The sequence below is a fragment of the Quercus lobata genome, chromosome 10 (genome assembly GCF_001633185.2).
Source record: "Quercus lobata isolate SW786 chromosome 10, ValleyOak3.0 Primary Assembly, whole genome shotgun sequence".
Classification (NCBI taxonomy): domain Eukaryota; kingdom Viridiplantae; phylum Streptophyta; class Magnoliopsida; order Fagales; family Fagaceae; genus Quercus; species Quercus lobata.
The window spans coordinates 50698886-50843064 of record NC_044913.1 but is presented as its reverse complement, the minus strand read 5'-3'; the positions used below and the strand labels follow the sequence as shown (position 1 = coordinate 50843064).

At 34.8% G+C, this 144179-nt stretch overlaps 11 protein-coding genes across 23 annotated transcripts; 5 read left to right on the top strand and 6 right to left on the bottom strand.

The window, feature by feature from the left end:
- Window positions 1-12491: 12491 nt before the first annotated feature.
- On the bottom strand, window positions 12492-13187 carry LOC115964916 (agamous-like MADS-box protein AGL75). Its single transcript, XM_031084143.1, has 2 exons — window positions 12917-13187; window positions 12492-12730 (listed from the first exon to the last, which is right to left on the bottom strand). Exons 1-2 carry the CDS (start codon window positions 13185-13187, stop codon window positions 12492-12494), a joined length of 510 nt encoding a protein of 169 aa, XP_030940003.1.
- A 9567-nt stretch (window positions 13188-22754) lies between these two features.
- LOC115963116 (thaumatin-like protein 1) lies at window positions 22755-23786 on the top strand. Its single transcript, XM_031082010.1, has 2 exons — window positions 22755-22840; window positions 23046-23786. The coding sequence occupies exons 1-2, from the start codon at window positions 22789-22791 to the stop codon at window positions 23720-23722; spliced, it is 729 nt and encodes a 242-aa protein (XP_030937870.1). The 5' UTR covers window positions 22755-22788; the 3' UTR covers window positions 23723-23786.
- Window positions 23787-48544: 24758 nt separating this feature from the next.
- Window positions 48545-60422, top strand: LOC115965705 (flowering time control protein FPA). The gene is made up of 6 exons (XM_031085004.1): window positions 48545-49012; window positions 51935-52180; window positions 52300-52386; window positions 52658-53643; window positions 54404-55743; window positions 60355-60422. The coding sequence occupies exons 1-5, from the start codon at window positions 48707-48709 to the stop codon at window positions 55740-55742; spliced, it is 2964 nt and encodes a 987-aa protein (XP_030940864.1). The 5' UTR covers window positions 48545-48706; the 3' UTR covers window position 55743; window positions 60355-60422.
- A 1831-nt stretch (window positions 60423-62253) lies between these two features.
- On the bottom strand, window positions 62254-62739 carry LOC115964915 (probable CCR4-associated factor 1 homolog 11). The gene has a single exon (XM_031084141.1). It carries the CDS (start codon window positions 62737-62739, stop codon window positions 62254-62256), a length of 486 nt encoding a protein of 161 aa, XP_030940001.1.
- A 1857-nt stretch (window positions 62740-64596) lies between these two features.
- Window positions 64597-91342, top strand: LOC115965703 (F-box protein SKIP16). 6 transcript variants are annotated; one of them, XM_031085001.1, is made up of 9 exons: window positions 77647-77859; window positions 81176-81276; window positions 81378-81473; window positions 85068-85192; window positions 85315-85412; window positions 85546-85838; window positions 86888-87106; window positions 88491-88597; window positions 90972-91342. In XM_031085001.1, exons 3-9 carry the CDS (start codon window positions 81402-81404, stop codon window positions 91048-91050), a joined length of 993 nt encoding a protein of 330 aa, XP_030940861.1. In that variant the 5' UTR covers window positions 77647-77859; window positions 81176-81276; window positions 81378-81401; the 3' UTR covers window positions 91051-91342. The 6 variants fall into 6 exon arrangements, with proteins under 6 accessions (XP_030940858.1, XP_030940857.1, XP_030940859.1 ...); XM_031085002.1 differs by lacking the exons at window positions 77647-77859; window positions 81176-81276 and having other exon boundaries at window positions 81398-81473; window positions 85030-85192; XM_031084998.1 differs by lacking the exons at window positions 77647-77859; window positions 81176-81276; window positions 81378-81473; ... (3 more) ...; window positions 86888-87106; window positions 88491-88597 and adding exons at window positions 64597-64977; window positions 66043-66765; window positions 67812-68030; window positions 69426-69532 and having other exon boundaries at window positions 90972-91148.
- LOC115965704 lies at window positions 75232-77531 on the bottom strand. Its single transcript, XM_031085003.1, has 2 exons — window positions 77287-77531; window positions 75232-75583 (listed from the first exon to the last, which is right to left on the bottom strand). Exons 1-2 carry the CDS (start codon window positions 77436-77438, stop codon window positions 75505-75507), a joined length of 231 nt encoding a protein of 76 aa, XP_030940863.1. The 5' UTR covers window positions 77439-77531; the 3' UTR covers window positions 75232-75504.
- Window positions 81386-84170, top strand: LOC115965702 (pentatricopeptide repeat-containing protein At1g25360). 2 transcript variants are annotated; one of them, XM_031084995.1, is made up of 2 exons: window positions 81386-81473; window positions 81559-84170. In XM_031084995.1, exon 2 carries the CDS (start codon window positions 81657-81659, stop codon window positions 84048-84050), a length of 2394 nt encoding a protein of 797 aa, XP_030940855.1. In that variant the 5' UTR covers window positions 81386-81473; window positions 81559-81656; the 3' UTR covers window positions 84051-84170. The 2 variants fall into 2 exon arrangements, with proteins under 2 accessions (XP_030940855.1, XP_030940856.1); XM_031084996.1 differs by having other exon boundaries at window positions 81387-81473; window positions 81594-84170.
- Window positions 91343-104628: 13286 nt separating the features above from the next.
- Window positions 104629-109922, top strand: LOC115963970 (probable transcription factor PosF21). 4 transcript variants are annotated; one of them, XM_031083242.1, is made up of 6 exons: window positions 104633-104857; window positions 105263-106218; window positions 107048-107180; window positions 107358-107442; window positions 109116-109320; window positions 109366-109922. In XM_031083242.1, the coding sequence occupies exons 2-6, from the start codon at window positions 105500-105502 to the stop codon at window positions 109502-109504; spliced, it is 1281 nt and encodes a 426-aa protein (XP_030939102.1). In that variant the 5' UTR covers window positions 104633-104857; window positions 105263-105499; the 3' UTR covers window positions 109505-109922. The 4 variants fall into 4 exon arrangements, with proteins under 4 accessions (XP_030939101.1, XP_030939099.1, XP_030939102.1 ...); XM_031083241.1 differs by having other exon boundaries at window positions 104629-104857; window positions 105409-106218; window positions 109116-109504; XM_031083239.1 differs by having other exon boundaries at window positions 104629-104922; window positions 109116-109504.
- Window positions 109923-113757: 3835 nt separating this feature from the next.
- LOC115963558 (electron transfer flavoprotein-ubiquinone oxidoreductase, mitochondrial) lies at window positions 113758-127578 on the bottom strand. The gene is made up of 18 exons (XM_031082597.1): window positions 126873-127578; window positions 125800-125876; window positions 124686-124792; window positions 123956-124037; window positions 123767-123875; window positions 123141-123187; window positions 122954-123028; window positions 122296-122412; window positions 121983-122051; window positions 120427-120519; window positions 119909-120011; window positions 118613-118737; window positions 118166-118215; window positions 117927-117993; window positions 116471-116550; window positions 115234-115362; window positions 115077-115143; window positions 113758-114487 (listed from the first exon to the last, which is right to left on the bottom strand). The coding sequence occupies exons 1-18, from the start codon at window positions 127393-127395 to the stop codon at window positions 114404-114406; spliced, it is 2004 nt and encodes a 667-aa protein (XP_030938457.1). The 5' UTR covers window positions 127396-127578; the 3' UTR covers window positions 113758-114403.
- A 2049-nt stretch (window positions 127579-129627) lies between these two features.
- On the bottom strand, window positions 129628-136791 carry LOC115962902 (probable disease resistance RPP8-like protein 2). 2 transcript variants are annotated; one of them, XM_031081783.1, is made up of 2 exons: window positions 132116-136791; window positions 129628-129938 (listed from the first exon to the last, which is right to left on the bottom strand). In XM_031081783.1, the coding sequence occupies exon 1, from the start codon at window positions 136677-136679 to the stop codon at window positions 132117-132119; it is 4563 nt and encodes a 1520-aa protein (XP_030937643.1). In that variant the 5' UTR covers window positions 136680-136791; the 3' UTR covers window positions 129628-129938; window position 132116. The 2 variants fall into 2 exon arrangements, with proteins under 2 accessions (XP_030937643.1, XP_030937644.1); XM_031081784.1 differs by lacking the exon at window positions 129628-129938 and having other exon boundaries at window positions 132423-132473; window positions 132565-136791.
- A 1009-nt stretch (window positions 136792-137800) lies between these two features.
- On the bottom strand, window positions 137801-143649 carry LOC115962537. Of its 3 annotated transcripts, none has more exons than XM_031081387.1 (3): window positions 143485-143649; window positions 140237-140392; window positions 137801-140150 (listed from the first exon to the last, which is right to left on the bottom strand). In XM_031081387.1, the coding sequence occupies exons 2-3, from the start codon at window positions 140247-140249 to the stop codon at window positions 138070-138072; spliced, it is 2094 nt and encodes a 697-aa protein (XP_030937247.1). In that variant the 5' UTR covers window positions 140250-140392; window positions 143485-143649; the 3' UTR covers window positions 137801-138069. The 3 variants fall into 3 exon arrangements, with proteins under 3 accessions (XP_030937247.1, XP_030937248.1, XP_030937249.1); XM_031081388.1 differs by having other exon boundaries at window positions 140237-140326; XM_031081389.1 differs by lacking the exon at window positions 140237-140392.
- Window positions 143650-144179: the final 530 nt, after the last annotated feature.

The window sequence follows — 144179 nt, the reverse complement described above, 5'->3', positions numbered from 1 at the left end:
GCAAAATTTAAGACAAAAATGAAAACAATGTTTAGGAAAACATACCTTGAAGTGATTTTGTAGAGATTTTTGCATGAAAATGATAGGGTTAGAAAGAAAAATTATTTTGGGTTGAAAGGGGTTCGAGAGAGGCAGTACGAGGGAAATGAAATGATTTTGAAAAAATGTCACATCTACTACATAAAAATTGAAAACACGCGTTTTTTGCAGGTTAGGCAATTGCAAGATTAGTCGCGAGACACACTGACGCTTTCGCAAGAAGCTTTTAGTCGCGAAACAGTCGCGAGACAGTCGTAATAGCCTTTGTATGAAATTAAAAATTTTCTAGTTTTTTCCTAAAACCATTTGGCCAAAAGGGTTTAGTCGCGAAATACTCACAAGACAGTAGTGAGACTTTCTGTGTGAAGTTGAAATAATTTTATTTCCCTTAAGCACTTTTCGTGGGAAGCTCTAAGTCACGAGCTTCTCGCGAAACTACCTCTGAACCAGTCTTTTGAAGAAAAACACAAAAATGCATTTTGAACAAAAACTAAAAACATGAAAGTATAAAATCACTTTCAAAAACATATAAAACACTCAAAAATCTTTTTGGGTTTGATCAACAAGTAATTGAGCATACACATCACATTTAAACATGTACAATCACACAAATGAGATAAGCATTAATTGAATCAAAGTCTTGTGTGTTGTGGGTGAGTATCAAATGTGGAAAAGTCCTTAGACCAGAGTGAAGCTTCAATGATCAATTCAATCAAGTCATACACAACTGGTACTCAGTCCAGTGGATTATCTCAATTATAGAAATAAGCATATATGACCTCCCACAAGAGAATGATTACAAAACTTAGAAGCTTTTCATTTGGCTTCTGCATAAATATAACATTTAATTCTTTTTTGATAATACATCTCCTTTTTGAGATAAGTGCTTGAAATTTTTGATATTTCAACATTAAGAGTTAGCCTTTGGCTTTTTGAACACCATACATTTCAATACAAGAGTCACTTTCCCTTTTTCCTAATCAAATACTAATATGTGCAACAGGCTTTTGCAGCTCATAATCTCTTTTTCATTTTGAGATTTACATTTGGTGAGCTCTATTGCAAAAACATAAAAAATAAAGGTGAGAAGATATATAGGTACAAGTCTATGCAAGTATCAAGACCATCAAGACTATTGACCAATCATTCATGACAAGCTTGAAGATCTATATACAACAGTCACACATAGTTTTCAAGATTTCTCCCACAAAGATATATGTGCATACATAACAAGCTAATCTTATAAATGCACTATGCAATTAGTACAAAGGTACTAGGCCAAACTCACATGTGATATACACAACACAAGCGATCAAACTTTTTGAAGATTTTTCAATTTTTATGAGTTTTTGAATTTTTGAACACACTAAAAAACAGAACAAGTAAAGTAAGATCAACACATACAAGAACAAAAAAAAAAAAAAAAAAACTTGTAAAAGAAACATGACATCATCCAAGTAAATATGCAACAATGAATACACTAAGATCACATGGGAGATAGAGTTCAAGGAATGATACCGACACCAATTGTCTTACGCAAAGATTCAAACCTTGGCCCATCAAGAGATTTAGTGAATATGTCTGCCTTTTGGTTGTCAGTGTTGATAAACTCTAGACACACAATCTTTTCTTCCACTAAGTCTCGAATAAAGTGATACCGGATCTCAATATGCTTTGATTTCAAGTGTTGAACTGAATTTTTTGACAAATTTATGGCACTCGTGTTATCACAGAACACACGCATAGTGTCTTGAGTAATTCCATAGTCATGTAAGAGCTTCCTCATTCATAATAGTTGTTCACAACAACTCCTTGCTGCAATACATTTAGCTTTGGCCGTTGAAAGGGAGACTAAATTTTGCTTTTTGCTCATCCATGAGACCAGGTTATTTCCAAGATAGAAGCAACCACCTAAAGTGTTTTTCATATCATCAATGCACCCAGCCCAGTCAGCATCTGAATATCCAGCCAAGCACTCATTTGAGTCCCTTGAATACCAAATTCCATAATCAGATATGCCATTGATGTAGCAAATGATTCACTTGACTACCGTCAAGTGGGACTCTTTTGGAGCTGCTTGAAATTGTGCACATACCCTTACACTAAAACCAATGTCCAGTCTACTTGTAGTGAGATAGAGAAGACTGTCAATCATGCTTTGATAGAGTGTTGGGTCTACGTCCATACCGGCTGCATCAAGACTCAATTTTGCCAAGGAACTCATGGAAGTGGAAGTATGTTTTTTAGAATCTAGATAAAATCTTTTGACAAGATTTTTGGCATATTTCTCTTGAGAAATGAATATCCCATCTTTCCGTTGTTTCACTTGCAGCCTTAAGAAATAATTTAACTCTCCTACCATACTTATCTCAAATTCCCTTTTCATTTCGTCCAAAAATTCATGAGCTAGGTGATCGATTGTGGATCCAAAAACAATATCATCCACATATACTTGAGCAACAAGGAGAGATTCCTAATCTCTTTTAACAAACAATGTTCAGTCGGCTTGTCCTTTCTTGAAACCATAATCCAATAGGTATGTGGTGAGGCGATCATACCAAGCTTTTGGTGCTTGCTTCTGCCCATATAATGCTTTCTTCAACCTTAGCACATGATACTTCTTCAAATCCCTTTGGTTGCTCAACAAATACTTCTTCATTTAGAAAACCGTTCAAGAAGGCACTTTTCACATCCATTTGGTATAGCTTGAAGTTCATAATACACGCTATGGAGAGAAGAATTCGGATTGACTCTAGTCTAGCTACCGGGGCAAAGGACTCATCAAAATTTATGCCTTCAACTTTAGTATATCTTTGAGCCACCAATCTAGACTTGTTTCGGACAACTTCACCATCTTCGTCGGTCTTGTTCTTGAAGATCCACTTGGTACCTATTACATGTGTATCCTTGGGCCTTGGGACCAACTCCCATACATCATTTCTAACGAATTGATGTAACTCTTGGTGCATGGACTCTATCCAATTCTCATCTTTTAAGGCTTCCTCTACTTTCTTGGGTTCAAATTGGGCAAGATAGCAGTTGTACGTCACATGATTCACACTATAGCTTAGTCCTTTTCTTAAATGAAGTCCCTCATTTACATCACCAATGATATTGCTTGGGGGATGATTGAGAATTACTCTTGACGATGGTCTCTTGGAAGTGAAAGGTTCCTCATCACGAGAGATTGGAGGTTGGACTTCCGGAGGTGTGAGTGGGCTTGAAGATCCTTGTGTTGATCTAGTCTCCCTTTTTGATATAGGAGGTGTAGACTCCTTTTCCGGTGATTCTTTCTCAGCATCATCACCTTGAGACATATCATCTTCACCCTCATTCTTCTTAGGACTTAATCCCTCACCATCATCATCAATGTCCTTTTCTGAGATGGTGTCATCTATGACCACATTTATTGATTCCATCACCGTCTTAGTGCGCTTATTGTACACTCTATATGCTTGGCTGTTTATGTAGTATCCTAGGAATATCCCTTCATCACTCTTAGCATCAAATTTTCCAAGATTCTCCCTATCATTGAGAATATAACACTTACTTCCAAATATTCTAAAGTATTTCACCTTTGGCTTCTTTTCTCTCCAAATTTCATATGATGTCTTCTTTCTTCCTGCTCGGAAGTAAATTATATTCACAATGTGATAAGTCGTATTCACTGCTTCAGCCCAAAACTTTTGTGGAATGTTTTTGTTGAGTAACATGACTCTCACCATCTCTTGAATCACCTAGTTCTTCCTTTCAACCATCCCATTATGTTGTGGAGTCTTTGGAGCTGAAAATTCCTTCTTGATGCCGTGCTCATTGCAAAAAGTTTCAAATTTTGCATTTTCAAATTCCTTCCCATGATCATTTCTGATTTTGACTATGGGAACTCCCTTTTCATTTTGTAGCTTCTTGCATAACCTTTCCGTCTTGTCACATGCTTCTGACTTTTCTCTAAGGAATTCTACCCAAGAGTACCTTGAGAAATCATCAACTACCACCATAATGTATTGCTTTCCGCCCATGCTTTTAGTTTTGGTTGGACCCATTAGATCCACATGAAGTAACTCTAAAGGACGTGAAGTAGCAACTACATTTACTTTGGGAAGGGCTGACTTTGTTTGTTTTCCCATTTGACATGGACCACAAACATTCTTCTCAACTTTTCCAAACTTTGGTGAACCAACCACTGCTTCAAGCTTTGAGACTTTTGCCACTTGCTTGTAATTTGCATGCCCAAGTCGTTGATGCCATAGCTCCAAAAGGTTCACTCGAGCACTTCGACATGCTATGCTTGGTTTGGGAATAACCCTATAACAATTGTCGATGGTCCTAAGTCCCTTCAAAACTTGAACACCTTCTTCATTTAGGATTAGACATCCTTTCTTTAAGAATTGGACTAAAAAGTCTTCATCACATATTTGAGTGATGCTTAGCAAGTTCACTTTCAGTCCTTTAATGTACAACACATCAGTCAATAAGGGCAGTCCCGGAATATCAACAGTTCCCTTTCCAAGAACTTGTGAGTGGCTACCATCTCCAAATGTTACAAAGCCATCTTCCTTCTCTTTAGGGGTTTTGAACAAAGATTTATCTCCTGTCATATACCTTGAACAACCACTGTCAAGATACCAAAAACATGAATTAAACACTTTCAATGCAGTATGAACAAAAAGACAAGTATGAGATAGGCATTCTTGACCATCAAAGCAAGACTCATCTTTCTTTACTTCTTTCATTGATGAGTGAAGCTTTCTTTTTAAACCATCAAGTTTATCGCACAAATGTTTATTCCTTCTCTTATATTTATCAATCAAGGAATTCAACTCACACAAGCTACTATGAATATCATGATTTCTATGAACTAATGATTTCAACATGTGTATAAAAATTCTAGCATGTTTCTTTAATTTGAATAACTCTAAAAACTCATTACTAGGACAATCTCCAAATATGCTCATAGAGTCATTCTCACAAACACCTTTACTACACTTCATATTGGCCTTTGCCATAGCACTATCCATAGTAAGCCAAGGGGTCTAAGATCACACTCAGGTAATAAAACCATAGCAAGTGTACCTACTTTGATACCAATTGAATGCTCGAAAATGTGTGAAAACACAAGAGCTATTTAGACCCCCAAATTAAAGTTATGGCTCGATTGATTTTACTCTAACTTAATACTAAGTGCGAAATAGAGTAAATGTAAGCGAATAAACAAACAAGCTACTCTAACCCATAATCATTATAACATAGTAGTAAAATGAAAAGTAAAAGAGTAGGGAAAAAGAATGCAAATACAAGATAACATGCCGATGTATTATCGAAGAGGAAATCAAAGAACTCGGCGAAAAACCTCTCCGCTGCCCTCCAAGCGATAATCTATCCATTAGACAATCAGTTGGGATACATGGGTTAGCAAGAGACCCTCCAAGCCTAATCTACCCGATGTACCTAAGCCCTCCAAGCTCCTACTCCAACAAGGCTTCTCGTAACCATGTCTTGTTTACCTCTTCGGATCCCGCAATACGTCCGATTTTATCCGCCAAAGCCTGGCTTCTTCCAATACTTCCCAGCAGCACCAAAACCTCACTTGACACTCTGAAAGGGTGTGGTAAGTGTTTGGGCTATCAACCTCTCAATGGTATGGAAGTGAAGAGGTAGGGGTTAAGGAAAATCCACAAGCAATTTTGTAAAGAAATGTCGGTATAACAATTTCTAACTCTCAAGGTTTGTGGCTAGAGTTTTCTCTCTAAAGCACTCCTTAACATCTGTGGGTAATGTGAATATATATAGTGTAGGTACAGAAAGTGTGTATCAAATAGGACAATTTGGCAAAACAGAATTTTTCGCAAGTGTCTCGCAGGAAAGCGTTACCCATAAGCTAGTTGCAAAACACAGCTGTCTCCATCTGTCCTGACTCTTCGCATTCCAATCATGTGCAAGGCACATGCATCATTTCGCAGGATGCTTAGCCATGAGCTACCCGCGAAAACTCTTTTGTCTTTAATTGCTTGAATCTTCACACACTCTCTCTCTATCACACAACCCTTACAATTAAATCCCACAATAAATACATGGTACAAAAGATTGAACATAATTACAATCAAATTTGGTATGGAATTAGAGCCAACAAAACAAATAGTTGTAAATTACAACTTTACAATAATAATGTTAAGTTGTTTAGTGAGAGTGGCTACAACTAAGTTTGTAGCCAAATTTTGTGTTTTAAACTTTGGTCTCCTTGACAATATATTAGGTCCTTACAAATAAAAAGAAAAAAGTCTAAGAAAAATTTTATTTAACTAAACTTTTGAAGAAATGTAACTTGCAACATTGATAATGAGACTATCATGTAACAATTTCAAAATAAAAAATTTTATAGAAGGAGATTGTAAGATTTTATGTGTTTGCATGTGTGTGTGTGTGTTTGTCAATGTATAAAATTCTCTTTTTATTAGATTTTGTATAACTTAAGTTTCTTAATTGCTTTCAAAAAAATTCCTAAAGCTGCCACTGACTCCGACCACCTACCCAAGGAATATCACATTTACTATTTTTTTTTTCAAATCTCATAAGATATCTTAATTTCAATTTCCAATTTCCCCTCTCAAAGTTTCAGGTGTAGACGTTGAAGAAGAAAATTTCAGACTTGAGTTTCCTCTACAACACCTATGAATTTATGTTCTCTTCTTCTTTTGTTACAAATCTTCATCTTTTTTTTTTCTTCCTCCCTTTACTGTGTAGCTATGCATCTTTTAATTTCTTGTTGGATCCTCCTATCATTTTTCATCAAATTTTAGGGTTAGTGTGTTCAAATTTTTATTTTAGGGGTTCAAAACAAAAAATTTAAAAAAATATTATATTAATTTTTTTTTTCTTTTTCTTCATGCCAGAGAGTTCATTTGAACTCTTTACCTTCAACATGGCGCCGCCACTGCTCATTCATGTGTTATAATGAACTATTAAGAACCAGGGGCGGCTTGAAGCATTCGAGGGCCTTAGGCGAAAATTGACTTGAAACTTTTCATATATTTAGATATGATTTTTTTTTAATAAAAAATTTAATATTACTTAAATTCTATAATCTTGTTTTTGATGCAAAATTATTAATTAACCATGTAAAATCTTTTTTTTATAGAAAATATATAGACAAAAAAAAATTGACAAAACTTTGCACAGTTGTTGATGTGACAGATTGGTAATGGTAAGTAAAAATGTGATGTTAGTGGTAGACTTAGATGAAAATTAGTAAAAGTTTGCTAGCTCAACTATTGTGAAATTCTTTGTATATTGCTTTTTTTTTTTTTTTTTGTGAAAAGTGTTATATTCACAATATTTTCACAAAAAATCCTAAATATTAAGTTGTTACTGGTTCTAATTTAAACCCACCACTAAAATTACTTTTTTCCCCACCAATAACAGTCAGTAACAACCTTCTACTTAGAATTGGTTGTGAAAAATATTGTGGACGTAGCATTTTTCTCTCTTTTTTCTTATTTTTTATTTGATAAAAAATGTTATTTTATTTATTGACTAATATTTTTGGGCTAAATAAATAAGTTTATAATATAAAAAATTATTGTATTGGCCAAAATTTGGGGGCCTTTTTTCTACTTGGGGCCTTAGGCGACCGCCTCACTTGCTTTCATACTAGAGCCGGCCCTGTTAAGAACATAGGATTATGTGCTAATTTTTACACATTAGTGGCACCCCATATAGTCAACTGATTTTTACCACTATACATGACTCTAGAATTCAAGAAACAGTTACGAACTTATTACAAAGTTTATGTCAAAGAGAAAATCAGGTTGAGCTTGATGATCTCAGTAAATCATTTTCGATGAACTCAACAACATGACTTTTATAGTGTTCTTCTCAAAAAAAAAAAAAGGACATTTATAGTGCCTTGTCTACTTTATATGAATCTTTAATTGGTCGAAATTTTGGCTCAATCGATCGAAATGGTAAGAAAATAATCCTAGAGTCTCTGGATGATTCGATCGCTATTCAATTCCTATTTGATCAATCAAAAAGAGCTCTCGATCGATCGAAACTCGAAAAAATTGAATTTTTTGCAAAATTTTCTAGTGACTATTCAGAGAGTTTGAGAAGGTTTCAAGCCTTGTGAATGGTTTTATGAAACATTTTAACTCTCCATACGTGCCTTTTAATGAAATATAGCCCTATGGGTATAAATAGAGTCTTATGTCCACAAAATAGTAAGTTTGTGAGAAACACAAAAAATTCTGTGGTCATTCTTCAGAATTGCAATCTGTAAAACTTAACATCTTGGTTGTATCCTGGGGAAAAATTTGCATAACCCTTTAGTAACAATAGTGTGGGGGCAAATATTGTCTAAGGAAAATAATATTGTGCCTCCAAGTTATCTATTTTTCTATTTGTCTTTTGTTATAATTTTGTTCTTCCATTATTATTTTGTGTAAGACTCCCAACACTTTATTCTTCATATTAATCGATGTGGGCTAGGTTCTTGGTGAGTTTAGTTTTTCTTTTTGGCCAAGGAGTGGTTTTAACCACAACAAACCGTGGGTAGACGGGTTGTTCAAGGATCTGTGCAATGGACTGGGGGGGTTATTTTGTGTGTGGCACCAATTGAAGAGTAAACCATCACCTTCTCATCTGTAAAACCTTTTGGAGTAAAAAATGACAGGCCAAATTTTGGCATTAATCACTCTTTATTTTTTACTAAAAGAATCAATCACTTAATACACGCTTAGCAACTACATGCTAAAATAAGGAGAAGCTCTTATCTTACTTCCATTGAAACAATACAAACTATGAGTTTTTATTTAATTTAATATCCGTTTTGATAATGGTTCTTGCTATTTACATGTGTCATTCATGGCTATCCACTGTTGCTATTTACATGACCAATAAGAGAGATGGGAATTTCTTAAATAGTTTGCCTTGTATAAAATGGCTTGTGTGTTGGAGGGGTCGTGATAATTACAAAAATGAGTGTCTAGCTGGGAGCTAAGCTGCCTATATATATCCATGTTAATTCCATTGCAGTTTCAAAAAGAGGCAAACAACCAGTGACTTTCACCTTTTCATTTACACTTGGAATTTTTTCCAAGAATGCATAATTTGGGTAGCAAAAATGGAACAACATTTGTTACCTTGTTTCCATTTCTTGTGTCTGCAATAATTAGTTACATAAATATCATGTTTGAGTACTCTCTTGTAGGTGAGAAGTGAGATTTTTTTTTTGAGAAGCGAGATTGCTTAATTAATAATACTTTTCTCAATAACGTATATATATAATAGAAAATTATTGTAAGGTAGCATCAAGAATTATAGCACAATCTCCAAGAAATAAATAAAAATCCATTCGTATATATTATAAAGGGTAATGCTAACGAGTGCTCTAAGAGCACTGGTTAAGAATCCATTTAGGAAAGTTTTGACATCACTTTTATGGGAAATGAAAAAAACTGTCAAAACATTTTTTTTTTCTTTTCCCATAAAAACTTTTTTTAACTGAATTCTTAACTAGTGCCCTAAGGACACTCGTTTTGCTCATCCAAAAAATAAAACCAAAGCGTTTAACACTTTTCTTTTTTTTTTGCTTTTTATAAAATCGAACCATTTAACCTTTTTTTTTTTTTTTAATCTTATGAGAGTTTTCCATATAAGCTCTGGACTCCTTACAAATTTCCACAATATAGTTAATTTATAGTAATTTCTTTTGAATTTAATTTATCTATTTAATGTTAACGGAACAATCCAACTATATGCGAACGATGGTCTTGGAACCCCTAAAATGAATACTCCAAACTCCCAACACCCATACGCAAATAAATCCTACTTGAATAATATTGTAGGGACACGATTTTCGTTAACCCGATCCTGGACGATCAGGCCCCGGCCCAAGAGGTCCCACACAATGAAGTTTGTAGAGTATGGGTTGAAAAACTCGGCTTCAGTTGGCTTAAACAGTGCGTCGCATATTCTAGATAGATATAGAAACGTAAATCAAGAAAACGTAACTGAAAGTCGAAATTCTATTCATGGATATGATCTCATACAATGACTTCTTCCTTTTTTTTTCTCTCCGCTCCCCCTTCTCTTTTTTTTCCTCTCCTTTTTCTGGGGGACTCTTACATATGATATAGGTCCTTTCTTATCATCTGGGCCTTACACTTGTTGATCATCCAAACCCCCACTTGAGCACCTGTCCCATCAGACGCCCATACCAGTTCTTTGTGAGTTACAGTGACCAAGGTAACACTATTCAGGGGTCTTCTCCTCATTAATGCGGCCAGGAGAGTAGTTGTGGTGCATTTAATGTGGTGGTGACAGCCTTTTTTGGTATATTTTGAGCCTTCTTTCTTTTTATGCGTTTGGAGTGAAGGCTACAGTAGCTGGGATGCATCATTGATCCTGGACTTCGGGATTTCTGAGGAGGAATTACTCCTCGGATGTGTTCTCTTTACCCAATTGGCTTGGGCAAGGATTACGGACTGCGACGTCTCCTCGGAAGGGATTGTCCTCGGACAGGCCCAAGGCCCAGCCAACTTGTTATTCTGGGCCGGTCCCCACAAATACAATAGAATTGATTCCCAGATTCAATTTAATTCAATTCATCTCTCTCTCTCACACAAATTCAATTCAATTCCTTCTTTTTCTTTTTTTTCTTTTTTTTTTCAATTCATGAAGTCTCTATTGAAAGCCAAAAACAGGAATCAAAATAAAATAAAATATTTAAAAAATTAACAGTTTAATTGAGTCTAAAATTTTGTTTGGTCTCCAAAAAAAGAAAGTTTTTAGTTGAGGTGTGACTTAACAACAATTTCGAGTAAGGGGGGCAAAATATTCTAAATAAGCATCTATTAAGTATTAGCAAATATGGACTGCTATGCGGTATTCGAATTTTTTATAAAAAAAAAAAAAATTCATTTATGAGTTAAAATATTGGATGAAATGTGGTGTTTTGGTTGATTTGTGATGTTTGCTTTGATCTAAAGGAGGGGACCAAGTTTTATTTTCCTTGGCCCGATACAAATTAAGCCCTTATATATCTATATATAAAAAATAAAAATTATGCAACTCAGGGCGCCAAAACCCCCGTGGGCCTTAATGTGGCTCCGTCCTTGTGGCCAGCTAGGACCTTTTTTTTAAAAAAAAGGGAGAGTACCAATCAAAACAAACCTCTAACTAATGGAAAAAATCAAAATGACTCAAAATTTTAGAGGTTTGATTTGCAATTTACTTCCTCAATCTGCCATGTGGGCTAGTTCGTCCAATTAAATCATGTAGTGTGGACCATGTAATTAAATAACCAACAAAATCACGAAAACAAATTAAATAAACCTCTAAAACAAAATAATTGAACTAACTTTTTCTTTTCTTCAATATTTCATTGTTCTTCTCCAAAGTTTCTGCTCAAGTTCAATAACATCTCTTTCTCTCTCTAAATCACATTACTTTTTGGTGATGAAGCTAATTTATTTGTGCTTTGTGAAACCAGTGACTTCCATTTGATATGACTTTAATGACTACACGAGTTCCCAATACTGACTATGATGAAAGCAAGAATTTCCAACATCGCCATAGTTTCAAATCAAAAGGCAAGAAAGTTGGGACTTAGACCAAATGCTCTCTCAAATCCTACTTTGACATAGTTACGGTAAGCGAGAGGACGATTATCGCAACGGTAGCACATGTATCATGAGGTTTTCGTGTCAGCCACGTACTCAGTCAATGGGTCACGGCAGTTCGAGGTAGCGATGGAAATCTGGGTTTTTATAATTTGATAGGTCAGGGAAATTGACGTTTCTAGACTAATTAAGGGTTAGAATCAAAATTACCCTAATTTTAGAAGTGTGATTTGCAATTTACTCTGAAATTTTTGAAACCTCGTATTCAAAATTACTTATATAAATATTAACAAAAATTATAACAAATTACCAAATTTAATTACTATCTCATTGAAATATCATTTTATTTTATCAATATTTTTAATACAAGTGGTGTGTATATACTGAGAAATAATTGGAGGGATATTTCCATAGTCTGGCCAAACACTATCACTACCACAAAAGACTATTATTGCTCACAAATTGGGGTTTCCCAATAGTAAAAGGAAATTAATACTAACAAGTAATTGACAAAGACAACTGCCCACAAAATCAGAAAAAATAAAAACATTGAAACAACATATTGCTTGAAATTAAATTCAATTTCTGAAACCAAATCTCTAGGCTTAACTTCTAGAGTTAAATTTGGATCCCCATCATAAAAGAAAATTAAAAATTATAAGCTAAAAATTAAAAGATATGTATCAAACTATCACAAAAGAAATAAAAACACTAAAAGTTAGAGATAAAATTACAATAAATTGCTTCATGAAAAATCAATCCATGGCCAAAACCTTCTAATTAGGTTGTGGTTGTCACTGGCTGCACCGAGATAGGCTCATCTTGGCCAAATTTCTAATAGTACTCATTATTCATTAATTTGTAAGCACGAGCAACCTTAGCTCTACTACTACCGCTACTACTTCCAACCTGATCATAATAATTGTTATTATTGGGTATGCCCGTAGTACTGTTGTTATTATTATTATTACACCACTTCCTTTTCTTATTCTCAAGTAATTGTATCCTATTTTTCATAACACAAAGCTTAGTCTTCAACGAATTCAACCTCATCTCAAACAACTTCTCATCATCTGTATCATAAAGCCAACCATACTCCCACGCTAACAAAACCCTCTCAAACTCTTCTACCTTGTTTCTTTCCTCATGTTCCTCTGATTCATCAACATCCTCCTCATCATCTTCTTCTTCTTCTTCTTCTTCTTCCTCGTTATTGTTCTTTTCTTTGTTCACAAAAGGATATTTCTTATGAATTCCACTGTGTTCTTTGTACTTGTTGAGTAATTCCACCACGTCATCTCGACTTTCAGGCCACGTGTCGACATTGCCATCAGGCCCATAGGAAATCACACAGACTGGGATATTGCACAATTGAGAAAGTTCATTGGCTTTCTTCATCACAGTCGGGTTTCTCTTCTTGTATGATGTTTCTCTGGCCCTTTGATCATCGTTTTGCAGTTCATGTTGTTCTTGTTCAGCCTCCATTGAATCACTGTTTTGCGGTTCGTGTTGTTCTTGTTCAGCCTCCATTGAATCAGCACTAACTAGAACTAGAAGAAAAACTAGAACTAGAATATTGAGAAGAAAAAACTAGAACTAGACGATTGACGTTGAATATTGAGAAGCTTTACTATTAAATACTTTGAGAATCAATAGTATTGTTGGTAAGTAATTTCTGGTTTTTCTTCTCTTAATATATACTATAATATATATATATATATATATATATATATATATATATATAGTAGCCAATGAGATTAATCCTAATCCCGCTTTAACTGTGTTCACCGACTCGCAATTGAAATAGAATCCCGACTCTGCATTTACGTTCTAACCGACTTACTCTTTTTTTATTTTTTTGATGAGAAGACACATCTGCTCTTATTAATCAGAATTTGAGACGTTTACATCCTGAGAACAAGCAGCCTCAATGAGACTGGGAGTTTCCTCCAACCAAACTTGAAAGTCACCAATCTGTTTCGCAAATTGCGCTAAAATATGGGCAGGCCTATTGCCTTGCCTTTTTACATGAGAGAAACTGAAAAAACTGAACTAAAGATAAAATACTAGAAATAATGGTTTCAATGGAAGATGGAGGTTCTGATGTGCCTAAGAGAGACCTGTAGAGAAGCAAAGAATCCGTCTCAAAAGTCACCTCTCTGAAACCCATTTCCCAAGCAAAAATAGCTGCTGCCTCCATAGTCTTTGCTTCGGCCTCCAATGCTGCCAAGGGCGCTGGGAATCTTCTGCTCATAGCTGCCATGACTCTGCCTTCTGAGTCCCTCACCAACATGCCCATACCTGATGCTTTCAGCCCTATGAACACGGCTCCATCTATATTCAACTTGTACTTATGACTTTCGGGTGGGTGCCATTCGATTGCTTCAGAGGGATTAATGGGGCTTACCACCTCATTTGCACATCGGTACTCCTCAACCAGCGCCTTAGCACTATGGACAATTGCTCTACCCGGTTTTCTTGTGCCACCATGCCTCAAGGCATTCCTGTTTTTTCCAGATTTCCCAACACACAGTCATGGTTTTCTCCAACAAAGTGGAGTTTGTGGGCTTTTGCCTAATAATCTGCCATATCGCATCAATGAAGTTCCACCTTTTCTCGATTTCGAAAGGAAAGACTAGTTTACAATTGCTCCATACCTTAGCAACCTTATCACAAAACCAGAATAAGTGGCTGTAGTTTTCTGGCTCCTTTACACAGGTCTCACAATGATCATCAACTATGACGTGTCTCCTTTTCAGATCTTCTTTGGTTGGTAGGATGCCTCGGCAGGCCTTCCAAGCAAAGCTTCTGATTTTGTTTGGAGTCTTCATACCCCATACGGACCTCCATATTTGTTTCATCACTGTTCCAGCAGAGCTCTCCCCTTCACTGCCGTTATCAAGTCCCTCCATCAGACTTTTATGAGCGCTTCTAACTGTAAATTTGCCCTTAGCATTGACATCCCATATGCATCGATCCGGAGGTAGATGAATGCTCAAAGGTATTCCAAGTACCAAATCTGCCTCCTCCGCTCCTAACACCTGTATGACCAGTTGCTCATTCCATTCTTTTTTCTCCAAATCAATGAGTGCACTGGCTTTAGCATCATTAGGCAGGATGTGGTTCGTGGGAGATGAGACTTTTTGAGAGGCTGGTGAAGGTAACCATTTGTCCGACCATAAGAGGATGCTTTCCCCATTCCCTACACGCCATTTCATACCCTTCTTCACAACTTCCTGGGCTGTCATGATACTCCTCCAAGCATAGGATGGGTTTTGGCCTAGTGAGGCTTGGACAAAATTGCATTCCGAAAAATACTTTGCCTTAAAAACCCTATAGAATAGAGAGTTGGGATGGGTTTGTAACCGCCAACCTTGTTAGGCTAGGAGGGCTTTATTAAAAATTTTGAGGTCGCGAAAACCCATCCCCCCTTTTTCCTTAGGAAGGCACATCTTGTCCCAACTCAACCAAACCATCTTTCTCTCCTCTTTTTTCTGCCCCCACCAGAATTGACTCACCATGCTTGTAAGCTCATCACATATGGAGTTGGGTATTTTAAAACAGCTTATTGTAAAGGTTGGCACTGCTTGAGCAACTGCTTTTATAAGAATCTCCTTTCCAGTGAGTGAGAGAAGCTTCTCCTTCCAACCGGCCAATTTTTTCGCCACCTTCTCCTTTAATTGGGCAAAGGAGTTGGTTTTTGATTTACCTATTAAGGAAGGAAGTCCAAGGTAAGTCTCATGCTGTTTGATCACCTGTGCCCCAAACAAAGTCTTGATAGCTTCCTACACCCCTTTGTCCGTGTTCCGGCTGAAGTACAAAGAGGTTTTTTGCTTATTTAGCTGCTACCCCGATGAATCCTCATATGCTTTTAGGATTCTCATAATTCTAGCACTTTCTTCATGGGTGGCTCAACCAAAGATAAGGCTATCATCGGCGAAAAATAAATGGGAGAGCTTTGGTCCACTTCTACTTGTCAAAATCCCTCTTAACCTTCGATTCTGGACAGCTTGGTGGAACATGGCAGAAAGTTCTTCTGCACAAAATAGGAAGAGATATGGCAATAGTGAGTCTCCTTGACGAAGACCTCCTCTTGAAGGGGTGATGTGACCTTATGGAATGCCATTGATGCAGACAAAATAAGTGACAGAACTAACACACTGCATGATGAGTGCTACCCACCTTTCTGAGAAGTCCAATTTAAGCATGTTTTGCTCATGTCTAACTTGAGTGCCATCTCCCCTATCTTCCCCTTCCTTTTCTAACTGATGTGGTGCATGGTTTTTGATGCAACTGGGACATTATCAGTGATTAGCCACTCTGCCACAAACGCACTCTGATTTTCACAAGCTAGTTTTGGCAAAAACTGCTTGAGTCTATTTGCAATGGTCTTAGATGCAGTCTTGTAGGCCACGTTACAAAGACTAATGGAGTGAAAATCTGTCACAAGTTTTGGATCTTTCACTTTTGGGATCAGCACTATATGTGTCCCATTGAAGTTTTGAGGAATTAAGCCACAATTTAAAAAATCCAATACAGATTTAGAGATAACAGGGCTTATCGTGGGCCAGTAGTGTTGGTAGAAAATTGCAAGCATTCCATCTAGGTCGGGTGCTATGGTTGGGAACATCTGCTTCAATGCTCTCTCTACCTCACTGACTTGGAATTCCCTCAGCAGTGAGCTATTCATTGGGCCCGTGACTTTGTAGTGGATAGCATTGAGAAGCTCCTCACTCACCACCGAGTTTGAGGTAGTGAAAAGAGAATCAAAGTACTCCACAAATATCTTATCTATTACTTCCCCATCCTCCTGCCATTCTCCATTTGAGTCCTGGATTCTATCAATAGTGTTTCGTTGAAACCTGCCGGATGCTTTAGTATGAAAAAAGGAGGTGTTTTTATCACCTGACTTTAGCCAATTAATCCGAGACCGTTGGTGCCACATGAGTTCCTCTGAGTCTAGCATTTTGTTTAGCTCTCTTCGAGTGCAATGGATTTCCTCCAATATTAATGGGCTACCCTTCTGACATTCTAACATCTCCAATTTTGTTTGCAATGAAGCTATTTTTTTCCCCACGTGGCCAAAGCAACTTTTGTTCCAAGAACTTAATGAGAGACGACATTCTTCAAGGCAATGATAAAGGGGTGAACCCAAATCTCTACACATACCTTTGAGCCAAGTAGAGGTTACAACATCAGCACATGACTCCTCTTTAAGCCACATCGTCTCGAAGCAGAAGGGCTTAGGACCACGTTTTCTCTGAGACGTTGATAGGCTGTCTTTTAGCAAGAGCATACAATGATCTAAAGTGGAGTTGGCTTTGTGATATAGACACCTCTTTGGGAATCTAGCTACCTAATCTAAGGAAACCAATGCTCTATCCAAGCGCTCCCTCACCCATCCTCTGTTTCCTAGGCGACTACTCCAAGTAAAATCCTGACCAATGTAGCCTAAATCACGCAGCTGACATGAATTTATCACCTCACAAAAGTTAGCCATTTGCCGCACTGGTCGCGTGCTTCCACCTTCTTTCTTACCACTGTGCATTAGTTCATTGAAATCTCTAGCACACACCCACGGCAAACTGTTGATACTAAATAAACTTTTAAGCAATACCCATGACTTTTCCCTTCTACTAGTGTCCGAGTTGTCATAGAAACTCGTGAATCTCCAATTCTGAGACCCATCATTTTGGTTGATGATCGCATCAATGTGGCTCTCCGAAAAAGATTGGACCGAAACAGACAATTCTTTCTTCCATAATAGCGCTAGACCCCCACTCCTCTGTATGTTAGACACCACCAAACCTTGGGATCTCTTCAAACCTTTCTTAATTGAATCAAACTCTGCAACAACAAGTTTAGTTTCCATTAAAAAAAATTAAAATGGGATCTTCAGAAGACACTACCTCCTCAAGGGCTTCAATTGTGTGGTGGTTCCCAAGCCCTCGATAGTTCCAGACTAATGCACTCATTGCTCCTGGCAGGGTTGCTTAGCAACCTCCGCCGCCCCTAAGTGTTTTGTCATCAACTGACCCATAGTCGACGTACTCTATCAATTCTATGCATGGCAGATTATGTACAAATAAGAAAATATTTGAATTTTCAAATTTTCATTGAACTATTCATTAAAATAGGGATTGAAATAATTTTTTTTTTTTAAATCAACAATTTAATTGAGTTTGAAACTTTGTTTGGTCTAAAAAAAAAGTTTTAGTTGATGTGTCACTTAACAACAATTTCATTCCCCCTCCAAAAGAAAAAAAAAATCGATTAGAAGGGCCAAAATATTAAATAAAATTCATAAAAATCCAAATAAGCATTTATTTTGTATTAGTAAATATGATTTGTTATGTGGTGTTTGGTTTGATTTTTTTTTTTTTTTTTTTGGGTCATCTTTGAGTTAAAATATGGGTTGATATGTGATGTTTGGTTTGATCTGAGGAGAGGGGCCAAGTTTTATTTTTCTTGAGTCCAATTTCAATTAGGCTCAAATCTACAAAAAAGAAAAAAAAAATTATGCAACTCAGGGGCCTAGGGCCCTAATATAGCTCCGTCTTTGCGGCTAGCTAGATTTTTTTTTTTTTTTTTTTTTTAATGGAGAGTACCAATCAAAACAAACCACTAAGTTCTAACTAATTGAGCAAATCAAAATTAAATTATGAAATGTTAAAGGGGCAAAATCAAAATGGCTCCAAACTTTAGAGTTGTGATTTACTATTTACTCCCTAAACCTGCCACATGGGCTAGTACATCCAATTAAATCATGTTGCATGAACCATGTGATTAAATAACCAATAAAATTTTAAAACAAACGAAATAAATTTCTAAAATAAAATAATTTAACTAACTTTTTCTTTTCTTAAATATTTCATTGTTCTTCTCCAAAGCTTCTAGTCAAGTTCAACAAAAATCTCTCTCTCTCTCTCTCTCTCTCTAAATCACTTTACTTGTTTGTGATGCAACTAATTATTGGTACTTTGTGAAATCAACGAGTTCCATTTGAGCTGACTTTAATGACCGCACAAGTTTCTAGCACTGATTATGATGAAAGCAAGAATTTCCAACACCAGCATGGTTTAAAACCAAATAATTTTTTTCCCTCTCTTATAACTAGTATAAATATATTTAGGCAAAAATTTAAAACTGACTCTCTAACTTTCAGTCTTTTTCATTTTAGTCCTTTAACTTTTAGTTTTGACATTTTAGTCCTCCAACTTTCAATTTCTATCAATTTGGTACTCTGTTAGACTTCAGTTATCTGCTGTCATTAATTTAACCAAAATGACATCGTTTTGGCTCTTTTATTATTATTTTTTTTTAATAAATTTCAGAATTAAAAGAAAATAAAAAACTGATTTTTTTAAAAAAAAAAAAAGGAAAAAGAAAAACATTTAGGGGTTTGAGACGTTTCGGTGTATGGTCACGTGACAAGCAAATAGTACTTCCACAAGGTCTTAAAGGCATACACCAAGCTCTAGAAGTACCAGCAGGATCACCGGTCAGAGCTCGTCGATTCTAGTTTCCATCGTTGGGAAATCGGCAAGATCACCAACTGTATCGGCTAGTTCTACTTCGGCTAATACATGCAGACCAGCAAGGCGGTATCATTGGGAACCCAAATTGCATAAACCTAGTCATCATTAAAGTCCAAGTAACCACATTCTTCTCAGGCATTTTCTCAAACACCTTGTAACGTTGAATTTAATCAACCATCTTGTTGGCTTTATTTCGTGCCAAATTTGCTTGTATTTCAGCAATTAGTAACCCTATATTTAGGTGGGATTCTTGAAATGGTAGTAAGTGAGATAGTGTGAAGAAATGCTCAAGAGTGTCAAGAAAAACAGGGACTCATGACTGGATCTCGCGGGTGACTCGTGGCTGCAACCTGTCAGAAGCTGCACACATGCCAGACATGCCAAAAGTTGAAGTGTCATGCTAGCTGGAGCACTACAAGACAAAATAGGACAACTGGCCGTTCAGTTACCTTACGGCTAGAACTCGCGACTCAGTCGAGCTGCGAACCAGCCCTATTTTGAAAAAACTTGACTTTTCACATTCCATTCTCACCCTGGTATAAATACCCCTTATACCCACGAAAGAAAGAGAGCTTCCAGAGAGAATTTTGAGAGAGAAACCCTAAAAAAAAACAAGATTGATTCATCCACAATCTTCACATAAGAGACTCTTCAAATTCCTCTACTTTCTTTCTCTCCATTGCTAAATCCTTGAGAGGCTTTTTACGAAAACCTTTTCTCACCATATCCATTATTATGAGAGGGTTGTTTGGTGCTTTGGGAAGCAGTTAGGAAGGAACCAATTTCACATTGGTTGATGCTATGGTCAAATAGTGGAATCCGGGAAGCTAGAAAAGAAATAGGTTCGGCGTAACCTCGTTAAAGCAAGAAGCTTGGAGGGCTTAGGTACACTGGGTAGATTAGGCTTAGAGGGTCTATTACTGTTCATGTATCCCAATTACATTTTCTAGTGGATTACTTACCGCTTGGAGTGCGGTGGAGAGGTTTTACGCCGAAGGCTTTAGTTTCCTCTTTGATAACACATCGTGTGTTGTCCTTGTGTTTGCATTTCTCTTCCCTTAATCTTTGCCTTTTATTTTCTGCTATGAATGTGATTTTAATTGGTTTAAATTGTCTACCAATTCTGTTTATAGCTTGTGTTCATTTTCCGCATACTTATTGTTTGTCATAAAGCTTGAATTGGTAATTTTGTTATTAGGGGTTTAAACGTTCATAGTGTTTTATACACTTTTTGAACTTTCACACCTTATTGCTAAATCCACATCACCACCACCCTTCACAAACATATCAATCAACGCACACCCAACACACACATCAGACTCAAAATATCCACTTTTTATAACAAACCCAAAAATCATTTTCCCAATGGGAACATTTTCCACATTCGAACACGCCTGAATCACTGCGGAAAAGCAATACTCATTTGGGCAAAGCCAATTATCAAGCATTTGAAGAAATGTGACAATGGATTCAGTTCCCATATCATTATTTGCAAAACAAGAAACCATAGCAGTCCATGAAACCAAGTCTCTCAAATCCCCCATATCATCAAAAATGGATTTTTTTTTAGCCTAATCCCCACTTTTTGAGTAAAAGCTGATGAGAGAATTGAGAACAAGAGAGTTGAGGTGGAGTTGGGAGTGAGTCAAGTAGTGGGTGTGAAGACGCCTCCCCTTAGTTCCCCTAAATGTTTTTTTTTTTTTTTAATAACAATTTTTTTATTTTCTTTTAATTCCAAAATTAATAAAAAAAAAATTGGTATTTCCTACCCAATAATTAAGTGACTCCTGTTTCAAAAAACCACATCAGACTACTCCAATAAATTAATCACAATCTTCTATTGGAGGAGTCTGATGTGGTTTTTTGAAACAAGTGTCACTCATTTATTAGATAGGAAATACAAAAACAGATACTGAGTTAGTATTACCGAAACATGGTATACTTTCTCGGCATGTGAAGTGTCTAAATTAAAGGCCCGTTTGGTTAGAGATTTCTAATAATATTGTTTAAGTGTTATGGAAATACATATGTGTGAAAAAGTATTGTAAAAATATGTGTAAGAGTATTTAAACACCCCTATCCAACTGCCCTAAGCCTCTTGAATTCAGCACCAATGCCCATCTACATTGGCAACAGAGTCTTAAGGCCCAAATTAAATAATTTGTCCAATCAAGGCCCACAAAAATTAGCAACAATCGGTGAAGATTTATACAGTTGGTTCATGACTGAAGATTTATAAGCTCGAAATGTGGATTATAAAAATAAATAATAATAAAAAAGAGTATAAAGAGAATGATATATTGAAATTGACCAAAATCAATAACAACTTGAACTTCACACCAACAGTTTGTTTTCTTTTTAGGATGGGACACAAAAACCAGCACTTCAATACCCAAATCATCCAATGTTTAAAGTCAAAATAACACTTCATTCCAAACATACAAGGTTATAAAAAGTGCAATATAAATTTATAAACAAGAGTAATTTAGTAAATTGAACTTAAATATAATTTCATTTAAAATTCTATTTATTATGTGTTGTCACCAAAAGATAAATAGTAATAATTATTCCATTATAATTTCTTGTATTTCTGCATGCAGTTTTGGTGTTGACGTGTGAGTGTATTCTCTTATCTCATCCCCCTTCCCCTATATGTGTGTGTGTGTGTGTATTTTCTTGTAACACCAATTTCTAATACACTATTTGTAAATATCATTACATTATACCAAATGAGTTATTGGTGTTTTTAATAAAAATATTTAAGATTCAAATCTCCCTCTCTCAACCAAGAGCCTTGTAGTTTAATTGACACATTTCAATATTCAAAGTGCTTTAGAGTCTAGGGAACTGAGAAGGAAATTCAAGTTGTGGAGTTAGCAAAATATTGTAACTATCAACAATAACTAAAAAAAAAAAAAAAAAAACTCTCTCTCATTGTAATTTGTTGAATTATATATATAAAAAGCTATTATTGACCATATCAAAGGAGACATTATATTTCTTATGGCCTTAGTGTAAGGGGGCAAATTGCCAAAATTGCCAAATTCTTGATTATTTAATGTACGATATATCTTGGCATGGGTCTTCTCAAAAAAAAATTCTTGGCATGGGAATTGCTACTCATACCCATATATGATTGGAAAATAGGCCAAGTAAATGCGTGTATGATTTATAGGATTGGATAAATTTAGTGTCTCCTCAAGATCCAAAAAAAGTACATTTATCTCTTCAAATCCCATCCCCGTGGCCAAGCTGTATTGGCATAAATTATGAATAGTAGATATAATAGTGGCGTGTCCTCATCATAATCATCCATTATGACTGGCTATTTAGAATATATATGGAGAGTAAGTATGAAAATGGTAAAATTGCAGAATTAATCTCATCCACTCCAGAATTTACCAGCTTGATTACCTAATCAGCCAAAATCAAATGAGAAGAAATCTTTTTTTTTTATAGAAAAAAATGAGTAGAAATCAAAACAAGATTTGCTACTATCTTTTTGTCATGCGATCAGGGCCTATATAATCTTAGTTCCCTCATTTTAAATCTTGCATTCACAAAACACAAAAATTATTATAAAATCAAATCAAATGGAAATCCAAGCACTTCTAGGCCTTAGCTTGGCATTCCTCTTCTTTTCTGGTCAAAATTCTCATTTCCTTTCTCTGTTTCTCTTTGAGTTTTCTTTTTTCTATTTATTTATGCTAATTCACTTTTTCTTCGTGAAATATTATTGTATTCCTTTTTGTACACCCTCTCCTTATAAACTAGTTTTCAAAAGTAAGTTCTACCAATGAGTTTGTAACAATAAAGAATTAAATTTAATACTCTTTACTTATATGTGTAGGGGCTCACTCAGTGACAATCACATTAACAAACAAGTGCTCCTACACAGTATGGCCAGGAACCCTAACTGGTGGTGGAGGGGCACAATTATCATCAACTGGTTTTGAGCTAGACACCGGAGCTTCAACAACCCTTGATGTTCCTGCTACATGGTCGGGCCGAATTTTTGGTCGAACTCAATGCTCCACTGATAGTACCGGCAAGTTCTCTTGTTTAACAGCCGACTGTGCCTCTGGCCAGGTTGCATGCAATGGCGCAGGTGCCATCCCACCAGCATCACTCGTAGAATTCACTTTATCCGGCTCTGGAGGAAATGATTTCTATGATGTTAGCCTCGTAGATGGGTTCAACTTGCCTTTATCAATAACCCCACAAGGCGCAGCCAGTTGCCAAAGTACGAGCTGCCCGGGGAATGTAAACAGTGTATGCCCGTCAGAGCTAGCCATGACAGGACCTGATGGCAGCGTGATTGCTTGCAAGAGTGCATGTTTGGCTTTGAATCAGCCACAATACTGTTGCACTGGCGCTTTTGGCACCCCGGCTACATGTCCACCTACCAACTATTCCATGATTTTCAAGAACCAGTGCCCTCAGGCTTATAGTTATGCCTATGATGATAAAACTAGCACATTTACGTGCCCTACTGGAGCTAATTATCTTATTACATTCTGTCCTTAAGCTGGAAGCTAAGGGATAATTCCTTGTACACTAATTGACAAGAAATAAAATCCTGATTTTTTTTTTTTTTTTTTTGGTAATAAAATGAGTAATACTACGGACACAACCTGAGATGATCACAGTATTGGCTAATAATGGATTGTTAAACGTATTGAAGTATTTCACTCATCTTTGAAAACAGGATATGGTTTAAATCCTGATATTAAAGGCTTTAACATTCTTCAAAATTTTGATTAGCTTCAACCGTACTGATTTGCAATGGAATGTTTCTACCTGATGAAAGAAGTTGGATGTGAATTGAACCAGACAAGTCATCCTTTTAAATAATAACTGGCTTAGAACCAAATGGAGAAACAAAATTTTCAGCTATGGTAAGGCAAGACGCTCAAATGTATTATGGTGAATATCTCAAGTTTGTTGAGGAGGAAGAGATTGTGGTGAGCAATAATTGACTTTGTAGGATAAAGTGTACGGTTATGTCCTGTAAAGAGGATGGGCTAAAATCACACTTTTTTACATGAAGGAAAAGTATTACCTACATCTATGGCAAAACCAACTTTTGCTAAATTACCAATTCTTCAAATGTTTAAATTATTAGAAAATTATGAATTATAGTCACTTAACCATAATTTTAACACTCTCCATGAGCTCAAACTCTTTTTTAATAGGTGGAGCCTAACACGTGCAATTTTTAACATTTTAAATGGGAGTTAGAGCACAGACAAGAATAAATTACCAATTCTTTCAAAAGTTTAAATTATTAGGAAATTGCGAGCTTAATCACTTAAACATAATTCTAACTGCTCTCATCTATAAAACCTTTTGGAGAGGCATTGAAGTTTCACAAAAAGGACGGGCCAGATTGGCATTAATCACTCTTTATTTTTTACTAAGAGAATCAATCACTTAATACATGCTTAACAACTATATGCTAGAATAAGGAGAAGCTGTTATCTTACTTCCATTGAAACAATACAAACTATGAGTTATTTATTTAATATCCATTTTGATAATGGTTCCTGCTATTTACATGTGCCATTTATGGCTATCCCCTATTGTCATGACCAATAAGAGAGATGGGAGTTTCTTAAATAGTTTGCCTTGTATGGAATGGGTTGTGTATTGGAGGTTGTGATAATTACAAAAATGAGCATTTAGCTGGGAGCTTATGTCACGCCCCAAACCCCAAACAGTCCAAAGCATGAGAAAGATGTCTCAAGCACCTGTAGATTTTTCTTTTTTGACAATCCAATCCACATAAATCATATCAAGTATCAATATTAAGGATTATCATAATAATTCCATTGAATATACTCTCAAAGTAAGTCAAAGCTCTAAGTAATAATTACAAAGACCTTTAGCCACAAAAAGAATAGAGGTCTAAATAAATAATTACATATCATCAGCCTGTCCTATCAATGGGAATAACGTCACAACCACTATAATATACAAAAGAATGAGTCAAGCCTATTCTAAGATGTACATCATCTAATATCTCCATCAACAGTTAGTCTAACTACTGCTAGCCACCAAAAAGTTGTCTCAAAATGATAGTTGTCTATTTTAAAAAAGTTTGTAAAATAATGGAATGAAACAGAACCCAGTAAGTAGCATATTTAATGGGGGTGGGGGAAATGTAAGTTTCATGATAATGAACATTTTACAGACATGCTAAAATTTGGGAATTTCATTTGAATTCTGCAAAATAAATTTCCTTAACATCATGACAAGAATGATAGACATATTGTAGCACCAAGCTTCTCAAAGTAACTATGAAACTATATATTATTCATTGTGAGCCATAAAATATCCAATACCATTTCAAATCCAAAAACCTCACCCAAGGCCACATGACAAGGTCATCACATAGACAAATCGTCACACAGACAGGGTAATCACCAATATCATGGCACAATGACAAAACTATGTCAAAAGCTCATAAGTTAATGTATTTGAAATACATAGTTCACTTCCAAGTAATTTCATAAAATATTTCAATAACCAAATAGCCACAATATTCTCAAAGTCCTCTAAACTATTTCTTGTCATAAATATTTTGCATAAATTTCCCAAATAATACAAGCTAAGATAAAGCATTTTTAGAATTTGCAAATAATGCAATAAATTCATAAAATCCATTCCCAAGAATTTTGTAAAAGATGCTTATCTTTTCCATGCTAACAAATCATGCATTTCCCCATATACATCACCAAATATGATGCCCTTTTCACAGATAATCACATGCATTAAAAATTACAACATAAAGCTTTCTAGGAAAATATAGTTTCCATAAACGATTTCCCAAAATGTGTTTAACCCAAAAACAATGCTTTATGCAACATGGTTATTTTCAAAAATATCCCATTAAAAAACTACTTACCTTGCAACCCTTAAAAAGCTTAACTCTCCAAGCTCCAAATGAGATTAGCTAGAACCTAAACAATATAAGGCAACCCCATCACAATAAGCATAAAACTTGAAATTGTATCTAGCTACCTATTAGAAATTGCTAACCAAGAAATTAATTAGGCAAGCCTAGCATTTAACCTCACAAATAATGTATTCCACTTCTAAAGTTTTTCAATAATTTCATTACAAGCATAGACTCCAACTTATCATCATGTCATTCCAAGCTTACCTTTACCATAAGAGATCCTAACACTTTATGAATTTCTTCTTCAATATACATGTCATTTTCAAGAGACCCACAAAACAACAACATATATAACAATATCCACCATTACAAACCCCAAATGTAAATCCTCCACTAGCTCCAAATACACAATAAAAATTAAATTCATCAACTATTTCACATTAGAAAGCCAAACTCCCAAATCTTCACCACTTAGCTAACCACTATTGCAAAAATCATAAACCCCCTCATCAAATACCAAAACCCATACATAAAACACATAAATATCACTTCTAATGCTCATAAATCACATGGGTATTATTATTAAAGCTTAGATGAATATAACCTCAAGCAAAAGCATATAAATCAATAAAAAGATTAGAAATTTTTACTTCAAATAGTAGAGGTGAGTGAGCCTTACCGTTTTCCTATGGAGTTTTCCGGCAATCTTGCAGGGAAAAGATGGTGAAGGTGATGAGAAGTGAAGGTGCTGGTGGGAGTGAGGGAGTGTGAGAGAGATGTGTTTGTATTGTGTGAAAAAAATAAATAAAAAATAAAAAATAAAGAAGAAGAAGAAGAAGAATATGGTGGAAAAGAGTGATAGCCGGTCAAAGAGGGAGGGAGATATTTGTGAATGTGTTGTGAGGAAATAAGGGGTAGGTGGGTCACACGTGTGGCTCCTTAAACAACATCTGACTTCCCTCAACCCCCCCCCCCCCCCTTTTTTTTCCGTCGTGATCTGGGCTGGGGCGTTACAGCTTAAGTTGCCTATATCCATGCATGTTAATTCCGTTACTGTTTCAATTAGGGGAAAACAGCCAGTGACTTTTACCTTTTCATTTATACTTGGAATTTCTTCCAAAGAATGCATAATTTGGAACAACATTTGTTACCTTATTTCCATTTCTTGTGTCTGCAATAATTAGTTACGTAAATACCATGTTTGAGCACTCTCTTGTAGGTGAGAAGTGAGATTGCTTACTTAATAATACCTTTCTCTATCGCGAATATATAATAGAAAATTATTGTAAGGTAGCATCAAGAATTATAGCACAACTTCCGAAAAATAAACATCCATCCATTGTTAGGATTAGTGCCCTAAAATCTTATTATATGATGCTGTGTATGATATTATGTATAACATTATGTTATAAATAATGAAGGTGTTTTACTATTTAAAATAATGGTAACATGAATATTTGGACATTATCATATAGTCTTCGAGATGCATAGTATGTGATTTATATCATTAGTCACAGAAAATATAAATCACAAGTTTTTGTAAACTCAAAACCTTAGTTCGTAGTTGGTTTGTCTTGATCATGGAAATGAAGACTTCTAGTTAATATGTTGATGTGTCTTGATTGTATAAGACATATTGAATTGGACAGCTGTGAGATTAATTATTTTATTAACAATTGTCAACTGAATAATAAATCTCACGACTTTAATTTACATAAATTCTCATTTCTAAGAGGATAGTTAACCCAATCGTGAAATGTAGGTTGTTTTGATATATCAGGAGTGAGATTTAATTCAACGGTCAAAATCTCAGTATGTTGAGTAACCACACGTAGTGCTAATGAAACACTTATCCTCAAGATGGAATTCGTAGTCTCTTTGTAGAGATATATAATATTCCCTTGAGATAAGTTTAGTGAGTTTGGTTATTCAAAGTGTTAATTATTTTATTAACGACTATCAACTGAATAATAAATCTCACAACTTTAATTTACATAAATTCTCATTCCTAAGAGGATAGTGAATCTGATCATGAAATGTAGGTTGCTTTGATATATTAAGAGTGAGATTTAATTCAACAGTCAAAATCTCAGTATGTTAAGCAGCCACACGTAGTACTAAAGGAACACTTCTCCTCAAGATAGAATTCGTAGTCTCTTTGTAGAGATATATAATATTCTCTTGAGATAAGTTTAGTAGATTTGGTTATTCAAAGTGTTAGGCCTAACCACTTTAGTAAAGAGTTACTAAAGTTTATATTTTATGAAATTTGATTTCATAAATATATATATGAATAACTTAAAGGATTAAGCCGGGTACTCAATGATCAAGAGGTAGTAATTTTCAAAGTGGTAGTTATATATTATGACTTTGTATTACTACAAATATTTTAATGGAGGGGTTAATTGTTTTGATAATAAAGTCTTGAGATTTAATTTTATTAATAAAGCCTAGAGTATAATTATATTTATATAGTGGTATTAAATATAATTAATTTTAACTTTGGGTTTATCAAGAGTTGATAGATAAGCCCGAAGTCTATTGGAGTTAGAATTTTATTTGTCCCTTTAGTCCCATCCCAAACCACACACTAAAACCCAATTGGACTGGCCAAAAGACTAGCCCAATTACATAATAAGTTGTTTATTTAATGAGTTATTAAATAAAATAACTGTCTTTTGACAGTTAAAAAAAAACGTATGTACGATTAAAAGAGAAATTTACAGTTTTCTCTAAACACATTCTCTCTTGAACAAGTGCGTACATAACTGATTGAGAGACCATACATCTTGGGGATATGTGGAATTGGGGTGAAGATTGAAGGTCTTCCCAAGTTTGAACTTTTTTTGTTTTGAATTTCACTGCATCAAGGCACGTCTTTTTATTCTTTGTTTCTAAAATTCTAGATATTCCATGTTATCTCCCATGAATGAAGTAAATACTTGTGTTGCTTCCGCTATACATTTTGTATTAGATGTAAAACCAATTTTTCCAACATCCATATAAATTCTAAAATAGCATTTGACCCTTTTTCTTTTCTTTTTTTACTTTTTATAAAATCAAAGCATTTAAATTTTTTTTTTAATCTCATGAGAGTTTTCTACATAAATTCTAGACTCCTCACAAATTTCTACATTATAATTTGTAAGGACTCAATTTATAACGACCCCAAAATGATGTTGGGTTCACACGTTAAGGGCCCAAACAATATAATTTGTAGAGCGTGGGCATGAAAGGTTAGGCCTTAGTCATCGGACGATGGTTAGTCATGGTGTTCATACAGAACTAAACCATGTTCGTTCGAGAAGTCTTTCTCCTTGATACGGCCTGGGAGGCTCTGATTCTTGGCCTTTTTTCCCAACCTCCTTCTCTGGATTGCTTACTTCTCCTTTTATATTAGCCTTTACCCCTCTTCCAACGTCCACGTGTAGGTTCAACTTTTCAGGGCTGATACTTGTTCCATCAGCCCATACCCAAAGTGGTTAGGGGTGGTTGTAAAAGCTAAAAAGCATTGCTCTGTCTGGCGCAGAGTATTTAATTGCAGTAATGACAGCCTTTCCTTTGTCCTTTGTCGCCATATTGTCCAAGGCTCCTTTATCTATCAACGCGGATGTGTTCAACTCTTCCCAAAACTGTTCTTATGCCGTTCTAGCCTTTTCTTTTAGGAGTGCCTTGGGGATGCCAAGGATAAAGTCATCCTCGGCCATGTCTCAAGGCTATTTAGACTTTCACTGTAGGTCCTCGGCTATATCCCTCCTCGGCTCGGGCCTTGGGCCCCAATGTAAAGTGGGTCAGGGTCACAAATTCTCTGGCCTCATAATAGCCCCTCAAAATCCTGCTGCCCGACCTCTTGGTCGGGGAGGAGGGTTTTGGTGATGTCGGGCCATTGTCATGGCTTGCTTAGCTTTGTCCTTCATTAATATCGATGTCTTTTAATTTGCTTGGGAAATGCTCCCGGTCATGAGACATTCCTTTAATTTTACTCACGTCGCGCCTCTGCCGTTTTAGTGTATGAGATGCGTTTTTAATAAGTTCCTTTTACTAGGCGACACCCATCCAACGGTTGTAGACGGCGTTAGGAGTTGAGTGGGAATTATCTCGATTGTAACTTTTCTTGAAAATCTGTACAGATTAAATGTCACTAGACTTGCCTTCCGTATAAGAAGCAAGGCAGGAGGTCACTTCCTTTACATACAGATCCTTCAATCTTTTCAAATTCCTAAACCTCCAGTTGCGTTCAAAGTTTTCATTACCAGTGCAATTCAAGCATTAGTGAGTGATATGTTTTAGGCAAAAGTGGGGGTGAAGGAACCACACCCTCTCCAGAAGCACTAGGTCTCTCCGAGACTCAAGATGGCGCGATCAGGGTAAGGGAGACGGAGATTCAAGACAGTTCTCCCCTTTTGCAAGGCGGGGGTGAAGCCTCCTCTTCCTTCAGCCAAAATCCGAAGCAGATACTGGTCGCACCAGATTTTCGGTGCGACGGCAATGGGGTTTCTCATCATCAGTACCATCTGCTCTCTCTCGAGCGTTGCTAATATAGCACCTGCGTGTTTGGAGTCAGAGCTGATGTGGGGATTGGGCATCCTCACTTCCTCCTCTCCTCCTTCTCTAGTGCCTTCTTTTGCCTCTGCTTCTTCTTCTCTTCCATCACTAAGGACATCCTGGTGTTTCTACTTCTTCTTCTTCTACCTCTTCCCCCCTTTCGTCAAAAAGGGTCATCCTAACACGCCTAGTCGCCATAAGAGCAAAATTTTGAAGGATTTATCGTTCCCTTGTATCTTTTTCATTTTTTGCTTTCTCTTTTTGCCTTTGTAATTAGCTTCTGGTATAGGCTTGCTTAAGCCCTTCATTGTATGCTGTACTATTTCTTGATATTAATAAAAGATGACTTTATCTTAGTCTAAGCATTCTTTCTTTTCTGCAATAGTTATATTGTGAATGGATGTGCTATATGTATTTTTTCTGAACGATACTTAGGGCTAAACCCCTTGTTAACAAAAAACTATTATTTTAAACTTACTGAGACTAACAGGCACAATAATGCCGACCTGAAAAAGGTTATACATATAAGATTAACCAAGATAACAGCTGAACATTCTGTATTGCGTATGAGGCGATCATCTGAGGATGGGTAACCTAAAATGAACTATCCGAGATGGTTGCTATGTACTAGGGTGCTTTACCACATTCCTAACAACATTCATGGCTTTGACCCTTTTTGGTATCCGGCCCGAGGATCGAGGTATGACTGTACCAAGCCTAAATACTCGTTTACATCAGTTCCCTTAGAGCTGGGGATCTGAGAACAGGACGGGATTTCCATTCCATCTAAGACTTAATCCATTTTCTAATGACTAATTTCCCCATAGGTTTGAGTCCGAGAACCATACAACATCTTGGTTCTATCCAAAACTTAGATATTTTCATTAAGTAGTTGGTTTCCCCATAGGTTTGAGTCCGAAGACCATACAATACCTTGGTTCTGTCCAAAGCTTAGATATTTTCATTAAGTAGTTGGTTTCCCCATCGGTTTGAGTCCAAGGATCATACAATACCTTGGTTCTGTCCAAAACTTAGATATTTTCATTAAGTAGTTGGTTTCCCCATAGGTTTGAGTCCAAGGACCATACAAGACCTTGGTTCTGTCCAAAACTTAGATATTTTTATTAAGTTTGGGGGGACCAGCCCCTCGGCCAAGGTGTGGGACGTTGACCTGACGTTGGAAGCCCCAAGAACTGCCCGTGCCACTGGTGCTTTGAAGCGCAGCCCCTAGTGGAACTTTATGTTAGGGCACAACAACGGGCCGTTGGAAGTGGTGGAGGGACTTTCTCGATCCACCGCCTGTGCCAACGCACAAGCCTTTCCCACAGACAACGCCAATTGTAAGGACTTAATTTGTAACAACCCCAAAATGATGTTGGGTTCGTACGTTAAGGGCCCAAACAATATAATTTGTAGAGCGTGAGCTTGAAAGTCTAGGCCTTGGTCATCGGACGATGGTTAGTCATGGTGTTCATATAGAACTAAACCATGTTCACTTGAGAAGTCTTTCTCCTCGATACGGCCTAGGAGGCTCTAGTTATTGGCCTTTTTTCCTAGCCTCCTTATCTGGATTGCTTACTTCTCCTTTTATATTAGCCTTTACCACTCTTCCAACGTCCACATATAGGTTCAACTTTTCAGGGCTGATACTTGTCCCATTAGCCCATACCCAAAGTGGTTGGGGGTGGTTGTAAAAACTGAAAAGTATTGCTCTGTCTGGCGCAGAGTATTTAATTGCAGTAATGGCAGTCTTTCCTTTATCCTTTGTCTCCATATTGTCCAGGGCTCCTTTATCTATCAACGCGGATGTGTTCGGCTCTTCCCAAAACTGTTCTTATGCCGTTCTAGCCCTTTCTTTTAGGAGTGCCTTGGGGATGCCGAGGATAGAGTCATCCTCGGCCATGTCTCAAGGCTATTTGGACTTTCACTGTAGGTCCTCGGCTATATCCCTTCTCGGCTCGGACCTTGGGCCCCAATGTAAAGTGGGTCAGGGTCACAAATCCTCTGGCCCCACATAATTAATTTATAATTTCTTTTGAATTTAATTTATCTAGTTAAAGTTAACGAAACAATTCAATTCAATTCCTCTCTCTCTCATGAAGTCTCTATTTGTGTTTTTTTTTTTTTTTCAATATGGTTTACGGTTATGGAAGAAAATGGATTTCTTTATTTTTCCAGATTTTGGGCAAGAAGGACTTTTTGGGTTTTACAAACTTATTGGTTTTGATTATGTTTGACAATTTTTTGAGTACTTGTTTGTTTTGAAAGAACATAATGATTTTCTTGGGAAATTTTTTAATGTCCAAAAATATTGTAAAGGGAAAAAATGTTTTTTTTTTCTTTTTGTGATTTGTAAATTTTAGAATATTTATTTTAAAATTTTTAAGTTATTTATTATATGTAATAGTTAAATTTATATGTTATAATATAATTGAACAAACTAATGTATGTGCTAGGTTCACTTCACAGCCAACAAGGATTTTTTATTAACAGATGAGATGCTAATCAAATTGAACTTCTAATGTTAGGAGAGCGAATCTAATTAAATTTTGAAACATTAAGGAGTAGAATCAAAATGACCCCAAATTCAAGGGTGTGATTTGTAATTTACTCCTTTGAAATATTTGAAACTTCATATTCAGAATTACTTATTTAAATATTAAAAAATTATAAAAAATTACCAAATTTACTATCACATTGAAATACTATTTTATTTTATCATTTTTTTTATGAATAATATTAGAAATACAAACTTTTTTACAAAAAAATTTATTTAGTTGAAAACCAATAAGAAGTTGTCAATATCAATGGTTTGTAAAAATGTTATAAAATAGTTTGTAGTTATAGCGTTACTTTTTTTTTCTTATTAGTTTTTTATACAAGAAAGTACTGTGTATATACTGAGAAATAGTAGGAGAGATATTTCCAGAGTCTAGCCAAATATCATCACTACTATAAAAACTATTATTGCTCACAAATCTTCCCAATTGTAAAAGAAAATTAATACTAACAAGTAAAAAAGATTAAAACAAAATTAGAAATCAAATTGACACGAAAGACAACTACCCACAAATCAGAAAAAAGAAAAACATTGAAATAACAAATTGCTTGAAATTAAATTCAATTTTTGAAACCAAATCTTCTTGGCTTAACTTCTAGAGTTAAATTTGGATCCCCACCATAAAATAAAATTAAAAACTAAAAAATATCAAACTATCACAAAATACTACTTGTGGTGGGCCAAAATTAGCCATATAGATTTCAACCTTGCACAATAATTTATAGAGATGGAATGCCAATCAACCTTATTTTCCATTTTTTTAACAAGTACATAAAGTGATGTTGGAATGGTTGCTTGATATATATAAGTCGAATAATGATAGGACCACAATTCCCCACAACTTTGTGCCACAACTCGCCACGTGGCAAGTTGTGATTGGAAAGGTGTGATGGTGGGCCATGTGGAGACACACCTTTGACAATCACAACTCGCCACGTGGCGAGGTGTGGCACAAAGTTGTGGAAAATTATGTCTCCCAAGCATTACTCATATAAGTCAAGTAAAGCGAAACAACATGTGTTTGGAATTAATACAACAATGCTCCTCAATTTTAGGCCAAGGTGAAGGTTAACACTTGTTCTTGCACTATAATATTCTCACTCTCTCTCTCTCTTTTCTTCTTTTTAATCCTTGATCCCCTTTCTTATAGAGGCCTCTTTCCTTTATGTAGTCATCCAGGTTGCATCTTGGCCTTCCACTTGGAGGGCCAAAGTTATTCATTCAGATACTTGTCCCATCAAGGCCTTATTAGAAAGTTTCTTTGTTAGGTTATGAGCTGTAATGACACTGTTCAGGGGTCATTCCACCATTAATGTGGCCAGCTAAGTGGGTGTAGAGTATTGAATGTGGAGGTGATGGATGTTTTATCTGTACTCTTCCTTCATCCATTTAATGACAAACCTTCCTTCCTTTCCTCAGTTACGTGTCTAGTGGTCTTCATGGCCAGACCTCAGCCCTTCCAAGAACGTATCAGTATCCTCGGGTTCCTTGGGCACGCCGATCTTCTCAAGTTTTGTGATTGCATTATCATGTTTGCTCTGAGAACTCCTTGACAAAACTTCCCAAGGTGTGCCCCTTTTGTCTCAACCTCTTCCTGCTTATTCTTGTCCTCAGTGTGCATGCTCTTGTCCTCGGTTTCCTGTCCTCCCACACTACTATTCACAAATTCTGTAAAGTAGAAAAACTAAAAGTTAGAGATAAATTTACAATAAATTGCTTCATGAAAATTCAGTCCATGGCCAAAACCTTCTAATTAGGTTGTCGTAGGCTGTTCCTCAAACAAAAAAAAAAAAAAAAAAAAAAAAAGAGGTTGTCATAGGCTTATCTTGGCCAAAACCTTCTAATCCTCATCAAATGGAAAGCACAAGCAATCTTAGCTCTACTACTCCCGCTACTACTTTCCATGTATGTTCATATTATTATTGCTCCACTTCCTTTTCCTATTCTCAAATAATTGGTCAAAATGGGCATTTGCCCCTTTCGCCCAAAAGATATAGCAAAATGCTCATGTTTTGAAATTATCTAGCAAAATGTCCCTGTTTTGAAACTATCTAGCAAAATGTCCCTGTTTTGAAACTCGATTTTTAGAAAATCGAGTTTAAAAAAAAACTCAATTTGATGAAAATCTAGAAATGTGAGAAATTTTACATGGAACTCGAGTTCCTTTTTTTTTTTTATTAAATTTGATTTCACATAACTTGATTTTCTAAAAATTGAGTTTTTCATTGAAACTCAATTTTTAAAATTCGAGTTTAAAATAGGAGCATTTTGCTAGATAATTTCAAAATATGGGCATTTTGCTGGAAAGTTTTAGCGAAAGGGGCAAATGTCCATTTTGGCCCAAATAATTCTATCTTGTTTTTCATAGCACAAAGCTTAGTCTTCAACAAATTCAACCTCATCTCAAACAACTTCTCTTCATCTTTCTCGTAAAGCCAACCCTTCTCCCACCCTACCAAAACCTTCTCAAACTCTTCTACCTTGTTTCTTTTCTCATATTCCTCGGATTTATCAACACCTTCATCTTCTTCTTCATATTCATATTCTTCTTCCTTATTATTATTCTTTTCCTCGTTCACAAAAAGTTTTTTTTTTTTTTTTTTTAATGTATTCCACTGTGGGTTTTGTAATTGTTAAGTATTTCTATTTTCTACCACATCTTCTTGACTTTCAGGCCATGTGTCGACGTTCCCATCAGGCCCATAAGATATTACACAAACTGGGATGTTGCACAATTGTGAGAGTTCATTGGCTTTTTTCATCACAGTAGGTTTCTCTTCTTGTATGATGTTTCTCCGGCTCTTTGACTGTTTTGCGGCTCATGTTGTTCTTGTTCAAACCCCATTGAATTAAGAGCACTAACTAGAAGTCACTACAACAAACATGAGCTTTTTCAACTGTTGAAAATTCACGTATGTATTTTCGAAGTTGGCATAACTGTTGAAATAAGTGGTGAGAAATTCACATATGTATTTCCACAATTGGCATATCTGTTGAAATAGGTGGAAAATAATTGAAGTAAATTTCACATGCCGACTGATTAAACAGGGATAATTTATATCAATAATTGGATGAATGTTGAAAAAAAGAAATTAAATATTTTAATCAACGGGTTATAAATGTTGAAAATAAAAACACAGAGCTTATATAGGTATTTTACTATTAAATATTTTTAATTTTTTATCCCACAATTGCTCTCTCTCTCTCTCTCTCTCTCTCTCTCTCTCTCCTGTTATTTTCTAGGCAACCAAACAAAATCCAATCACTCCTCTCTCTCACAATATATCTTGCTCTCACTCTCGCTCTCATTCTCTCATAGATCTTGGCGGTCAATTTTCCTGTTATTTTCTAGGCAACCAAACAAAATTCAATCACTCTCTCTCTCTTGCTCTCACTCTCTCATAGTTCTTGGTGGTCAATTTTCCTGTTATTTTATAGGCAACCAAACAAATTCTTGACTCAATTTTTCTATTCTCCCTCTAATTAGGTATTTTTTCTATTTCTCTCAATTTCGTTGTTTTAAAAAATTATTTATGATTAGTTTTTTTTTTTAGACTCGAATTTTGGCCATACTTTGTTATTCGCTTGGAAGATTTTGAACTGTTGCAGTTTTTGTTCTTGAATTTGAAATGCTTCGTCAAAATTGAATTTGTGGTTTTGTTTATTGCTTTCAATGTGATTGCAAGTGCATTGGGAGTTCAGCTCAATGAATGGTCAAGGAAGTTCAAATTTCATTATTTGTGGGATTGAAAGCTAGAACGTTTGTGAGTTCAAATTACAAGTGCTTGGTAAGTTCTTCAGCTGAGTGTGAGAAATGCTTCTTTGAGGGGTGCTCTCAAAAAGAGATTTGGGTGCTTAGGGCACCTCTCTTTTGGGTAATTGTGTGGAGTCGCCACTTACTTTTTATACAAAAAAAATAAGAAAAAATAAAATACAATTACATGTCCAAAAATACCTCACATGCATTAATTGATCATACAATTACATCCTGGTAGAATAACTTTACAAGGCTTTGGTCCTACTAAAATCTATGTAAAAATTACAAAGTTTTTATCCCAATTATAATCTACCAAAACAAAAGATAAAACACTAGTCTACTATCCAAAAACCTAAGTTTGGGGACTAGGTTACGGAATAAGAAGGTGTTAGGCACCCATTTCGTCCAGAGGAAGTCTAGTATTCTAGACTCTAAATGACTATTAAATACCCATATTCAAAGTATGAAATGTTATGAAATAGATGCTGTGTCAAATCCTAGATCTAGGGTTAAACTTTTATTCAAGAACCTTAGATTTGCTTTTATTTTGTGTGAAAAAATTTGATGAGAATAGTTAATGAAAAATTTAATTTTGAGTTTCCATAAAAGAAAAAAAAATGGATTTTAAATAAAAATTCAGATCTGATTGAGATTTTTTAATGTGGGAAAAAAACATATTTTTATTTTGAAAACACAAATTTTTTATTGAAAGATGCAGATTTGATTTTGATTAAAAAAAAACAGTCAGATTTTCATTTTTTTTTAAATGCAGATCAGATTTTTTTAAAAAATAGACCAGATTTTTATTTGAAAAAAATGCAGATCAGATTTTTTATTAAAAACAGACCAGATTTTTATTTGAGAAAATGCAGATCAGATTTTTTATTAAAAACAGACCAGATTTTTATGTGAAAAATGCAGATCAGATTTTTTATTAAAAACAGAGCAGATTTTTATTTGAAAAATGCAGATAAGATTTTATTAAAAATAGAGCAGATTTTTATTTGAAAAAATGCAGATCAGATTTTTTTTATTAAAAACAGACAAGATTTTTATTTGGAAAAATGCAGATCAGTTTTTTTATTTATTAAAAACAGAGCAGATTTTATTAAAAACAGAGCAGATTTTTATTTGAAAAAATGCAGATCAGATTTTATTAATAAAATTTAGATCAAACTTTACGAAATAAATTCAGATCTGGTTTTACTTTGAAAAAGAAACAAAGAGGAAAAAAAAAATACAGATCTGACTCTTAATAATAAAAAAAAAAAAAATGAAGAAAACTTGCAAATTTGATTCTAATTTTTTAAAAAATACACAAAGAAAAATTGCAAATCTAAAATTCTAAGCCAAGATTCAACCCTAGATCTAGACATGTGAAAACTTTTGAATGCAAAAGAGAACATGTGATGACATACGAGAAACATGATTATTTAAACACAAAAGAAAACATCATGTCCATGGAAACTAAAACATATATGAAAGCATGTTATGGAAACAAAGTTAGAGTTATATCTGGATGAACTTAATCCTCAAGGAAAGAGTTCCTCAAAGAGAAACAATTTCTTTTTAAGGATTTAAGTGAAGCCTCTTAACAAAAAAGAAGTTCCTAAAGCAGGGCTTCCAACGTAAGGAAAGAGAGAAGTCAAAAAAAAGAAGGGTAAAAAAAAAAAAAATCCTGAATGTTGGGAGGCACCCCCTATTTATAGAGGTATTAGTTGCTTAGAAAATAAGTTAGGTTTGCTTAAAAATTAAGTCCAATCAGCTTAAAAAATAAGCAAAAAACATATGGCAAAAATACTTTAAAAAAAAAAAAAAAAAAAAGAGATTTGGATAAGAGTAAGCTGATTTTTTAGATCAAAACAAGTTTCAGTATTTTGATCATAGTTTTTCACTCAAAATTCGGAGGATTAAGCTGAAATTTTGAGAGCTAAAGGGAAATTAAATTCTCTATATGTCAGAAATAGACTAGTCCTAATTTTGAGTTCTATTATGCCAAAAGTTCCTTGGAATGTGAATCTGAAATCTACTACTTGATTAGCACGTTTTTGAAGTGTTTTCCAACTCTAAAATTGTATTTGAACGAATTTAAAAATTATTTTCATGATAAACCTCATTCCAAAGTGATAATTAGGACTTTTAAAATAATTATTTTGAATATAATTATCCCAAAAGTCTAATTATTTACCGTCTTTAAATATTATTGGCTTATTTATTTTAATCCCATGCAGCAAATCTCACTTTAAGAAAAATACTTAACTAATCACAAAAATTCATTTAATTAATTTTAATCACTAACCAACCAAAATTAATTTCAATTAATCACACGTGATCAATTTCATCCCAATCAATGCATGCAGACCATGAAAACTTGATCTGGTGATATCTTTCAATCCGATTTGGGAATCAGGCATACCATCGCGACCGTTGTAATCTCAAGATCATTTTTATGATATGCAATGAATGAATTAATGCATGTAATGCAACTATGATTTTTTCGGGTATATGAATGGTCATTCTAGCCATCTTCCAAGATTAAATTATGGATGCAAAATTGAGTATCTACATTGAGCTTCATGCTTATTGTGATTCTAATTTTTAATTTGTCAGTTTTTTATTTTTGACCAAATTTGTGATGAATCTGGGTAGTTGTGACCTCACCACTATGAATTATTATTGTCTTGCATATGGTTTTAGAATAAATTCTTTTGCAGTGGACACTAAGCATGCCCTTTTTAATGTAATAGCATATTCAATCACCCATAATTTTAAGAGGGCTATTAGTGATAATAATACTAACCAATTAATTCACTCTGTCTGTATCAAGTGGATTTATGCATATGAGACACCACTTTATCGCATTGTCACTTTACACTCCATCTGAAGTAGATTTGCATATCACTAGACGTCATCAGATTTTCAACTCAGAAAGGCTTGTCAAAAAGGGTTATGATGTAGATATGCTATGTGTATTGCAGATATATGTTGGAGAGCCGTGACCATTTGTTTTTTGAATGTTCATTTGCATGTAAAATTTGGTCTTAGCTACTGCATTTATGTGGTGTGAACCAAGATATGTTTACCTCGGCTGAAGTTCTTAATAATTCCCCTTAACTAATCTGCAGAAAAGAGGGTTCAAATCCTCTCTTTATAAACTAGTTTAGGCTGCATCAATGTATCATGTTTGGATTCAGCGAAATGCTATAGTGGTTAATGGAAGAATCTTGTTAAAGGAGGCTTTAATGCAATAGATCAAAGATTATGTAAGGTTATGTGTAGGTAGTTACAAAGCAGTGACCAATTCACATTGTTATAGGGTTTTGTGTAGTAAGTGGAACATTTCTTTTTGTTATAGGGTTTTGTGTAGTAAGTGGAACATTCTTTCTCTGTTTTGAGTGCAAGAACATGTTAAGGATTGGTGTAAGACTTCTAACCTGTGCTGTTGGAGTCTCAGGTTTCCCCTACTAAGAATTGGTGTTTATATTTCTAGTTTGATTTGTTGATCAATAATATCACTTATTCATTATAAAAACTAAGGGTGGAAACATCATCAAGGTGAAAAATGAACTTATTAGTTTGTAGTGCACTTATTAGGGGTCATTAAGACCCCTAGTAAAAACCACTGAACTTTACTTAAAAATCTCAAATTTTTATATCGGGTTTTTGTTTTTGTTCTGAAAATGGTGTTTTAGTTTTTTTTTTTTTTTTTGATATAGGTTTGTGTTTGTTTATGGCTTTTTGAGGTTTGAGTTTTTATTTTTGATATTGGGTTGTGTTTTTGTGTGGATTTTTAAGGTGGGAAGTTGGTGTATCAGACCACTAAGAAGAGGGCAAGTAGTCCCAAGTGCCTTGTCACTGGCAAGAGAATCCAAGGGGTATGTAGTATCTACATATTTGTGTTTTGGCATATTGGGTCTTTTGCTAAATCTGAAAATGTTTTTTTGATTTGTAGTTATAATTTGTGATTGTAATTTTACTATTTGTGGATCTGTAACTTGTGTTGTGGTGGCTGTGATAATATATTAGTGCATTGTTGTTATTATGGTCTTGGTTTCTTGTTTGTATTGTCTGAGTATAGGAACCTAATATATTAGTGCATTGTTTGTATTGTCTGAGTATAGGAACCTAATTTGTTTATTAATGTAATTACTCTTACTTATCCCAAAAATGGCTGAATTGTTATTTACTGCAATTGAAGTTGACTTTATTGACCAATGGAAATGCTAGTTTAAACATGAAATTGAGTCTTGTTAATCGTGTTGAGAGCTTGCTAGCACAAGTACTCAAAAACCATGGCTCCTTTTGAGCTAGCTCAATCTGATAGTTCCTCCTAACTTTACTAATCAGGATAGAGTGTTAATCATTCAGCATTCATAAATTTATTCATTTGCTATTGAATTTGATGATGACATTTAGAATTGTAAATAGATTGGTCCAACTCAACTATGCAGTAGTGTAGCTTGTTGGTTAACTACATAAGGATGGGATTAATTTATGTGTAGTGGAAAAGTGCATGGAAAGAGTTTGGACACCATTATAAGAACCCAAACATATTTTGGATTCCAAAGGAGTTTCTTAAGTTGGCCTAGAACCACTTCTGTTCTACTAAGAATGCGTACTTGCAATTTTCAGCACTTTGAAATGTCTTGTCCACTAAGAGTGCATGCTAGATTTTACTTTGCTTTTTTAATTTTTTAGCCATTTAGTATTTTAGTTTTTGGGGTAAATTCAATGTTTACATGTGTCGTGTAAGGGAAGAGAAGTGTTGGGACTTGTTAATGGAAGTGAATAGAGGTAATCTAGTCCACATTGAGAAAAGGTGAATAAAGTCTGTACGTTTTTAGACCCCTTAAAACATAAATTGTTTAACCTAGTTATTTAGTCAAGTGATTACTTAGATAAATTATTCAAATTTAGATTAACACAAGTAAATCATATCATGTAAACAATGCAGAAAATAAAGAACACAACGATATGATAACCTAGGAAAATCAAACTGGTAAAAAACATGGGAATGATTTAACCTAGCTATCCTCAAGGTAAAACAGATCCACTATGAAAGAATTGAAGTTTTTACAATAGCGACTTAGACCACTAACATCTTATTGCTACATCGAGTAGAAAACTTACTACCATGACCATGTGACAACTCCGAGTCCACGGACTACTTCTTTCCTTTATCCACAGCAACCACAAGTACTTCCACTTGTGTTTTTCTTTAAACTCTTTAAACAGCAACTAAAGCGATCACCGAGCTCTCGACATCAATCTTGATCTTGATAACCCTAAGTGTGTATGAAAGCAAACACCTCTAGATCTCACAAGAGATTCACACACACAACATCTTAACAACATCTAAAACATAGCTAGAGTTTTTCTTTTTATACTTGAGGTAAAACATAAAACCCTATATATCATATGGGCTTGGGCTAAGTTGGAAAATTCTACAAAAGAACAATTTGTACGAGTTTCGATCGATCAAGCCTTGTAGAAATTGAATAGTAATTTCCTGCAATTACTAGATTTCAATTTTACACATAACCACACTTTGAGCAGCTTAAATCTGGACTAAATGTTTTGATCATGATTTACCAACATATACATACTAAAGGTCTAATACATTAGTTCCTAATTTCTTAGAACCTAACAAAGTTGTTATTTTATTGATATATGAAGGAATCACATTCATATATAAAACTCCATTTCTTTGGTAATACTTAATGTAGTTGTTATTGCTTTATTTACCTCATTTCTAACAAGGCAGACCTTAGTTCCTTCATCTTTTGTTGATTTGAATTTTGGTTAATTAATGTTTTAATGAAATATTTGTGTGCTTCTTGCCTGCAGAATCTTACAGATAAGATAGAGATCTACTGTGACGAGAAGCTCAAGGTCTTATTTGATATGTAAGAAACATAGACTCGCAGCGGAATATAAATAATTGGTTTTTCGACATACATCTCTCGGACTAAACCGACGATCACACAGGAGCCTTGAGATTGTTCTACGTTGTCTAGAGCCAGCCTCCACGTAGACTAGCTATTCAAACACGTTTTGAATTCTAGTTTGTGCAATCCACGAGACAAAAACGTTTCTTCGACGGTGTTGCACACTACTAGAGTGATGCAAACATAACCCACAACCTAAGAACCTCACAACACTCTAAAAACACTATGAGAAATGTGGAATTCGTTTTCTATATAATGGGTACCACTCTTGGTGTTTATATACACACCATTCCATTAATATTGAGTGAAATAGTGGACTTAGTGGGGTAGAGTAATAGTCTAAACCATTACTCCATAACTCTTAGATGTTACAATCTGAAGTATACAGAAGGACATGCCCACTTTGGGTGTCCATCTATATTCTCTTCAGTTTCTAACAGATGGTAAAAGGATAAAGTTGGATTCTTGAAAATTGGGAAACTGCAAACTTTGTTAAGACAAGAAATTGCAATCTCAAATGTTTGGCTTAGGATCAATGGGCCCACCCTTACACACATAAAATCTCTTTTGACATTTCTCCCTAGTCATTTTGGATGTTATTGTGTTACTTTAACTTTTGTTTGAGTGAACCCTCTGGGCTAGATTTGCAACTTAAAAAAGTTTTTAGTTGTACATGTTGTAAAAGCATTTAGAAAAATATATTAGAAAATGTTGTGAAAATCATTTGGGAAATTATATTGATGGTACTAATGCAATTGTGTATGTGTTTGTATTTTGCTTCAATTTATTAAATTTTAATCAATGTGAAAGAGTATATCCAAATTTATTTATTTTGTTTAAAAAAAAAAAAAAAACTTATTTCAACGTTTACAAACTGTTGAAACTAATCTCAAGATACCATTTATCAATGGCTAAATGCATGTGGATAAAAGTAATAAGCAATATTACTTCGATGTTTATTAACCGTCGATAAATGTAATATTTTTTTCAACGGATGCATAGGTTGTAGAAAAATATTCTTGACAAATCTCAACATTATTTTAACAGTCAAAAATACTTTTTTTGATGGTTGAAAATTACCAAATTTCTTGTAGTGAGTCTAGAACTAGAAGATAAGAAACTTGGTGTTGAATTGAAAGGCTATTCTTTCAAATATTTTGAGAATCAATGGTATGGGGCTTTATGATAGCTTTCCATTCTATATATATAGCCAGTGAGATAAATCCCAATCCCACTTGAATTGTATAATGAAAAAAAATCGATATATGACAAGTTGTGATGAGTAGAATATAGAGTAGTACACAAAAACTGGTATAGATGATTTGTATTTGTATAATTGTTTTGTTATTTTTCTTTTCCTAATTGAAATAGAAATAGAGCCCTCACCTGAAAGAAAATTAATTTTTATTATTCTAAAAATAGATATATGGTAAAGATTAATTTCTATTTAAAAATAAATAAATAAATAACAGAGAAAGACAGACGTTAGTTGAATCTAAAACTTTGGTTGGCCTCTCAAAAAAAATTTTGAATTGGGTTCCGAGTGGTTGAAGATTGGTGAGGACACTTTCGGTATAACAACAAAAGGCCCATAGTTTGTTTATGTGATCCATGAAATTCAGCCCAAGAAGCCAGTTATGCAGCTCACCCAAACCGCAAAGCTCACCATTCAAGTCAATAGCTCATACAAATAAATAAATAAGAAAAGAATGGTAGTAGAATCTCAAATGCCAAAATAAATGAAGTCGGCCAATCATGGCCCACAAAAATTAGCAACAATAATAAGTCAAGACTTAGTATGCATTTGGGACAAGCTGAAAATTTTAGCTCATTTGAATTTTTGCTACTATTTATAAATCTTATTGTACTTTTTAATATTATTCATGGGTCTCACTGTACTATTCAACTAACTTTTACATTTCTTTAAAATACTTTCAGTAAAAAAATTTTAATTTCAGCTAAATAAATTGTTCTCACTACGTGGACCAAACCCACACAAAGTAAATAAAGGAAGAATATAAGGAGTAGTAGGTTGGAGTTATAAGCTCAAAATATGGGAGTCAAATTTTATAAGCTTTAGACAAGAAACTACAACACACAAATACATTTTATGGTCTGTTTGGTTGAAGGGATGAAAAAGTGGAAAAATAGAGAATTTCTTCATGGTGTTTGGTTTGGGAGGTAGAAAATTAGAAGAATAGAAAACTATTTTATTTTGTTGAAAAGAAAAATAAAATGATGGAAAATGTAGTTTGTATAAATTTACTTTCATGCCCCTATTAGATTTTTTATTTTAAGTTACACATTATATATATATATATATTAATTGTGTATGGATAAATATTTCATTTTTTACAACCATCCAAAACATATGAAAAAATGCTTCCAAAAATAAAATTTGAAGAGGAAAAAAAAAAGGATAAGAGGTTTGGCAAAACCAAAAAGAAGAAAAGAACATTGGAAGGGGATTATTTTTGTCCACAACGCAACCCAAATTTTATTTCCAATTTTCTTTTGTATTTTCTCTCCAAATTGGAGAGATAGGTGTTTGGCAGGCCTTGTGAGAAAATACCTGAGCCCAAACAAAATCTCTCCAATTTTCTATCCTAACAAACAACTAAAAAACTCATTTTCTCTCCTCCATTTATTATCCTCGATGATTTCACTCCAACCAAATGGATCCTTAGACACTCATGCATCCTGAGACTCTAAGCTACATTCAATAGATATACAAAGCATGTTTATGAGTTCTTAACTATATAGTTATGGGAATGTCCATTTATCTTTCAACTCAATATAGATTAACCACATGGGGTTTCTCCAAAAAAAAAAAAAAAAAACCACATGGGGGTTTTGTGTACCTTTCTCGTAAATTTATGGTTTGATTCTTATGGAGTGCTCTCCAGAAGAGCATACCATTCTCATTATTGCATGTGTTCCCACTTTATAAAAATAAATTCTATTTATCTCATTTATTAGAATTATTTTAAATTTAAAAATAAATTATATTTATATTATCAATTATTTTTAAGATTAAAGTTATACTACCACTTAATTGAATTAAGCTTGCTTTGCTAAAAGCACAAAGTGTCTTAAATAAAAGACTAAGAGTAGATTACAAAGTAAATTATTAAAGTTTGTGGTAATTTTAATTTTTCTTCTTAAAATTTTTAAAATTTGAATCCACTCCCCTACTATTAGGTATTGTTTGGATTCGTTCTCTTTCGTTAGTACGTTGTGCCAAATTGTTTGTCACGTGTCAAATTAATCAAAATAAACGTATACATAAAGAGTGCAAAATCAAAGTAATCCTAAACATAAATGGTGTAAAACTATAACAAATAACAAACATAAAGGGCGTCATTGGGGTGCTTACTTTACAAACATCGTGACACAAAACATTGATAGAAGCAGCAAATCCAATCCAAATAATATATGATGAAGATATCCAAAACTTTAGAAGTGTGAATTATATTAAGACCACAACCAATTTTACACCTATTTTCACAACAATTTCATATGACATACTTTTGCCTCAAATGTCTTATGTGACTAATTATGAGCAGTAAAAAAAAGTGATAAGTCCATGTAAAAAAGATCAATAGTGTCCAATAAATAAATAAAAGGCAAAAATCACATTTTCGTCCCTAAATTTTCATGCAATTTCCACTTTGGTCGCTAATTTTTTTTTTCCATCACTTTTAGTCCCTATCTTGAAAAACGCGTCTTGCTTTTGTCCCTGTCGTTACATCAGATAAGGAAATTGCACAGGTGGCAAACAGCATTAGTTAAAAATATTAAAATAATGTCCACATAAACCACATGGCTTTCCATGTCAACATCTAAATTAAAAAAATTAAAAACATAAGTAAAAACAAAAAATTACATTAATTGAGATCTAAGTGTGTCTTGAACAAGAACAATAAGAACACAAACCCAGATCTATGAACACAAAATTAAAATCCAAAAGTCACAAACCCAGCAACAGATTTTTCTTGTCAACAAAACACAAAAGCAATAAACACAAACCCAGGAACTGATTTTTCTTGTCAACCAAACACAAAAGCAACAAGCACAAACCCAAACATCAGTTCTTCGTACCCAATATATGGATTTGAAGAAATCTATTATAGTCAGCTCTTCGTACCCATACAGGTTGTGTTGATGCTACACCTCCTAATTCGCTTCGGCTCGACCTCGTTCTAGTTAAACAATGTGAGTAGAGCATAGAACTCAAAGGTCTTGTTGTTGTTTAACACGCAAAGTTGCTCGATTGAGTGGTCGCAAAGGTCCTAGAGGTGGATGAAGTTGCTGGAGGAGGCAAGGAGGTTAGGGTTAGGGTTAGGGTTCGAGGGAGAAGACGACGATGACATGGTTAGGGTTAGGGTTCGTGGGAGAAGACGACGACGACGTGATGATCGGGTGGAACATGAGCTTCGTTGGCAGGTATGAGTGGTCAAAAGAGAGAGAAGGGTGGAGAGGCTTGAGAGAGAGAGAGTCTCCGGGTCGAAGTTGAGGATGTTGACTCGGTTGTTGTAGGTCTCGATGAAGCTGGCGACGATGATGCGGTAGTGGTGGGACCGAGTTAGGGATGGAGAGATTGCTAGGGAGTAGAGTAGGTATGGGGCCTTGTGGGTTTTTGAGTTTTGTTGGTGTTGGTGTTGGGATTTTTGAGTTGAATTCTCCATTACTAGTACTTCTACTGTTTTTTTGGGATTTTTTTTTTCTGGGGATTTTGTTTTCCATGTATGATAACACAATTCATGTTGGTGTTGGGTTTGTGCTTGTTGCTTTTGTGTTTGGTTGACAAGAAAAATCAGTTGCTGGGTTTGTGTTTGTTGCTTTTGTGTTTGGTTGACAAGGAAGTTCTATTGCTGGGTTTGTAACTTTTGGATTTTAATTTTGTGATCTTAGATCTGGATTTGTGTTCTTGTTCAAGACACACCTAGATCTCAATTAATGTAATTTTTTGTTTTTATTTTTGGTTTTAATTTTTTTTTTTAAAATTTAGATGCTGACGTGGAAAGCCACATGGTTTATGTGGAAATTATTTTAATATTTTTAACTTATGTTGTTTGTCACCTGTGCAATTTCCATCTTTGATATAACAGTAGGGACAAAAACGAGATGTGTTTTTCAAGATAGGAACTATAAGCGGTGGAAAAAAGTTAGGAACCAAAGTGAGAATCGCATGAAAATGTAGGGACGAAAATGTGGTTTTCGCCTAAAAAAAAGAAAAAAAGATCGATAGTGTCCAATAAAAAAGAAAAGAAAAAAAGATCGATAGCATGTCAAAATCTACCCATAGAATAATTATGAAAAATTACATGATAAAAGTTATGGTTTTAAAAGAAAAATGTTAGGATTACAAATTTTGTCACAAGTCATTTATGTGGAAAGTTGTGAATGATGAAATTATAAAGCGATATGGACCCAATACTTACAACTCATCACATGATTGAGCTGCAGCAAAAGTTGATTTTTTTTTTTTTTTGGGGTTAAAAAAAAAGCCCAAATAAAATGAAATTAAAAAACCAAATAAAATGAAAATTTTTGTTTGGTTAAAAAAAAAAAAAAAAAACAAATAAAAAACAAGAGCTTAACCGCATACAAGTACAACTCTTACAAAAACGGCAAACCACCAAACCCAATCAAATCTCATCCGTCCCTCTTTTCACTCTCATCCACTTCTCTTTTTTCATGCCCCAAAATCAAATCTCTCTCTCTCTCTCTCCAAGCCCAAACACACGCTCTCTCTCTCTCTCTCTGGTGAAACCCTAATTCCCAATTCGATCCGCAAATGCCGCCTCCGAACAACAAATCGATGATGATGAACACCAGGCCAGTAAGAATCGGCGGCGACTCCGACGAATCGGAGACGCCGTCGAACAATCTCTGGGTCGGTAATCTAGCCAGCGACGTCGCGGACTCAGATCTCATGGATCTCTTCGCCCAGTACGGTGCGCTCGATAGCGTTACCTCCTACTCTTCTCGCAGCTACGCTTTCGTCTTCTTCAAGCGAATCGAAGACGCTAAGGCCGCCAAGGATACCTTACAAGGCGCCGATCTCCATGGCCACCCTATCAAGATCGAGTTCGCTCGTCCGGTTTGTTCTCATCAATTTGTTCTTCTCCTGTGTGTATATAAATACGATTCGTTTCGTGACTTTGAAATTTTGTGCAGTTTTTTATGCGTTTCAACAACTCTTGAGTTTCAACCTTTTGATAATGATTCCTTATCAAATCAGAACCCTAGAAGAATGATTTTTTTTTTTTTTTTGATTCTCGAGATTAGGAATTAGGTTCAATTCGATTCTGCGTGCAATTGTCACTCAGATTTGGAGATCAATGTGATCTAGAATTTAATTTGGGTTTAGATAAAGGGATAATGAAGTAAAAGCAAACAAACCCTTGATAATGATTACTTATCGAATCAGATCATTAAAAGAATAATTTAAATTTAAATTTTTGGGATTAGGAAGTAGGTTAAATTTGGTTTTGTGTGCAATTGTCACTAAGATTAAAATTTAAAATTGGGTTCTAACAAAGGGATAATTTTTGGGATTAGGAAATAGGTTCAATTTGGTTTTGTGAGCAATTGTCAATAAGATTTAAAGATCAGTGGGATCAAAATTTAAAATTGGGTTTTAACAAAGGGATAATGAAGTAAAGGAAAGTTCATGCCATTTTGTAGTAAAAAAAAAAATCATAATTAGTTTACGGCTTCTACAAACTTCAGTATTACCGTCTCAACCCAATGTTGATTTCTAAGATCCAATGGGATCAGATTATGCAGTTAACCATGGTGAAGAATTTGTGTTTTTTTTTTTTGGGGGGGGGGGGGGGGTGTTCAATTATTGTGAATGGGGGTAATTAGGTTTAATTCTATTGTAGGCCGTGCGCAACATAACGTCAAGTGCAATGCGATTGGACAAGTAATAATGCTTTATAGAAACATAAAAGAAAACTTTCCCAAGGTACACAGGCAGTGTACTCAGTATACAACAAAACATCCACAAAGGTTACATAAATAAAAAAAATTCTTCTCTCAAATGTAGTTTTCATTGTAGGGTACTTGCCCATGAAGTTGATAGCAGTAGGTTTGGCAAACCCTACTAACAGCATACAAACCCTGTCAATGGGGATGCTAAAATTACATTTTTAATTTTACAAAAATTTTACCACTTCAAGGCACTCGATCGCAAAATGTGAATGCTTGTAGCAAAAGTACCTAATCACCTTCCAACACGTCAACATCAAACAGATTTTCACATGTAGTATCTCTCTACAAATTTGAATATAATGAGGTGGTTTCGTAGATATTTAAACAAATTTAATGAAAGCAATAGAACGACGCTTTGCTCTAATTATGCAAATTTGAGGACCAAGAGTTGGAGCAGCACCTTAAGTGAGGATGTGAGGATCAAATTGATGCAAAACATTCTCTTGATAAAAAGCACCAAATAGATGAACTCAAGTTGCATGTGTGTTCTACTGATCAATTTTACTAGGGATCAGAAATTGAGCTTGAGGTTTACTGTAAATTCATTTTCAATTTTCATTTCTCAGATGATGAAAAATGTTACATTGATTTCAAATTTCAAATAATTAAATGTGGATTATTATTGTGAATTCTGATTATGGTAACTCTGCTAGAACCTTGGGCTTCATATCAAGTTAGGAGCTGGTTAGTTTTCATATATAAGAGGCACCACACTGCAAAAATCAGCCTTAAAATTTTGCCAAACACTATAATATGTGCTATGCATATAAATTATTTTTCAATTCTGACAAAATGTGATCTCATTACACAAGCATTTTGATACCTAACAATGAGTTTGAGAAGAGCCAAGAATTTGAGAGAGATATCTGGATTTTAATTTTTAAAATTTCTGGCATTGAGTGTACTTGATTCTTGCTGTAAGGTGCTCATGGATAAAATATCCTTTCTACATAGGTTATCCTTCTAAATCTTATCAGCTTAAAAGAATGGCTGCAAGAGCTGTATGTGTGCAGTACTTCAATCTTGTTAGAGATTTTTAATGCCTATAAACAAGGCTGATAGGGAGTAGTTTTGACAAACCTTTTTCTTCAGAGAGTCTCCAGTAGAGCTGCATCCTTCCTACTCAGACCTGATAATGTTTACTTCAAATTTATATTTTATGGGTGATAACCAGCTTTGTTGGATGTAAGAATTCTTCAAATTAACATCAATGACATCATCAGCCTGTGCATTTTTTTTTTTAATACTTTTACAGTAGGAGCCACCAATTCTTTGCCAATCTCTAGCATTTCAACAAATGAAGTCACCAACACTAATCACTCACCTTCTGATTTGACCTTTCTTGAAAATACCATCTAAGGGCCTGATGTATTCATTTAAATTTTGGAGATAATATTAATAAAAATGAAAAATTATTTACAAAGTTTGCTTTATAAACTTTAGAGAATGAAGAGGGATTGTTGAAAAAGATATCCTTGATCCAAGATTCCTTTATGGCATGAAGGGATTTAAAATCTCTACATGCTTCTTGCACTTGATCATGTAATTAACAATACAAATATGATCATTTGATTGTGTTATGTAATGGGTTGGAAAAAATTCCTCCCAATTCTTATATAAAAATACTCTCATACCTATCAAAAAAAAAAAAAAAAATCCTCCCAATTTGTTTGGAGAAAAACTGTCCTTAACATATGTGTGAATGATATTTGACTGCTATATGCAGGCCTATATGCATGGCATTGATGTTTTATCTGATGACTAATGTTTTATTATAATTGTAAAGATAAATGCATCTGCTTCTACAGGCTAATAAAGAACTTCATTGGTTGTTCATGGATTAGTAGTATTAGCATTTTTTTCTCTTTCAAGCTAGTAATATGGTTTTTCTTTTTTCTTTTGACACCAAATTGGTCTTTTGAACCCAAATATAGTACTTCATCTTTTTATTAGTTTTCTTTCTACTGAACTATCAAATGATGCAATTTTGAGATGCTTATAAATATTAAAAAATCCCACTTTTCAGGCAAAACCTTCTAAGCATCTATGGGTGGGTGGAATTAGCCCAGCAGTTTCCAAGGAAGAATTGGAAGAAGAATTTCTTAAGTTTGGTAAAGTTGAGGATTTTAAGTTCCTTAGAGACCGCAATACTGCATTTGTTGAATACCTTAGATTGGAAGATGCTTCCCAAGCCATGAGAAACATGAATGGTAAGCGCATTGGTGGTGAGCAGATACGTGTGGATTTCCTTCGGTCACAGCCCACGAGAAGAGTAAGTCTCTTGTACAGAACTTTATTTTTCTTTTTATGAGATGTTGTAACTGTTATTCAGAACTTTCTTTTCACTTCAATCTGCAATGAGCTTTATTTGTCCTGTGTTCATATCAACAGGAGCAGTGGCCTGACTCCAGAGATGGGGACTTTCAGGGCAGGAGCATGGGACCGGCTGATTCCCATTTAGGTCATAAGAGACAACTGGTGAGTCTCAGCCTGATAACTCTGTTTTACTAGATAAGGCAAAACTTTCTGTCTACAGCATGTCTCTGGTGCCATGTGTCTCAGAGGAATTGTGTAGACTGGTTGCATCAAATTATTTCTATCCTACAATGGACCAAATCATTGATTTGGTTGGATCTAGCTCTATTTTTTTTTTATTGTTGATCTGCTTATAGAATCTTACATGAAGTATTCGCCTATAGCTTCCTTTTACTGGGTTATGCTGCTTTAAATTTCTTTTATCTTGTTACAGCATCCTCAGTCCTCTGTGGGGCGAAAAGGAGATGGTCAACCCAGTAATGTTTTGTGGGTAGGTTACCCTCCTTCTGTTCAGATCGACGAACAAATGCTCCATAATGCCATGATCTTATTTGGTGAAATCGAGAGAATTAAGAGTTTTCCTTCAAGACACTACTCCTTTGTAGAATTTAGGAGTGTGGATGAAGCTCGCCGAGCTAAGGAGGGTTTGCAGGGCCGGCTTTTTAACGATCCTAGAATAAGCATTATGTTTTCAAGTAGTGAGCTGGCACCTGGCAAAGAATACTCTAATTTTTATGCTGGAACTAAAGGGCCAAGGCCAGAGTTTTTTAATGAACATCCTTTTCGACCTGTACAGATGGATGTGTTTGGTCATAATCATCCTATGGTCCCAAATAATTTCCCTGGACCGTTACCATCTATTCCAATGAGGCCTTTTGGTCGTCAAGGTAGTCTTGAACCTCTGCTTCCAGGCCCAGAATTTGATGATTTGACCACACATCATAATTTTCAGGATGGTAACTTGAAAAATATGATGGGTCCAAACTGGAAAAGGCCATCTCCTGCACCTGGAATGCTCCCTTCTCCTGCACAAGGTATCAGACCGCCCCCAAGATCCACATCTGGTTCTTGGGACGTACTTGACATGAATCAGTTTCAAAGGGGTTCTAAAAGGTCGAGGATAGATGATGCTTTGTCCATTGAAGATGCACCTTTTCCTTTGAGAAAGATTGATGACCGGGGCTTGGGATTGGATCAATCATATGGGATTGGTCCAGTGACTGATGGAGGTGGTGGGCCTTTTGCAAATGTTCAAGGGAAGAGTAGCCTTAGTCCTGTGGGTGCAAGGGTCATGGCTGGTGGACCTGGTCAGGGTCAAGTTGATAATGATTACATATGGCGTGGCATTATTGCTAAGGGGGGCACTCCTGTTTGTCAAGCTCGTTGCATCCCTTTAGGAAAAGGAATAGAGAGTGAGCTGTGAGTATAATTTTCTCTTCTTATTTTCTGTCTTTCGTATCATTTTCTTTTAGCTGCTGTTTAGGGTGCTTTACTAATTTCTATTTGTTATATGTCCCAAGCAAGCATTTTTTTAGGTATTTGATAATACACATCATTTTATTGCCAAAGATATTTATGAATTGGAGACAGTTCATCTAAATTAATTATGTTTTGTTTTGGCATTATTTTATTGAATAGAACTTTAGGTATTTGATAATACACATCATTTTATTGCCAAAGATATTTATGAATTGGAGACAGTTCATCTAAATTAATTATGTTTTGTTTTGGCATTATTTCATTGAATAGAACTTTTCTGAAGGATGTAACAAGTTGGAGCATTATATTTTTCTTGACTTCATAGACCTCATTTGTGATTTGACTGAAACTTTTAGATGAAATTGGTAATCAATATTTGTCTAAAAAAAGCAAGTGAAAGGAAAAACATGTGTAAGCAATCAAGAGAGTACATATATTTGTAATGCACACCGAGTTTTTAAGTGTTCAATCTACAAAAAAAAGTTTTAGTTTTCAAGTTGTTCATAAGTCATTTGGATGTTAATACTATGCTTTTTTTAACCTGTTTGCAACATTTTTCCCCCTACTTGAGAACTTGTGAGTTTAACAAAGGTTTCTTTTTCACTTGGTGCAAACTGCTATTTGCCATTGTAATTTTGTACGTCTGATTTGCTTATTTGTCTTCTCAGTCTCACCTATGTGGAAAATATCTGTTTTGCAGTCCTGAAGTTGTTAATTGCTCGGCCAGAACAGGATTGGATATGCTCACAAAACACTATGCTGATGCCATTGGGTTTGATATTGTTTTCTTCTTGCCCGACAGTGAAGATGATTTTGCTTCCTACACTGAATTCCTTCGCTACTTAGGTGCCAAAAACCGTGCTGGTGTTGCTAAGTTTGATGATGGGACCACCTTATTTTTAGTTCCTCCGTCAGACTTCTTAACTAATGTTTTGAAAGTTGCCGGCCCTGAACGTCTATATGGCGTGGTTCTCAAGTTTCCACAACAAGTTTCTAGCGGTACATCTATTCCACAACAATCACATCTTCCCATCCCTTCTTCTCAATATATGGATAGACAGCAGATTCCTCCTCGCACTGAGTATGGTGTAATCTCATCTAAGGAGGAACAAGCTTTGCCAATGGATTATGACAGGGTTTTGCATGAGGATGCAAAGCTTCCTCCAAAATCACATTTTCCAATTGCTAGTGAGTCCCCAGCAATGCAGCCAGTACCCCAAGACTATGCTTCTACTAATGCACTATCAGTGTCCCAAGCTGGAGTGACATTAACACCTGAGCTTATTGCCACTCTGGCATCTTTGCTGCCTGCAAATGCACAGTCTTCTGGTTTAGAAAGTGCAAAGCCTGCATTGGGCTCATCATCTGTCAGGCCTTCAATTCCGCCTCAAGTTGGACCCAATAAAGGGACCCCATCTCAAGACTGGAAACAAGATAATCAAGCTTCTGACCATATGGGTCATCCATTGCAACAGTTGGGGAATCAGTTTAATCCCCATGTACAAAACCTTTCCCAATACCAGCCTTACCCATCTGTCTCAAGCACACCTACCCATTCGGCCTCATTGTTACAAGGCAATGCCCAAATCCATGACTCTTCTGTAAGCCTACCACCGCAGGCTGCAATTTTGTCTCGGCATATGAACCAAAGTGTACAGCTTGCTGCTTCTCCTCATGTGAGCCAGCAATATCAGCATGAAATACCCCCCAGTAGTCAAAGAGGCTATGGGATGGTTAATGGGATGGAGGCTTCTGGATTATACAGCTCACAAGCTTTCCAGCCAGCCAACAGTCCTTTAACCTCATCTAATCAGGCCCATGGTTCTCTTCTTTCCCAGCCACCAAGCTCGGAGATCCCCAACCAGATGCAGCAGCTTCAATCTGCACTCTTTGGTGCTGGCCAGGGCACACCAGAAGTTGAGGTTGATAAGAACCAGCGGTACCAGTCGACTCTACAATTTGCTGCTAACCTCCTCCTCCAGATACAGCAGCAGCAGACAACCAATCAGTCAGGACGAGGACCTGGAAGTCAACAATGAGGTAATTCCTTCTCTATGAGTAATATTATTCGGTGATGGAATCCCTTTTTTGAGAAAATATCTCTACTTAAGTATGGAAGTGGGTTGTTAGCTAACTTAAGTAGTTTGCATATGATAAACGTCTGGGGTCATAAGCTGTCTTTGTTCCTTTTGTCTGCATATAGTGAACATTTAGGGTGATTAGTTGTTTTCATGTTTAAAATTCCATATCAAAAGTTTTGGATAGCATCATGACTAAGGAAATTGAACTTTATGATATAATTTATGCCAGCTAGAAGCCTTGGTATAAACCTCTTATGAAGTGAATTGTTAGCGGATTTTAGTTCCTTCATGGTCAAAAAAACTTAGAATACTATTGTTGAGATGAAAGTTATACACATGGGACAAGATGACATTTAAAAAAAAAAAAAATTCTTTTGAAGTTGTAAGAGATGTTATAAGGTGGCTAGAATGAGAGAGATGTTATTAATGCAGCTTAGAATGAGGTGTTTTCTTTTAAGGTAGGCTTCTGGTAAGGCTCAAGGGATTTGATATTTTGATTCCATCATCTCTCCGGGCATTTGAAGAGGAAATGCAAGATTTTCCTGCAATTCAGATTGGGACCTCATTATTTAAGCTTTAGGAACCAATGATGGTTGGAGTGAATATGTTTAACATTCTTTGCCCTTTTGGACTGGGTTCAAATTTGGCTCCTGTTCCTGAAAGAAAATTGACTTCTAACCTCATAAGGTGTGGGGTTTTGTTCTGTCTCTTGAGTGTCTTAGAGTCAGCATGTTGTCTCATGGAGTAATTGATAAGATATACGGTTGTAGCTCCAGTTAGGGAATTTATTATTCTGGAAATGTTTTGAATAACTCTTAGTTGATGAAGGCTCTGCCAAACGTCCTGTAGGTTTAGATATATGCATCTTATGTGTCCACTGAATTGGGAAGCTATATTGTTTTAAGGTGGAACCGTGTGCTTTTGAGATCTACATGCTCCATGGTTAGAATCTCCAATGGGTCACAGTGGCTTGGACCTAAGTAGGCCAGAAGAGTCAATACAACCTTTTTGCAGTCTTTATATGTAGGCAACAATTATACTTCATTCTTTTAGAGATTCATTTATGAACCTAGAGGCATTGATGAGTGGCTGATTGATGGTCTATTATTTTGAGATACCTTGTAAAGAATTTTCAAGCACTCTTCATTGCCCACAAAAATATAAATATCACTGGGGTTTGCCGTTTGCTTGGAATAGCTTTGTGGTGAAGTGGATTGCTTATAAGATTTAAGGGACATGCCTGTTGAGTAGAAGATTGGATAATACTTTGTGGACAAGGTGTTCTCTTGATGGTTGGGTTCCCTGGTTAGTATGCGTTAAGTTTATTGTAGATATTCAGAGAAGATGTTTGAAGGATTTTGGCATAACTTCTTTCTAGAGTTTTAACTACACAAGGTGTCAAATATACCTGACTTGTTCATGAGGTCAATATGTAATTTTGTATTTCAATATGCTTTTACTACTCTTAGGCATCAATCCTAAGTTGGGAAGTGCTTGGATAGACCAATGCATTGTGTAGAGTATGTTATCTAATTCATTCTGTACTATATACCTTCCTCTAGCATGATTTGTTAATTTTTATTATATCTGTTAACTGCTCTTCTTATTGCATTTAGTATCAGCATTTTTTTTTACAATTTCACTTCTTCTTGAGTCTATGGTCAAAATTCATTAGTTATTGCATATGTTTGTAGTAGCTTATAGTTGTGTGACATATGAAAGCTTTTTATTTTTTATTTTTGGTGATCATCTCTGATTACTTAGTACCTAACTTTAGGGTGAGAATTTCTTAAACTTTTTAAATTGTAACTGTGAAATGTAAACTGCACTTTGAAAGGGGTCTTTGGACTTAATTCTTAATAGTATTTTGGTATGTTTAGTAAATTTATATTTGTAAATATAGTTTTACCGTTATTTAAGACCACTACCTTAGCAAACCATCATATGAACGAATTTCACATGATGATCCAGGAAACTCCCTTTTTTTTCTCCAACTTTTGCCTTCTAAGAATGGCAATATAAAAATAATGCAGAAATCTTCTATTGACAAGTTTTTGGGCAAAACACAGATGATTTTTTGAAGATTGAATGTAAAGTTTATACATCATACTTCTAACGTTTGAATCATCACTCTATAAATCTGATATGTGCCTACCCTGATTGTTTCACTATATGGGTGGATAGACAGGGAGCTCTCTTGAAACAAAATATAACGTTAAATTCAACCTTACAATATAGGTATTCCTATTAATTTGTCTAATTTGTAAGTCGCAGAATAATAGAAATCAGAAAAACATAAAATGCTTCCTAATGAGAACTGTTAATTGCTTTACAAAATTTAAATAACTAATGATATTTTCCACCATATAACATAAAACATAAAACTATGCAATATCAGTGATATTGCTTGGGTTTTTGAATATCTCTATGTCCAAACTGGAATCAGTTTTAAGAATATCTTATCCTTGAGGTAATGCATAGCGCATAGCTTACCTGAACTCGACTAAAATCTCATCCCAAGGGCAAAAAAAAAAGTCCTGAGCTCGATGACATATATCTTTCCTTTGCTACCAGGGTGAAAAAAAAGAGAGCAATCGATCTAAAGTTATTAGAGCTGTCGCACACTCCCACTAGTGTATGTATATAGTATTGCACGTTCCTATATAGACATTGCACTTTCCCAAGTACGTTGAGGAACCGTATGAGCTTTTGGAAATTCATTATAATGGGTGATTACAAATTGAAAAACCATTATTAGCTTCTTCTTTCCTTTTTTCTTTTGTTTAATTTTTTTTTTTCAATTATTATTTTTTATAATAAAAAAATCCAGGTGGGAAAAATCAAAAGGAAATTGGTTTGATAAGCAATATTCTTAGATGGCAAAGTACATCATTCAGGAAAAGGAAATCGTAAAGAGAATTGACTTATAGCCTTGTTTATTCATTAGTTATCCAATTTTGACCCAATGCTTATTATTATAGTATTAAAATTGTACCCGGTAGAACTACTGGTTCCAAATTTGGCAAAATATTTATTTTCCTAATTTTCACATGCTGTCTACCTTGGACCCATGCATCTGGATCTGGTGGCCCCCTTTCTATTTTTTTTTTTATTAAACTTTAATTTTTCAAAAAAGAGAGAATTAGTATGTAATATGGATTATGTGTTTTTGTTTTTTAAACACCATATTTATAGGTTCATAAATAATACGAAACCAGAACCATCATCTCAAATTAACATGAACGAGTCAACTCAACAGTGTCAGGATACTTGTTGGTTCACTTCTTGTCGACTGCCTAAAAATCAACAGAATCAGTGCGTTCTTATGCCTAAAAATACGCTTCCCAGAAACAAGGTTTATCATTTTTGGCTGATGTCGTAGATCTTCAATGAAATTGCTATGATATATCTAATGGAATTAAAATGACATGCAACTCTTAATTTTTTTAAAGTGGTCGAATTATAGGAAAAAAAGTAGGTTGGATGGTGGGCTGAATGGTGCTATAAATTTACAATTGATCTGGTGTTACGCCTGTCTTAGGATATGTTGTTCTATATACTTTTACCAAAATCTCTCTTGGTGCGGAATCCTGGATAATTTTGTTCTGTCGGTGTGTACGTTTGTGTATTCGTAAACTCATTTTATCATCATTATTTAATGAAATAGAATTTTATCATAATGTTATAAAAATAGAGTACACCAATCTTACCAAAAGAAACTCTAAGTTTGATTTTATTTATTATTATCATTTTAAAAAGAAAATAGAATAAGAATTGGTACCATCTTGTAAATGTAAAATCGGGTCTAAATGTCTTCGAAAGAATAAAAAAACCATCCAAAACACTGAAATCTTCAACCAAACTTTTTCATAGAATTATTTCCGGTAGAAACGCCCAAACAAGTGCTGTTTTCGAAAGATTGGTTTGAAGCCTCCAAAAAGTACGTTGGCAGTAAAATTGAACATTTATGCGAAGAAAATGACACCAGAGGGTAGCAACTACCTGAATGCATTTTGTATAATTTACTACGTGATTATTATATTGCTGAGAGTGACAAATTTGTAGGCTGCGGGATGGCAGTAGTGGCCCTGTTACTTGAAACTGGATCTTGAATATATTTAACATTTTACCCTTTTTGGGATATATTGAGTATGGGAGATTTGAATTCTTTATATTTTCGCAAGCGAAAATGCTAGGAGGTGTTGATCAATTGAATTACAAAAGACTTTTAGCATATTTTCAACTAGTGAGGAATTTCCACATGTGAGAAAAGAAGAGGAAAACCGTAAAATAAAACAAGTTGTGTTAGAAAAATAAATGAAAGTATGATGCTTGTAATTGTAATTTAGTATGGCAAACACCGCTTCCTTGCCAAATTATCTTTTCGTAAGTAGAGCTCACTTTGAGCTTCACTGGGATTCTTATTCTTTCTTTAAGCCCCAAAAATGATTACTATAACTAGTTGCTTGTGCAAATGGCTTAAATTTTAATTGATTGGGCTAATATCAAATACAGCATTATTTTCGTACACAACCTAACATTCTCTAATTTTATCTTTCCCCACGTGTAGGTGCTTTGGGCTTTCTTTTTCACAAAAATGGACATTCGGAATTTTCAAATGGGAACACTGCGTGTGAATTGGGTAGGGTTGACTTGACTTGACTTGAATTGCTGGTTCTCAAGGCTGTACGAATGTCTGTTACCTGGGGCGATGAAGTAATTGCATTAGGAGAATGTACAAAATGGTTTTTTTTTTCTTTTTCTTTTTTTCTTTTTGGGTTTTTTGATAGCTTTATCCCTTTTGTGTTTTATTTATCTCAGAATCTATGGCTTTAACTTAATCAATTTTACTTTCTGTTTGTAATTTCCCTCGTTAATTACTTAATTATATGAGGTTCCATCCTTCCTAATCATCGAACAATATTATATAGAAGCATTCTTCCCACCGTTTTACGTACCAGTGTGTATGTTAGGATATACGTCTGGACCGTTGGATTACATTTTAAAACCGTTTTGGATGGCTTTATAATGGCGACAATGTTGAACTTCTCTTTTAACAAATAGCCATTGTTGGAAGTGATTGGACAACTGGGTATATATAATTGGTTGACCATAGAAGGAAAGAAGAACGAACCTATTATCAGCAGTGACCTCTCATTACTTTTCCATTGCAACTTCTTCTCTCTTTTTTGAGGACAATGTCCATTGCAACTTATACCAAGACTCTCCAGCCTCTTTTATCTTTATTGATGGTTAATATTCCTTTATAAAAAATTAAAAAAAAAAAAAAAAAAGTAGCCTATATCCATTAAGGAATCACATCTTTAAAAAATGTTCTTTCGAATGGTAAACCTAGAAAACCAATAGCAATCTTGTTTCATTAAGACTATGTTAATTCATGAATTAAGGTAGTTACAATTAAACCCTAAGTGGGTAAATATGCAAAGTGTTTAGCTTTTCTAAATCGCATGTGGAATAACAAAATTTCCTCATCAACATCCTAGGATCACATTTAAGGTATTTCGCACACTTAGGTATTCAAGAAGTCCTAAACACCAACATCATCTTGGGATCATATTTAAGGTATTTCGCACACTTTGGTGCTCGAAAATTCCTAGACACCAGCATTATTAGCCAAAAATAAATTAAGTAAACCGTAATTAGTTTGTATTTTTATTTCTTTTTTTGTTCCAATTTCATCCAACCAAACTTTAATATAAAGTTTGAGTCAAAAGTCTCTTTTGTGGAAATCCTAGGCAGTCAAATTGATCTACCATATGTTATAGGCTAATGCCTCTTAGTCCTAAAAAAAATAATATATATTTCAATTCGAAGTCAAAATTATAAAATGTTACAGTTATCTCACTATATAATCTAAAATTTGAAATTGATTCATTTAGACAATCTAAGAAAAATTGATGAAGTGTCATGTTAATTACTTACATGAGAACAAATGTGGTAAATATAAGTTCACTCCAATTTTTATGAATTTTCACACTAAAAAACATCGATGATAAACCAAGAGTTATGTAATTCAACTAACACTTCTAGTATTTTCAACAGATACATTTAGAATTTGAATCACCCCAACCCACCTATCAATGTATTTAAACAAAAAAAAAAGTGATGATAATGTAATTTTTGTGGCTCATCCATGACCTCCTCCCCCTCCCCCTCCCCCTCCAAGAATTAAAAAGCTCATCTCTAGGTCTTCCATTTCTTTAACCTAACAACCATTTTGAAGTAGCATTCATAAATTCAGTTTATCTATATTTATTTTTAAATGAGTTTATTAGATTTTGTTATATCATTAATATTTAAATAAAAACATGATTGTCACTCTTTGGATATCTATTTAAAATATTAATGATCTGATAAAATCCAATTTATTAATTGTAAGCGGGTGTGAAATCAACTACCAATCTAAGCTGGATGGAGAGTTAGTCTATGACGGCGCAATACAATTAATTTATAGAGATGGGTTCATAAACCCCATCAGATCATACGGCAGTGGTTGCCGAATCAAGATTTTCATCAAGTAAGCAATGTCATAGGCACCATGAAAGGTAACCCAAGTGAAAGCAGAGTGATCGCCCAACAACCCAGATTCCAACATCAATGCAGCAAAGTCGGCAGAGTCAATACCCTCCTTCAAATTCTTGTCAAAATCGATTCCTTGGCGCTCAAGTAACTCGATCGATTCTGGGTTCTGGAGATCATTGTAGACGTCAAAATTATTGAAGTTGAACTCCCATACGTACTGACATCCGGTACCAAAATGGGGAAGAGAGCCTTTGTCATCACAAAGAGCCAGACCCAACTGAATAATGTTGGAGTTCACATTATCTCTGATTACCTGGTAGTTCCAGATCGGAGGGACTTTTCCGAGTTCGTGCTTGTCGACATTAACGGGACGGTACACAATACCAGGGAATTCTATGTCGATTGACACCATGCGATAGCTCATCAATGCTACCTTAATAAGATCGAACTCGTCTACAAGATTTTCTTTCTAAACTTTTCTTACTATCACTGCATGATCCATCTTGTATTTTTGCTATCTAAATCTAACACCAGCAGTTAGTTGATTATTTATGAAGATGTGCAAGTCCGTGATTATAAATCTTATAAATCTAAAACTTTATAAATCCTTTCCCGAGTCGGAAAAGGAAACCTAAAATGAAAATAGGTAAAAAGAGATCTACAATACAAGTAACAGTATGACTAAATCGGTTCTTTTAAAAAAAAAAAAATGACGTGATTGCTTATTAAATCTTATAAAAAAATTTCCACTCTGAAAAGGAAGCCTAATATAAAAAAAAAATGGAGCTTATTATATTTAAATATAAAATTATAAAAAAAATTAAAAAAAATAACATAAAAATGGAGCTTTTTATTTTTATTTTTACATTGACTAGAAGGCCTAAACTGAATAAACTTGAAAGTTATAAGGTTTAATTGATTTTTTATTTATTTATTTATAAACTACAATTTCATTAATAACTAAAAAGCAATTGTGAGTTCTAGTTAGCTTAACTGGTAAAATCTCTAATGGTTAAATAAGAGATCTGAAGTCCAATCTTCGCCTATACCAAAAACCAATTGGTATTTTGATATGATAATAAAGAGTAATTATTAAGAGTGGACACCATAGGTTGAAATTATTTATTTAAAAAAAAAAAATTCACCCCCTTTTTGGATAGGATGTGTTCTTTAGAAATGGTTGGATCTTGAAGGATATTAAGTTGATTTATGAAAAATTTGTTAGTATATCATTTGTTACTATTCCTTTAAGATGTAATCGTGTTACTCTAACTCTTGTTATGTTTTATAAGAGAATGAGGAGGCCATTATTTTTTTTTTCCATTGTATAGCATGCTATTGAATGAATAAAGTCTACTATCACTTACTCTTAAAAAAAAAAAAAAAGTAAAAAAAGAAAAGAAAAGAAAAAGAAACTAGTATTAAGAGTAATAGAAAGTTTAGCTAGTAAAGGAGCGCTTAAGTGCAAAGCCTTAAGGCTCCATTTTTTGCCTCTAAAGCAAGGTGCATTCACAATAGGCATGCTTTTTTGCGCTTATCCCCTATATATATAGGAAAATACTAACGAGTGCCCTTAAAGTCTTGATTAATAATTCATTTTAGGAAAATTTTAACATCATTTTTATGTGAAATGAAAAAAGCTGTCAAAACATTAATTGTTTTTTTTTTCTTCCATAAAAACTTTCTTTAACTGGATTCTTAATCAATGTCCTAAGGACACTCGTTAGCATAACCCATATATATATATATATATTTATTGAGTGTAACTTATCTAGAAATGCACACCCCCTAATTCTTCTTTATGTTTATTTTTTCTTGATATTTTCTCCATAAATTATTTACTAATATTAGCAATTAGTCATAGGAAATTATGGCTATCAGAGATTTAAGAAAGGATGTTATATGAAAGTACTCATATCTAGCTAATCCAAAAAAATAAAATGACTCCATTTACAATTTTTGTGTCAAAATTACAAAAGTAAGGCTTATCTAAATGTAATATGAATTTTATAAAATATTTTTATTTCAATTTATATGAGAATTTAATTTTTTTTTTCTCATTAATAATTATTTTTAAATTTATTAAATATATATATATATATATATGGGTCATGTTGACGAGTGCTTCCATATAATATCCTTAGATAGGAGTAGTTATTCTATTTCCTATTTTAAGGAGCGGTTATTCTCACACGTGTGGCGGACAACGATAGATCGACAAGTGTCCTTATAATTACCAAACAACATCTTACGATCAGGACAACAAAACTCACGTTGTTGTTTCTTCAATCTTTCGTCACCAACGCACTCCCAAAACTCAGTTTAAGCCCAAAAGGGCGAAAACATACACGAAACAAAACCCTGTTGTCTCATAGCGAAACATGTAAAAAAAAAAAGAAAAAGCCACAAACACAGACACAGTGAAAGCAAAGAGAGAAAGAAAGAGATGGATTTGGAAACAGTGGGAGGTCTAGTCCTACACACAATTCTATCCAACTTAACTCCCAAAGACACAGCCATAGCTGCCTGTGTCAGCAACAAGCTCAAGTCTTCGGCCTCTGAAGACATCCTCTGGTCCAAATTTTGCTCCCAAGAACTCGATCTCAATGAACCCATTGATCCTCTTGGAAACCCCACCCCTTCTTTCAAGGTTAGAACCTCTTTTTTTGCTTTTTCCCCAATGCCCATTTTGCCATCTTCCCCAATTTTCATTCGTTCATTACTAGGGTTTTTGTATTCCAATTTCTGTTTTTATATTATGTATGTCAATTGGAATGTAAAGCTTTCTTTTTTTTATCTGGGTAATGAAGTATGAAACCAACAAGTTGAATTCTTTGTTCAATTTCAGTATTTGAATAAAATTGTGAGGGGGGGGGGGATTTGGGAGAAATTGAAAAAAAAAAAGTGAATTTGTAATTTTTTTTAGGTGTTTCTTTTTGAGTGTGTATATCTTAGAATGATTTTGACGTTTGGAAAAAAAAAAGATAGATAATTCTTTGTCAAATGACAGCAACGGAGAATTACAAGTATAGACCTCGACTAGAACTTTACTGGCACAAAGTTTATTGGAAAGAAATGTTTAACTTTAAAGGGTCCCTTTTTTATGTTTTTTTGATTTCATGGGGTACCCATTTGAGAGAAAAGCTGTTGATTTCATTTTCATCAAATTGGGTTTTTTTTAGTTTAAAGGTGAGTGGGGAGTGGGCTTGAGAAATTGCTTACTGCTTTACTGAAATAACTGAAAAATGTGTATGTCAGAAAATTGGCTTACATGACTGCCTGAGTAAAATTCGTAAGAGTCAATGCTATATCATCATATATTTCTCACTTCCTTATCTTGAGCTAGACAGACATATTGATTGATTATACCATCAGTGTACAGATAAATTTCTGGTGGTCAATATGTTTTTAAGTTCAATGAAATTATTTTGTTGGAAAATGATTGTCAAGTACCAAACTGGATATATTGGGGTCTCCCACGCAATTATGAGGGCCATTTTCTGGGTTACACGCAGTAATTTTTATGTCAATGTACAGTCAACTTCACTCACTCTCTCTCTCTCTCTCTCTCTCTCTCTTTTTATTTATTTATTTATTTTTCTGGTTTAAAGTATTATATTAGTAGTATGCTCTATTGAGTTGTGTTGTATCATAAAATCATTTCAAGAAGTAGTTTTTTTCTTTTCTTGACTTACCTCTACCTGTCTCTCTCTAGGCATGTTATCAAGCATGGCGAGAAGCTTTCAGTATGTATCCTTGGCCGCTTGTCATGCGAGTTAAAAGATGTTGGGGGAGACTTAAGAACTGGTTGTCCATTAATTTTCCGGAAGCTGAGGCTACACTTCGCAAGGGTGTATCAGAAGTTGAGATTCAAAAGTCAGAGAGGATCTTGAAAGTGAAATTGCCTCTTCCCACGAGGATCCTCTATCGTTTTTGTGATGGTCAAGAATTGAAGGCCGAAAAATCTTCAGGAAGTGCAGGTGGAAGTTTATTGGGCCTCATAGGTGGCTATTCATTTTATACCCACTTGGTAAATGTGTTTTTGTTACCTTTAAACGAGGCGGTTTTAAACACGAAGGCAATCATGCGACAGATTGGTTTGTCCAGCAGATCTAAGTATATTGTTGTGGCTGCTTCCTATACAGAATCCGAGAAGTTTTTTTTCCTCGACTGTACCACTGGTCAACTCCATGTTGGTACTGTGAATCTTGGAACTGAGGGAGAAATGATTCCATGTGTACCAAATGCATTAATAAGTTCAGTGCATGATTCCAATGGTGATCAGCAGCAGGACGCAATGCTGCTATGGTTAGAAGAACATGCACGCCGCTTAGAGAATGGTATGATTAAACTTCGTGAAGAAAGAGGAACCAGAAGTATCAGTCTGTTTCCAGAGGAACCTCCATTCTGTTCCACTGCTATAACCAATGGGGTGAAAGTAAGTCAAAACTTAGAACCTGCATATTTTATCCTTTTATTCTTTTGTTTTGGCACAATGAGTAAAATAGGAAGTGTAATGATTGATTAATCTGCTGAGGCATGTTAGAATGTACAAATTTGGCTTTGTCATATAGGCCCTGGCATGGGAATAACGTTCTCATGGGTTCAGGTTCTTAAAACCTATTCTTTTGACAAACTTCATCATTGCCATTGGCTAAAAGGGGGATGATGTCTATGCTGTGTAATCAAGTGGCTTGATAGGACTTCAATTTTGCTCTTTAAAGGCATTTGGTGTTACCTTGGCTGGAAGTGAATTTCAGGCAGGAATCAGAGCTATCTGCTGGTTCCAGCACCACCCCCTCTATATTTATAAATCTTTCTTTGGATAGCAGATAAGAATTGTTCACCTTGTCTCGTGTTACATGGTATATGCTTTAATCGCTTGTTATGGGAATCTGTAAGAAGGGAACTCTTAAAACACGCTTCACCATATTTGTATGGTTAGCATGTAACAACCACCATGTGCCCTGAAGGGTAAAGAGCAGTTTTTACGGGTCAGAATTTTAAGTAGGAGAGGATGATACACACATGAAATGATCCCTTCTGTTAAAGTTTTGAGAAAATTCATTGAACATTTGGGATGGTTTTATGGAGAAAAGAAAGGTGTTCAGTTGTTTTTAAATTACTGGAATTTATGCTCAGCTGGAGCAGTCCTTGATTATAGTGAATTGAGTCATTTTAAAAGCATTCTCATAAGAAGAAATGTGTGGGATTTTCAACACAACAAGGTGTTGGCTTACTAATAAAAAAGAAAAGAAAAGAAATTTTTTAGCTTATCTAGATGCTAGAAGAAGTCATAAGATAGGGTTTGGGAAATATGTAAGTATCAAAGAACTACTCTACTCTTTTATCATTGGTCTTTTCATTCTTGTCTGGTAGAAGTTGTTAAGTTGTGATTCTTATTGCTAATTGCATTACCACTACAACTACTGTCAGCTCCTCTATTGTTATATGAAAACTAATCACAAATGATTTTCACTGAAGGTTCGTGCTTCTGCGGTGTTTGTTCCAGAGTTTGCTGACCTTCCAAATGAGCGTAGAAAGTATACATTTTCTTATTCAATCCGCATGTCCCTTCTGCGTGAAGGATGTGTCATTAATGGAATACCCTTCAGCTCATGCCAACTGCAGTGGAGGCATTGGATCATTCATGCTAATGACCGTGTAGAATCTGATGTTAATGCTGAAGCTGTAATAGGACAGGTAGAAATCCATTTAATCATTTATTTATTTATTTATTTTTTTTGCTTAATTCCCACTTGTTATTTAGTGTAAGCTTGATCTGAATGGGTAATCTAATTCTTACCTTTTTGAAAGAATCTTATAGTAATGATAGCTTCTCTCTCTCTCTCTGTGGGTGTGGTTGAAATTAATTCAGACTTAATACTTTGGGGCACAATTGCCAATAATATCATCAAAAACGCAATTTTTGATATCCACATGAATCCTATAAATCTTTACAATACTTGCAGTTCTGATGCCATGGGTTATAAGTTTAATCTTTAATTTATTGTTAAATATATATTTTAATTGTTAAAAAGTATAAGTTATGATTAAAATGATCACTTATTAATAAATGATGGTCCTGTTAGTTATGTTAGTATTTGATGGGTTAGAATTTATTTATTTATTAATTATTATAATGTAGAAAGTTATTGTTAAGGTTATTATTAGCTATATTGTTTTATTTATTTTTTAATTTGAATAATTTGTAGGTAAGATGGTTACTGAAAATTCATTTTTTTGTGTATAGTTTTACTTCTTTGCTATCTATTATTGCTTTTAAATTATTTTGAGATATGTTTTCAAATATTTTGATATTTGCTACTTTTTTTAAAAATCGAAAATAAACATGAATTATGTCCAAAAAAAAAAAATATAGACCTAAAAATAAATATTAATTAATCAATTTCCATATCCCCTTGTGTTGTGTCCTGGTTTTTTAGAAATTTCTGGGTCACTTTATCTTGTGTCGTGTCGTATCGGTGTTCGTGCTTCCTTGTGCATAACTTACCAATACAAAAAAGTGATTTACTAGTTAGCAAAAGAGAAGAAACAGAAACCTGATTAGTCTTGTTGTGTTGGAGATGATGTAGACAGCTTGCTAAAATGCTAGATCAGGTGTCCAATGGCAGAACAAAAGTGTACTTGATGGAAATTAAAAAGCTTAATCGAATGGTTTCTTTAATGGTCCCTGACCAAAATACCTTACGTTTTCTATTTGTGAATCAAAATTTGATGACATTTTGTTGCTGAAACATAGAACTAGTTTACTGAGAACAATCCATCAGTTTCTGGTTTGGCCCTGCTCTGGCAGAAGATGAAGGAATTACTGGTATGCTGAGCTTAGGCAAGTCCCAGCCCAGCTCAGCAAGGCCTGATCAACAGTCCTAGTATGAAATGAACCAGGAAAACAATCACTATCATGACATGAAAAATTCACCTTATTCAAAATTATTGATATCAACTTCTTGGTCCACTTAAAAACCTGTAGGTCTATTGTCATTTATTGATTCATAATATAAACCAAGCACAGCATCAAAGTTAACATTTTTTGACAGTTGTTCAAGATCTTATTATCGTTTTATATGTTTGCAGTACCCGCTATTGCTTCCAGGTGAGAAAGAATTTGTTTACGAGAGTTGCACGCCTCTACCAACTTCTTTAGGTTCCATAGAGGGCTCTTTCACATTTGTCCCTGGCAGGTACTCTACATAAACCCTTCATTTGTTAAATGTAGTTTTCTTAAAATATGGTTCAAGAGTTCTTATGAAATATGAGCCATATATGCATCTGGCTAAGTGCACTGCAATGACCCTACTTGCTGTAGATGAAAACATGTGCTGTCTTAAGTACTTCCTTAGGTTGCAGAATTGCACTTATGTGTGATGCAAAATCCAAAATGTGTTGTTCGGTAGAAATATAATGGCAGTAGCCATTCCATGCCTAATTGACACCTAAGTGGGTGGTCACGCTCCTGTGTTTTTCCCTGTCCAGTCCAGACAAATATTTTTAAAAAAAGGGTATAATTTTCTTTGGAAAAAGTAAAATCAGATGTACCAATATCTTTATGTTCATGCAAATTAAGGCAGGGAGTTGCACTAGTTATATTGACTTTGTACGTTTTCTTGCCTATATTTTAATAAGAGATGAGGTTCGAATGGGCTGCATGGGCTCACCATTTTCTTAGAATATGAATTATTAGAATGAATTTGCAAGTCAATAGTATAAACATATAGTATGTGCAAATATAATATTATAGAAAAATTACCTAGTAAAAGATTTCTATGTCATCTCTTTAGTATTATACAAAAGAGTTATTACCAAATATCTTAATAGCAACCCATACTTAACAATATATATTATCTGCCAATGAGCTCCAGCTCTAATAGCACATCCCTTTTTTGGGTGGAGGATAAGTTTGTGAGTTCCAAATCCATTGGGTGGATAACAATAAATGTTTTGGGAAAAATATCAACATGATTGATACTTATTAGTTTATGAGATATTAGAATTAAATATTTTTTTTTCCCCAAGGGATCCACCACGTGCTCATTGAGACATTATTATGGTAGTCTTGCTTGTCCTTTTTCCTTTTTTGGTCTTGGGGTTGGAGTCCTATTTACCTCACTTAGGTGTGGCCCAATGGTTCTGGTCTTGTTTTTGGGGGGTAGGTCTTAAGTTTTAAACTCAGCCTCAGTGACAATGTTACATTGTTCAGCTCAAGAACTATATCTTCCCACGCCTAAAATCACTAGATCCTTGGGTGACCAGGCTATGGCTCAAACCCACCTGAGGGAGCACCCACAGCTCCCTTATCATCTAGACCCCTAGGCATTGGTTCCTTAGGGTTTGTTTGGTTGGGGAGATAGAAAGTGGGAGGATAGAAGATGATGGGAGGATAGAAAAGATTTAATTTTCCCGTGTATGTTTAGTTGGAGGGATGGAAAACTCCTTTGTCTGGTTGGGAAGAAGAATGAGAGGATGAAAAATATAGTTAGTACAAATTTACTTTTATAACCCTATTATATAAAACATTATATTTTTATTATATTACCCCCAAATATATAAATACATTTATAAGCAAGTTATCCTCATCCTCTCGGTCTCTTCACTCACCGGCGTCACTCTTAGTTTCTCAACCTCATATTGCATAGTCTCTCCTCCCCAAATTGCAGATCTTGACAGAACAATACGCAGAACCAGAGACTTTACTTATCAAAAAAAAAAAAGCAATTCAATCTAAAATTTTTAATTACACATTTTTTTAAGGTATATTACACACATTATTTTTTATAAAAAAACTCTACATACAAATTTAATAAAATTTTCACCTTACCTTTTAAAAAAAAGATTATACAAATTTAATAAAATTTTCAAAAAAAAAAGATTATATGTATAAAGAAATTGTTGCACAGTTGCACGTATAGAAAAATAGAAATGAACAAAAACAAAACCCATTCATTCACATCAATCTTTCATCTACCTGTGGTCCCATACAGTTCCAGTAACTAAAGCACAGAGAGGACATTGGAGGCATAAGGGAGGAGATCGGTGTGAGATTTTGTGGACAGCAAAGTCAACGATATGAAATTTTGTGGGCGGTGAAGTCAACGGCATGAGATTTTGTGGGTGGCGAAGTTGACGACGTGAAATTTTGTGGACGACAAAGGACAACGGTGACTTGGTTGATCATCTACATGGAGGACAATGGCGACTTGCCCCTAACTCAGCCTTGACTCAGATGGACAGTGTAGACTCTAAGGGGTATATGTGTCATTTCAGGATTTGAGCTTTTTCTCTCCTCCATTTTCTCTCGATTTGGAGAGATGAATTTTTGTGGGCCGAGGTGATGTGTTTTCTCCCCTGTTCTCTCTCCTAAACCAAACGGGAAAACAACATTCACTCCCATTTTCCTCTCCCCCTTGTTTACCCTCCCTTTTTCACTCCAACCAAATAGGGCCTCAATGTGTAGAGAGTTATTATAGCCACCCTTAAGTAGCTATGCCTTGTTGCCCCCCTGCATTTTATAGTCAATGGGGAAGAGAAGGGAGCGCTGCCCCGGGGGGGGGGGGGGGGGGGGAGATTATCTTTTAGCCAAAATGAGAAGAAAAAGGAATCTAAACTCTTCTTAAAGGACCCAAACTGAGCAGGCTCTAGGCATTTGATCTTAGCCACGTAAATAGCCATGTGTGACTTGGGTTTAACATTTATGTTCTCAAGTCCTTAAAGGGTATTGACGAGAGTTCATTGCAAGCCAAGCGAATGGAAAATCTTGTTAAGGTATTAGTTAAAATTTTCTGTGAACAATTGGGTAAAATAGAGCCACTATTGACTTAGAGGAAGTGTTACTAAGTGCTAATTGCGATGTGCTTTTTACTTGATCAGTTCATTACTGGGAATTAGACCTTTTAAAGTAGCTTTTTTACTTGGACAGTGGCCAAGGGAAAGATTCTTACATTGGATAATCTGAGGAAGAGGAATAATTGTGTCGTTAGCCGTTGTTGCATGTGCAAGAATAGTTGGGAATCAGTGGATCACTTTTTATTCACTGTACTTATGCATATATAGCTTTTGGACTTTTGTGTTTAGCTTGATTGGTGTCTCTTGGGTGATGCCTAAGCTAGTGGTGAATTTGTTGGCTTGTTGGAAAAGGGGGTGTTGGTTGGCATCGGGCAGCAGTTATTTGGGGGCTAGTTGTGTATCATGTGGATTATTTGGAGAGAACTGAATCTTCAAACTTTTGAGGGGGAGGAACATACCATCCTTGAGTTGAAACAGTTCTTTTGCTTTCTTGGTTTGACTGGATGACTGCCGTGAGCGGTCTTTTAATTCTTAGAATTGTGTTCTTTTGCATAATTATTTGACTTTCCTTAGTACACTGCCTGTGTGCCAGGGGAGCAGCATGTACTATTTTTATTTCCTTTTAATAATAATTTCTTTACCTATCCACACACACACACCCAAAAAAAAAAAAAAAAAAAAATCCCATAAGAATCTGTTGCACAGTAAAACAAGGGTACAAGTATAAGCAGAGTTATGGGTTATATCATTTCATGTGATTGCGATTTTAATTGGCTGATCTACGTTGTACAGGTTTGCGAATCTTATGCATATGCATACTTTACTATAAGGAAGTTTCTTATATTTATTCCACAATCTAATCAAAGTCTATAATACAAAGTGAAACTGAGATCTCCCAAGGTTATGAACAATGTCTTGATTATATGCATATTTGAGAGAGAGATGCAAGTGAGGTGTATAATGGTTGCCAATTCAGCAAATTTCCATAATATCAATTAGAAGAATTCAACTCTTTTTAAGAATGTGAAATTGAACTTTTGTTTTCGTCTGTTCCTTAGGTTAGTTGACCCAAAAGGTGCTCCATTTGAAGTTGAGGTGGCAAGGTTCCCCCTCCAGTTACCAGACTACATTTTCTGATAACCAGTCTTCAAGGTTGAAGTTCTTTGTGTGGCAACTCGGTTTGATGACCTATCAGCGTTGTTTGTTAATAATTATGTAAAAATTGTATGAAATTGTATGGGTTTTGCCTGTTCTGTAGTGCTTATAATGTGCTACTTTATGCTTATATATGATGAAAGGTCTTGTTTATAATATTGTCCATGTTTCTTAAAGCCAACTGAGCACCAAAAGATAAAGGGATTACTGACTAGGTTAAATTACATTATGCAAGTTATATTTATATCGATCTGGTTGCTTCAAAGTTAGAAATTTCTCGTGTTTTACAATGCAATCGAGTTGACAGGGATGGCATATGTTCTGGTCACTTATCCGGATTGACCCATGTTCTGGATGCCTATTTTCTGACTCTTGTATTCTATCTTATATAAGAAAAGTAAACATGAGGATTGGTGGAAATTGAAATCTTAGGAATTTGTATTACAGGGAGTATAGGGGCAAATGTAGCCAAGTGGATTTGGATTGTGAATCCACCATTAGCGGGTTCAATTTCACCCATAAATAACATAACTAATAATTCGATTGATTGACAAGAAATGGATGCTAACCCCTCTTTATAGACAAGGTCAGATATAATTGAAGCAACTTAAACATTTTACAGATTTTTAGTTAGGCTAAAACCAATTGCTTGGATGGCATTTGCCCTTTCTGAATAAGCTGCTCAACCCATAAATAACATAACTAATAATTCGATTGATTGACAAGAAATGGATGCTAACCCCTCTTTATAGACAAGGTCAGATATAATTGAAGCAACTTAAACATTTTACAGATTTTTAGTTAGGCTAAAACCAATTGCTTGGATGGCATTTGCCCTTTCTGAATAAGCTGCTCAACCCACAAAATATTATGTCATATTCTAGCTTGGCTAACACGGATAAAACAACAAATTCTTCTGAAGTTGTCATCAAAATATGTTGTGGCCTCTCTCCTTTCTTTCAATGAAGGAAACACTTACTACTTCCCATGAATGCTGGTAGTGCTTTGGGTTTTGTAATTGACAAATTAACCCAGTGACCAAAATAGCTTTGTACTCAGCTATTATCTTCCAAATGCAATCGGGAACCTTGGTGGAGTCCGGATTTGACTCTTCTTGAGTTGAAGAGAGCAAATTTTATGATACAAATTTTAATAAAATGAATTATCCATTTTTCAAAGTAAAATTCAACTCATGAATAGAATGACTATTAATAGTTAGATTAACACTAAGTTTAGTTTACGTAAAATTCTATTATTTTGGTTAATATAGACTCATAACATGCTCAAATTGCAACTATGTTAAAACTATATAATGAACATTTATGTACTTGAAATTTGAAACTTCTGTTTTCATTCTAGAGCCGAGGTTCAAGTTTCTAAGATGGAGCTTCACACTCATATACACTTAGGTTCTATCTTAGAAATTTTTCCTAAATAAAAAAAAAAATCAAAAAAAGAAATAGAAAAAAGAATAGGAAAGAGGGATGTATATGCATTAGTTAATTTTGCAGCATACAGTTTACACTATGTCATGAGCTCTCCCCTGACAATATGATTTCATCAAAGAAAATCTTTTTTTTTTTTCACCAACCCTTTTAAAATTCTGGATTAGTTTGTTCTTAATTAGTTAAAGCTGAGAAAAACAACTAGGATAAATGAATGTTCAATGCCTGAATGAGTAGTTGATGGTTTCTTTTACTTTTTCTTTGGCAAAAGACTCTGTAAAAACAAAAATAGTCATCAATTTGTATAAACAAAAAGTTGCGATTTTAGATCAGATTTTTTTTTTACTTTGATTTTTATAGTGAATGTGATTACAATGTGACTCAATTAACTTAAACTCATGTCACTATTATGAGGTGAAAGAACAACTGAAATCGATCACATAATAATTTCTACTCGAACACCTTGATTAGCCCATCCTGACAGCCTATTTACAGGATGATGTTATAAAGAACACTAAAATTAAAATCAGGGGAGAAATGGCACTTGCTTTTCAAAATAAGTAAGGCCTTCTTTGTAAATACATATCAATAATTAAGAGACCACAGAGTATACTAAAACCAAAATTAGGATAATTTAAGTGCATACGATATACCCGAACATTTCACCAAGACTATTTCTAAATAAACCATATAATATTTTGAAAAAAAAAAGAGGCAAAAAGAAGCAACTATGTAACTCATGTAGACAACACCGGGCTCCCTATATAGACACATTAGTGCTTGTCCTCCTTGGGAATGTCTTTTGGAGGAACCTTTGTTTCCAATTCCTTGGGAACTGCCTTCTCCGCTGTCCTGAAAGATCCATCAGTCATATTAATGTCTACTTAGATGGAACTTACAACCAACTACTTACAAACTTCATAGCAAAAAAACATAAAAACCCTTATATACAATGAACAAAAGAATGAGAGCAATTGGAGAATGGTGTGGCTACAATAAGTTAACACCTACAGAAATGTCAAAACCAGTCACTGAGCACATTAGGAAGACCCAAGTGGGATTTTCAGCCCTAAGTAATAGTCACAATCATCTAGCTCAAGTTTCATTTTGCCATGTCTAATAATTATTGTAATTTGTAGCAGTATTGCCCAAACATGCAAATGCAAGGGTTAGCTGGACAAGTCTTCTACAAATACACATTAAAAAAATCGTACCAAATGCACAAAAAACTCCCACTTTTGCAAAGCCTGAGAAAGGTGTTTGGTAGGCAAGCTAACCCAAAATATCTTTTTTTTTTTTTTTATTTCTTTGGTAGAGTTTGATTCCTGGACTCAAACCTGCAACCTACTGCTTTGGGTCAAAAAAAGTAATGCATGACAAAAAATAGCACCATATCAAAAGCCAAGTAATTTTGTAATTGACGACTGCTTTTTTACTGTCCTCCATTTGCAAATTATGAGCACTTATGCAACATAACCACAAAGAACGTAATGCAAGGGAAAATAAGAACACAAACACAAATAATTCTTGTCCGCACCCATGTAATCTTTTCATGGAAGATGTTCAATAAGTATCCAGAATTGCACGTCACTGTTCCAAGAGGTTTGCAAGAACAAACAATTAAGTGGACACAAAAAATAATTCTTCAGAAACATCTACTATAAGAATTGAAGCAGTCAGACTTGTTGGAGGCAGTCAGTTCCGTAAACCTACTCCAAAGTCCAAACCATCATCAAAGGCTAATTTACTAACCTCAACTTGCTTAGCAGTCAAAGAAAAAAGCACAAGAAAAGTTGCTTGTGAACTATAGAAAAATCCAACATCAGTAAATAGTCATAACTGGAGCTGGAAAGTGCATTGTTACAACACCCTATTGCTTTTGAATCTGTCTTTTCCTTTCGTGCGGTACCATTCATGGTTACTATTCATACAACCCCTAAATACCATAAAAATCACTCCTTTTTTTTTTTTTTTTTCCTTCATTACAACCCAAATCAAGCCCTTTCTTTTTATCAATCAAATAGCCATAAAACAACTCAATTAAACCATCTTATAATTCCTAGTTGCACAACCCAATAACCCTTTCTTGAACAATCCTAAACCCAGCACAATCACACATAGACAAATATTAGATAAACGGCAAGATCTAAACTTTGTTTTTTTTGTTTTTTGTTTTTTTTTTTACAGGTAATAAGGGTAGTGTTATTGATAAAAATTTAAAACAAAAAGACTAAAGGGTTCGCTCGCGATGATGAACACGAAAGAAACAAAGAACAACAATCCAATCAAACAGAACCTAAACCCCATAAATGGCTGCTATCTCTTATGGGAAAATGGTGCAATGCTAAAGAATACTAACAAGCAACATAAGCAATCACATACATCACTGGAAAAAAGCAATGTTTCCCCACCCCACCGACTCTCGATATGAATGTAATTAATGGGTCCAATTAATGGGACCCAGTAAGAGCAAAAATCCAATATGCACAGATCATATTGATAGATAGATATAGAGAGAGAGAGAGAGAGAGAGAGAGAGAGAGAGAGAGGTGTACTTGGAGGCAGAGGCGGATTCTTCTTCGAGCCAATGGCGGATGTGCTTGACGTTGCGCCTAAAGATGGTGGCAGATTGTTTGACATCGCTCCTCAGCAGTAATATCACTGCGCTCACACCGGCCACCGTCAGTATCAAGTTCGTCAATGCCATTTCGAAGCTCTTCTTCCTCTTCTTTTTGATACAGAGCTACACAAACAGAAACAGAAACAGAGAGATTCGATCGGGGTTTCAATTAATAGATAGGGGTGGTAGGGTTTTAGTTTGGTCTTAAACGGTGTCGTTTTATGGATTTTTAATAAAATAAAAAAGTCACCTAAACGCCACCGTCTCTCTCTCTCTCTCTCTCTCTCTCTTTTATTTTTACTCGTATTTGAGAGAGAATTGCAGCAATGAGTTTTCGGAACGATTGGGTTGCCGCTAATTGTTTCGGCTGAAAACCCAAATAAGCCTCAACTTCAGGAAATTATTTACCGAAATCCCAGCCTATATATCACGGTATTCACTTTTCTTCTCTGTTATTGCTCAGTTGCTCTCTCCGACTATCGTCGTCGTTCTGCATCACGATTTTCAGGTAAACATTCTCCATTACCCATCTCTGAAATAATTATTATATTGATTTGGGTTAAGAGTGTCTTGAATTTCTACTGCTTTTGCAGATAAGAGTGTATTTTATATATACATAGAGAAGCATATCTGAAAGAAATAATGTGTATTTTAATTGATTGTTGTTGGATTGAAAAACTGAATGAGTTGAACCCACCCAAGCTTAGTGCTCTATGAAATCCTTCAACTGATTAGGCTTTGTTGTTTTACTTAGACTTTAGCCTCTGTAACAACAGCACAGTTTTTGTAGCTTTAGAAGTGTACCAAGTTCTTTTCCACGAATTAATGCAACTCTTTGAAAGTGGAGATTAAGAGTAAATATGTAGAAGATGGTGAGGATCAAGCCATAATACAGTCACTGTTCTAAGCATCAGTTATGATTTTGGGGAGATTAACTGGTTTTCAATTCCCAATTTCATCTGTTTTCTGTTTGGAATTAATTAGATAATGAAGGGATTGAACTTGAGTAATTGCTAGTTTTCAAGGAACTTAAGCTCTAGATTTTAACTACACATGATTTGATCAAGACATAGGTTGTTAGCTGATGCTGTTAAAGGGGAGTTGGTTACTCATATACTTTTTCAGTTTTTGGCAGCTTAGAATTATAGTCTATTGTGGCTTTGGTGTTTGCTCTCATTGCAGACTGCAAAGATCTATAAATAACAGTATTGGTTGCTGGAAAGGGTCAGGGGGAAGGTTGCTCTCATTGGTTTAACTGCAGACTGCAGGAGCTGCCATTTAGGCTAGAGCTCATGGCCCTCTCTGTCTAATTTATGATATCTCTAAATTGTTGGACATGGTTGCTGTAGCTGGTTAGTAGCTCGCATATAGAACTCATGTAGTTGGGCAGTTCCCTTCCCTTTGTTTCCCCCTCTTGGCAGAATATGTACTTGCCAAGAAAAAAATTGAATGAAAATACTTTTAATTTGTGGGCAAAGTACATTACTATATATATTCTTCTTAGAATTCATATCTTGGAGACAATAGGCTTCTGGTTGCCATTTGGCTGTCTTCTGACACAAGCAAAATGTTACTAGAATTCATTTTTCTTACTATTATATAAGGTAGTCCTTTTAGGTGTCTTTTCTTTTCAGCAGTTGATATGTTGTAGACCTTGAGGTAAATCAAAGAATTGAGATTAGGTACAGAGAGTGCAGACAATTCTATTATGCTTATGGAGGAAGGGTAAAATGTTATGGTGTTTGTTTTGCATTGAATTTCTTGATATTCAGACTTTGGTTTTACATTTTCCAAAATTTTCTATGGTGAAGTGACAGATGATTTCCTGACTAGAGTGTGCCGGCAAGACATGATTTAATAACTAGATAGATGACTTCCTTGGTTTGACCATGGTTTAGATTCCAAATGCTTATTTTATTCTATTGACTGTGAATGCATGATTTAAGTTAGTTTTATTATTCTACTTAACCTTTACTCTTAATGAATTTTCTGAAAAAATTCATGTTTTCCCTTTAAACTTGTGGCAAATTGCTCACTGCCCCTGAATGTTAAAGGACAGTCTACCCCTGGAAATTTTAACTATCAAAACAAGTTAAGGCTCTTAGCTAGATGCCATTCTGGATGCCTTTATGAAGTTTCTACTGCTTTTGTAGGTGGGACTTTTTTTTTTTTTTTGGTTGGGGATTTGGGGGGTTGGGGGGGTTGTGTTGATGGATTGATGTAGGTTAGGTATCATGTTCTGAATTTGGCCTATAAGAAACTGAGCTTATAGTACTCTGACAGTAGTATTATTTCCATTTTGTATAAGGTGCTCCTAAAGTAATTTTTACTCAAGAACACATCCACTGTAAGGTGCTCTTTAGATAAGTTGTCTTTGAGCCTACCTAGGGTGCTCACTTCCCCTGAATGTTATGGGCAGTCATGACGATTAGGTAGATACTTTTGTGGGCCTTTGTTGTATGATTTATCCAGTTACATAATTTTAAATGTTTACTCATTTTCTTTATTGTGATTTATTTAATTTATTGCTATAATATTTTAGGTGATATTCCTATGGATTACAAATAGCTCGATCCATTTGTGGGTTGTAAACAATATTTTTATTATTTTTGTTTTGGTGTTTTGGTTTTTAATTTTTCGGATAAGAACTTTTTTATTATTATAATGGATTGTCTAGTATTGATATTGTTGGCAATTAACATTTTAATATAATTATTTTCCTAATCATTTTAATATCTTTTTCTTGATGAGTTATTTTTAATATTTTAAATTCGATAAACTTCTCTCCATGAATTTCAACAACGAAAACATCATTATTGTTGTTATTATTAATGTAATTGTTAAGCTTAATTACATATTTTCAATAATAAAAAACAATAATCATAGGAAAAATGACAATATAACCTTCAAAAAATAGTTAAGTCATTTTTTGGAATTTACACTCAAAATAGCTATTTTTACAACAGCTTATCCAAACGCTTAATATGGCTTTAAAAATAGAAAACGCATATTTTCACATTTTTACCAAACACTTATTTGTGGTTTTTAAAATGGAGTTTTTAAAACGCACGTTTTGAAAACGCTAATTTTTAAAACGCACCTTTTGAAACAGCTTATCCAAATAGGCTTAGTTTGAGAAGCTGAGCCTAAACAGGAGACCCGACCCAAGCTGTGCCTCTATGTATGTTTTTTTCTCTCTCTGTTTCTTTTTGTGTCTTATTAAGCAAAGCCCGTTTGTACTATATATAATTTAAAAAAAAAAAAAATTGATACTTATAATTAAAGGTCATGTGAAATCTTTAGAAGGGTCCCAGGATGTTCTTATTCTCATTAGCAAACAACCCATTTGTTGTAAATTAATGTCTTAATGCCCCCTCTTCTTGTTTTTTGTTTCTGCCTCTAATAACTTTTTAAAGTTCTGGTCTTGATGGGGGTCTAGCTGAGTGTTGAGAAAAGAGATGAAAGTTTTTTTTTCTTTTCTTATAGACATACTGTACGTACTAGTTGTAATAGTCTTATGCAGCAGAACCTGTTTGTACTAAAAAAAAGTAATGGATTTTTATGATTAAAGTAGATGAAGCACCCGCATTAGCATGCTAATAGGACATGGTATTAAAATGTAGGAGAATATGATAAAATTCATGGTCATGTGAAATCTTTGGAAGCCTAGCTCCCCTGATGTTCTCATTAGCAAACAACCCATTTGTTGTAAGTTAATGTCTTAATGCCCCCTCTTCTTGTTTTTGGTTTCTGTCTCTTGTAACTTCATAAAGTTCTGGTCTTGTGTTGAACTTGACATGTTCCATGTTTTCTTTTATCTCCAGAGGTTTTTGGTGGAGTTAATTTGCAGCTTTTTTTATGCATCATGAACTGGGGTTGTGATGTACCATGGGCCACAGCCTAGTATTTATTGAGGCCTAAGCAGGTATTCCTGATTATAATTTGATGTTTCTTTAATAGCATGTGTACATAATTGATAATTCATGTTATTGAATGGTATTTTGCTCCCATCTATGGTTTGAACAGGTTTTTGTGGCCAATCATGCCTCCATGATTGATTTCATTGTCTTAGAACAGATGATTGCATTGCTGTTATTATGCAGAAGCATCCTGGATGGTTTGGTAAGTGTTAACTGCCAAAATTTGCACTTAAATTACATTCTTATTGTAAATAAGTTATAGCAGTTTAACAATAACAACCATGAAGCAATGTTGCCTATCTTGGGTGTTGTTCTGACAAAGTGACAAGCCTGCCATGTTGGGACTGGGACTGGAAGAGAACCATGACTTGCAAGCTTTCTAAACATGAGAAACACATTGGACATCCGTACAGTGGCCAATCGTTACGCCGCACAACTGCAACTATGTTGCTCCCAAAGATCAACCTCTTACTGCATAGCTCAAACCATCCATGCCCATATGATAGCTTCTGGGTTCAAGCCACGTGGCCACATCCTCAACCGTCTGATGGATATCTATTGCAAATCATCCAATATTGCCTATGCTCTCCACCTGTTCAACAAAATTCCTGAACCAGATATAGTGGCAAGAACGACGTTGATTGCTGCATACTCTACTGCAGGGAATCTAAAGTTGTCTCAGGAAGTATTTGGTGGAACCCCACTCAGTACGCGAGACACGGTTTTTTACAATGCAATGATCACAGCTTATTCCCATAACAATGATGGCCATGCTGCTATTGAACTCTTTCGTGACATGAGGCGAGACGACTTTAGGCCTGACAATTACACTTTCACTAGTGTACTTGGTGCCTTGGCACTAATAGTTGAGGATGAAAAGTATTGCCAACAGATGCATTGTGCAGTGCTAAAGTCGGGAACAGTTTTTGTTACTTCAGTGTTGAATGCGCTTATATCCGCTTATGTTAAGTGCGCATCTTCACCATTAGCATCATCGTCTTTAATGATGGGTGCAGCTAAAAAGTTGTTTGATGAGATGCCAAATAAGGATGAGTTAACATGGACAACAATGATTACGGGGTATGTGAGGAACAACAATCTTGATGCAGCCCGTGAAATTCTTGATGGGGTGACTGAAAATATCGGGGTTGCATGGAATGCAATGATTTCAGGTTATGTGCACCATGGTTTTATTCATGAAGCATTAGAAATGTTTAGGAGGATGCATTTGAAGGGGATTCAGCATGATGGGTTTACCTACACGAGTGTAATCAGTGCTTGCGCTTATGCTGGATTGTTCAAACATGGAAAGCAAATGCATGCTTTCATTTTGAAAACAGAAGAGAAACATGAACCAGAATTTTCGTTGTCTGTGAATAATGCATTGGTTTCACTATACGGGAAATGTGGTAAAGTTGAAGAGGCAAGGGAGATTTTTAATAAGATGCTCATAAGAGATCTTATTTCATGGAATGCAATCTTGTCTGCATATGTTAATTTAGGGCGCATTGTGGAAGCTAAGTCCTTTTTTAAGGAGATGCCTGAGAGGAACCTTCTGTCATGGACAGTGATGATATCTGGTTTAGCACAAAATGGGTTTGGAGAGGAAGGTTTGAAGCTGTTCAACCAAATGAGAATAGAGGGTTTTGAGCCATGTGATTATGCATTTGCAGGAGCAATTACATCTTGTGCAATGCTTGGAGCTTTGGAGCATGGACGTCAGCTCCATGCTCAACTAGTTAAGTTGGGGCATGATTCAAGCCTCTCAGCTGGAAATGCACTTATCACAATGTATGCTAGATGTGGCATTGTTGAGGCTGCAAATTGTGTGTTCCTTACAATGCCTTGTTTAGATTCGGTATCTTGGAATGCCATGATTGCAGCTTTAGGACAACATGGACATGGTCTCCAAGCAATAGAACTTTTTGAACAGATGTTGAAGGAAGATATAGTACCTGATCGAATAACTTTTCTCACTATTCTCTCTGCTTGCAGCCATGCTGGTTTAGTCAAAGAAGGACATTGTTATTTCAATTCAATGCGTGGTTGTTACAATATAACACCGGGTGAAGATCATTATGCTCGATTGATTGACTTGTTGGTTCGAGCTGGGAAGTTTTCAGAAGCAAATGATGTGATTGAATCAATGCCTTTTGAGCCAGGTGCACCAATTTGGGAGGCTCTTCTTTCTGGTTGCCGAATTCATGGGAACATGGATTTAGGGATTCAAGCTGCTGAACGACTCTTTGAACTAATGCCACAACATGATGGGACCTATGTACTTTTGTCAAACATGTATGCCACTGCAGGCAGGCAGAATGATGTGGCTAAGGTACGGAAATTAATGAGGGATCGGGGTATTAAGAAAGAGCCTGGTTGTAGTTGGATTGAGGTTGAAAGCAAGGTTCATGTGTTCCTGGTTAATGATACTGTGCACCCAGAGGTGCAAGCTGTGTATAATTATCTAGAGCAATTGGTACTTGAAATGAGAAAGCTTGGTTATGTCCCTGACACAAAGTTTGTGCTGCATGATATGGAGGAAGCACAAAAGGAGTCTGTCTTGTATACTCATAGTGAGAAGCTTGCAGTTGTTTTTGGGCTTATGAAGCTTCCTCTAGGAGCCACAATTAGGGTTTTCAAGAACCTTAGGATTTGTGGGGATTGCCATAATGCATTCAAGTTCATGTCAAAAGTAGTAGGGAGAGAGATAGTTGTAAGAGATGGGAAGAGGTTTCATCATTTTAGAAATGGTGAATGTTCTTGTGGCAATTACTGGTAGCTGGATATTTTGTCAGCCAATTATCTTTGCGAAGTTACAATCAAAGAGAGAATGCCCTATTCCTCTTGTTCTTTTTGATAGCCCCAAGGTGGTAATTTATAAAATGGTCATTCTTGCCAATTATGGATCGAACTGCTGAAACACATAATTACCCCCAAACTACTTTTGGAAGACCACCCAAAGGACGATGCATGTGTTTTTCACTTCTGTCTGGATTTTCTTTTACAAAAGATGTTGAAGCTCAATACTGCAAATACATAAGTGTTTTGGATACCAGAGTGGTGTGCTCCAAAAGGTTGATATACCATTTTTGTTTTGACGTTAGGAAAATAATATAATTGTTGGTTAAGCCCCTAATTTTGAATATGAAATTTGTTGATATTGCCCTGATGGCAACTGTACTCATTACATTAAATAGGTGACTTATTATAAAATTTCTCAGAGTTATAACAGTCTTGCCAATCAGCTATAGCTCAATGCACTTCTTTCTCCTGTAATAATTTGTTGGAGGGTGAGGTTGAGGGTTCAAGACCCATCGGTGCATGTGTAACTTACCAATTCAAAAAAGTACTAACAGTCTCAGTAATGGTTTATGGTTACTGTCTTGTGTGTTTCTCTCAACAATTGCAGTCAAGTACAATAAAATTTTCATTGATGCTTTTTTTGGAACAGTCTGAAGCAAGGAGTTGCTTATAGCTCACTATTTATGTGTGCATTTTTTTTTTCTTCGGTTAATTTTATATGCATGCATTGAAAGAATCCCTGCATTTTAGATAGGGTGGCAAAAGACTGTTAGATGTGTTTATTTTGGGGCAAGGCTTTGCCAAAGATCAATCTATCTGATATTCATGTTTTTGTTTCATATTAGAATTATCATATGGGAGATGAATTCCTTGTTTCAGCTAGGATCTAGGTCAATTGCATTGAGGTGCACCTTAACGTTTTGTCTTGGATTTTCATGTTTGTTGGTATGCTGCAGATGATATTGTATTCTTGGATTATGTGCTCTGTTTGCAGGCAATCCTTCATAATGCATGCTGCAGCTTGCAGCTCATGACATCCTGGGCTGTTGTGTGCAATGTTTGGTACTTGGAGCTGCAATATATAAAACCTGGAGAGACAGCCATAGAGTTGGCAGAGAGGTATGTTGCATTAAGTAATTAGAACTATCTCATATTTTGAAATAGCTTTTGTTAAATGTAAGTGTTCTTCTGCAGTTCTCCTATGTCATAAAAAAAGAGAAAAAGAAAGTGTTCTTATGCAGGCTTTGGGACATAATATCTGTTAGAGCAGGTCTCAAAAAGGTTCCTTGGGATGGATATCTAAATTACTCTCGCCATAGTCCAAAACATAGAGACAGAAGTAAGTCTAATCCCTTTCTCCTGCACAAGTGAATAGAATTAGAAAGATCAAATAAATCTACCTTGTGATTGTATGACTATTGTTGACCAAAGCAGCAGATCTAAGTATATTGTTGTGGCTTTCTCCTATACAGAAACCGAGAAGTTTTTTTTCCTCAACTGTACCACCGGTCAACTCCATGTCGGTACTGTGAATCTTGCCACTGAGGGAGAAATGATTCCATGTGTACCAAATGCATTGATAAGTTCAGTGCATGATTCCAATGGTGATCAACAGCAGGACGCAATGCTGCTATGGTTAGAAGAACATGCATGTCGCTTAGAAAATGGTATGATTAAACTTCGTGAAGAAAGAGGAACCAGAAGTATCAGTCTGTTTCCAGAGGAACCTCCATTCTGTTCCACTGCTATAACCAATGGGGTGAAAGTAAGTTAAAACTTAGAACCTGCATATTTTAGCCTTTTATTCTTTTGTTTTGGCACAATGAGTAAAATAGGAAGTGTAATGACTGATTAATCTGCTGAGGCATATTAGAATGTACAAATTTGGCTTTGTCATATAGGCCCTGGCATGGGAATAATGTTCTCAAGGGTTCAGGTTCTTAAAACCTGTTCTTTTGACAAACTTCTTCATTGCCATTGGCTAAAAGGGAGATGATGTCTATGCTGTGTAATCAAGTGGCTTGATAGGACTTCAATTTTGCTCTTTAAAGGCATTTGGTGTTACCTTGGCTGGAAGTGAATTTCAGGCAGGGTGAATCAGAGCTATCTGCTGGTTCCAGCACCATCCCCTCTATATTTATAACTCTTTCTTTGGATAGCAGATAAGAATTGTTCACCTTGCTTCCTGTTACATGGTATATGCTTTAATCGCTTGTTATGGGAATCTGTAAGAAGGGAACTCTTAAAACACGCTTCACCATATTTGTATGGTTAGCATGTAACATCCACCATGTGCCCTGAAGGGTAGAGAACAGTTTTTACAGGTCAGAATTTTAAGTAGGAGAGGATGATACACACATGAAATGATCCCTTCTGTTAAAGTTTTGAGAAAATTCAATGAACATTTGGGATGGTTTTATGGTGAAAAGAAAGGTCTTCAGTTGTTTTTAAATTACCGGAATTTATGCTCAGCTGGAGCAGTCCTTGATTATAGTGAATTGAGTCATTTTAAAAGCATTCTCATAAGAAGAAATGTGTGGGATTTTCAACACAACAAGGAGTTGGCTTACTAATAAAAAAGAAAAGGAAAGAAAAATTTTAGCTTATCTAAATGCTAGAAGAAGTCATAAGATAATGTTTGGGAAATATGTAACTATCAAAGAACTACTCTACTCTTTTATCATTGGTCTTTTCATTCTTGTCTGGTAGAAGTTGTTAAGTTGTGATTCTTATTGCTAATTGCATTACCACTACAACTACTGTCATCTCCTCTATTGTTATATGAAAACTAATCACAAATGATTTTCACTGAAGGTTCGTGCTTCTGCGGTGTTTGTTCCAGAGATTGCTGACCTGCAAAATGAGAATGCAAAGTATACATCTTCTTATTCAATCCGCATGTCCCTTCAGCGTGAAGGGTGTATCATTAATGGAATACCCTTCAGCTCATGCCAACTGAAGTGGAGGCATTGGATCATTCGTGCTAATGACCATGTAGAATCTGATTTTAATGGTGAAGCTGTAATAGGAAAGGTAGAAATCTATTTAATCATTTTTTTTTTTTTGGCTTAATTCCCACTTTTTATTTAGTGTAAGCTTGATCTGAATGGGCAATCTAATTCTTACCTCTTTGAAAGAATCTTATAGTAATGATAGCTTCTCTCTCTCTCTTTGGGTGTGGTTGAAATTAATTCAGACTTAATACTTTGGGGCACAATTGCCAATAATATCATCAAAAACACAATTTTTTGAAATCCACGTGAATCCTAGAAATCTCTTCAATACTTGCAGGTCTGATGCCATGGGTTATAATATTAATCTTTAATTTATTGTTAATTATATATTTTAATTGTTAAAAAGTATAAGTTATGATTAAAATGATCACTTATTAATAAATGATGGTCCTGTTAGTTACGTTAGTATTTGATGGGTTAGAATTTATTTATTTATTAATTATTATAATGTAGAAAGTTATTGTTAAGATTATTATTAGCTGTTTTGTTTTATTTATTTTTTAATTTGAATAATTTGTAGGTAAGATGGTTACTGAAAATTCATTTTTTGCATATAGTTTTGCTTCTTTGCTATCTATTATTGCTTTTAAATTAATTTGAGATATGTTTTCAAATATTTTGATATTTGTTACTTTTTTAAAAACCGAAAATAAACATAAATTATGTCAAAAAAAATATAATATAGACCTAAAAATAAATATTAATTAATCAATTTCCATATCCCCTTGTGTTGCGTCCTGGTTTTTTAGAAATTTCCAGGTCACTTTGTCTCGTGTCGTGTCATATTGGTGTTCGTGCTTCCTTGTGCGTAACTTACCAATACAAAAAAGTGATTTACTGGTTAGCAAAAGAGAAGAAACAGAAATCTAATTAGTCTTTTTGTGTTGGAGATGATGTAGACAGCTTGCTAAAATGCTAGATCAGGTGTCCAATGGCAGAACAAAAGTGTACTTGATGGAAGTTAAAAAGCTTAATCGAATGGTTTCTTTAATGGTCCCTGACCAAAATATCTTACATTTTCTATTTGTGAATCAAAATTTGATGACATTTTGTTGCTGAAACATGGAACTAGTTAACTAGAACAATCCATCAGTTTCTGGTTTGGCCCTGCTCTGGCAGAAGATGAAGGAAAAATTACTGGTATGCTGAGCTTAGGCAAGTCCCAGCCCAGCCCAGCAAGGCCTGATCAACAGTCCTAGTATGAAATGAACCAGGAAAACAATCACTATCATGACATGAAAAATTCACCTTATTCAAAAATATTGATATCAACTTCTTGGTCTGCTTAAAAACCTGTAGGTCTATTGTCATTTATTGATTCATAATATAAACCAAGCACAGCATCAAAGTTAACACTTTTTGACAGTTGTTCAAGATCTTATTTTTGTTTTATATGCTTGCAGTACCCACTATTGCTTCCAGGTGAGAGAGAATTTGTTTACGAGAGTTGCACACCTCTACCAACTTCTTTGGGTTCCATAGAGGGCTCTTTCACATTTGTCCCTGGCAGGTACTCTACATAAAAGCTTCATTTGTTAAACGTAGTTTTCTTAAAATATGGTTCAAGAGTTCTTATGGTTTGCTTGGTTGGGGAGATAGAAAGTGGGAGGATAGAAGATGATAGGAGGATAGAAAAGATTTAATTTTCTCCTGTGTGTTTAGTTGGAGGGATGGAAAACTCCTTTGTTTGGTTGGGAAGAAAAATGAGAGGTTGGAAAATATAATTGGTACAAATTTACTTTTATAACCCTATTATATAAAACATTATATTTTTATTATGTTACTCCCAAATATATATACATTTATAAGCAAGTATATCAATTTTTTTTAATTACACATTTTTTTAAGGTATATTACACAAATTATGTCTTATAAAAAAACTCTACATACAAATTTAATAAAATTTTCACCTTACCTATTAAAAAAAAAAGATTATATATATAAAGAAATTGTTGCACACTTGCACGTATAGAAAAATAGAAATAAACAAAAACAAAACCCATTCATTCACATCAACCTTTCATCTACCTGTGGTCCCATACAGTTCCAGTAACTAAAGCACAGAGAGGACATTGGAGGCACAAGGGAGGAGATCAGTGTGAGATTTTGTGGGTGGCAAAGTCAATGATGTGAAATTTTGTGGGTGGCGAAGTCAACGGCATGAGATTTTGTGGGTGGCGAAGTTGACGATGTGAAATTTCGTGGGCGACGAAGGACAATGGTGGCTTGGCTGATGATCTACGTGGAGGACAACAGTGACTCGCCTCTAACTCAACCTTGACTCAGATGGACAGTCTAGACTCTAAGGGGTATATTTGTCATTTCAGGATTTGAGCTTTTTCTCTCCTCTGTTTTCTTCCCGATTCGGAGAGATGAATTTTTGTGGGCCCAGGTGATGTGTTTTCTCCCTGTTTTCTCTCCCTTAAGTTTTCTCTTCTAAACCAAACGGGGAAAACAACATTTTCACTCCCATTTTTCTCTCCCCCTTGTTTACCCTCCCCTTTTTTACTCCAACCAAACAAGGCCTCAATGTGTAGAGAGTTATTATAGCCATGCTTAAGTAGCTATGGCTTGTTGTCCCCCTGCATTTGATAGTCAATGAGGAAGAGGGGATTTTGGGGGGGGGGGGTGGAATTATCTTTCAGCCAAAAGGAAAAGAAAAAGGAATCTAAACTCTTCTTAAAGGACCCAAACTGAGGCTCTAGGCATTTGATCTTAGCCACGTAAATTGCCATGTGTGACTTGGGTTTAACATTTATGTACTCAAGTCCTTAAAGGGTATTGACGAGAGTTCATTGCAAGCCAAGCGAATGGAAAATCTTGTTAAGGTATTGATTAAAATTTTCTGTGAAAAATTGGGTGAAATAGACCCACTATTGACTTAGAGGAAGTGTTACTAAGTGCTAATTGCGAGGTGCTTTTTACTTGATCAGTTCATGACTGGGAATTAGACCTTTTAAAGTAGTTTTTTTTACTTGGACTGTGGCCAAGGGAAAGATTCTTACTTTGGATAATCTGAGAAAGAGGAATAATTCCGTTGTTGCATGTGCAAGAATAGTTGGGAATCAGTGGATCACTTTTTATTCACTGTACTTATGCATATATAGCTTGTGGACTTTTGTGTTTAGCTTGATTGGTGTCTCTTGGGTGATGCCTAAGCAAGTGGTGAATTTGTTGGCTTGTTGGAAAGGGGGTGTTGGTTGACATTGGGCAGCGGTTATTTGGGGGCTAGTTGTGTATCATGTGGATTATTTGGAGAGAACTGAATCTTCAAACTTTTGAGGGGGAGGAACATACCATCCTTGAGTTGAAACAGTTCTTTTGCTTTCTTTGTTTGACTGGATGACTGCCATGAGCGGTCTTTTAATTCTTAGAATTGTGTTCTTTTGCATAATTATTTGACTTTCCTTAGTACACTGCCTGTGTGCCAGGGGAGCAGCATGTACTATTTTTATTTCCTTTAAATAATAATTTCTTTACCTATCCATGCACAAAAAAAAAAAAAAAAAAAAAAAAAAATCTGTTGCACTGTAAAACAAGGGTACAAGTATAAGCAGAGTTATGGGTTATATCATTTCATGTGATTGCGATTTTAATTGACTGATCTACGTTGTACAGGTTTGCGAATCTTATGCATATGCATACTTTACTAAAGGAAGTTTCTTATATTTATTCCACAATCTAATCAAAGTCTATAATACTAAGTGTCCTAAGGTTATGAACAATGGCTTGATTCTATACGTATTGATGAGAGAGAGAGAGAGAGAGATGCAAGTGAGGTGTATAATGGTTGCCAATTCAGCAAATTTCCATAATAGCAATTAGAAGAATTCAACTGTTTTTAAGAATGTGAAATTGAACTTTTGTTTTGGTCTGTTCCTTAGGTTAGCAGACCCAAAAGGTGCTCCATTTGAAGTTGAGGTGGCAAGGTTCCCCCTCCAGTTACCAGACTACATTTTCTGATAACCAGTCTTCAAGGTTGAAGTTCTTTGTGTGGCAACTCAGTCTGATGACCTATCATGTGTTGTTTGTTTATAATTATGTAAAAATTGTATGGGTTTTTCCTGTTCTGTAATGCTTATAATGTGCTACTTTATGCTTATATATGATGAAAGGTCTTGTTTATAATATTGTCCATGTTTCTTAAAGCCAAGTTAACACCAAAAGATAAAGGGATTACTGACTAGGTTAAATTACACTATGTAAGATCGTTATGCCAAGAGAATGTGAATATTATGTAAGTTATATTTATATCGATCTGATCGCTTCAATGTTAGAAATTTCTCATGTTTTACAATGCAATCGAGTTGACAGGGATGGCATATGTTCTGGTCACTTATCCGGATTGACCCATGATCTGGCTGCCTATTTTCTGACTCTTGTATTATATCATATATAAGAAAAGTAAAAATGAGGATTGGTGGAAATTGAAATCTTAGGAATTTTTTTACAGGGAGTATAGGGGCAAATGTAGCCATGTGGATTTGGATTGTGAATCCACCATTCGCGAGTTCAATTTCACCCATAAATAACCTAATTAATAACCCGATTGATTGACAAGAAATGGATGCTAACCCCTCTTAAGACAAGGTCAGATATAATTGAAGCAACTTAAACATTTTACAGATTTTTAGTTAGGCTAAAACCAATTGCTTGGATGGCATTTGCCCTTTCTGAACAAGCTGCTCAACCCACAAAATATTATGTCATATTCTAGCTTGGCTAACACGGATAAAACAACAAATTCTTCTGAAGTTGTCATCAAAATATGTTGTGCCCTCTCCCCTTTCTTTCAATGAAGGAAACACTTACTACTTCCCATGAACGCTGGTAGTGCTTTGGGTTTTGTAATTGAAAAATTAACCCAGTGACCAAAATAGCTTTGTACTCAGCTGTTATCTTACAAATGCAATCAGGAACTTGATGGAGTCAGGATTTGACTCTTCTTGACTTGAAGAGAGCAAATTTTATGATGCGAATTTTAATAAAATGAATAATCCATTTTTCAAAGTTAAATTCAACTCATGAATAGAATGACTATTAATAGTTAGATGTAAAATTCTATTATTTTTGTTAATATAGACTCATAAGATGCTCAAATTGTGACTATGTTAAAACTATATAATGAACATTATGTACTTGAAGAAATTTGAAACTTTCGTTTACATTTTAGAGCTGAGATTTAAGTTTTTAAGCGGGAGTTTTACACATATATATACTTAGATTTTATCTTAGAATTTAAAAAAAGAAAAAAGAAAAAAAAGATTAGGGAAGAGCGATATATATGCATTAGTTAATTTTGCGGCATATAGTTTCCACTATATCGGGAGCTCTCCCCAGACAACATGATCTCATCAAAGAAATCGAGATTATTTTTTTCACCAACCCTTCTAAAATTCTGGATTAATTTGTTCTTAATTGGTTAAGAGAAAAACAACTAGGATAAATGAATGTTTAATGCCTGAATGAGTAGTTGATGGTTTCTTTTGCTTTTTCTTTGGCAACAAACTGTGTAAAAACAAAAATAGAGTTATAATTTATATAAACAAAAAGTTGTGATTTTTATGTTTGTTTGTAAATGTTTTTTGTGCAACCAAACATGAGATTAGTTACAATATTTTTGCTGAATATCATTGATTATGTGATTCCATTTTAATCATTATTAGAGTGTAGGACATATTAGATTTGAAATTTTTTTTTACTTAGATTTTTATAGTGAATGTGATTACAATGTGACTCAATTAACTTAAACTCATCATCATTACTAAGTGAAAGAACTACTGAAATCGATCACGTGAATAATTTCTCCTCGAACACCTTGATTAGCCCATCCTGACACCCTATTTACAGGATGGTGTTATAAAGAACACTAAAATTAAAATCAAGGGAGAAATGACACTTGCTTTTCAAAATAAGTATGGCCTTCTTTGTAAATACATATCAATAATTAAGGGACCATAGAGTCTACTAAAACCAAAATTAAGATAATATAAGTGCACACAATATACCCGAACATTTCACCAAGACTAATTCTAAATAAATCATGAAATATTTTGGAAAAAAAAAAAAAAAAAAAGGCAAAAAGGAGCAACTAGTAACTCTTGTAGACAACACCAGGCTCCCTATATAGACACATTAGTGTTTGTCCTCCTTGGGAATGTCTTTTGGAGGAACCTTTGTTTCCAATTCCTTGGGAACTGCCTTCTCCGCTGACCTGAAAGATCCATCAGTCGTGTTAATGTCTATTTAGATGGAACTTACAACCAACTCCTTACAAACTTTATAGCAAAATAAAAATAAAAACCCTTATATACAATGAACAAAAGAATGAGAGCAATTGGAGAATGGTGTGGCTACAATAAGTTAAACACCTACAGAAATGTCAAAACCAGTCACTGAGCACATTAGGAAGACCCAAGTGGGATTTTCAGTCCCAAAAAATAGTCAAAATCATCTAGCTCAAGTTTCATTTTGCCATGTCTAATAATCATTGTAATTTGTAGCAGTTTTGCCCAAACATGCAAATGCAAGGGTTGGATGGACAAGTCTTCTACAATATACATTAAAAAAAATCGTACCAAATGCACAAAAAACTCCCCACTTTTGCAAAGCCTAAGAAAGGTGTTTGGTAGTCAAGCAAACCCAAAACATTTTTTTTTTTTAAATTTCTTTGGTAGAGTTTGATTCCTGGACTCAAACCGGCAACCTACTGCTTTGGGTCGAAAAAAAAAGTAATACATGACAAAAAATAGCACCATATCAAAAGCCAAGTAATTGTGTAATTGATGACTGCTTTTTTACTGTCCTCCATTTGCAAATTATGAGCACTTATGCAACATAACCACAAAGAAAGTAATGCAAGGGAAAATAAGAACACAAATAATTCTTGTCCACACCCATGTAATTCTTTTCATGGAAGATGTTTAATAAGTAACCAGAATTGCATGTCACTGTTCCAAGAGGTTTGCAAGAACAAGCAATTAAATGGACACAAAAAATAATTCTTCAGAAACATCTACCATAGGAATTGAAGCAGTTAAGACTTGTTGGAGGCAGTCAGTTTCGTAAACCTACTCCAAAGTCCAAACCATAAACTTGGGTTCAAATTGCTTGGGTTCAAACTCTCTTCTCCCACTTATGGTAAGAAAGGACAACCAAAAAAAAAAAAGCAATGTGCTAGGGAAGCTACAAAGATCAATTCATTTTACATAAATCCATAAACTCCTCCAAAGAAGACAATGAATGACTATTTGAAGCAGGTTGTCATTAAAAAAACAGTTTCAAGTTTTCAACTCCACAGGTGAGTGTTCAAGATCAACCCCTTCAAAGTGTTCTAGTAAACTTTGAAACCATCACTCCTAGTTGGCAGCCAGCGCACTTGGTCGTCACCATCCCTATTAATTTCGATGGAATAGAGAGGCCAAGAAAACTTTGTATAAAAGAAAAACCTCATCTTGCAATCACGAATAGCTCTAGTAAACAAAACAAAACATCCTTGCCTAGGACCCCTGCTGTTTTGCCAACTCATACAGTTCACCACTAAAGGCTCTTTGTTGCGATCAATAAGAAATAATACTAATTTGGGCTTACTTCCAAGTGGTTTGAGGTGGAGGTTCCAAGTTCGAATTCCACAACGTGAAGTGATTGGGAAAAACTTCACGCCCTTGACTCAATGCCCATTAGTGCCCTTATTGGGCTGGGATAACATTTATGGCTCATTGGTTCTTCCATTCACAAGTTTGGGTCCAGTGAGTAGGATGTTACTATGGTAAGTTGGTAACATTCAGGTAAAGAAGCCATTCTAGTCATCTTCTTTTACTTTTTTTTTTTTTTCAAAAATAAAATAAAAATCATGATCACCTCCCCCACATGGCCCACTCCACAGGGTTGGCTCAACACAATTTAAAATGAAACTTTCTTATATTTAATTTATAATTTTTTGTTAAAATCTCAATTTAATTGATAATATAGTTAATTCAATCAATGTAAAGTATGATTTTATCAGTTTTAATATTCTTACAAAAATTAAATCTACCAAAATGACTATAAAAAGTATTATCAGAAAAATTTTGTGAGCAATGGAAAAAGAATCTAGAATATTTTTTTATATAATCAAGAATTTTATATATATATATATATATATATATATATATATTTCATCATCTTCTAACTCTTTTTAGATCGTAAGTTTATATGTAATGACATAATGCAATAGGTTTTGGCCCATGCAGCAAGTGGGGTGGAACTGCTTGGGCAGCTTCTGAAAAATCAGAAGTATTGAAGCAGTTCCTCCATTGCCTCAATACATGATGAACTTTGATTTTGGCAGGCTTTACCATAATATTTGGTGAGGTGAATTACGTGTTCTACCACTTTTTAGGCGTGTAAATCCTATGTTCTGCTTTTTCTTTTTTTAATTTTAATTTATGCTCTTTGTTATATGCATGTATTTAATCTATAGCTTGGGTCCAAAGGATAACACTACCATGCATGGCTTGGCTTGTCTCAGTAATGCAAACAACTTATGTTAGCAAATCATGACTTGCAAACCTGCTTTTGAAATCCAAACTTAATTTGAGAAAGTTTTTTGTTGGAATATTAATAGAAAAAATCTAGTATCATACATTTTGTGCCCCAACAACTCTATCGTATGACAAGTTGAGTAGTGGGAAAAAAATGATGGATCCTTGTGAAAGTAACAAATAATCAATCACTGTCTGACTTATAAAATAGATTGCAAAAAAAAATCTAGCAAATGGTGTACTCCTAAAATTATTCATATCATTACTTGCTTTGTCTAGTGAGGTCCACGTCCAATATTCCATCCATATTGTCCCCCCAGGTAGGTTCAGAAGCCACACAGCCACAGGATATATAGGACCACAATAAGACAGTAGAGGACTTTTATGGATTGATTTCTCTGATCTGCAAAGCCCAATTGAAAGCCTAAGGTCTTGTGAAAGTCTCCCCCACACTTATTTGACAAAGAATTCTTAAACGAAGTACTTGTAAAAAGTTTTCGGACACGGACACGGACACCGACACCAACACGGGCACAACACGACACAACACGTTTGAAAATATGAACACATTTTCATCTTGTATTCCAAATGTATGTTAAGGTCAAAAGTCTCGGCCGCAAGTATGCTAGACAAAAAGTCTTACCACGTTTGATCAAAAAAGATCTTGCCCATAAGTCTATTAATATTTGCACAAATTTGTTCATGGGTGTGGTGACATTCCATTCCTCAACGGAACAGAATTTTATGATTTAAAAACGAACTTTTTTTTTTTTTTCTTCTCAATTTCAAATGTTTAGACATAGAGTTATAATTATTGATACATTTTAGGCATGAACATCAAAACCACCTAATGATCTCACTTTTTTTTTTTTGGGGGGGGGGGGGGGGACTAAGTTCTTCTTTATTTGCCTTGAAGTAAAAAAAAATTAAAAAAAAAATTAATTGTTACAATAGGAGAGAGGAGATTTGAATCTTAGATACATCTATTGGATAGGTCAAGAGATACCAATTAAGTTACAAGTCTTTTGACCCGAAAAAAAATAAAATCTAATCCTAAGGTAATGGGTCTCATACTTTTTTAATTAAGAAAAGTTAGCCAAATCGGCTACAAATACAACACTAAGATGTAGAGGAACATTTTTCATCCACATTAAAAAATCACTGACATATCTACTAATATTATGAGTAACAAAATTTTCTTGTTTCTTAGAATTAAAAAATATAACATCAACAAAGGAAGTTGACAAAAGATTTTCCTCGTCTATGAGATGGTCAAAAGAAGCAAGAGAAGCATTATCGCAAAACAAAGCTTTAATAATTACTTCATAATCTTAAGGGGTCTCATAGTTGGTTATGGATCACATCTCATAATCTTTGTTTCCCTCCCCTTAAGCTATAAACAAAAATATATCTATTTTATGATAAAGACTTGAATTTTCATTAATGTACATATTTTAAAATCTCAATCCATCTATTAATGAATGATAATTAATCTTAAATAACATATAATTATTTATAACTTATATAATATATAAAACCAAGAAAGTTCGACATGTGATTCTCCTAAAAAGAAAAAAGGAAAAAAGAAAGTTCAACATGTGATTGAGCTCATAATATTGTGCCATATAAGTTTTTTGAGATCTCACAATTTTACACATTATTATTCTAATATATATATATAAAATTTAATTTTCATTTTATATTTGAAATCTCAATTATAATATTGACACATCATGATTTCTAATTAGCATAACTGGTAAAATATTTTGTCATCGAATAAGAGAAATATGGTTCAACTCTTGCCTACACAAAAAAAAAAAAAAAAAAAAAAAGGTGTCTTAGTTTGATGATAAAGAAAAATCATCATAAAATGAACGTCATAGGTTTGAAATACTATCTTATTTATATATAAAAAAAAAAAACTTGACACGTCATATTTTCTTTAAATGGTAGAATATAAAGTTGTATTTCCATATACAAATAAAATCATAATAAAATGCCTAATAATAGAATATTTAGTTTCATATACGAATATTATCATAATAAATAACAATTACTAATAACTATCATAATTATCAAATTTCACATTTAGATTATATAAAAAAATCATATTATATTAAATTTTTTCATGCATTGCATGGTTACCAACTAGTAGATGTGGACATTCTCAAAAAAAAAAAAAAAAAAAAAAAAATCTAGTAGATGTGGATATGTATAGAGTAAAATTTTGACAATCAAATGATACATATCCATTTTATACCCTTTTTTCCTGAGAAGAATATTCATTTTATACTTCGATAGGAACGATGCCATTTGTTTTAATCACATTATATTGTAACCAGTACCATGGAAAATGTTCTTTGCACGTAGACTATCTCATTCTTTGACATTAATCTTCAAAATTGAAATATGAAGGTAATAACTATGATATGAGTGAAGAAGTAAAGATGATCCTTGTGTATGAATTTATAGATAAGTTTGTTTTTGTTTTTAAAATATAAATAAATTATAATTTTTAAATGAAGTTGCATGCCACTTGGGATGTAATCCTTTGTGATTATTATAACCAAAAACTAAAAACCAAACCATTCCATACGTACGAATTACTGTTTTCATGTGCAAGCACATGACTTTGTTTGAAAGTCATATCTGCAAAAACCAAACACATGCGATTTCGTGTGTCAGAGACTCAGAGTGTTTGACCTTTGATGAATGCTGAGATTGGCCATGAAAATGATATCTCAGCCGAAAACACAAGAACAATTGTTTCGTCTTAAAAACATTCCAATATGCATAGAACACTTCCAATTTCACAACTAAAATTTTAATATGAGTTTTGAACCGATGATAATGAGTAATTATTGTGAAACAGATACCATGTACATATATATATATATATATATATATATATATTTAGTTGTGATTGATGTATAAGAAATTAAAAATAAGTGATAGATTTGTGTAAAAATGTTGTTACTCTTAGCATAAGTAGACAACTCAACAAAATGTGAAATTAGGTGTCAAATAACTCATTAATTTGTTATTTTTTTAAAATTTTGGATTTAATTTGTTACTTTTTATAATAAAAAATTGGGTTTAACTTATTACTTTTAAATCTATAAAATTTAATTTGTTACACTTCTAAATTATAAAATTTAAAATATAATTTTTTCATTCTAAAAAAAATGTAATTTTCTCAAGATATAATGTAAACTACTAATAATAACAAATAGTATTAATGTGATATTATAGAATGCAATGTTCTTGTGTTCATCTATTTGAAATCTGCTATAATTCTTTGTAATTTGTCTGATTCAAATTTTGATTGATTTATAATACTTACTTTATAATAATTACTCTTATTACTAAATAAAAATACCAATCAATTTTTAGTAACAGCGAAACTCGTTATCCAGAAGTTTTGCACCTACAAAATGAAAGTAAGAGTTTAATTCGTACACAAGTCAACCCTGCCAACCCCCTTCCAAAAAACAAAAAAAATAAATGCATCGAAGAGCCAAACGTTGATGACACACACTGTATGCCTGCAAATGCAATGCAATTATTGAAGAACCGTATAGGCTTTGAGTGGGGTAATAACATGTACATAGAATTTAAAGTGGGGTTATGACATAGACTACGTAACCATTTAATTCCCATAAATGAAAATCATTATTGTCTTTACCTTACTTGACAAGATTACCAAATCCTCTCTACATTAAATCATAATAATCTAATACCTATGGACAAAAACTGCATCACAATTCAACACACCAAATAATTAACATATTTCAAAATTCTATGACTTTTCAAGATGAGCAAATCCTTTACAATTAAACCATAATCTAATGCATGCATACAAAAAAAGCATCACCATTCAACACACCAAATAAAAAGCATATTTCAAAATTTTAGTAGCTTTCAGTTATACTAAAATCTCTTATAGTTGAATAAAAAATCTGTAATTCAATTTTCATTTATACCAAAAATCAATTAGTGTCTTAGTGTGATAATAAAGAGTTATCATCAAGAGCGGATGTTATAAGCTGAAACTTTCTATATAAAAAAAAAAAAAAAAGATTTGAGGTTTAATTCCTACTTATACAAAAAAAAAAGGATTGGTGTTTCGGTCTGATGATAAATAGTACAATCATCAAAAGTGGACATTATTAGTTGAAACTATATAAAAAAAAAAAAAAAATCTAAAAGCTTTGTTTATTACTATTTGGTATTTGCTACGTAAAGGAATTGATATTATGCAATCTAAAACACCTACAGACAAAAACAGCATCAAAATTCAACGTACCAATAATTAACAAAGGTCAAAATTATAAAGGCTTTGTTTATTACTATTTGGTATTTGCAACGTAAAGGAATTGATAGTATGCAACTTGTTTCTCCATTGTCTCACGTAAGGAGTTGCTTAGAGATAGTTTTGCCAAAAGAGTAACAAAAAAGTTTCAATTTATTAAACATGTCATCTGGCTCAAATAATACATTATTTTCTCTTCGAATGGGAATTGAGATGCTATCATGTTTTATTAGAGATTTAATTTGATAAAAATATTACATGACATTGTTTATATATATATATATATATATATGCATTACATCTTGAGTAGAGAATGTCATTTACATAACGTCGCAAAATGATAGAGGATATATATCTATAAAAAAAAAAACACCACTTAAATGATAATACTTCTTATATCTTTGTACAGGGTGGCTTGATGCATTTGGAGGTTTTAGGCGAAAACTAAAAATTGTGGCTTTTTATATATTTAAATTGTCTTATAAAAAAAATTAAAATATTACTTAAACTCTATTCTTTTTATTTATTAGCTAATATTTGGTTTTAATTAATATTATTACAATGAAAGAAATAACTTTATTGGTTAAAATTTGGAGACCTTTTTCAGCTTAGGAGCCTTAGGCAACTGCCTCGTTTGCCTATACTGTTGAGCCGCCTTTTGTCTTGAATTATGTTTTGTAGACATTTTGTCACTTGCATCTTGTATCCCTTGATTTTTTTTTAATATTATCAATTATTCTTTTGAGCTTAAATTATGGTTAACATCATCTTGATTGCGCTCACTTTTCAGTGTTAAGGTTGTCCTCTCCATTGTGCTCATCCCTTCCACTACCAAGAGTCATGCAATCTAGATTGGGTTAGATCGGTGTCTTAATTGTTTTCTTTTGTTGCTTTTGTATTAGTTCTATGCAAGACAGTTTGTGTTTTGTTTCTTAGAGAGAGATGACCTGAATATTTTTATCAGTGTTTGTTCAATATGTTACTCTCAATTATCTAAATAAATCTACAGTCAATCCGGATGTGGAGAGTCACTACATATCTAAAAAGAGGCATTTGGTTTGCGAGTCCATTGAAGATAATTTTACGGGTTCACTCTCCAATTTTTATTAGTGTTTGTTTGGGAGTTCATATAAAGGATTGAAATGGAATGAGTTAATTATAAAGGAATGGAAAAGAAAAGAAAAGAAAAGAGAGGGGTGTAGTGATATTAAGTAATCTTGTTTCGATGTTTTAAAATAAAAGAATGGGAAAAAGATAAAAAGTAAGTAACCTTATTTTGGAGTAATATAGAATGAATGTAATATAACCATTTTATAACAATATTACTGTGGGGCCCGACAATTCGTGGACCAGGCCCATCTGCCCTTAGAGATTCTGAAGGCCCAATCCGAGGAGAGCTGTGGCCCAAACTCTACAATGCCGAGCACGAAATAATTTTTGAGAGGCAGCCGAGGACAGTTTAGTCCTCGGCATATCCATAATCCCACCGGAACAAAGGGGTAAAACTGGCGTAGGGGCGAATTTGTAAGATCCAAAATACCTTGGGAAAGTTATCCTTACTACCCTTCAAGATAGGACCCAGCGCCTGACAGAGCCGTACTCTGCAGCTTTATCAAACCATCCCCAACAATTCCGGGATTGGACTAATGGGACAAATGTCAGTGTTTGTAAAGATTGACCTTACACGTGGACGAATGACAACGAATGCAAGCTAGTATAAGATAAGGAAGTAAGTGAAGTCTTGGGGGGGGGGGGCATTCCATCTCCCAGAAAAAGAAAGGTTACAGGGGGGAGAACGTCTCAACAACACCGGACTTCACGGAAAAAGTCCATCAATGGGTAACCGGAGGGAGACCCTAATGGTCCTCGGATCAACTCCGAGGAGTCCCATCCCCTTGGCTGTGACGTCTTAGGGCTTAAATGTTCAAGCCCAATTCCTTTTTCTGCATGAATTCCTCTAAACTCGAGCCCGGAACACCGCCTAGTGACTAGCGACCAGCTTTTCAAGCCCACTCTCTACAAATCATATTGTGGGGGACCTTTATTGTGTGAGCCCAAAAGTGTTAGTGGGCCGCAAAGGAATCGTGTCCCTACAATTACTATTATACCGCTATTTTAACATAAAGGGCCCTATGCATAGGGGTATTTTGAGAGTTTTTAGTAAAATTTCATTAAATCTAATTTCATTCCCTCTTATTTCTCTCAATTTTTGGAGCAAATGAAATTTTAAGGTTTTGATGGAAATGCAAGAAATGAATGTTTCCTCTTATCAATTTCATTCTCTTCCATTTAAACTCTTAAAATAAGGTAATGGTCTTTTCATTTTCTCTATGAAAACTCCCAAATAAGAGATTAGAAAGAATATCCTAAAATAATTCTTTTTATTCCATTCCCTCCTTCCGAAAAAACTGTTTAAAAAAAAGTGATTGAAAGAGTCTATTGAATATGTGTAGGCTATGCTTTACAACATACCATATTTTCTTTGTTAAAATGGAGAGTTAATAATTTAGTAATAATGAAAATCTCGTTACCAAGTTATTTGAATTAATTCTTACACCTACTATAACAATTATAACCTTGCCTTCAAAACAAAACCAAAAAAAAAAAAAAAAAACCCTTTTATTTTGCAGTTTTACCAAAAGGAGAACGAAACAGCATTATAAGAGCACTTAAAAATCAGAAATACTAAAAAAATATAATTTATTTATAAATTATAAAAACGACTAAATATGAATATACTAAAAATTAATATAAAATATAGATTTTTTTTTAAAAAAAAAATACTAAATTAAAAAAAATAGTAAATAAAGAGATTACTCTTATTCGAAGCGCTTTGTAATATTCAACAAATTATGTACTTCAATATAATTACTTGGAATAAACACAATAACTTGTTTCCAATACCTAATGGTTTGATCGAACCAAGCCTTTGTAAATTCCCTCCCTCATACCATACTTGAAAGTATTCTCATTTTTTTTTTCCTGCTTTATTTTTGTATTATTAAGTTTGTTTTTCAGTTAAACTAATAATTTTTCAAATTAGTTTCCCATTAACTAGTTTAAACAGAAATTATTCTAACAAATCACGTGGTGATTTAAATAATCATCCACGTGTAATTTTTAGTTATACAACTATTAAATGACTTAATAGATCACGTAAATAAACATAAATTATTTTTGTACTTCTTTTATTTTTGTATTGTTTAGTTTGTTTTTCAATTGAACTAATAATTTTTCAAATTATTTTCCCCATAAACAAGTTTAAACAGAAATTATTCTAACAAATCACGTGGTGATTTAAATAATCATCCACGTGTAATTTTTAGTTATACAACTGTAGGGTCATGATTATTTAACGGCTCAGGAATGACATTGGAATCGTAAGTAAATGGCCCTAACAATATGATTTGTAGAGAGTGGGCTTGAAAGGCAGGACCTTAGTTACAGGTCAGCGGTTTAATCGGGGTTTCTATGGAAGCTTATGTATGGGTGGACTTGGCTTGACTAGTTAAGCCTTCCATTAGTGCGGGTTGTAGGATTTAAGTCCTCGGACAGCGTTTGAGGAGCATAGTATCCTTCCCTTTCTCCCTTTTGCAGGATTGTCCCCTCCTTCTGGGGGATCCCTTTCTCCTTCGCTTTCTTTCCCTTTTATACTAGTGTTCATTTCCCCTTTTAGTGTCCACGTGTAAGTTTTACTTTCTGGGGTGCAGATCTGTCCTGTCAATCCATACCTAGAGTGGTTGGGGGTCGTTGGAAAATTTAAATAGCATGGTTTGGAGTATGGGCCTGTCAGATGCAGGATTCTGTATTACGATGTTGGCAGCTTTCTCCCTTGTTCTGTCCCTGTACTGAGTTTGTCTTTTTCTTCAGGCGTTTTGTGAGGTGCTGAGCATAAGATCGTCCTCGGCCATGTCCTTGTGTCTTTTTGGGCTTTCATTATGCGTCCTCAGCAATAGCTCTCCTTGACTTAGGACTTGGGCCCTAATGTAGAGTGGGCCTGAGCCACGAATTCTCTGACCCCACAACAACCATTAAATGACTTAATAGATCACGTAATTAAACATAAATTATTTTAGTTCTTCTTTTATTTTTGTATTGTTAAGTTTGTTTTTCAGGTGAACTAATAATTTTTCAAATTATTTTCCCCATAAACTAGTTTAAACAAAAATTATTCTAACAAATCATGTGGTGATTTAAATAATCATCCACGTGTAATTTTTAGTTATACAACTATTAAATGACTTAATAGATCATGTAATTAAAATGCAAACTAATGACATAAGATGATTAGGTTGCGGCAGCTTAGAGGAAATACATTCTCAAAAAATTATTATAAATGATCATCCACGTGTTTTTTTTTAGTTATACAGTCTATTAAATACAACTTAATGAATCTTATAATTATCAGTTATCACCGTATTATTCGGGGGGGAAGTGCTTGGGGGGAGCTGAGAGGAACGTGGGTTCGAGTTGCGGGCTAATAATCTAAATAAAATTTTATTTTTGAAACTCTAAATAAAAAAAATTAAATCTTATAATAAAAATAAAAATATATACCAACCATGGGCAAAGATTTGTTTTTGGAGGAAAAAAGTTGTCCAAAACTTACTTAGAAAGAGCTAAAAATTAAATATTGCAAATACAAAGAAGGAAGGTAAGGGGACAAGTGCTGCACAGGATTCGGGTCCCTTACATATATATATAGATATCCATATGTAATTATATGTATAAAATAACATCATCTTCTCTTCGAAGCTTCGCTTTCTCGTCACTCTCAGATCTCTCTCTCTTTCTGTGTCTCTGTGCATGTGATTTAGTTGAGTCTCAGATTCGCTTTCTGCACCCAAAAAAAACCGCGTGGGATTCTCTTCTCTGCAACGCTTTACAGCTCCGAATTCCAACATCTCTGTCTCTGTAACACTGCACAGCACAATATGTGAGGGAATTTAAGTCTTTTATTATCTTTCCCGAGAAAAATCTTTCATTTTCCTGGGAAAGTTTGTAAGCTCCTGTTGAATGCTCTTATGTATTATTGTTTTGTACAATTTTTTTTTGTTGTTGTTGTCTATATATAATATATATATGCATGTGTGGTTGTGTACTTGTTTCTTAATTTTATGTTCTCTCTGTCTGTGTGTGTCTCTCTGTTTGTAATTGCTTGTCCTTTGCAAAGCAGACCCATTAGTCAGATCTTTGGATTATTGGGTTTCTTTGATCTGGGTCGGATTCTGGGGTTTTTATGTTTTTTTTGTTTTTGTTTTTTTTTTTTGAATACCCATTTGCAGATATTGGTGGAAAGTTTTGTAATTTTTATTGGGTTTTCTTTGTTTGTCATTTCTAGGTTTTTGTGAGGTTGATAGCTTCTATATTGCAATCAGTTACTGTTTTCAGCTATATTGGGAATTGGGAATCTATTTGTTGAAGCTTGAAGAAAAGATTGGTTCTTTAGGGGTGTGCAAATTTTGAATTTGGATAATTTTCTTCCAGGGTTTGATTTGCTCTAGAAGGAATTGTAGGGGGTTTGGTATTGTTGAGCTGTTTGTGTGAGAGTTTATTTGGTTCTTGAGGTTGTTTCTAGATGGATAAGGACAAAACCCTGGGCCATGGTGGGGGTTTTCTACCCCCGTCTGGCCGGTACTCAGGTTATTCACCAAGTGGAAGTAGTTTCAATGTGAAACCTGAGCCATCTTCAACATCACCGTCATTCCCACCATTGGGCCCAGGTACTAGTTCAGATGCTGGCCATTTTGGACATGGCATGAACACAGATTCTAGTCACTTTAGCCATGATATTAGCCGAATGCCTGATACCCCGCGTAGGAATTTGGGTCATAGACGTGCCCATTCGGAGATTCTTACTCTTCCTGATGATATTAGCTTCGATAGTGATCTTGGTGTTGTGGGTGCCGGGGATGGGCCTTCTTTTTCCGATGAGACTGAGGAGGACTTGTTGTCTATGTATCTTGATATGGATAAGTTCAATTCATCATCTGCTACATCAGCATTTCAAATGGGAGAGCCATCTTCTGCTGCAGCAGCAACAACCCTGGCACAGGCATCTATGCAAACACCAGCGTCTGGAGCGATGACGACTTCTGCTGAGCATGTTTCCATTGGTTCTAGTGAGAGGCCCAGAGTTAGGCATCAACATAGCCAGTCCATGGATGGGTCAACTACAATCAAACCTGAGATGCTTGTTTCAGGTTCAGAAGATTTATCTGCAGCTGATTCCAAGAAAGCCATGTCAGCTGCTAAACTTGCGGAACTTGCTTTAATTGATCCCAAGCGTGCAAAGAGGTATCATTTCTTGAAGAAATATATGATATTTGAATTTGTCTAATCTTCAAAACAATTAAGGATGTATAATGGTATTCTGGCTTTATGTCAACTCTGAAATCAGTTAATAAAATTTTATTTTGAAACATGTATTTCATGGTAACAAGTAGTTAATTTCTTCCTGCACAATTGTGTCCATGCTTAGATACTTATTAGTAACATTCTGGTATTCATCTTTCTCCATCATTTCTAAATATACCAAATGTGACTGGTTGGTTTTGTGTATGAGTGAAAATTTTGGTTGTAGGGTCCAGATTTGTTGCATTTTTCGCATTTGCATTGCTGTTGGTCTTTTCCTGCCTCCTTTTTAGTGGCTGCTGTAGAGTTTTATTGGATTGTGTTGCTCTTGCTTTCTTAGGGGTTCCTTGGGATGAGATGGAAAATTGGACTCTAAGATGTAGTTGTCATCCACTTTTTGCTTCTGTTTAGATCTGACTAAGGATCTGTAATGCCACCTCACTTTGGCTATCCATCTTTTGCTTTTTGAATTTAATGTTGTCATTACTTTTTGTGTCTTCTTATTGGAGAGATTCATGTTCCTCTCCTTATGGGGGTCTCAAGGTAATTTATATTACCATTCTATAGAGAAATCGTGTTTTAATTTTATTGGTGCTATTGATATTTCTATCCTGTGGGTCCCATCTCTTTGATAATATATGATTTCTGGTTCTTTCTTGTTTGTGGTCGCTCCTAGTTATATTTCATTTGTCCTCTAATTTTATTTTTGGTATAGCTTTGTGTTTCACCTAAGCATCATGTTAATATTTCCTTTTTTTGCTTCATGTAACAGGATCTGGGCAAACAGGCAGTCGGCTGCTAGATCAAAGGAAAGGAAGATGCGATACATTGCAGAGCTTGAGAGAAAAGTGCAGACACTGCAAACAGAAGCAACTTCATTGTCTGCTCAATTGACCCTCCTGCAGGTACATAAGTACATCGCAGCCCATAACCTTATTTATGATTGAATGTGTCCAGTTTTAGTGGGTGTTAGTGTATCTTTCCTCTTTGTTCTGCACTATTTGATGTCTAGCATTCCTTACCATACAAGCCTACATGTTTGTTTGCGTAACATTTCTTTTTGTGGTTTTTGTTTTGAGCAGAGAGATACGAATGGTCTGACTGCTGAGAACAGTGAACTGAAACTGCGATTGCAAACAATGGAACAACAGGTTCACTTGCAAGATGGTAAGCATCTATCTTGTGAATCACTGTTAAGAGTAGTATTCAAATTACTTTTAATTGGGATATATTCAAAGCCATATGATCTTTGTTTTTTAGTATGTTTTTGTGGAGATTGGCACAATTTAACACAACGTGAATAGCTTACATGATGAATCTTGTTAGAGTAGGGTACGTGTTATGCAATAAGTATATGCATGCTTATATATGTGTTTGTTTGTGTGTATTTACAAGCGTGCACATGTGGAAGAGGGAGGGAGGGGTTTTAAGGTGTAATAAGTTACTTGCTATAGGGAATGTTGGTTGTCTCCTGCTCATGATTTTTCTCTCTGATAGTTGGCTCATTCATATTATGTTCCATTTTTCATAGAGTATTATTGGTGTCAAATTAGGATTTGTGCCCAGCAAAACAAACCATTGGCATGTTTTGATTTTCTTGACTGTTAAAGTGACAAATCTTGATAATTTTTTGTATTTGCATGGAAGTTTCTTGTCTCTATGTTATGTGGTTCCCCGCATTAGCATAATGATATCATTTTTAAGATTTGGGAAGGTAATACAAATGATATGTTGCTTTTTAATTTGGATTTTGATTGATGGGAGCTGCGAATATGCTTTTTTTTTTTTTTTTAAAAATAAAGCTTTTCAAAAATTGATATGCTTTGGTTTCAAATGCTTAGATCATTGTGATGTACATATGATTAGTTTAATTGTCTATGACTTGTTATTATCAGAGTGAAGACAGTTGATTACCAATATCTCTGTCTGCATATAAAATTTGGCATTTATGATACTAGGCATATAACTGGAAATGGTTGTTACTTATCAAAAAAAGGGGGAAGGGGGGAACTAAGAACAGTCGTTGCTTATTAAATCATTGGTTTGTAGTTTTGGATAAATTTTCTAAATGATAGAAGGGTGTACAATTGCAGTTATTTATTTATTAATATTTTGCTTACAATTTGGACTTTAGTTTGTGTGGATATGCATGTTTTTTTGGTTCACCATTTGGTCTCTCTCTCTCTTGAATGACAGTTTTCTGCTCTAGAGTTGGTAATGTTTGTGCATTTGTTTGTAGTGACGTGAAATTATGATTAGTATAGGAGGTTGACATGATGTAACATTTAATGCTTTCTAGTGAGAAAAATAATGCAAATGGCCTATGAAATTAGGGGAAAACTAAATTGAAATTCCAATGATTGTGCAACATATTGTCTGCTAATGCATAAATTACATACATGTATTGCTGCAGATGCTATTTTCGATTCATTCGTTTTTCCATTAATGGTTCTCTGGTTCCTCTACAGCTCTGTTTGTTCATCCAGTAGCACTTATAAGCATAACTGTTGTTTGAAATGGATTTTTTAATCATTGCAATAGTCATATCAATTGCCATGATGGCATTCAAGATTTTTTGCACTGAATATGATACCTCCCACTTTGAACACTTACTGCTTTTTCACAAATTGAATATGCATTTGCGGCATTGCCATCTATGAACATAGCACCTAAAACTAACTCTTACTCTTTGTAATATTGTTTATCAGCACCCCCCGTCCTCTCTTCTCCCCAAACGAAAGAAAATTATCACACGCATACACACTTGTACTATATATGTATGTATATGTATTGTCTGCTTTTGCTATTTGTCATAATTATTATTTCTTGATTTGTGATAGCACTAAATGATGCACTCAAAGAGGAAATTCAGCATTTGAAGGTATTGACTGGCCAAGCTATGCCAAATGGTGGACCTATGATGAATTTTGCTTCTTTTGGAGGTGGCCAGCAATTCTATCCTAACAATCAAGCAATGCACACTGTTTTAACCACACAGCAGTTTCAACAGCTTCAAATTCATTCTCAGAAGCAGCAGCAGCAGCATCAGTTTCAGCAACATCAACTGCATCAGCTTCAGCAGCAGCAAATGCAGCAGCAGCAGCAGGAACTACAACAGCAGCAACAGCAACAACAAACTGGAGACTTGAAACTCAGAGGATCCATGTCTTCTTCCAGCCAAAAGGAAAATGCTTCAGATGTCAACCCCCCTGTTTCAAAAGAGTGTTAGATAGATGGGCCAGTAGGCCAGGTATTGAAAGGTTGTTGTTCAAAACTGTAGTTGAGATCTTTCACCAGATAGGACCTTCTTCCCTTTCCTCCTTCCCTTCTAGTCCATTCTGTCTTTTTGAATTTGTTCAGATGCATCTATATCATCTTTTATATGTAGGCAGTTCTATATATGATTTTAGTTTTAGATTGAATGGTGGACTATATCCATTATATTTGTAGGCAGTTCTATGTATTATTTTAGTTTTAGATTGAATGGACTATATATCTGATTTGTTTTACATATTTTGCACCTAGTTGCTATTATATGGCGCCGATGTAATTCTTTTGAGTCCAATTTTTTGAGGTTTGCTTTGAGCTCTCTCTCTCTCTCATACATGATACACATGCCAGCTATTCAGACTGGAAATCGGTTTACATTTGTCTGTTGGACCTTGGAATTTGGTTTGTATATGTCTGGGTTGCCGTGTTTTATTCATTTTGCTATCAGTCGAGAATCTTGAGATGCATATATTCTTCCAGCTGAAGTAGGCCTTATTTTGTTCTTGTGTAGTTTTTCCTAATAGATTCTGGTGGAGCTGATTCTGCCTTGTAATGGTTCATTTGCATTACTATTTTGCTATCAGCTCCAGAAAGCCAGAATTCCTGAAAAGAACAGGTGTGAAAGTGTGTTTTGTTTTTTTTGATAAATAGGTGTGAAAGTGTTACTAAGCTTGAAACAGGATAATGAAATGTAATTTCCATTGCAAGGTTAGGATTTATTTTCTTGGATCTAACATTGACTTGGTCAAATATTTAGTAAAATGATTGATTAGTACAAGATTAAATAGTTAAAAACCAATAGTCACAAATGGTATTAAAAACCTAAGAAAGCTAAGCTCAACCACAAAAAAGCTTGGAAGAGGGAAAATAAATGGGTCAAAGTAAAACTTATTTGGATTCACGTGGGACGGGGTGAGTGTGTGTATGATGTAGATGAGACCTTTGCAATTTTGGTCTTGAATCTGATATCTAGGGAAGTTGACAATAGTATATAAACTCAAAAATAGGAGCACACTCCTAATCAATGAGGGACTCAGGGAAAGGGTAAGTGTGTAGAAAACCTACAAAGTTCCTTAGGCTCTTGATGGTGCACTCATGATAGTAGAGAAACGGAAGCCTAACACACCATCCTCAGCCATTTATTTCTGGAGAAGGTTTCAGTTTGGAATTTGGGTTCAGATTAATGATCTTACTTAGAATACCATGATATAAAGGTGGCACCATATTTGGGTTAGTATGATTGGCATATACGAGTATGTGACTTTGGATGAGAACATTCCTCGGAACATTAGGTTCCTGCAAATAGGGGTCAGATAGACCCTTGGCCTTGGTTACCAATTATGGTTGAGTTTCGGCTTGAAACAAATGATCAACAACTGCAAAGGGTCTAATGCTTTTATGAACTGGTTTTCAAACTTCGAAAAAGATGTGGATTGATAAGCCACACTTGACCTCGCTGTTGCTGTGAATTAGTTGAGGAGTACATGCTTTAAATTCGAATGAACTGGTTCAAAAAACTCTCAATTTCAAGTATGGTCTAGAATCTCTAGATATAAGGGTCCTGTTTTCAGATCAACTCTGAGCCTTTTTGATCACCAGAGTAGGTAATTGGCCTGAACCAGAAACTATCTACACATATGAACACTTCAAAAATGGGCTTTGGAACATGCATAGGATACAAGTTGAGCTCCTAAGAGAGGAAGATGTGCAAGTAATAGAGGAGGCCAAAGTGAGATGATTAATTCCAGGAATAGGTTAGAATCAGACTCTTCTGGACAGAATACGAATCCCAGTCTATAGTTCTTCAAGGGACACTGTGATATAGAGCTTGTAAGGTATGGAATTAGGCACCAAAAATTGTCTAAGAAATAAATTCATCCATTGAGCTCATTTGGATTCTTTTAGTTATAGAGACATAACACGATGAAAAACAAGAGAAATGATGGATATCCAAATGGCTTTTTGACTTGAGTCAATGAAAGGCCAATGTGAATATTTTTGAAATTTGAATCTAACGGTCATATTTTTAAAATTCAAATTCAAAGTCATATTTTTGAAATTCAAACCTAACGGTCATATTTTTGAAATTCAAACCTAACGGTCATATTTTTTAAATTAAAAGCCAACAGGTCCAACATTCACATTCTTTCTCTATAAATAAGATTATTTTTTCTCTAATTTTTATCTACTTCTACTCAGTTTTGTATTTCATTTAGTCTTTATTTTCTCTAAATGGATTTCTCTTTTGAACTTGATTTTCTTTTTTCAGTTGATGAGATCAATTCAACTCATCTTTTTCTGATGATGAGTTAGAACTTACTTTAGCTATTGCCATAGAAGAATTGAATAACAAAAAAGAATCAACATTACATCATGGTTCTATTTAACCCCACAGGTTCATTTGGTGTAATTCTTTGCAAGTGATTCAACTATTTTGCTAAATACTGGTGTATCCTCCCAATGTAATTCGGAGGAGGTTTTGAATGAATTATTTTCTCTTTTTAAGCTATTTTACCTCAACTGGTGCAAATGCTCTAACACCTCATTGTAGATTAAAATATTATTGATGTAAAACTTGGGTTGAATAAAGGATAGAAGTGTTGAGTTAACTTGTGTGCGGCCAATCGGTTTTAGCTTATAGAATAGCAGTTTTGAAGACTGATTGACTTGGCACAGACTATTGATGGGTAATAGATCTGTGTAGAGACTACAATCAGGTGCAAATGAAGAGGACCAAATTGCTCCATTGTCATTGAAGGCCGAAGGAGTCCAATATACATATTCGAATAAATGATAAAAAAGCACAATTACTAATGGAACTATTGTATAGAGCTTTTGTTAACTATAGCTAATTGGACTTATTTTCTTGTACTTAGTTTGATGGCTTTACCCATAACAATCTCAAACTATATTTAGTGTGGTCTAGATATAAAGGTCTTGTTTTCAGATCAATTGACCTCCAGAGTAGATAATTGACCTGAACCAGAAACTATCTACATATATGTCGAAAATGGGCTTTGGAACATGCATAAGATACAAGTTCAGCCCTTAAGACAGGAAGATATGCAAGCAATAGAGGAGGTCAAGTTGGAACCATTTAGGCCACTTAGCAAGAACAATAAGATTAATGCTATCCATTACTTAGCCATTTTGGACCAGTGGGCTAGATTCACAAAGTGAGATTATTAATTTCAGTAATAGGCTAGAATCAAACTCTTTTGGGACAGAGGATGAACCCCAATGGCCCAGTTTATAGTCCTTCAAGGGACAAAGTGTGATATAGAGCTGGAAAGGTATGGAGTTGGGCACCAAAAATTGTCTAAGAAATAAATTCGTCCATTTGGTTCCTTATAGTTATAGAGACACAGCAGAATGAAGAACAAGGGATAATGAATATCTAAATGGCTTTTTGACTGAAGTCAATGAAATTTGAATGGCCAATTATCATATTTTCAAAATTCAAACCTAATGGTCATATTTTTAAAATGCATGCCTAACAGTTATATTTTTAAAATTTGAATCCAACCGTCATATTTTTGAAATTCAAATCCAACGATCATAATTTTTAAATTCAAAGCCAACAAGCCCAACAATCACATACTTGCTTTATAAATAAGACAATTTTCTCTGTCTTTATTTTCCTTCAATCCCATAAGTTCATTTGGTGTAATTCTTTGTAAGGTACCAAAAGGCTTTGCCATGACTATATTGCTAAAACACTTATGGATCCTTTCAATATAGTTTAGAGGAGGTTTCAAATGAATAGTTCTCTTTTATGCTTTTTTACCTCAACTGGGTGTGAATACCCTAACACCTCATTGTGTGTAGATTAAAATACTATCCATGTAAAGCTCAGGTTGAATACAGGATAAAAGTGTTGAGTTACCTTTGTGTACGGCCACTAGGTTTTAGCTTATAGAATAGCAGTTTGGAAGACTGATTGACTTGGCACAGATGGGTGATGGATCTGTGCAGAGACTTCAATTAGGCGCTAAATGAAGAGAACAAATTCTAGTTTATTGAGATGGTTTTTCTTGGGGTGGAGTTACAAGAGCTTATAGACAAATAGGCAAAATTGGTCCATTGTCATTGAAGGCCGAAGGGTTACAATATATATATTCGAATAAACGATAAAAAGGCACAATTAGTAATGGAACTATTGGATAGAGCTTTTGTTAACTATAGCTAGTTGGAGTTTAAAAAAAAAAAAAAAAAAAAAACTATAGCTAGTTGGAATTATTTTCTTGTACATTGTTTGATGGCTTTACCCATAACAATCTCAAACCATGGGCCAAATGTGATGGAAACATTCATAATATTCCCCCATTTTGCTAGAATAATTCATTGATTTGAAGCTATGCAACTTATGCACCGCTCACGCAGACGAAAAAGTATCTAATACTGTTTAGGCTGTATGCAACATCACACTTACATGAATGACTTCATTTACATTCTTTGATTGATATATTCCACAGAATTGCAGGATTCAGTAACAAAAAACACCTTTTTCGGGTATGGGAGATGATGCCAGGAATATTTTCCTTCTTGATGATACATGGCTCATTGTGAAAAATCTATGGAAAATTTTCCTTCTGCCATGCATGATATGCCTTTCTGATTTCTACAAATCAGAAATAATGCCATCTTATTCGATTGATAATTTGAAACGGCTTCTGGCCTTCGATGCCAATCCATGCCATTTTGTTATTGATGTAGCTTGTGAGATCCAACAGAAAAATATGCATTGTGTAAACCTTAATTTATTTTGAAATGGTCAAAGGCATTATGAATTATCTACATTACATATAACCTTTATTTTTTGGAGTGAAGAACAATAAGAGACATGTAAGTGCTTGATCTACATGATTGAGTAACCTGGGCCACCACCGCCTTCTGGCACAGTCCACTCAATATTTTGCTTTGGGTCTTTAATATCACATGCCTGAAAATATTCAAGAAAAATTAGCACAACCTCAACTTGAGAGACAGAAACATCTAGTGTAAAAAGTAATAAATCTAGTCAAGCTGTGATAAATAGGATCTGTTTAATTTCTTAGGGTGTCCATATTCTAAATTTCATTTCTATTGTGACAGTTCCAGTCAAAATCTAATTAGTCATAAGCCTGATTTAACTCTTAATTCTAAAAAATAGTTGCCACTTCCAAGTTAATTGGGGTTCAAAGCAAAGAGAACCATAGAGCCTAGAATTTGACGGTGGACAAAGATACAGCTACAACTTGAACAAACAAAATGTCTTTTCATTTCTTCATCATCTAATGCATACATTAGATGCAGGTTGGAATGGCAAGCTACATTCCAAGTGCTTGTTTCGTGTGTGCAACTGCCTAGCAAAATGATTTACTATGTGCAAGGAAAAAACTTTACCAGAGAAAACAGGCCTATCAGGTAAATAAAAATATTTCCCTTTCTATAAAAATTCTCTTTCCAATTGTGTGCGTGTAGGCAATTTATATCACATATGCTAATCAACACAAAGATCCAACTACCTTCCAAATGGCCTCACATATTACCTTGCAGTGTAGGCAGTTTTGAGCATTGATCTGCAATTTTAGTTGACTCTTTTCATCTGGGTTATACCTACATTTCAAACAGAGATTGAAAAGATAATGTGAGATACTCCATTTATAGTAGATTTCTCAAAGCACAAACTGTCAAATTGCATATTACTCGTATACGCGTGCAGGACAATATCGTGACTCAGGTCCAGCATAGTCTGGCAAATTAACTTGTTCAGGAATCTTGGGGTCCCTCAAGCGAAGGTGAGCAGGTTGGTCATGTTCATGATTTGTGTTGCTCCTAAACAAACACATAAATACAAATATATCAATGCCAAGAAAATGAGAGAAATGAAGAAGAGGTAAACATAGGCATTTTTCCCAAATAAATCAAATTTCCTTGAATTCACCCTTTTTTTTTTTTTTTTTTTTTTTGATATTAGTAAAATGGCACACCAATTTTTACCTCTTTAAATGAAATCATGGTCTTTGTTTAGTTTGTTACCCAACCTAACAACCCAGGGCTACAATCCATATTTTTCACGATCCCATTATAAGAATAGGATTATGAGGTGTTTGGGTTGGAGCTTTCCCTTCCCTACAGTGTTTCTGTAAATAATGCTCCTCCTCATAAAGAGCAAGACAGTGTAGGATAAGCAAAAGCTATGGGTGCAAGATCCCTGTCCAGTAATGTTGTTATGGTATTAATTTTGCATGTGCATATAGGATAGCATCCTGCTGCACATCTTACGAGTCATGGGAGCACAGGATTCAAAAATAGGACACCCAAAAGTGGTACGAATTCTTTAGTGCAAGGCCAGATCAAGCATAGAGAACTAAATGTGGGCTCTTCAACATCGTCCTGTCATTGTAATATTTGGGAGCCTATAGAAAACACTTTTTCTATATGAGGTCCAAGTTCGCCATTCTTATAAAGAGTAGATGCGTTTAAGTACTTATTTCCCTTTTGAGAATGTTCATAAAAAAAAAAAAAAAAAAAAAAAAAAAAAAAAAAAAAAATCCCTTTGGAGTATCAAATTCAAAAGATTCTTATTACCAGAAGACTTCTTTTTGTGGATCTTCATAACTGTAAAGAAACTTCTTTTATGAACCATCACTTTGGAATTATTGTAAACATTTAATAACATGCACTCATAACTTTAATAGAATAAATACATCACATAAAAGTGATGCTGCAAGGTGCACTGAGGTAACAAAGAACTCACTCCACCACAAGCCTAACACATCAGTTTGGAAAATTGGATCATTATCCAAACCCAGTCAAGATTGTAAAATCTGCAACCTAACGGGGTGGGTGAAGTGGGTTCCCACATAACATGTTCCATTGCAAATTGCTGATTAAATTATACATAAATAAAAAAATTGAGAGCATATTCACTATTCAAAACCTGTGTAAAGAGGTTGGCACATCAAAAGACAAAACCCCATCTGGCTTTGGATATTGAATTGGAGAACATAACCTTGCAACCTGTGTCCATATTTGAGTGCATTGATCAGTAATTTTTTACAGTAAAATAAGTCAAATTTTGGCTATAGCATATGCTATATCATAAATCTCAATTCTAGTTCTTTGTTTCTCTTGGGCACAACTCAGACTGCATATATAATCTAATGCAGCCAATACATCTATCCTGAGATGTTCAATCAGTTTGTTACATTTAGATTAGCAAAATATTGCTGCCTGTGTGCATATTTGAGTGCGTTGATAAAAAATTGTTTACAGTAAAATAAGTCAAATTTTGGCTATAGCATATGCTAGATCATAAATCTCAAATCTAGTTCATTGTTACTCATGGGCACAGCTCAGACTGCACCTATAATCTAATGCTGCCAATACTTCTTTCCTGAGATGTTCAATCAATTTGTTAGAGCATCTCCAGCAGATTAGGTAAAGTTTTGTATTGTTTGGAAAATGAATAGTAACATTTACCTTTTAGCTACCCACTTTTTCAAATATACTTTCCAACAAATTCTCTATCTCATTTAAATATTATTTCTTTATTCATTATTTATTCTTTTTTTAACAATTACACATCTTCCGACATTTTTTTATTCAATACCTTATTATTATAATAGAAAAAAAATATTTGAAGAATGAACAGTAGCCCATCAAACTTGATGAGCTACTGTTCATGAGCCAAAAAAAATTCAGGATATGGATAGTCCATTGGATAATGAACAGTAGCCTATTTTGTAGGTTTACTCTCTAAAGTAGAGAGCATTTGGTGTTTAGCTCTCCTGTTGGAGATGCTCTTACATAAGCAAAATATTGATGATGTAATAAAATTATTGTATGATCAAGTGGTTGATCTTAGAAGGTGAATATGATAAAAAATAGCCAGAAGAAACCTTCTCCAGAGTCGGTGACAAGGATCATATGTTCATCAAGTTATTGGAGAATGAACGAATGATTTATATTTCAGTAGGGTGTGCATCAGGTGTCATATGACAAGAAACAAAAGCAATGCAGCCCATGAGTAATTGAGTACTATGGTGTAACAAAATCATGCATATTCTAATTGAAAAAACATATCTGGTTCTGATTAGCGCCTACAACCTCATTTTGTTGTGTATAATTGAATAATATACACAAATCAACATCATGGCCATTCACAGATTGCTGATATCATATCATATCCTAGGGTGAAGCTTGATTTTATTTGTTTCTTCCCCATCTAATGAACTTCTTTTTTTCCATCCAAAGTCATATCTGAACTGTGTTTATTTAAATAATTCACAACTTTAGTTTAACTATTTCATTCTATTCAGTGCTGAGTATCAACTTTGTCACTATGTGTGCAAGTGTAACTTGAATTCATGGTAGCCTTGGTAAAGTCTCCTTACCTTTGTTGCTTCATGATCAGGTATCCCATGCTTCAGTGTGAAGGGGGATCTTCCTTTCAGTATGTAGCTGCAAGCAAAAATATGGGTGAGTGAGTTTGCACTGAAAAAAGGCATTAAAAAAAAAGAAGAGTTTGCACTAAGAGAGAGAGAGAGAGAGAAGAACAAAGAACAATAAAAATGAATAATCTTCGTACACTCAAAATAATAAGTAGCATAATGAGCAGGATGTGAGATCTTACTGTTCTAATCCGCTAATGGCCAAGCCAGGAATAAGCCCATGTTCAAATGCCTATAATGATAAGGAAATATTTGTAAGATTATAGGTTACACTAATTATAATTTAAGTAAACATGAAAATCCATTTAGTGGCCATTGAATCTTTTTGTGCATCAAACAAACCCAGCTACCTCCCAGATCAATCAGAAATGGAGTGGAATGATTCTTTTGACCATCTGTCCAGTTAGACAAATAATGATTTATGGGCAATCTGCTCTAATATCCAATTGATACAGTCCATTTAGGAGGTGGCAAGTTGAGGTATAGTTTATGGATGTGTTTCAACTGTTGGAAGACATGTAAAGAAATCACGAAGTTTAAAGAGATGCACAGTACAACTTCAAGCTATAGATGGAAATCCAGGGAAATAATAGTTTTGAAATTAGAGGAGATAGTGAATTGCTTCTTACTGGTCGGTAGTTCCGAGCTCTGTATAGTTCTTCCCATATCCATGAGTTCTGTAAAGCATCCCAATATGTTTCCAGATTCAAGCCCTCTTGAAGTACACCAAATGTAGCTTCTGCTGCTAGCATTCCTTTAAGAACCAGGAAAATTAGAAAAAATGGCAGAATTTTAAGCAATCCTCTTAATTATTGCTAATAGGCAGGTTCCAGTTAGTTCAACTAGTAAAGTCTCTTATCTTTTGAATAAGAGATCTGAGGTTCAATCCTCCATCTACACCAAAAACCAATGATGTCTTGGTTTGATAATAGAGAACAATCATTATAGAGCGGATGCCATAAGTTTGAAATACTATCGTATCTATAAAAAATTATTGCTAATAGGCACACACGAAAATGTTGCAAATGCATCTAGAACTCTGAATTATGAATGAATATCCATTTACAGGAATATATTACTATATTTAATAAATCATTCCAAATAGACAGCAATGGTAGCCATTGGTGTAGAAAACCTAAATGAAATCATCTCTAATGTACCATGACATAACTTTACAGGAAGAAGAGCAAATGGCAACAAAAAATTTATATCACGTGTCCAGAAAAGAAGAGAATTCACATCTAATAATAATATATACAATTTACAAGAAGTAAATTTTTTTTTTAACATTGTAACAAAAATTACAAATATATTTATTTGTCTGTGACCACAAAAGGAAAAAAGCAAAGATGAGGCAAATTCATATTGAATCATGATAGATACAAAATGAAAGAAATAGTAAATCTACCAAAGCCATGGTTGGTCACAAGGACCAATAATTTCCTCAATCAAAAAATTGGTTTCAGCCACATGGAATACTGATTTGACCAATTAAAAAAACACTACACAAATTTCTATAGGAATATGCTCACATCCATAGTATCTGGACATGAATGAATGGGAAGCCAGTCCCTTTTTTGGTAGGTAAAAAAAAAAATTCAAACATGCATTGGTCTGAACCCGTGACTTCACCCTCCACAGTCCACCCCTAGTTTGACAAGGTGGAAATGCCACATGATCCAAACGCCATTGCTTCTGTTCCTCCCCCCTTCCCCCCAGTTCTTTCTAAATATCCAAGAAGATATGTAAGGAAACACTCTCATATACAGAGATAAAAATGAAAAAGAAAAGCACATGACCATTTTGATTCAAACTTTCCAAACTATTACACCGTTTATATTAATTTAAAATACCCTCAAATAGACATATTCAAGCAGCAATAAAGATTAAATAAAAGTCATCCAATTAGAATGTTGTGGTGGTACCCGATTTCATTGCAGTGTGAGTCCCCTTTATCTTTGGTACATTTAAGAAGCCAGCTGAGCATCCAATTATTGCACCTCCAGGGAAAACTGGATATGGAATAGACTGAAATTTAACTAGCATCATATTCATATTTGAATATCACATAATAACCAACAAAGAACGGCATATATCATTAGTAATTAACTGTTAAATCACTAATAGAAAATAAAGAACAGATGATTCTCCCTCCGGTATAGCTTATTTTTAACTTGATCGATAAATATAAGCACTCAATATATGAACAGTTTGTCCTTAGACCTTTCCACCTTTAACCACCGAGTAAAATTTTAATAAATTTATAACAGCAAGCAATCACATAAGAATTTGTTTGTTGGGGAAATCAAATATTCTATATATACTTGATCCACAAGACCACAATGGAGGCCACATGCAAGAAATTTAGAATTGACTTTCAATTATTCTACTATCTTGATGAGTTTCTTGTATATTGAAAGTGGATTAGGGGTTACTGGCATACCTGGAAGCCACCTTCATTCAAAGTGCGAGCACCATACTGGAGAACACTCCCACCTTCCAAGAGTGGTTTGATGGCTGGGTGATGTTTCAGTTTCTATAAGCAGAGAAACCAATAGTAGAACCGGGTAAGATTCCAAATACTTGTATCCACAGCTAAATGAACTACAGTAGGGATAGACATCATAACACATCCATGGAACTAACACAAGAAACCAAATGATGTATCATATAAATAGCCAAAAGATATTAGTGAATCTGCCCAGCCTAATGTTTGTCATATAAGGAAATCCACCCCAGATCACCCCTGGATTCACTTAAGTTCATTGCATGTCTCTCTTCTATCAATAACAGACCTTGTGGAAAATAATCATTAACTCTGTGTTTTTGATAGGGTAATAGATAGTCATTAAACTAGTTCCCATTCATGATGAGTTGTAGCTCAACTAGAATAGCTCCCAAATAGCAGTACTTATATGAAACAAATTATTTTAATTTGAGGTTGAAATGTAGCATTTATTATGTTTCAAAAAGAGGATTGATATTTTGAAAATAAATTAGGGTGTCAGTCAACATAAGCACCACCCTCATTCACCCCCCCACAAAAAAAAAAAAAAAACCCTTAAAACAAAGGAGATACTTCTCACCAACTGCAAACTAAAGTTCATGGTGGATCCTTCTCCAAACAAAAACTGCCCACCCAGAAAATGACATTACTTACGTAGGTGATGCGATGCTAATAGCTCAATATGAGCTAATGTTGAATCTATAAAATATATAGCTTGACCACAGAAGCTTGCAAATAGTTGGGATAGGAACAGTAGTACCGATGACTATACTGAGTTGAATTAATTGAATTCGTCATAAATTCTCAAAACTCATGAATTTCGCAGCTAGGTCTACCTGTCTTGACTTAGGAGTTAATGAAAAATTTTATAGGAATCCTTCGATAAAAAACTACTTCATTTTTTATTTTTTATTTATTTATTTATTTTTATCATATGTGAGTAATAGGATGCAGAAGCCAAATAAATTTTCACTGTTTCTGCAGCTAAAAATGCATTCCAGAAAATTTTTTATCCACAGCCCTTTTTGGCTATTTCCACCCACAATGTCAAAAAATGAATTTCTTCTAAATATTGATATCATTTTTCATAATTGCTCCATTTCCTAGAAATTACTTTAAAATAAATTATAGCCGCCTGCCTTTCAAGGCTATGGTTAAAAAAAGGGACAAAAAAAGGAGACATTTCCTTGAAATGCTTGAATGCACCACTGCTAATAATGTTATGTAGGAGTGCACAATGAGGGTTCAAAATACTGAATAGTAGCTTTTCAGGAGGTATTTTATGCTACAATATTTCTGTAAATCCCCTAACCCGCCCCCGAAAAAGAATATCTGTCTCCTGAGAAAACAGAAACTAGATCCCCCAGAATTATAATATAATTTTATACACATCTAAGAGAACATAATGCAATACTTTAGATCCATAAGCATATGCATAAAAGATATAGTATAATATTTACTTATTTTAAAAAAAGGGAAATAAAGATCTTTACCTGGAATTCCTCATAAGGGTTCAAAAAAGGGTTTTGATAATTCAAAGCAACCACCAAGCCAATAGCGATCTGCATGATCAAGAAAGACAATTTATGAATAAACGGGTTATTCAGATCAAGAATTTAGTAATGAAAGATTCATGTCAATGATATGCACTGAAACTTGTAGACATAGATGCACTTTTAAACAAATTCTATTAACTTCCATAACAAAATAGCTACATGCAAAGATGTGAATATAATGCCAAAAAAGCACTGCATATAGTTTGGATCACTAATAACTGAAAAAAATTTGCAAATAAGAACCATTTACCTGTCTATCTTGAAGGTGGTACAAAAATGATCCGCCATATGTCTTTTGATCCAAGGGCCAACCTAAAGTATGAATCACAGAACCAGGGTGGTGTTTGTCCTCCTCAATTTCCCAGACCTGAGTATGACACAGCATTTGAACTTGGGAACAAGCAACATAAACTTCTTGTATGCATTAAGTGAGTGAAAACTAAGGAAATTCTTCTCTTACAGCAAAGCATATTACTTGGGTGGGTAAGGTTTGATCAAATATACCAACTCATAATCATATTGATAAATCTTGATGGCACAACTGCTTAAAGATATATTTAAAGAGAAAGTTAGTAATTCTGCAACTATGCTTACAACTTTATTCAAGGGCTTGCCCATTGTTTAAGAATCAATTTTCCATATAATAACACCAATATAAAATTATGGAAGATTGTGCATCACTTAGCAGTAAGGGGGAACAAGTAGAAAACCAACTAGGCATAGAGACAAAAACAATCAAAATCACTCTTATATTAATACATATTAGGACTTAATAGCTAACATATGTAGTTTTTAACAAACAACCTCTAAAATTAAAGAAGTCAGATTTCATACATCCCAAAGTGAATAGATATGAAATGAATGGACTAGCACCCATTATGAGCTATAATTGGTAAAAAAACAGCTACCTCTTTAATTCCCAAAGCATAAGTCTGATGCTGAGCATGCCTTTTCTCTCTCAAGTTGTACTTTTTCATTATTTTCTGCAATGTAAAACAAAGAGGTCCTGCTGATATCACAATAAAGTTTGACCAGAAAGGGCTTCACATTTAAGAATATTGCACCTATTAAAGAAATAAAACGTTTTCTGCAGACCTCTGATATTGATCCCCGGCATCCCTCAGCTAGAAGCATTATACGTCCTGCATAGTATTCTCACATTTGCATATCAGTTTGTACCAACGTATGAAAACAGATAACTAGATCATTCTATGCAAAATATATATTGTACTAAAACCTACTTGTATGCTTGCATCTACCAATCAAGGTCATTGTCTGTGAGTATTTTACATTTTGAGAAGAATAATAACAAAAGAGAGGCAGGTGTCATTGTCTAAAATGTTTAATTAATGTCAAACATTTTACTGACGCAAATAGTGAAAATGTACATTTAAATATACAAAGTTGTTTATTTAAGTTAAAACCCATAATTTACCTACCAACCATCATGTAAAAGCTTGGAAAACTTGGTCAATCAAAACACTATAAGATGTCAAATGGTCATTAACAATGCTGGTCCCGCCTAAGATGCCTTGGATACAATCCTAGTTTTCGGCATCGTTTGCATGTGGTGGCCACTCTCAAGACTCAACCCACATAGAGTATTCCAACTAGTATTTCAGTTATTTGACGAGTCTAAAATGAAAATATCAATATCTAGTGAAAGCAGATGTGCTTTATAACAGAGTATGTGTGTGTGTGTGTGAGAGAGAGAGAGATGCCTTTCAATTCGACACCACGCTGGAAAATTTCCTTCTTTGAACCATCTTTGGCAACTCCCATATCATTAGTTGCAATGCCAATAACTGTGTCCTTTGCATCATATAAGATCTGACCAATTCCATAGCTTGTATTTAAGAAACTTTCCACTAGTATGTTGATTGGTAACAAGAGAGCAAAAACAAGAGTACCTCACTAGCAGCAAAGCCAGGATATATTTCAACCCCCAATTCTTCAGCTTTCGTCCCCATCCAACGTACTAACTGACTTAAACTACATCAGAGGGTCAACAAGAGGCTTGTTCAAAAAGATTTGAAACAATTAGATCAGAAAAGAAGGGTTGCATTGAAACATACATACTATGATTAAAGAGGCATCTAATAAGTAAAGTACAACAGAATCTATTGCCTTGAATGAAACAGGCAGTAACTTAGTAACGGTTGCATAACATGAGCAAACAAACAATCCTTTTTCTGTCAAAGAGATTCTATCATGAACCATCTTGACTAGCAAAAGAATTTCAGGGTTAACAAAAACCCAATTTCAGATATATATATATATATATATATATATATGTCAGTCTTCTTTCTGATTGTAGACTTAAGCAAAATCCTAGGGCACCAGCAAGCTTCTATTAATTCCACTGCAAATTAACTACTTACATGAAGTCAAGTTATCCAGGGAACAATGGATCAAAATGATTGTAGTGAGTTATAATAGGCACATAACAGAATCAAAGCCAGAGCTATTTCCAGGTAGATTTGGCAGCAAATGAAATGAAATCATCATGACATACATGCACATGGGGTCCTCTTTTTTGAAGGTTAAAAATAAAAGGCCAGCCAAAGAATGCAGTGTTTGGATTTTGAACATACATTTCTATATAAATGCTCCATGCATTATACAAGCATATACAAATACCTTATAACATAGTTTCCCTTGTTATCAAAAGGACAAGGAAGTGAAAATGCACGCTTCTTTGTAAGAAACCAAAACTTGTCAGAAGAAACAGGGACACTTATTGGTGCCTGCAGGTATATTTGGAAAAGAACATGGATTAAAATTCAATAGAAAACAAGTGGAATTACAATTAACAAATTCAGTTGATAGTGAGTTCCTCATGCTTTATCATTAACAGATTATCCCTCAACAGCTTTTCCTTCCACATTTAATTATGGCAAAATACATTGTTAGTCCCTAAACTTTAGTTCATGACCAATTTTTTTGTGCAGAACCATTGATCACATAAAGAAAATATAGAAGAACAGGATTTAATCATATGAACTACAAAGCATTACTCATATCTCACAATATATCTATCACTTGATAAATTTATATAATTGTAACTTCTCCAATATACATATAACAATGTGAATAAATTTACATATTTATGTTTTTTGATGGATAAATATGTTTCTGATAACAAAGACCTTGATGTTGATACATGCAATTGGAATTGAGAATTGGAAAGAGGGATTTCACCCTTGGATTAATTATTATACTTTGAACTTTTCCCTTCCAAAGGATAGCATGGCTGCTAACCTAAAAAATCCAGGCCATGATAGGTTGAAGCTGAGACCTCTATCTTTCATACTAGTACACAATCTTGAGTCTTTTCTGTATGTTTTTTGGCTACCTCATGTTCTTTTACATGAATTGGTATTTTTTAATGAAACTTTATCCTAACTATTTAAAAAAAAAAAAAAAAAGCTCCAGTAGGCAATAAGGCCATCAGTACATGAAAGTCTTCCTGGATTTTAAATGATACATCTTATGAGAAGTAAATGAAAAATCCTTTTTATTTTTTTATTTACAAGGTCCACATAGAGGGTGTAACCAATCTGATGTAGGAAACATACACAACAGAAGAAATGTGGCAGATTGGTCCCATCTTCCTAGAGTAAATTGTGTGATTTTCATATGCATAACCTAAGTTACAAAAGATTATATGAAACAGTTGTTAACATATAATTAATACGGAAAAATTTGAAGCAAAACTTGAGGAAGCAGAAACAGAAGAGAGAAAGAGAGAGACCTCTTCCTGTTTCCACTGTGGGAGAAGTTCATCCAATGCCCGGGGTTCAAAAACATTTCCAGAAAGGATGTGAGCACCTATTATGACATGAGAATAAAGAAGACTGTTGACATGGATTGTTTAAGGGCAATGACCTCATAAAAAGGACTTAAACAGTCTACTGTAGAAATATTGGGAAAAAGAAGAAGTTTTGATTGAGCTTGTTTATGTATCAAGAATGAGTCCTATTTTCATATTCCATAACATCCAGCAGTAACAGGAGAAGATAATATGAATTAAAGAAAAACCTTTTACCACCTATCTATGTGGCAAGACCTACCCAAAATAAACATCTATTTCAGGCAATGCAATTCTGTCAACAAATCTCTACTAAATCAGAATCCATGTCCATTGTTTGTCTTTTCCATAGCTCTGTAGAACCTCCACCTCAATTCTGCCTATGAATTACCATGTCAAATGGATTTTCTCTTATACTGTCTCCAACTAGTGCTAACTAACTTTTTAAAAATGCAATCTTATAGCATTAGCACCTTAACCTTATATTCATTTTTATCAGGCCATGTGAATATTGTTACTGACATTCTTAAATTACAAGAAGATTTACAGTTGACCAGGCCTACCATAATGCTAAACCTTGCCTCACACATGCTTTGCAATGCAAATGAAAATTAAAGTGATTCAAAAGCACCATACATGAAATGCAGGTTACAATAAGGTTTCCTCAGTGATGTCAAATTATAATTGAATCACATTTTTTTTTCTTTTCCCACGCACAATTCCAAAGATAAAGAAAAGAGACCGATCATTCAAATCACAAAAAGGTATTCAGAACATATATCAACAAAATTTAGTGAAGGAAATTAAAGAACAAAATAAAATGCACTCATTCAAAGTTGTCTTTACAGTTTCAATTACCAAAAAAAATTCGAACTCCTTTAACATGCTACGTCCCATTAAGCTAATCTTATCACCTTTTTCCAGACAAGATAACTAACTAGGTGACCATTAAGCCTGAATTAAACCAACATATTCAATCAAATTCAAACTTCAACAAATTGATATGAGAAACATACCCACTTCAGCACCTTTCTCAACAACACACACTGATAAATCAACCCCCTTTTCAATGCACATTTGCTTCAATCTTATCGCCGCCGATAACCCAGCCGGTCCTGCCCCAACAATAACAACATCATACTCCATAGATTCCCTGTCCGATTCACTACTGAAACTCCTCATTCCACTAACAGAACCCTGAACCCTCAAAACCCCACTTCCATTTCTCTCACAAGTTCTCAAATTTGCACAATTTAGCCAATACCCAGATGAAGAAACCTTACAAAAACCAATCTTGGAGCCGAAAGAACTGAAATTTCGATCAAAACGGTGGGAAAACGAATACCCATCTGGGGTTTTGGCTGGATTTATAGAATTGAATTGGTTTGAAGGAATCCCAGATGAATTTGAAGAGATGGGAGAGTTTGTTGGATTACAGAGATGGGTTTCTAAGTGAGTAAATGAACAGGATGATATAGAGCTGGATTTTCTGAGAGAATTGGATATGGATTTGGAGGAGATAGAGAGAAGCCTGAGCATGGTTGAGACTGAGAGACACTGTAATAAAGACTTTGTCACTGATCAGTGATGAGCTTGTTTGATTATGCAGCAGTGAGTTTGTTATGTATAATTATATATGCAGAAAGCAATGAGTTTGTGTGAAGAGTCGTGGACGTTTGTGCTGTTGAACAGGATATTACCGGTCTGAATTGATGGATAACTGACGTGCCAAGCCTATATATACTAGTTGGTTTTATTCCTATCTTATCTTGGGAAAATTATTGGGTAGACACGTAGGGGTGGCTCTTAGGTAGTTTGCGAGTGGGTGAGCATACTCTTTTACATTATCCAATAACAATTTTTTATCTGGTTATATATTTATGAAAAATTCTAACGAATATCTTAGGGAATTAATTAATAATCTATTTAAATTTTTTTTTATAAAAAAAGAAAAAAGTAATTAATATTTTGACAATTTTTTCTATTTTTCATCAAAGTGATATCAAAACTTTCTTAAAATAGATTGTTAATCAATACCCTAAAGGTACTGGTTAACATGACTTTATCTCTATTTATGGTTTGATAGATGAGTCTTTGTATAGTTTCATATGATACTTGACATGAGTTAAGCGATTTGAGTAATGACGCCTCAATGAATATGTCGTGCCCACAATAATAGTCTCATCGAGACCTAGTGATATACGAGATATTATTTATTGTGGTCATGCGAAGTGAAGTCGATGAATCTAGACCCATTTTTATTGTATTTTGACTAATAGCCGTACAGACGTATCTTTTCAAATCCCGTGGGATTTATAGATTTTTGCAAGGATAATACATTTAAGAAACCGAGGGAGATAATCTTGGTTATGGAATGGATATGGCCCAGTTTAGTAGTACTCATTGAGTTGGCTCGATCCAGAATTCTATAAAATATGTTTGATTTTTCAAAGGACAGATTAAAAAAAAAAAAAAATTGAGACCACTGGTGTCTGCACTAGAACTACAAGATTGACAACATGAGACTACCAAATTTAACTTTGATTATAATTTAGGAATGGTGTTTTTTTTTGGCTGAGAAGATAGGAATGGGTTTTTGATGTAGGGTTATCTAGCACTTCAATTGAGAATTTTTGGTTGTAAAAATTCATGGGAAATGTGACTTAAATAGGTGGGCAAGGGGCTGGTATTGTAGGAAAATTCGCAACTAATTTCTCTCAGGTTCTGGTAATTTAGCTCCAGCCACAATCTCCTCAGAATGTATGGCAAAACTGTTGTGCAACTGCTTAATTTTCAAAATCTGATTTGCCGTACACATCAATTTCGCTCAAGTGAAAATCGAGTTCTAGTTTCTCGCATCTTCTACCCAATACAAGAGGAACTCCCACACAAATTTATGAATATGTCTCTATTTTAAACTTGATTTTCTAAAAATCGAGTTTCAATGAAAAACTTGATTCACCCAAAATCGAGTTATAGGCAAAAAACTTACAAAAACTTACATGAAACTCGAGTTCCATTCCATGTAAGTTTTTGCAAGTAACTCGATTTTGGACGAATTGAGTTTTTCATTGAAACTCGATTTTTTAAAAATCGAGTTTCAAAACAGGGACATATTTCTAAATAGTTTCAAAACAATGATTTTTTGCTGGAACTTTTGAGTGAAATGGGTATTTTGCCATTTTGGCCAAAATACAATCATTTTGTTATGGACTTTGCTAACACACTACAAAGACTTAACACAAAATGATCACTATCACATTAGAAAAGAAAATACCACCACTACTGTCTCCATTCTCCAACAAGAAGAAGCAACAGACAATGATTATTTATTTATTTTTATTTGAAAAAAGAATAAGAAGGAAAATGCAAAAACCACAAGAGGGTCAAGGATCGATATGGCTGCAGCCATGCTTGCTACTGGTGATACCCCCTGGCATAAAAAATTTCATGAAAGGAAGAGCTAACAACTAATAGTGACCTTGGACCAAGCTTGAAATCCCCCATAATATTTCTGAACTTCCCATCTCTCTATAAACAAGTAGCTAGACTGATTGATAGGAGTATTTATTTTGCAAAAGTTTGTCATCCTCTGCAAACACAAGATGTAGTGACGAACTTACAACGGTTATGATATGTAATTAATCACAACATCGATTCCTTCTCAACAAAATAAATGGAACACTAACTCAACAATTAATTAATAAGAGTAATGACAGGTACGTAAATAATCTTGAAAAGATTACTAGCTTGTAAATTAATTGTCATGGCCAAATCCATAAAACACAAAATTAGATACATGACTAATTAGTGAATCAATCTAGCAAATGTCAATTAAAGTAAATACATTTCAAAATATAATAAGGCTCCATATAAACAAACAATCAAATAAATCTCTTACAGTCCTTAAATATCCATAACTGAAAGAAATTCCAAATGTCAAATAAACTGAAATGAAATAGAAATAGCTAATATCCAGTAAATGAAGCCAATCATAATCGGAAGTCATTGAAGCTCTCCAAAACTCTATCTTCGTACCATACCGAGTGCTCCAAAGTTACAGCTCACAGTTAAACCTTAACCTGAAAGTTAGCAATGAAATGGTGAACTACACAGCCCAATAAGCAATTATACACAGTAAACTAGAATATAGAGTCAAGTTACATAAAAATAAGACCCTTGTGAATATATACCACTATTAGTTTCTTTAAAACTTTCTCCGTTTTCTCTACGTGTGTGTTAAAAATACTTAATATTCTAAAAAAAAAAAAAGTTTCATAAAAATATTTTGAATTTTATATCAACTAAATAGTGTCAGATATAATTCAAAAGCACATAGTGAACCACTTAATCATATGCATTTAATGTCTAAATATCATTCAAAACCATATACAGAAATTTGATCATTATATAATGTTACACATACACAAATCACACATTCTCAAATACCACTCTATTAGTGGACACCGACATCTTATGACCAGGGATCTAGCATATCACTTAGTCGCACATACCACACAATCAGTGGACTTACACATATATGATATATCTCATCAATATTCAAAAAACTTTATGATTCGTATATCATATTGCATAATATAAGTGAAGTAAAAAACACAAATAATTTACTTAATGATAAGATTCTTTTCAAACTACGATGACATATGGAAGACTGGAGGAGCACAACATCTAATTGAACATAAAACATTGCATGCTTAAGCTTAACTCTTATTGAGCACATAAGAATTTGAGAATTTATGAAAATATGTCATAATTCTTAAGCAAGTAAGAAAACACAATTTAAGAAAAGAAAAGAAAAAAACTATTTGGAACGTTTAAAATCGCTTAAATCTTTAAAAATAAGTTCAAAATGTTATTTAAGATTTAAAATTTCATATTCAATACTACGAAAATACTTCGATACATTATAGAAATAGTAAATATTCAAACATTAACTTAAGAATCTAATGAACAAAACTGCATGTATGTCATTCATAATTACTCACAGTTTACAAAACCTCCACAAAACAATGCTAGGTCACTCTTGAGTGTAGCCTCACTTTGGACTAATATTTATTCTTTTTAGGAAACTTCAACTTCTAAAAGTACACGCATAGAAACAATCAAACAACTATCTAAAGCAAAACTTGACACTCCTACTTCAAGGTCTTGGAAATCTCTATCTATCTAGCCATTAAAATCACACTTTACAACTAATAGACGCCTTAAAAATCCTCCAATTTAATTTGGGAATATCTTTGTTCAATCCCAAAATGTATCGAAAGGTGATAAACATGAAAATGTGTCTCCATAGTCCCCAAGTAGAATTTTTAACAACAATCCTTGCTCATATTTGTGAACACTTAAAACCATAGAGATTTCCAATTATGAAGCTAATATGTTTACTCTTTTTCACAGGAAAAATTTTATACCTTAAATCAAATTTTAAGGTATAACAAAGGTTTCAATACAGTGCACTGAACACTAACGATTCAAACACTACTGTCAACTTTTGCTTAGAAGTTGAACCCGTAAAGTCAACTAAAAAAAATTATGATTTTCTCTGTAATTAAAAAATAAATATATAAACTTTCGATATCCAAAAATATGATTTTTATAAAGAATATCTAGATTTCAATAAAGATCTTCATAAAAATCAAAATCCTAGTAAAAATCCTAAAAAATCTTAGGTTTTAAGGCTTTCCTTCACAAGATCTTGATATGATATTTAGGATTTATCTTGGATGGAATTTTCAGCTTCAGCATTCCTTCTTAATGGTCTCCACAATTCCAACCAACCTTGAAACGAGTAATTTAGAGTTTCTCCCTTAAATAAGTCTCAATCCCTCACCAAGAGTAAGGTTTTCTTTCTTTCAAGCCGTAAGTTGCTCATCCACTCTAATTGCTCTCCCTCACCTAGAGGTATATATAATCCATCTATTCTAATGTAAAATTTAGTCAATTATTGACCCTATTTATTTAGAAAATGACTCAAAAGTTAATCTGAATCACTGTTTGGTCCTAGGAAAATTAAATTTCATTCACTTATATCCCATTTTAAGTGTGATATGAATATTACTAGGAAATTAACTCACAATTTAATCCATTCCATTCACTAAGTTGTTTAAGAAGAAAATAAAAATAAAAATAAAGAACATGGCATGTTACATTAACAGTAAGAAAACAAACTATAAATTTTAAGGTTCACAATGCTTCTGGTAAAAAGCAAAGGAATATGTAGCAATAAAAAGTGGAGTACCTCAGGGTTCAGTTCTCACATAGCGCACATGTTCTATTTTGAACCAATCCTCACTGTTACTGTCCTTAGTCCGTTCTGTGAACTCCATTGGCATGTTTGAAATTTTCAATTCTTGGAGAGTCTTAACATGCTGCAATCCATCCGGAAGCTTATGCAGACTTGCACATGATCTGATCTCTAAATCTCTGAGACGAGACAGTGCGCCTTCCTCCACAATCCAGTCCTCCAGCTCCTCTAGCTTCCATAGTTTAAGAACTCGAAGCTGAGGAAAGCTGTTTTGAGGGCAGCACATATTCTTCCCTACATAAGATTTAGAGAACAACCCAAGAATCCTCAGTTTTGGAAGCTTACCTAACTTCTGCATTGGATCCTCAATTAGTGCTGATGCTGACAAGGTAAGCTCAATGAGGTTCTCTGGAAATTCAGAGATGATAGATGGAGTTTCTAACCTTCCAAGAAAATATACACTGGAGAGATTTGTGTGGCCTGACAAAGGCTTTATGTGTAGATCCCAAGGTTGATTGTTTTCATCATGGGATTTCAGCCTTAAAGACTGAAGATGTTCTAGTTTTTGAATCCAGTTAGCCACTGCTTGAAGTTTCAATGACATTACATCCTTTTGATTTGACATACACCGGCATGCTACACCCAATTTTCTAAGATTGATCAACGTGTCCAACCCATCATTCACAGGACTTTTCTCATCCACAAACGCACCCCATAAAGTTTGAAGGTCTGTTAAAGAGGCACCACTTGGTCGCGGCTCAAATCTACTGCGATAACTCTCACTCAAATACAAGTGCCGTAGATGTTGCATCTTCCAAATAGAAGGAGGGAGAGTACTGATGTAAGTGTGCTTCACATCTAGTGTTTGGAGTTTCAGCAAGTTGCTTATGGATGATGGGAGTGACTCTAGGTAAGTCCATCTCAAGCCAAGGTACCTTAATAAAGTCAGCTTCCTCAGTACCTTTGGCAATTGAGGTCTGAAAACACGTTCAAGATCAAGCACCCTCAGCAGTAGGAAGCACCTGTAGGAAATGCACCGATCAAGAAAGTTTCCTATCTCTTCCCCAGGTTGGCTTCCTTCTCGATAATCAAAGGACATAAAAGATAGGGATTTCTCATAAGAGGCTTGCAGAGTAGCAGTGTCAATGTTGTCACCATGAATATGATTATAGCTGGTGTTACTGGCGTCTGTGTAATCGTGATGATCAACAATCCAACGGTTCCACTGAATGCTTGAAGATGATTTCGAAGCTGTCTTCTCTTGCCCTTTGGAAATTTTGTCTTCCATAGCTTTTGACAAGAGTTTCCTCAATGCACCAGGAAGACAACAAGTTCTGACTTTACCATTTGGCTTCTTCTCTGTTACTTGAACCAGGTTCCGATCTATCAGCTCCATCAGATACCCCTCGGCAAAATGTTCAGGAGATTTGTCATCCCTGCCTAGTCTCAGAAACCCCTCAGCAACCCACAGTGTGATTAATCTTCTTGTAGGGATCTCAAAGTCTTCAGGGAATAATAGGAAATAATATAGACATCCTTTCAATTCTAGAGGCAAGTCCCTGCTGACCTTTTTTGAGATTTCTAACCAAGGTCCTGTTTCTCCTTTGAGTTCGTTTAGCACCCTTAACCACTCCTCAATTGTTGCAGCTTTCTCCGACAGTAGTTTTCCCTTGTTTATGATTGTCTGTGGCAAACCACCACAACTCATCACGATTTCTTTTCCGAGCTTTTCCAGTTCTATGGGGACTGCATTCTTCAAAGTATCGGTAAATAATGTCCAACTCTCATCAATACTTCGCAAGTGCAGTTTGTACTGAAAGATTCTTGAGTCAGAATGTGAAGCTATAGCCATGTCACGACTAGTGATCACTATTCTACTCCCATTTGATTCATCTGGAAATGTGTCTTTGAGATCATCCCAGACTCCGGCCGTGGGGATATCATCCAGAACTATGAGGTACCTCTTTTCCCTAAAGAAATTCTGAAGCATTTGCTTTAATTCTTCTTTAAGGGGCCGCTTCCCTTTTGGTTCTTGATCAGATCCAATTACTTCTTTCCTTACGTCTTGCAGAATCTCTACTGCACTGCACTTTCCAGATATAGGAACCCAAGCATGGGTACAAAAGTGGACTTTATTCTTGTCATAGATTGATTTTGCGAGGTTTGTCTTACCAGAGCCTTCCATTCCCACAACCAAAATGATGCAGCGATGTGGTTCATCAACTGTGAGCAATCTTTCCGTTATTTCATATTCATGGTCCTCAAAGCCAATGATATCAGATTCTTCAGAATATTGAGATGGAGGCCTTTTCTGATATATTTTATGAGTCGTGGAGTTAAATGCTTCAACATGTTCAATGCCATATTCTTTCCGTCTCTCTGTAAATTTTTGAATTTTTTTCCTGATCTTAGAGATCTTCTTCACAACCTTGGAATCAGCTTTCAGATTTTTGAGCCTATTACAGAAGCCCTTCTCTTCCACTCTTACGTTCTGCTTATAGGGGCCAATGAAAGCCTCTGCTTCCTGAGCAATACCTCTCATTTCCTCCTCCCAGAACCTGAGTCTTGCATCTGGTTCTTCAATTGCTTCAACATCTTTGAGAAAAGCGTAAATCAGTTTCAGTTCTCTTTCCATTGATTCAACTTGCTCTATTTCTCTTTTCTTAATATTGCTGGCATAAGATCTTTCAACAGTTTCAGATGTAGATGGTCCGGTACCAATCGAAGTATTCGTTAGGCTTGATTCAGGTGCGATTGATTCAACTACCTCTTCAATCTCCCCCAAACATCTTCCTGTATTTGTGAGCTGCTGTGAGGATCCTGGTTCAGCTTCCTCCAAGTTGTGCTGCTGAAGCGAAGATCTTGGTGGCGTTACAGTAGAATCGCTGGCATAAGATCTTTCAACAGTTTCAGATGTAGATGGTCCGGTACCAATCAAAGCATTCGTTGGGATTGATTCAGGTGCGATTGATTCAACTTGCTCTTCAATCTCCCCCATACATCTTCCTGTATTTGTGTGCTGCTGTGAGGATCCTGGTTTAGCTTCCTCCAAGTTGTTATCATCAGCTTCAACAATATTATCAGACATAGAAATTTGACCCCTTTTTCCTTCAAATGTCCCAATGTCATAAGTACTCTTTCTTTCAGACATAGCTTGAAACTTACTGCTAATTTGTTCTCTCTTCTTTCCTACAGAGGACAGAACCCTTAACTCCCCATGTAAATCTCCCTTCATATTTTGATGATGTTCTTGAATTTGTGTATTGAGAGCATCTACCTCAAGAGCAAGGTCTCCCATTTGCTCCAACCAAATCTTCACTCTCTCACCTTTTTCTTCCATGCCCTGGACATCTTCAATTAAGGCACACATTAGCCTCAAATCTCTCCAGATTGACTCAAGTTCAAAAGCCCTTGATGGCTTCAGCCCTTCTACCTCACCAGGTTCTGCCATTCCATATATCCACCTTCTGCCATATGCATATTGGATCCTGTTCCTGATCACCTTCATCTTCTTCCTAAGCTCTAAATCTTCACCGAGAAACGTAGGAGCTTTGAGTTTTGCCCACCTCTTTATTTTCAGCTCTCTTTTGCTTACGAAGGAAGTGAGGAAATCCTTTGCAGGAAGACAAATATCCCTCACCCACCCCAACCAAACATTCTCCCTTTTATCTAGCTCTCCAACAGCTTCCAAATGTTTCAGAAGATTATTTATGCGTTTGATGTACTGCCTTAGTTGCTTAACCTCCCTGGTGGCTAACGGGTAGAAAAGAAACTTTTGACTTAGCATGAAATCAATTTGCTCTAAGAAAGAAGAAATGATGGTGTTAGTCTCTGATATCACGTTCTCCTCTGTTGATGACGTTGTAGTCACTTCACATTCTTTTCTGACATTGATGATTTGTTTACGTACCCTGAGCAGATAACGTATGCGAGGTATCGTGCGCTCTCCCACAATTAATAAACTGCAACAAATCAACGACATATATGTAGCAAATGCTCCTGTACCACAAGGAAATGGACAAAAAACCCAAATCACTGAAGTCACCACGAATCCTGCACATTCCCTCTCAACTGATGTGTTCATGTAAGGCAGAGTAGGGACTCTACTTTTTGTTCCTCCCAGATACTTACGTTGTGCTTGTGCCCCTCCTCTTCCCCCACCGTCGATTGTGATATTAAAGACTTTACTTTCTTTAGAGAGATCATTGATACGAAGCATGAGGCTCATTACCTTGGTACGTAACTTGAAACCAAGAAATATATCACTGAAAAACAAGGCAAACTGCTTCAGCACTTTTGCCCTGCTCCTCTTTGCTGTTGCAATCATGAAAGAGTCGGTCATATCCTCAGAGAAGCGAACAACATCCCTTGCCTTGTCTGCCCAAAGTTTCATATCTTCGCTTGGTCCTTCCAAGGATTCTATATGGTCTAACACAGCAAGCATGAGCCTCAATTCCCTTTCCAGCAATCCCAGCTGGAGCTGGAGTTTAAGTTGGCGTCTTTCATCTAATTCATCAATAAGCAGGTCAATAACTCTCACAACAACAACCTCCCCCATGGCATTCCAAACAATGCAAACTAATTTGAGTGGAAAACTAAAAATTGAAAAGGAAGAAAAACTCAGCCATAGTCAACTTCCAGTCTTTTTGGTAAGCAAGACTAATTGTAAGGAGATGGAAAATGGAGGTGACAGGAGGTCCCTGGTTCCAGCACATTATTAAAAAGAGAGTCTTTATACGGGCCACCATGTAAAGTAAATGCACTGTACAGAGATGGTAGATAGTCTTTATACGGGCCACCATGTAAAGTAAATGCACTGTATAGAGATGGTTTTGTTTTGTTTTGCATTGTTTTTTTTTCGTGTATGAAGGGACGATGTTTTAAATTTTCTGTTATAGAGACTGTTTTGAATGGTCGTGTTTCATTTCGAAATCATCACAATTATATATAGTATATACTTATAAATTATAATTGATGATATGTAATATATGTAATAGAATTTAATTTTCCAAGTATTATTAGTATCATTTTGACATTTTCTTTAAATTTTCTAAACTCTTAGCTTTACTTTTTACTTTAATCTAAAAATAAATAAAAGCTCTATTTCTTTTACATTTTTTTTTTATACTTTTCTAAAGCTTCTTTTTCCCTATCGCCCCCTTCTGCTTTTTCTTCCACATCTTATCTGGTTATGGAGCAGTACTCTCTCTCTCCACAATCTTTTGTATATTTGTTAAATATATGTAGTGGTAATATTAGAAATAGGATTGGACTAGAATCCAATTGTTAAAATGAAGAAAAAAAAAAAAAACAATTCTATGTAGTTCACTCGAGCGAGTTTAAGGCAAACTTCTCTATGTGAAATTTTGGTGAGTTGGGTTAATCAAGATGTACTCGAAGGCTATATAAATTTCATTTAAGCTAAATTAAGAAGGTCAAATGAATTTATCTGAAGTAAGAAATTTTATGTAGGTTGGAAGATATGCATGAAGGCTATATAGAACCATGCATACATCCATCTGCATACCAAGAGTGCAGAGAAGAGAAATAGTAAGGGAAAAGAGCTCCTCCTTTTTCTCTTCCATTTGTAAGTAGTGTGTCAGTGTGTATCAATGCTTGTTTGAGAAGAAAATTCACCAAAATTGAATATGTAATCTAATTTAGTGATATATAAAACTCTGAAGCAATTTGATCTTTACAATTGCACAAATAAATAAAACTTTGCACAGCGCAATTAGCACCAAGACAAAAAGATAGATTCTGAAAGTTGTCATTTTTAAGCAAAAAACAACCACAAGTACATCAACAACTACAACTATATTAGAAACATCATCTATAGAGATCAGGTAGCCTTTTCTCTACAGGAATTTGACAGGCCAAAATTTGAGTTTTTAAAATTGTAGAAATATCAACTAGGCTTGAAGTATCCTTCAATTACAGCTACCCTTCTAACTCAGAAGCAACTTAGCCCTCAAATGGCCTTGTGAAATCTGGAAATGTTCAGTTATACCCAGATGGGCCATCAGAAGCCAAACATGAGTGAGTAGCTCCCCGCCTTGTCTGAGCTGCCTGGCATGATAATTCCATCTACACTGACTTGCAGCACAAGATAGCAACTCCACCCATACATTGCTTATGGTCTCCCACTTTTGTTTAGTGTCCCAATTATTCTGTCTCTCCAGGAATTGCAAAGATTGTGCAAGTATGCATGCATCAAATAGCACCGACTTGCTTCTGTCACCTTTTATTTGAGATGGTGGAATTTCCGTGTTCTCTTTAAATAACACTTCACAAGCTTTGTGTTCGTCTGATATATATTCTCTTTCTTCTATAACCTCCATAGCCTCAGCACAAGTGTCCTGAAATCTGATTTGACCAATCCCACTGGGCAGCATGTAAGGGCACTTTACTAGAAGGTGTACCAAATAATTCGATAGCAATTTACTCATACATATTAATTTTTTTACAGTTTCCGAATCATTGTCCTGATCAATATAATAGCAGAGATCTGTTGCAATGTGCCAGAGAAGAATGCTTTGATCAAAGTCTACTACCTCCATGCTCTGAGCAAGATTAACAAAACATTTCTTTTTCTCATGATCGTCATCATCACTACAAGCAAATAATTGCTTAGAAACCCTGATATCTGACATGCTGCTTGCTTTCTTGAGCTGTTCAAAGATCTTTTCTTTCAAATCCATAGGGACAGGCTCCAAATTCTTGTACCAATGTTGCTCTAACATTTTATTAATGAAATCCTTTATTCCACTCCCTTTAGTTGACTTACGTTTGATGCAGTGACTCATGAGATTGTATTGCGCTACAGAATTTGACCATCTCTTATTCAGAGGTAACAGAAAACATAATCCAAAACATGATTGTAAACGCAAGTTAAATTTAGAGACGAGATCCACAAATGGGTTTTCGTGCTTACTCAGCCAAAGCGTTGTCCAATCTGAAGAAAGTAGTACAATTACCGCATATATTTCTAGAACAATAGCTCCGATCAGCAACAAAAGAGTGATCCCCTTGTCAATAGTTGAGTAAGGACTCTGATCAATCATCAAGAAGACTACAAATGCAGCAAGAGTATTTGATAAACTAACATAACGACAAACACTACCCAGGCGAGAATGGATCAAATTAGCCTTTGTATAAAGTAAATCGTACATGAACCCAAGCTCAATCTCTATCACTTCAAAAGCTTTCTCGCAAGTCATTTCTGCGTGTTGGAAGAAAGACTGGCTATTTTCGCGATCCTGGAAGCTTAGGATGAGATCTGCAAATAAACGCTTGAAAGTTTTGAAGAAATAAGAAGCCTCATGCAATGCATCTAGAAAATTGTTGCGTCTAACAACTGTAGGAGCTTCAAATGTTCCTACTGAAATCTTGAATCCCTCAGCTTTCTTGGAACTGTAGCCATCCATGAATTTTGCGTAGTTAGGTCCTGGGTCAGGTCGAGGGAGCATGGAATCTCTGAAGACATCACTGCTTGCAGAACGTAGAACCCATATCCTCTCCCCAAATTTAATTATTCCAGCTATGAACATTGGAATTGCCAGAGCATTAATTGGGGTGCCTGTCCAAGACCTTAGAAACACATAAAATGCCACTACAGACTGGACTACTAGCTCAAGCAAGCGCCTTGGCCATAATTCATTGTCTTCCAATGAATAGGCTGTAATGGTGTCTGGACCACCTAGATGCAAGAGAAGAAATGGTGCCCAACATGACATCATGATATAGTTGGGATCAAATGACTGATCCTTGCTATCACCTTCAGCTTGGGAGAGGACGCCAAGTGAAACTGTTGCAATCCAATCTGCAGACAAATATGCAACCCAAAGGACTATTCTTATCCAATTTTGGGCAATGTACTTCCTCCGCTTGCCCAGAAGGATGAGAACCATTTGTAAGAAGAGACTGAATAAAACCAATACACGGAGCTCACATCCATTCCAAATTGTCCTAATACTTTTAGGGAAGATCTCTATCAACTTCCTCTTTTTGAAGATCAAAGTGCCAAGAACTGAAAAAATTAATGTGTTAAATATATAAGGAAAAAAGCATAAGCTATGTAGTTGATGAAGAAGGCAGAATTTGCAGTGAGTTTACCAGCGATTAGCATGACTGCTCTCTCTCTCTCTTTCTTTCTGTCGTTCCCCTATTTTTTCGCCCAGTTATTATTGAAGGGTTCTTGATAGACTTGTTGAAGTCACCATATCGAGAAAATTAGCGGGCAATTTACTATTTAAAGAAGAAGGCTAATGTCTGCATGTTTTTGAGAAAAAGAAAATCACAAATTCAACATACACCAGGCACATGGAATTCCCTCAAAGATTGTAAATCCCAGAAAAAATTGGAGACCAACTAAGGAAGAATAATCAGACTCATTAAAAACAAAAAGGATATAGGGAATTGTGGAGAGAGGAAATCAGAATTCTTGCCCCCCAAAACACCTGAAACTCAACTGGAGATTGCTTAGGGTAGGATTGCTAGGACGTCATTCGCCATGTTGAGAGTGAAAAATCAAAGCTAAATTTAGGGTTTGGGAGCCTAGGTAGATGGTGGGTGTCAGCGTCAATAAAAGACAGAGACAACCAACCATTAGTGCAAGCCGTTTAGCTGGAGGTATTGCAAAGAGCCTTGTAACTTAAATGGAGGGCACCTCCTGTTATTTCCAAGACATTCAGGATTCAAAATCCCCCCTCCCCCTTTGAACTACCAAATTATCAATAACAAAAAATGTGTATTACACAGTTGCATTACTATAGGATTGATTAACTAGGACAAACAATTGGGATTGATTGGAGTGAGATAGATAGGAAATTCTCAACTGAACCTCCTTGGCAGGTTGAGAAAATCACAATTGATAGCCAAATCAACAGTACCTCACTACTGAAAGATCAATTGAAGGTAGGGATGAGTTTTGACGCAGCAGGTTGGTGGGTTGAGAAAATATGAAGCAATCCCCTTTGATTTTTCTGTTGTATCAATTATTCCAAATACTCAATTTCCTTTTCTTGCAAGTTCTTGGTAATCAAACAAGCTTTCGTTTAAAGGAAAACTAAATAAAAAAATAAAAAAGAGTGAAAGAAACTTTTGAAGGAAAAGGACACAGCGCTATGGAAAAGCTTTGGAATATATATATATCTTAGTGGAAGGAAACCGGTGGCCTTTTAACAAAATATTTTGAAGTTCATAGAAAAGTATCAATAGGCAATAGCAAAGCTAAAAAAAAAAAAAAAAAAAAAAAAAAAAAAAAAAAAAAAAAAAAAAAAAAAAAAAAAAACCCTTGAGACCAATCAACCAATTTTACCAAAAACAAACTTAGCTCTTTAAAAAATTTTAAACAAAATAATTTTGTCCTTACCAACAAAAGACACACTCTATACACACATGAAAAAAAATAATAATAAAAGAAAACCTTTATCGGCTAAGCAATAGAATTGAAAGTCGAAGCCATTGCATATAACTAACAATAAAATCGCCCCCCCTAACCCTAAGTCCTGGCTCCATCCTTGCTGATCACACTATCAGATTCCATCTAACATCAAACGGCCTAACAAGCTAGCAATTTTTAACACGCGCATCACATTATAAAACCCCCCATTCTGCTGTTTAAAAACAAATTCCATGCAAAGTAATTCATCATTAAAAAAAAAATGGAAAACAAATTAAAGGAACAGCAAAGAGGGTACCTCTACTTTAAAAAAAATACAATGGTCAAAAGCGCAACAGCACCAAAACAATTAGTATTCTTCATCAGATACAAAGAAACAAATTACAAGAAGCCCAAAACAAACAAATCAGTTAGTATCTTTATGCAGGGATTCTTTCAAGCCAGAGGATGCTTAAATGGAAGGGGACTTGCTTCTTTTGTAAAGATATATAGGAAGCGGAATCACTTACTAGCCGGTTGTCACAACTGGACAACCTCAACCTCTGACAAGTCAACAACTATCTGTTTAGGATTAAGAGTGACTGTAACAAGGCCAGGAGCAACAGCAGTGCAGAGGAATTTGATTCTAATTAGTAATCCATGCGGATTGTAGGAAGGTCAGCGAGAAAATGCATGTTGTGTTTAATGACATCAGAAGTTTGGCTGTGCCTTTACATGGTCTCTAGTTCCACGAAGTGGGCAGAATAGTTATAGAAGAGTTCCAACTGAAGCTGAAGAATATGCTAATGACTCAGCTTCATTATTGCCATAAAATTTTTCATTATGCAAGTTCTCGATGATAGACAATAAAGTAATGTCATTAAACAACTCACCATATCAACTCTCATGGAAAAAGTATTGAAAATGTTGTCTGTAGCATTATTTACGAACATCATTTTGTCACTTAACGCTACACTCTAAAGGCTTTCGTCTACCCTGGAACCTTTTGTTTTGGGTTCTTGTATTTTGCTTTTGATTATGCTAGCAGTTAAGGGCGTAGCTAGAAATTTTTGTTTGGGTGGACCAACTTATGATACTAATTTATTAGCTTATACAAACTTTCATAAACATGCATAAATACAAACATCTATACACACATATAACCTAGTATCCTTCATAGTGAATCCTTAAAGTTTTCATTTTTAATATAAGTTACCAAATTGTCTACCAAAGTGAGTCAAAAATTTTCAACTAAACTAATAAAGTATTCAAAGACAAAAATGATTCAAAATTTTAACAGACACAAGAATACATATTACAATAAAAAATGAATGTGAGAAAAAAAATTCTCTATAATATACTAGATCAATCGGACAATTTTTTAAGAGTATCATTGGACTAGCTCAAATATTTGGGGGAGTTCCATTTTAAAATTTTTGTAGGCTAATAATTAAAATTTTAAATATTTATGGGGGACCATGACCCCCCCCCCCCCCCCCCCTCATACATGTAACTCCGCCCCTGCTAACAGTATCAGATATACTACTTGGTAATTGTTGTAAACAGTAATTACTAACAACCAATAAAAGATAAAGGGAAAAAATTATTACACACTCTTTATTGCACACTTTGTACACAATTTCATTGTTTTGAAATTGTGCTTTTAAAACACAATTTGAGTTAAAATTATGAAATAGTATTTTAAGTTATAATTATGAAATAGTATTTTAAGTTAAAATTATTAAACCGTGTTTTAAGTTAAAATTGTGAAACAATGTTTTAAAAAACACGATTTTCAATCCCGCAGCAGTTAGTGTGTAATACTATCATTACTCAAAAGAGAAATAGATTCAACGTATATTTACAAATTTGAACACATAGAGCTCAAACCTCTACGAAAAATTTGAAATCAATTGGCATGACCTATTTGTTTTGCAGGCCTAAAATGAAACAGGAAGAAACCCATAAAACTAAAGCTAACCTGAAAGATACAGCTATTGCAATTTCTTCGTTCCGATATATAATAGTTTTGATATATATCTTCTGTCGGCTGGTTCCGCACAATGTAACTGAAAACATCGAATCACCAAAAAGAAAAGGAAAAAATTTGTTGTTAGCAGAAAGAAGTGTACGATAATAATTATAAACCCCATGAACATAACAGAAATGCTAGAACTAAACAAACCCATTTGACTTCAAAGAATGGGGGAGAAAGAAATTGTGAAGAGACTTTGCCTTCTGAGATATTTTACTTTCAGAACAATTATTTTTGGGTGCATCATAGCACCACACTTGATAAAACACCTCATTAAAGAGATGGTTGGACAAGCCACAAACGTCAGCCTATTTTCTTCTTGGACAGTGACAGGACACGCTGAGGAGAAAAAGAAGAGAAGAAAGGAGCTGATGCATTAACTCTTCGGCCTAAGGGAGAGCTGAAGAAAAAGAAATTGGTTGAAGCAAAGTCAAGACAAGTTGGCTTGCATTTATTGTGACTTGATGTGAAGCATGTGGAAGGAAGAAAGAAGGAAAAGATGAAGAAATAAAAGGAGGCTATTCGGCCATTTGGTGCATAAGAAGAAGGGAAAAAGAGGAGACGTTCCAGCGAGTGAGACTGAGAACAGTGCAGTCTTGGAGAAGTGTGTGAGCGAGAGCAAGAGGAGAAAAATATATAGT

What these genes read in the sequence shown, in the direction of transcription:
- LOC115965703 (XM_031084998.1), top strand. Translation starts at nt 64,774, where the DNA reads ATGGATTTGGAAACAGTGGGAGGTCTAGTCCTACACACAATTCTATCC. An exon ending in ACCCCACCCCTTCTTTCAAG is followed by an intron (nt 64,978 to 66,042) that starts GTTAGAACCTCT and finishes GTCTCTCTCTAG; the next exon opens with GCATGTTATCAAGCATGGCG. An exon ending in CTGAAGCTGTAATAGGACAG is followed by an intron (nt 68,031 to 69,425) that starts GTAGAAATCCAT and finishes ATATGTTTGCAG; the next exon opens with TACCCGCTATTGCTTCCAGG.
- LOC115965702 (XM_031084995.1), top strand. Translation starts at nt 81,657, where the DNA reads ATGAGAAACACATTGGACATCCGTACAGTGGCCAATCGTTACGCCGCA.
- LOC115963116 (XM_031082010.1), top strand. Translation starts at nt 22,789, where the DNA reads ATGGAAATCCAAGCACTTCTAGGCCTTAGCTTGGCATTCCTCTTCTTT. An exon ending in GGCATTCCTCTTCTTTTCTG is followed by an intron (nt 22,841 to 23,045) that starts GTCAAAATTCTC and finishes TTATATGTGTAG; the next exon opens with GGGCTCACTCAGTGACAATC.
- LOC115963970 (XM_031083238.1), top strand. Translation starts at nt 105,500, where the DNA reads ATGGATAAGGACAAAACCCTGGGCCATGGTGGGGGTTTTCTACCCCCG. An exon ending in CTCAATTGACCCTCCTGCAG is followed by an intron (nt 107,181 to 107,357) that starts GTACATAAGTAC and finishes TGTTTTGAGCAG; the next exon opens with AGAGATACGAATGGTCTGAC. An exon ending in ACAGGTTCACTTGCAAGATG is followed by an intron (nt 107,443 to 109,115) that starts GTAAGCATCTAT and finishes GATTTGTGATAG; the next exon opens with CACTAAATGATGCACTCAAA.
- LOC115964915 (XM_031084141.1), bottom strand. Translation starts at nt 62,739, where the DNA reads ATGGTGTCAATCGACATAGAATTCCCTGGTATTGTGTACCGTCCCGTT.
- LOC115964916 (XM_031084143.1), bottom strand. Translation starts at nt 13,187, where the DNA reads ATGGAGGCTGAACAAGAACAACACGAACCGCAAAACAGTGATTCAATG. An exon ending in CAACAAGTACAAAGAACACA is followed by an intron (nt 12,731 to 12,916) that starts GTGGAATTCATA and finishes TTTATGATACAG; the next exon opens with ATGATGAGAAGTTGTTTGAG.
- LOC115963558 (XM_031082597.1), bottom strand. Translation starts at nt 127,395, where the DNA reads ATGCTCAGGCTTCTCTCTATCTCCTCCAAATCCATATCCAATTCTCTC. An exon ending in ATGCTTTGGGAATTAAAGAG is followed by an intron (nt 122,413 to 122,953) that starts GTAGCTGTTTTT and finishes TGTCATACTCAG; the next exon opens with GTCTGGGAAATTGAGGAGGA. An exon ending in TGTCCTGCACGCGTATACGA is followed by an intron (nt 115,144 to 115,233) that starts GTAATATGCAAT and finishes TTTGAAATGTAG; the next exon opens with GTATAACCCAGATGAAAAGA.
- LOC115965704 (XM_031085003.1), bottom strand. Translation starts at nt 77,438, where the DNA reads ATGGCATTGACGAACTTGATACTGACGGTGGCCGGTGTGAGCGCAGTG. An exon ending in GAATCCGCCTCTGCCTCCAA is followed by an intron (nt 75,584 to 77,286) that starts GTACACCTCTCT and finishes TGGATCTTTCAG; the next exon opens with GACAGCGGAGAAGGCAGTTC.
- LOC115962902 (XM_031081783.1), bottom strand. Translation starts at nt 136,679, where the DNA reads ATGGGGGAGGTTGTTGTTGTGAGAGTTATTGACCTGCTTATTGATGAA.
- LOC115965705 (XM_031085004.1), top strand. Translation starts at nt 48,707, where the DNA reads ATGCCGCCTCCGAACAACAAATCGATGATGATGAACACCAGGCCAGTA. An exon ending in GGTCACAGCCCACGAGAAGA is followed by an intron (nt 52,181 to 52,299) that starts GTAAGTCTCTTG and finishes TCATATCAACAG; the next exon opens with GAGCAGTGGCCTGACTCCAG. An exon ending in TAGGTCATAAGAGACAACTG is followed by an intron (nt 52,387 to 52,657) that starts GTGAGTCTCAGC and finishes ATCTTGTTACAG; the next exon opens with CATCCTCAGTCCTCTGTGGG.